We start from the raw sequence: 126,410 nt of genomic DNA, 5'->3' as shown, positions 1-126,410 counted from the left end.
GTTGCTAAGTTCTCGAATTTACTGAGATTTGCTCCTCATGTAGCATCCGATGAAGAAGCTAAGGCCGATCACTTCATAAATGGTCTTAACCCAGATATATTTACTTTGGTTAATACCAGAAGGCCTAACACTTTTGCTGAGGCTCTTGATCGAGCAAAGGGAGCTGAAACTGGAATCATTAGGCAGAGAGGTTTTCAGTATTCGCAACGACCCCAACAGCCACAGTTCCGACAACAGTTCAGACAGGGTAATAGTGGCGGTAACAGTGGAAACATTAGAGAGCAGTTCAAGGCTAGAGGGAAGCAATTTAAGAGACATGGCAGTAATTTTTCGAGTTCTAGTGGATCGAGACAGTCTGGTTCAGTTCAGAGTACTGGTTATTCATCCCCGACTTGTGGTCAGTGTGGTGGCAGACATTATACCGATCAGTGTAGAGGAATCTCGGGAGCTTGCCACTTGTGTAACCAGGTGGGACACTATGCTCGAGTGTGTCCTAACCGTGGCAGTGAAATATCTCAGAGTGGGGGATCATCGAGACAGACACCTCACCAAAATCGTCAGACCCCTACAATTCATTCTTATCAGCAATCAAACCGGACAGATCAGAACAAACAGAGTGGTGGCCACAGGGTAGGACAACCACCTAGACAGCAGGCTCGAGTTTTTGCACTCACTGAGGATGAGGCACATAATGCTCCAGATAATGTTATTGCAGGTAATTGTTTTCTTTCAAGTTATCCTGCTTATGTTTTGATGGATACTGGTTTATCACATACTTTCATAGCTGAGCACTTTGTCACATTGCATTCGTTGCATGCTATGCCATTATCATCTACATTATCTATTTCTACTCCACTGGGCAAAGTGATGAGGTCAGCTGAAATGATAAATGGTTGTGAATTTCGTTATGAGGATAATGTCATTGAGATTGATTGCATTGTGTTGGAGACTGTCTGATTTTGACTGCATACTTGGTATTGACATGTTGACAAGATACAAGGCTACTGTAGACTGTTTTCAGAAGGTTGTTAAGTTTAGGCCTGATATGACAGATCACTGGACATTCTATGGTAAGGGTTCTCGAGCTAAGATTCCTTTTATATCTGTTTTGTCCATGACTCGTTTGTTGCCGAAAGGAGCCGAATGTTTCTTGGTTTATGCGATTGATATTTCAAGGTCAGTACCTAAATTGGCAGATATTCCAATTGTTAGTGAATTTTCAGATGTATTTCCAGATGAAATTCCAGGATTTCCTCCAGTCCGAGAGATTGAGTTCAACATTGATTTGATGCCAGGTATACAGCCTATTTCTAGAGCTCCTTATAAGATGACGCCAATTGAACTGAAGGAACTAAAGGAACAACTTGAGGATTTATTGGCTAAAGGATATATAAGACCAAGTGTTTCACCTTGGGGTGCTCCGGTTTTATTCGTGAAGAAGAAAGACGGGTCTATGAGGCTTTGTGTCGATTACAGACAGTTGAATAAAGCCACGGTAATGAATAAGTATCCTTTGCCAAGGATAGATGATCTCTTTGACCAATTTCAGGGTTCTTCAGTATATTCTAAGATTGATTTAAGATCCGGATATCATCAGTTAAGAGTTAGAGAGGCAGATGTGCCTAAGACTGCTTTTCGTACCAGGTATGGGCATTTTGAATTTTTTGTTATGCCTTTTGGGTTGACCAATGCACCTGCGGTATTTATGGATTTGATGAACCGTGTGTTTCAAATGTATATAGATCAATTTGTTGTGATCTTCATTGATGATATTCTTATTTATTCAAAATCTGAATTTGAGCATGCCGAGCACTTGAAAGCTGTTTTGCAAATTTTGAGAACTGAAAAGTTGTATGCTAAATTATCGAAATGCGAATTTTGGTTGGATAGAGTGGTTTTCCTTGGACATGTGATTTCAAGTGCATGTATATCAGTTGATCCGAGTAAAGTCGAGGCAGTCATTAATTGGTCTAGACAGACATCAGTTCCTGAGGTGCGTAGTTTTATGGGTTTGGCTGGATATTATCGCAGATTTATTGAAGGATTCTCACAGATTGCGAGGTCAATTACCCAGTTGACACAAAAGAATGCACCATTTATTTGGTCACAGGCATGTGATAATAGTTTTGTTGAACTTAAGAAGAGATTGACTAGTGCTCCAGTTCTGACTATCCCATCAGGTGTAGGAGGATTTACAGTGCACACTGATGCTTCACATCAAGGACTGGGTTGTGTATTAATGCAGCATGGACGTGTTGTTGCCTATGCTTCATGACAGTTGAAGCCACATGAGTCTAGATACCCAGTGCATGACATGGAACCAGCAGCAGTGGTTTTTGCCCTAAAGATTTGGCGTCACTACTTGTATGGGGAGAAATTTGAGATATTCACTGATCATAAGAGTTTGAAATATCTCTTTTCACAAGCGGAGCTGAACATGAGACAGAGGCATTGGTTAGATTTGTTGAAGGACTATGTTTGCGAGATAAAATATTATCCGGGTAAGTCAAATGCAGCAGCCGATGCTTTGAGCAGAAAAGTATGTAATATGTCTTTGATCACTAGCAGTATATCTGATCTAGTAGAAGAATGTTGTCTTTCTGGTTTGGATTTGTGGAAAATACTCAACCTGTAAGAGTATTTAGGATTCAGGCAGAACCCGAGTTGTTTGTTAAAATTAAAGAGGCCCAAAGATTAGATCAAAGTATTCAGAAATCAGTTGAACTCGTCAGATCAAGACATCGATTAGAATTTCAGGTCAATAATGAGGGTATTTTGTTTGTGAATGATCGTATTGTAGTTCTTAATATTTCAGAGTTGAGGATACAGATTTTGCGTGATGCTCATTGCAGTAAATTCAGTGTACACCCTGGAAGTAAAAAGATGTACAATGACTTGAAGAAACAATTTTGGTGGAAAAGAATGAAATCTGACATAGCAGAATTTGTATCTCGTTGTTTGAATTGTCAACAAGTGAAAGCAGAAAGAAAGCGACCAGGAGGTATTTTGCATAGCCTTAAGGTTCCAGAATGGAAGTGGGACCATATTACCATGGACTTTGTCACGAAGTTGCCGAGGTCGTCGAGAGGTTGCGATGCAATTTGGGTTATAGTTGACAGATTAACTAAGTCTTCGTGTTTCATTCCTTATCAGATGACATATAGGCATGATCATATGGCCAGATTGTACATCAAAGAAGTTTTGAGATTGCATGGTGTGCCTAAATCAATTGTATCAGATCATGATCCCAGATTTTCTTCTCATTTTTGGCAGAGTTTACAAGAGGCACTTAGTACTCGTTTGCATTTGAGTACAGCATATCATCCTCAGACAGACGGACAGTCAGAACGTACTATTCAGACATTAGAGGATATGCTGAGAGCTGTAGTGATGGATTTTGGTATTGGTTGGCATGATTCGTTACCACTTGTCGAGTTTTCTTATAACAACAGTTATCAAGTGAGTATTGGAATGTCACCATTTGAAGCACTATATGGCAGGAAGTGTAGATCTCCTCTGTATTGGGATGATTTATTTGAAGCACCAATTGTAGGACCTGATATGATAAGAGATATGACAGAGAAGGTGAAATTGATTCAGAGTCGTATGAGAGCTGCTCAGAATAGACAGGCTAAGTATGCGAACATCAGGAGACGGCCGTTGATTTTTGAGAAAGATGACAGAGTTTTTCTGAAAATATCTCCTTTTCGTGGTACAGTTAGATTTGGAAAGAAGGGTAAATTATCACCGAGATTCATAGGTCCGTATGAGATTTTGGAACGTGTTGGTGATTTGGCTTATAGATTAGCTTTTCCTCCTGCATTACCAAGTATTCATGATGTTTTTCATGTGTCTATGTTGAGGAAATATCATCCAGATCCTTCTCATGTACTTCCACTCGATGAGGTTGAGTTAGATCAAAATTTGAGCTACATTGAGAGACCGATTCAAATTCTAGACAGAAAAGATAAGCAACTCAGAAATAAATTGATACCGTTGATTAAAGTACAATGGAATAGACACGGTGTCGAGGAGGCAACTTGGGAATTAGAAGATAAAATGAGACAAAAATATCCAGAGTTATTCAAATGAAGTACGCTTCTATTCTCGGTTTTAATTTCAGTATAGATTATTACATGTTAGACTTGAAAGAAATGATTGATTTCGAGGACGAAATCTATTTTTAGAGGGGAGGAATTGTAATGCCCGAATTTTGATATAATATGGCAGTAGTTGTGATGGTTCTTGGCTTTACGATATGGTATGAATGGTAATGATGTTATAGAATGGAATAGATAATGGATGGGTAGAATCAAAGGTGGAATTTGAGCTAAATAGGTAATGGAAGTGCAGAAACGGTATGAAAAATATGGCACAAGTTGTGGTTTTTAGAATATTGTTTTGTATATTGATCCAATTGATGTGAGGCCACTTTCATTAGAAAGATAAGACATAAGGCTATAACTTTCCAGTTTTGAGTTTTGTTCAAATCATTAGGGAAGATGAGCCAAAAGCGCCCCGAAGTGTGTCGTACGTATCATCGTTCCTACAATGACACATGTTGGGAGATTGAGCATAACTTTTTACTCAGACCTCCAAATAAAATGAGGCTAATTGGAGATGCAAGCCAAGATATAGGGCTACAACTTTCTAGTTTACCACTTTTCCTAATTCTGAAGGGAAGAGGCGTTTCGGAAGCGATCTTTGTAGTGGATGTGCGCAGAGTGCGTGCCCGGGCGAGAGTTAATGTGCGCCTAACTCCCGCCCGGGCGGGTCTTGTTCGGGAAAAATGTTGTTTTGACGAGAGTTCCGCGCCCGGGCGGAAAAAGATGTCCGCCCAGGCGGCCAACGATTTTTTAAAAAACGTGTTTTGAGGTTTGGATGGTATATATTAGCTTGGGGAATGATTTTTGTATCATTTCTTCTCATCCTCATTTCTTTCCATCGGTTTAGAGCTAGGGTTCCTCATTTCTCCTTCAATCCAATTTCTTCCAAGACATTAATCTTTGATTGAAGCCTTAATATTTGCTTGGAGATTAGAAGTTCTTCTCCTCAAGAGTTTATAAGCAAGGTAAGAAAGCTTATTTCCTTGGTTTAGTGATTGAAGAACAATGGGTTGTTTGGTTTAAGTGTTGAGGTAAAGTTGTTAATATAATGATTGATGGAATTATTATTGTTATTGTGTTGTAGGATTATTGTCAAGGTATTAAGATTATAAAATCTTCAAGTGGTTGTAAATATAACTCTTTAGCACGCACTCCATGTGTTTGACAAAATGATTCAATGAATGTTTTTATGGCATATTCCGGTTAAGAAATTTACGGATCTTGATTCTAAGCAGCATTGAATTAATTATGAATTTTGAACAGAAACTACTCTGTTTTGATTGATGATCAAAGTTCTTGAGTTATAGTAGAATTCAAAGGTTCAAGACTTCTCACCTACACATTTTGATCTTCTTTTGGTAATACTTGAAAGGTATGTTACGGTCGATAACATACGAGGTAAAAGTATCATTTTTATTTTAAATTGAAAACTCTATGGCTCGATGAATTATTGGTGATTTGATGATGATTGTTGTATTGAGATGAGTTGATTATGATATCGAAATGATAATATTGATTTGCATCATTACATTGCATATTGAGCCAGTTTTTTATTTAGATTTGATATGGCGGAGGTCGCCTTGATATATTGATTTGTTGGACGTATGTGGCTATAGTTGAGTTGGCATAGTGTTTGCGGAGGTCGCTGCTATGGCCTGAACACTCTCTATAGGCGCACCATAGCCCTGGGATTGTAGAACACAGCAATCCATCCCGAGCGGATGAGTCGGTGGATGTTGCTGGGTGATTCTATTCCCTTGGGTACCCGATGACCAGATGATTCACTTGATCTTGAGATTTATTGATAGCCCACAGCTTCTGATCATGCATTGCATTATATTGCATCTTGATGAATTTCATATAAAATAATTGTCATTTTAATTCTCATATGTTATTGATTGTATCATACTGGGTTTATACTCACCGGCATGTCGGCTACCTCTTGTTTTCATGTGCTTGACGGTAGGTGAGGCGAGGCTTTGGATGCCAGAGTCCAGCTCCAGGGTAGGAGATACGAGTTAGAGTGTGATTCTCGGGTCTTAGGAGCTATGTGATGATGTTTGGATTTCTTTGGTTTAGTACTTTATTTTGGCATGTTGAAAATTTTATTTCAAACATTTGAGACATTTAAATTATTCTGACGATGTTTATGTCAGTTTGTGAACAAGAAATTATGTATTTTATTAAATCGTTTGGTTTGATACATTTAAAATTATTAGTATTAGATATCGGACCCGGGGCCCCACACAATGTATTAAGTAACTTATTTCAAATACGATTAGAAAGAAATTAATTAACGTGATTTAAACAATAAATAACAACTAATCATACGATTGAAAAATCATGGCTCTCATACCAATGTTGTTGTAATATTTTCTCGCGCCTTGCAGAAGTTTAAAATTTTTAGTTTTGACGTTCCAAATATTTTTTTGGACGTCGTATGATATAAATCATGTATAGGGTGTTTATATCTGATTTAGTGATTTATCTTTGAGTATATAACATCAGCTCCAACTATTTCAGGTTTTAAGTGGATACAACCCTTCTTCTAAATCAATCTGAACGGTTCTTCCACCTTTTCGATCGTCTAATCAAGTCCATGATCAAAAAACTGGACTCCTCGTATAGATAGCACTAGAGAAATAAACGAAATTTACGTCGACATTGAATAGTCGGAATTTAAAAATCTGGCAGCGATGCGGCGGCATCGACGACATCGAGGTGGCGGCGTGGTGGAATAAGGTGGCCTAAAATTGCTTCCTTCCAAAATAGGGGTGGCCGAAAATTTCTTTAACGAGGGGGAGAACTTTTTGGTGTAAAAATTGTATTGTGCTATTTGTAATTGTGTCATTGTGTTATCAACTTTTGATAATATATAAATAGAATATCTCAATCCTCCTAGGTTTCTAATCTTATCATGATTCTTTATTTCATTATTTTAAAATTTTCACGTGTTATTTTTCTTGAAAATATCATGCAAAGTCAACTTTGGGTTATGCATGACATATATATATAGACACACACAAAAACATGAATATGTACATATAATTAAATAATCATTATTTAACTACTTATTTATTATTAGTTAATTTATTAATTATAGAGTCCTCTAGAATATTACGTGAGTCATAATAGTCACAACTACTAACATTATTAGTTAATTAGTACATTCTAAATTTATAAATAAATAATTTTGAACTCGTTATAACTCCGATCGATGATCAGATAACACCGATGTAACGAGAGTACAATAAGCTAACTATTTAATCTTCATCAAACTACAGTCGTCAAATTCAAATCTTTGAATTTTACTATCTCGATGGTAACACAAAATCAAATATTTGTGTGACCCTCAATTGTTCAGAGATACAGCTAGCCGTCGGTTCACAATTTCATTGTGATTCATAATAAGTTTTATTCTTATTCGAACTTATCCTAATTAGCCTCATTCTTTTCATCGACCCCTTGATCAAAATGTCAGAACTCAAGTCTGATTGCATCCATTGGATCATGATAAGAGCGTTTAGTAACATCTTCTCATCCCTATGTATCACTGATACGTCCTGCAAAAATCTTAAGTTATGTTAAGCATACAACACGATCCTTTCAACTCATATATCCCTATTGAATTTGCAATAATTGATATATCGAGAATTGTAAATGAATTCGATAATGATGTTATATATCTTTGAATGATGATTGTGAGATCATATGTGCGACTAAGAAAACACTTTTCTCTAAAGCAGATGTCTTACTCTGGCCAGAGACTCCTTGCACTATTCACTCATCAAATCATATAGGATATCATTACCTATAGGCGAGCGGTGAATCTCCGATTACAATGCACTGGCTCCTACATATTTCGCAACTACACCCAATCTCGCTATCTGATGACCCTCCTGGGTCGTAAACGAGTCAAAGTTCATGCTAGTACGTAGAACTTCCATGTTGTCCCGGGTCAAATTACTAATGTGTACAACCATAACCGAAGACTATTTCACTCGATAAGTGACCGACTTGAATTGTTCATGGGAAGGTTGCTCAGTGCATCATCAAATGATCAACTCATCTGTATGAATAAATATATTCATGCACTTATTAATGAAACATGATGTTTACATCACAGATATTAGTCTCAAGCTCGAGCGATTTTTATCCTTATTTTAGGCGGCTAATTGACTTGAAACCAGTTTATAAATACATAGTACTCTTCCTAATGAGTTTCATGATCTTATAGTAGATCTCATGATACCTGTTGTCAGGGACGGATCCAGAAATTAAAGTTGAGGTGGGCTTGAACTTAATATAATAAGTTAATTTATATATATATATAAATATATATATATATATCAAATATGATATATTAATAAGAAAAAAAAAAACCTATTGTTCCTAGCGTATTCGAAATAGGAGAGTTAATTTTCAAAAAAGAAGTTTAATCAATATCATTTTTCAAAATTTATATATTATTTAAATTAATATGTAACCCGTGTAATATAAGACAAGTTTCACTTAGATTCAAAATTTACATTTTAAAACTATTTTAAATATATTTTAAATGTACTTTCAAAATTAAATTCTATTAAATAAAAGAATTGATAAAATAAATTTATCACTTTTATGAGTTATTTGTATCAAACCATCTTTGAAATATCGAAAATCTACATTTATTAATTGTGAAAGTTAAATAGGTATTCTAGATATTAACTTTTATTATTTATTTGCACCGTAATATCTTTTAAAAAAATTAGACTGTGCTTAAATCTCTATATATATTTACCAAAAAAATTAGAATTGGCTCGAATCTCTATAACTCTTTGTAAACAAAAATTGGGCTGGACTACAGCCTAGGACGGGTCAAGCATAGGTCCGTCCCTGCCTGTTGTATATTCAACGACTTTGTCTATGCAGCTTGCATTAGTGTAGAGATAAAATAAATATCATAATTAGATAAAAATGTAATATATTATTAAAATAAATATTTTTTACATAAGAGTCGATAAAACTCAAAACATAAATTAGTTCATTAGACATACACTCTAAAATAAAGTATCGCAATATAGTCTTAAGCTTTTCTCCGCCACATTTTCTGAAAAATCAAGAGTTTATATTTTTTAAAAAAACTAACTGGAAAACGAGTTTGATATTTTTTTGAAAAAAATTTATGGTGGCCATACTTATAAGAAGGACCAGCACTCAAGGCTGTCAATCTTATTACATAAAAAGAAAATTACATATTTTTTGTAAAAGATTTTTAATGCATGGTTTGTGCACCTTATATAAATATATATTCATAAAATTTTATGTACTTCCTATCAGAAATCCGAAATATGTCTTGCATGCCTGTACGAAATTGTATGTTATCAGACAACTTTTGTTACTAGGCCCCTTCGATATGAAAAAAGATTATAAAAAAATAAAGAAAAAGGCAAAAATCAATTTTGACCCATGATCACCTTTGAAAAGGAAAAGAAATTGTTTAAATAATTTCCAAAATAAGAGAAAAGAAACGCAAAATTATCCTTTATATATATATATATATATATATATAGGACTCTCTATATATATCCCTTAAAATCTTCTTTTGCACATCATTATATATACATGAAATTATATGCCTAATTTTGATCACTAAAGTTTCGTTTGGAGATTCTCCAATTTGGGTATCATTACGACATTATAAAAACATTCGAAGATAAGTTGTTATTATCCACAAATTCAATGCATTTTCATGCATATCTAGTGATGAAATATTACTCATACGACACTGTGTTGGTTGTAAACTATTTGAATCTGCATATCCGATCGATTTTTTAAATGTTCGAGTTTATTTATCGCAAAAAACAACTCGTAATATATGTTTAACTTATTGATACGTTCCATAAAACTATCCTTGAATCTATTTTTTTACCGACAAAATCTCTGATGATACATTTTAAAGTAGATATTTATGGATACATATAAGAATGATTGAATTTCAACGACCCCACATGTATTATTATTATTTATACACTATTAGAACATTGGGTTTTTCATTCTCAATCTCTATCACATTCACATCGCGTAATTATATATATATTTTTTACATATATATATATATATATAGACATCTAAAATTCACATAAATTAACCTAGGACCACTGCAATAATTACATTGGTTTATTTCACTTTAATCAAGTTTTGGTTTAGGATAAAGGTTACGTGATCAACCTTTATCTCTCTATTATTGCAATACCTTTTCGAACTTTTCTTTTTACAAAGACAAAAACTTATGTGAGACGGTCTCACGAGTCGAATTTTGTCAGACGAATCTCTTATTTGGATTATCTATGAAAAAATATTACTTTTTATTTTGAATATCGGTAAAGTTGACCCATCTCACAGATAAAGATTCATGAGACCGTCTCACAAGAAACCTACTCTTTTACAAAATACACTGATTAAAGGTAAAAATTCTGAGCACGGATTAGAACAGATGACATTTCTTTGGCTCCCATAAATCTTTCTCATTCATTCATACCTAAAAACACAGTATTAATCGAAAAATAGTTGTCCCCTATGAATAAAAAAAAATTCAAAATCATATTTATATTATTTCTAGTAATACAAAATCTTGCCATCAAAGGCTATTTGAAGGCCCAGGAACAGAGACCAGAAGGTCCAGTTAAAAAAGTATGTTTTCGGCCCATTAATAAATATTTTAGACTGCATGGCCCAATTAAACAAATTCTATATCTAACAGAAACCAAAATCAAAATTTAAAAAAAAAAAGACAAATAGAAAAAAAAAATAGTGAAACGGACGATTCAAGTACCTTGATACTTATAAATTAAAGAAGCTGAAAAAAATTAAAGATCAAGAGATTGAAAATTTGAAGAAATTCAAGAATTTGAAAGTTTAAAATTTAAATTATTTGAATGATTGGTAATGTAAATAATGTTTGTTAATTAGATGCCTATTTTGTTAGCTTATAGACCTTAAGAATGTTTATTTCGTTAAATTTTAGGACTTTTGACCATGATGAAAAAAAACATATTTGAGTTTAATACATCTGAGGTTTTCTCTTATCTTGAACATATTAATCATATCAAAATTCAATATTTTGGCATTTGAAGAAAAAGAATTATCGAGATGTGGTTCATGTGGCATTCAAAATCTTGATTTATCATCATGGTGTGTTTCGTGTACGTGATGTGTGAAGTCGTCACTAATCCATCACATTATCAATATTCGTACATTTCTAAGTGTTGGATCGATATTTTTATCCTATCAACCAGATTCAAAAGCTTCGAACCCCAGTTCGACCTTCAAAAAAAACTTTTGCGAGACGATCTTACTAGTCAATTTTGCGATACATGTCTTTTATTTGGGTCACACATCACATATTAATATTTTTTTATATTAAAAGTATTACTTATTATTTTAAATAATAGACATGACTGACTCTCTCATGGACAAAGATATGTGACCTCACAAGAGATCTACTAATATTTTTATTTGTGTTTTTATCTTTTCTTATTTAAAAAATTATATATATCAACAGTTTTATTTGTTTAATACACACTTTGGTTGGTTTTCGAGATGTCGACAAATAATAATCTTTTAAAAGACTATTCTTGTGACATTGGTTTGATTTTATCATAGGGTTGTATCAGTTATGCAATAAAGTACGCACATGTTTTTTTTCTCCTAATCTGGTAGAAAGCAAAAGAGGTTTGCTTTTGGATTGAAAATTTGAAATAAGTGGGTTTCAAACTTTCCACACAAATCTATCATTTATATAGGTAGGCATTTCAAATTTCTCCTTTTTTCTATGTACTTTTCTTCGCAACGATTTGAAAAAAACAACCAAATTACATACAATTTCAAATCCTTTCGTCGAAACCAAATCCGAATACAACATGAGATAATCTTGGTATTGCTGCGTTGTGTTCATGTCATTGCAATGAATTCGTGTATAAAAATTCTCTTTATTCTAGTATTGTCTCGATCGTTAGCGATCGCACCGCTGCCCCGCATAATCTCCTTTGCGACCACGTTGTGATCCTCGCTGTCGGTGTACTGGTCCCCGTCGACCACAATTGGTAAATAGTAAATACTGGGAAAAGATGTGCAATACTCTTCAAAAATTTCTTGTACCTCAACTTTTATTTTAGGTAAAAAGGTCAGGTGTTTGTGCCTTTATTCCTCTAATGTTGCTGTAAAGCTAGCCTTCAACTTTACTTTTCTCAGATATCAAAATTTTGTCATATTTTAAATGGGTTATTTTTTTTATTATTTTTTCCAAGTTTCTTAGCTCATGTTGTGAACTAACGAGTTAATTTTTTACATAATTTTGGCCAAGAAGAAGCCCGATACATGATTTGAGCATATAGTATTTTCTTCCAGCAATTCTCTATTTCATCAAGAATTTTAAGGGAAAAAGAAAAAAGAAAACTTCTTTTCGATGGCAAATGATGCAGAAAATCTTGTAAAATCAGCAGAAGAAAAAGAATGCATGTCCTGGGATTGCCTATATTCTTGAAAATCGAGTATCATATTGTCGGCGGCTATAAAGTTTAAAGTATTCAACGAAGAGACATTGGCTTTTTTTACGACGCAATTCAAAGAAATTAATGAACAACAATAAATAGTAATGATGTTATTCTCCTCATAATGAATGTGCACACACAAGAATACAAAACCCGACTGTCCCCAACTACTCTAAACAACAAACAAATCCACGAAAAACACACAAACACCAAACGGAAAAGTAAAATGACAAATCATATATCAGTACATAATTCAATGCCTCAAGAGTGCTACGGCGGAGAAGATAACAGACGACACGACGACAGCACCAGAGATCGGCAGTGAGACAGCGCCTCCGACGTCGGGCGCCGGTGCCGGGGCCTGAGCTGAGACGGTGGCGACCAGAGCAGCGAGGGCGTAGGCTAGCAACATCGCGGTCACGGTGCTAATCTGCGCCATCGAGGGGGAGAGAGAAATTGCAGAAGCTGGCTAGGTAAGGGCGTGTTTGGGGGAGGTGTGGGTTGCTGTGATGGGATTTGTGGTTGTACATTGCTGGGTATTTATACAAAGGATGTGGGGACCCGGGAGGCTACTTTTACAGCTGGTGACAGATGAAGGAAGATGGACGCGTCGTCATACGGCGTCGTATGGGCGGTGGACACGTAGCGTGGTGGTGGGGCTTGGGCTCGGCTGTTGGCTTGTCCTGTCCTCGACCCCTGCATGTGCCTTATTCGGATACCTCCAATTGTAATGTCATCCCCTCTACGTTATTTTTTACTCCATTCTATTAAGGCAAAATTATATATTCTAATTTTAGAAAAAATTATAGTCGATGATTGATTTTATGCCATGATTAAACTCTATAGTTGGAGATTTTCCTGAATTGAGGATGGAACCAAAAAATTATTTTCATGACTATTGAAATCACGATGATGTTTAATTGTGAGATCATATCCACCTATTCTGGTCACAAATTACGTATCAGCCTTGAAACTTCTTGATATCACCGATTTTTTTATCAAAATATGAAGATAATTAAGTTATCGTAAATTACTTATTAGCATTGAAACTCCCTGATATCACCGATTTTTTTCAAAATTTCAAGATAATTAAGTTGTCGTTCGCTCGTGCATATTTCTTAGTGATATTGTCCGAGTCGATTGGGTGAGTTTGATGGACAATCTACTGCAGAGATGTGTATTTTTCATGTTAATATTTTTGACTTTGTAGGATGAACTCGGGTGGTCTGACCTGCACTTTGAGTACTCTTGACCGGATAAGATGAGCTCGAGTGGCATGTACTATGAGTACTCTGGATCGAGTAGGATGGGCTCAGGTGGCCTAACCTGTAAGTACTCTGTACTGGGTAAGATGAACTCGGGTGACCTGACCTGTCTTGTGAGTACTCTGGACTGGATAGGATGAGCTCTAGTGGCCTAGCATGTACTATAAGTACTCTTGACTACTCTTGACCGGGTAGGATGAGCTCGGGCCAGATGAACTGCACACACTCAAGAAGAAAATGTCAATGGATTCTAGAAGGGTTTCTGGCATGTCACTCTGACGCTCAAGTTAGTACATGGCACACTAAGTAGAGAAAGAATTTATTGAATGCAATATATCATATCCCAAATAAATTACCAAACCTGAGTATTTATAAGAGAGAAGATGATCTCGATTGCAGCTCCTAGACATTGTTCCTGATTAGATATCTACATATGCCATGCCTTCTCACAGTAGGCATGGTGAACCATATTGTCACTGGTCTTATCATGGGCATTGATTGTGATGTTTATGATTATGAGGTATGGTGACCCAAACTTATGGGTCTCGCTCTCATATCCTCATGGTCAGTCTGAATAGGAAGGAACCGATCTGGACGGTTCTTGTTGGTGACAGGGTAAGGTGAGCTCGGGTCGAATGACCTGGAAACGTGGAGGGGAACATACCCCTCGATTACCCGTGGACATGATCCACATTCACTTAACTTAATCTTCTCAAGTATCCTGCATTGTCTGGTTAGGGAAGACTCCGAAGTGTTGTAAATGCCCGGGATGCCAAGGGCTTCCCTGCTTGACCATACACTTTTTCCACCCGGATAATATCATTCAACCTTGTCATGTCCGGTCAAGAATATGAGTCTATGCTTGTATGAATACATAGTGGTCTTATGTGCTTCTCGAGTTGCTGTATATCCAGGATTGTTTAAACATATTACTCTTTCTTTACTGAGATTGACTTTCACCCAATCCCCTATTGGTTTCCCCAAATCCAAAGATGGCGAGGGCCTTAGCACATCCATACAAATATTCGGCAAATATATATGTACATACAAAAAGAATATATTATGATAGGCGCCGCATAGGTCACTCTTTATTAAAAATTAAAATTGTGAACATAGTTGATGAGTTTTCCAAATCGTGCCAGATTTTAGTAAAATACATAATTATGTAATAATTTAGAATATATAATTTTGTGTGTGATTTGTGTTGTGAATGGAAATAGTGTGAAGGAATAAATTAAATGTCTAAATTTATAGTGGCGTGCATATAAAACTAAACGTGTTTCAATTCTTTCATTGCCTCAAATATCACGGCTCATGGGATCCACAGCCATGGGTTGGCAATGTTTCCCAATCTAACTGATATTTTCTCATCACCGGTCAAGAAAATCTGTTGTCAAATCTAACAAAACTTAAATATCATAGAGGAAAATTAATATTTCCCCCTTTTCTTTAAGTGAAAAATAAAAATAATTCTCTATTGACGCCCTTTCTTTATTCTCTACAACTGTCTCTCTTCTTCTATCACTTTTTTTTGGTTGTTTCAAAATTATGAGAGACACCATAAACAATTGAACACAGAACCGTTTGTCGTAAATGATAAAAATAAGTATGAATTATCTTAAGGACAAACTTGCAATAACTCCCTACTTTCCTTCTCAACTTTCGCCTTACTCCATATCCCTACAATTCTTTGTTCTAACTCCCTAATTTTCTAAAATTTCCCAAATTACCCTTACTCTTTATACTTACAGTACGTGACATTGTTTGACCTATCGAGCATGTTTTTAAAGGCTTATAACCTTAAGACATACAGTTACGTAAGGTTTCCAGTCTATATACCAAACTTAAATGATCGCTTTTTTTTTTTATAGCCCATCATGCTTCCGTATAATAAATGGAACTATTTACCTCTTTGACTTGAATGTCGTCGGGTTTTATCCACTGGATTTTACAAACTGCTCTTCACAGCCTAACCACGCAGTCGCAACAGATGGTTTCTGACGCAGATTCTTTCAACAACACTTAGCACAACCATGTTTCATTTCCTTCCTCAGGGTGTATAGTAAAATAGTTCAATTTGAAACTAATACATGAGAGGGGCAAAAGTCTTGTATCTTTTATTCAAACATACAAAATATTATTACATAATAACCTCCTGTAGAGGACGAAAACCTTGTTTAGCTACCTATAGTAGCCGAAGTTAAAACACAGATAAAGAGAAAATATTACAATGTTGTTGAAAGAAAATGAAGATGTTGAATGATGTCTTCATCTTTCTTCTGTCTTCTAATTTATAGAAGCCCTTCGGATTTTATTTTTGGACTTCAAATTCTTGCCGTAGTTTTTCTTTATTGCCATTCAGCTGTGTTTGACATTATCTGTTGAGTGGGTTGAGTGGGTGGTTGAATGGTTCCTCCACCTCTTCTTGATTTTTCTCTTTTCTAGATCATTAATCTAGAAATAACTTGTTCTTCTGATCTTATCTTCTGGTATAACCAGTAGATATGTGTTTGTATTATATCAACTGAGATCTATTTCCCTTCTTCTTTTAACAGTGTGTAGAGATCTTTAAAATTCATCAGCTGCTTTTTAATGCTTTAATCCGTCTTTTAGAAACTTTAAGATATGTAGCATACATTTTTCTTTGGTTCTAAATTTTGGTTTAAATCTTGTGTGATTTTCTAGTTCTCATTTATTCTTTAGTTATAGTTGTTTGGGTATAAGTTTTCTTGGTCATTTAGTGGGTTTATCACATGCCCACTATCTCCTGTGGGGGAATCTTTTAACTTTTGTAATCCCCAAGAAAAAGTGATGGTATTCACATGTCCACTTATTTTTGTCAAGAAATCTTAAACTTTTGGTGTCCCCGAGAAAAAACGTGGTTTGGTCCTTCACCACTTGTTCATGTCTCTGCAAGATGCTTTCTGTCTGATCGAGGTCTGAAACCCTTGCCAAATTCTGGCTCCTTCTAGTTTGAACATTCTGGGCAGATCTATTTTGACCATCTTCCCACATGAGCCATATTGCAGAATTTCCGACGAGTCTCTTTACTCCCCGGCAACTTGCTGTTCCACAAAAGATTTTTTTTTCCGAATAAATCTTCTACAAAACTTGTTTTTTTTCTCGTCATGGTATTTAACATGAATGATCCGTTTACTGAATTGTGATAAAATTTAAACAGAAACTTGACCTTGTCCATCTCAGTTAGACAGACCCATAAACCCCATGCTCTTCTGGTTAAAATGTCATCTTCAGTTATTGAAGCAACAAGGGGTGTTTCTTCTGTCGAAGGATCTTTGGTAAATTGTTGAACATTAACATCCGGCCTCCTTAACTTGATGAAATGAAAGGCTTCGTGAGAGCCTTTTCCTACTGGTTTTGGTGCTGTACTGAAAAAGTATAGCTCCAAAATTTCTCCTTTGGACAAATAGTCGTTATTTGCCCATGTTTCATGCACGGCTTCTTGAATCCATTTAGGTAGTCTTGAAATTTCTGGGAAGTTTGGTGATGTGGTATAAACTGAGGCAAGAGCCCCGAATTCATACAATGCTTTAACTTCATTTGGATATGAATTTGGTTTCATCCATACACTAGGATATTTCCCTGAAACATAAACCCTGATTGTAGCTGAGTTAATGCCTACTCTTGTTTTTAATTTCTCCCAGGTTTGTTGGTAAACCTGAAATGGAGAAATTGTAGTTTCATTATTATCAAACTTAGATTTACCCTTGTCAGTATTAGGTCTAAGGTTGATCTTTCTCTCTTCAATCCCCGAGGTGAAGGGTTGACTTGAAGACTCGATATAAGGATCTGGAGTCTCAATTTCTGGAGACGATCCCGATTTAACACTTGTGCTAGGGGTATTTGAATCCCCTACTCCGGGTATAGTAATAAAAAAACTCTCTATTTGGGAAATCAGTGGCTTCTCAATGCCTTGGAGGAGAGGCCTTTGTATTACAGACCATAACTGAGTATAAGCCTGTAAACATTATGTTATTCGATCAGAGACAATTCTCTTATCGGCTTGTTGTAGCCTTCCCGCAACTTCCGCGTTAAAGGCCAACTTGTTGAACTCATTTTGAAGCATTTCAAGTTGTTCTCTTAAATGCCTCTGCATTTTTATGATGGCATCGATACCACCGTTGTTCATCTCTTGTTAAAAAATCTGCAAGAATATTTTTATGAGATTTAATTATCACAATATCAAAAATATAATTTTGACATAACGCTTGCTATCTTAATCATCTGACTTTCTCAGGTTTGTACTCTATTCTATTCCTCAAGAAAGCTTTCACCTGTGTATTATCAACTTTTAAAGTAAATTTTCTTGCAAGTAAAATAATGGACATTTTTTAAAAGCTCTTTTTATTGCATAAAATTCCTTTTCGTTGATATGTCACCTTATGGTTTCTGAATCTGAAAAGAGTCAACTGCAATATCTGCATGGCTGTTCTCCTTTTGGTGTGAGCTCTGTTAAGACTGCCGTCCACCAATGATCATTGGCATTTGTATATAATATCAGATCATCTTCATCCTAAAGAAGAGCCATTTTCGGAAGATTTTTACAAATCTCCTTTAATTGACTGTCCCTGTGTGTGTTCTTTTGTCCATATAAATTTCGCATCTTTTTTCAATAATAGACTAAACACCTTTCTATGTTTTGCTGGGTTTTTTATAAACATTCCAGCAAAATTAACAATTCCTAGAGAACTTTGAAGTTGTTTCTTTTCTTTTAGCTCGTTTGGGAAATTCTGCACTTTTTCTACTATATGATCTTGCAAAATTATTCCAGACACATCGATCTCTACTCCGATGATTCAATCTTTCTTGTGGAAATGACTGCTTTCTTTTTTGATAAAATCAGTCCTTTTTTACAAACATTCGAGAAAATCTCTAAATGCCTAATATGTTCTTCCATATTTTTAGATGCAATTAACACATCGTTAATATAGGCAAACATAAACTTAAAATAATTTTTAAATAGATTATTCATTTTTCTTTGAAATATTTGGGGTGAATTAGCCAATCTCATTGGTAATACTTCCAAAATATAGTGTCCATGTTGGGTGGAGAAATCTGTGAATTTCTTGCTTTCCTCCTGCATCCGAATTTGATAAAATCCGGATTTACAGTCTAATTTAGAGAATATCTTCGCATTGCGTATACAACTGATTAGATGTTCTCTGCTAACTATAAAATACTCATCAAACTCTAGAATCTTATTAATTTCTTGATAGTTAATAACTAATTTGGGTTTGTTTATTTTTATCTCACCATGATATTTACCAGAATTCCCGGACTGCTGTATGGTGAAATTCCTGCTTTGATCAAATCAAGGTCCAAATGTTCTTTGATTATAATCTGCATATTTTTTTTATCAATTATGTTCATTGTGATGGGTTTGCATCGAACAAATTCATACTCTTTGCCTTCCCCAATTTTAAGGCAGGCTTTGAGCTGATTTTTATTCCACCATGCCAAGGGATCATTATTGTAATTTTCTTTTATCTTTTTCTTGACATCTTCAAGTGTTACCTTTGATTCGAACCCTAACTCATTTTGATATAGGGCTATCTTAAGGCATTCTATTTCTTCAGGTTGGAGCTATTTATATGCTCTTAATTGGAGCATTGTTTCTCCAAACCGTCTAGAATCTTTCATTTTTGGGTTCAAAAGTTTTCCTTCATCACCACGCTTGATGCAAAATTGAATGGGCAATTTGCTGTAAAATGTCTCTCTTAATCGCTGGACTATGATTTTGTGATCACAAGGTATTGTGAACACTAACCGTCTAGTATCATTTTCTTGTGTATAGGACTTAAACATTTGTAGAAAATTATTTTCTAGCAGAATGTCAGCTCTTGTATCATGAAAATAAATCGGTGGTGTTTTTACCTTATACCAAGGCGTTTGTCCCGCACCTCCGATTACGATTTTGGTCATTTTAATCCCCTTAATTATATAAGATTAAGATTCTTCTGGAGAAATCTGTTCCAGCAATTTTTTGGTAATTCTTTTTCCAAATTATTCGGAAAAACTCATCTTTTTGCTGTACAGATTCCCGTTACTGAATCAATATAAGCAGCAAAGTATTCTTCTTTATATTTTTCGTATAACATCCCGACTGGAATGTATATCAAGAATGAGCCTGTGGTCATTGGATTTTCCACATCCTATCTTCGGCCCTAAACTCCATTCCATATTCTAGATGTTTCCATGGTTTATGTTCCTCGAGAAACTCTATTCCAAGAACCAATAGATCTGGTTCTTTCCCTGAAATTCCTTTGATATGAACTTCCAATTCTCCGATATTAATCATTCCTTAATAAGTTCCTATCATGGGTTGTTCTAAATAGTATATTGTATTACAAGGAAATTGATTCCTTTGTTTCGTAATATCAGATACTATTTCTATTTCTTTCCATCCTTCTAGGCATCTAAGCTTTTCTATTGTGGAAAAGCTTTTTGGCTCCTGTTGGGTTTCTTGAACAGGCATTATCCTCACCTCTAACTTGTAATTCTATCTCCTTATAGTCTTCTTGATTCCAATCTAAGACTTTGATTCATCTGTAGAATCGGTTTGTCTTGTATTTGGATATATTTTTCCTGTATTAAAGGAAACTCAACTCTTTTTGGATAAATTGTCTGAGCAACTTTTCCAAATATCTCGGATATTTCAATGAACTCATTTCTAATAAATAATTATGAATGATGTGTATTAGATAGAGCATATGAAATTTGACATGTAATAGAATATGGTATATTACCTTCTTTCATCAGTCTTTTTTTCTTGAAATTCTGATGTAATGTCAAGGCTCGATTAAAATCTCGATCTGCCAAGTTGTAGGCAATTCTCGGATAGATTACTCCTACAATCTTTCCTGCACAGAGATTTCCTGAGATAGTTCCCAGTACTGAATCTTGAAGGTTTCCCATTCTTTATCGCATATAGCAATATCAATGGGTGAGAATATATTCCTTCTTTCAAAGTATCTTTTATCATAATTTGGATTGCTCCAATATGAATCCAGAACATGGTCCGCGCAACTTCTATCTTGAGTTTTTGTAATTCCTCCTTAATCTCTTCAGAAGGAATTAGTTGCATCTCCATTATATTTTCTGTAAGTTCTATTGGAATTGTCATTTCCCTTTATGGAAACTTAATAAATAGATGATGTTTTCTGTTTCTTAGGCCAAGATTTCCTAAGAACTTTTCTACATGTCCTACAGAGAATTCTTATATCTCTGAAAACTAGGATTTTCTCTTATGATCCTTTGAACCCTATTATGAGATATTGTTGTCTGGCTAAAGAAACCAGACAAATCTTCATGTGTTTCATGTCGAAATACCTCGTATTCAGTCAGATTCCAATTCAGTTCCATCATATTCTTCCTGACTGAAAACTTCTTCTTCTTCTTCATATATACTTTCTTCTGAGGCAATATCCTCAAACTGGTATACTTGAATAAGATCCTTGTAATAAACTGATTCTTCAATATCCGAGATTGGATCGAAGCGTTTAATACCTCTTTTTTCATTTTCTGGATAGTTGGTTGAGATATGGCCTCTTGCTCCACATGTCCAGCAATTACAATTTTTAAAACTTTCATTAGCTCGAGTATGAGCTCTTCTAAAATTTTTCTTTGTAGATGTTCTTCATGTGCTTCGAGATGTAGTCGACGCTTGGGATGATATTCTACTTCTTGATGGTCCACTTCTTTGTCCAGATTTGTAAGATCTGGCTTTCTGTCTGGGCCATATTATTCTTGGTTTCCAAGAACTTATTCCACTTCTAGCATAAGGAAGAGTTCTAAAACTTTTCCTCTTATGCCTCAGTGACTTACTTCTAATAATAGTTGGAAGATCATTTTCCTTACAACACAAAGGAATTCGTTTGTTAATACCCCTTAATCGTTTGTAATTCTTTTGTAATGCTGTCAGATGACACCATTCTGCCAATTTTCCTTTGAGAAAAGAGGCTCTTTGTGCCAATGTATCTGGATTGCCAGGAACATATTCCCTTATGAGCATTTCTCTCCAGGGACTTGGCATTTTGGCGAAGAAGAGTTGCTTTGCTATATCTTCTTCAACTCCTGAATTTCATCTATATTTAGTGAATAACATAATATATTCATCAACTAAACATATATCATGTAGTTCAAGACTATACATAGCTTGAGTGTATTTCTTTTTCTTCTCTGTATCTTGACTGTTAAAATAATCTACTCTTATAAACTGTGCCTTAAAAAGTGTAGCCATTCTTCCTGATATCTCGCTAAGAGATTCTCCAGCTGGGACTGATTCTTTTGTTTCTACCGAAGTCATATCCCAAACAATTTTAACTGATCTCATAAGACTCATTTCCAAAAGTTTAACAAATCCTTCTCTATTGAGATCGAGTGTGCCTGCTGTGATTCTCATAGCGGATGTCCAATCATCTATGAGATCTTCCCTGTTTTTGAAATCTAATACATCCATGTTAAGCATAACCCCATAAGGATGTATAGGTTCTAAAACAGATTTCCCATAGGGTGTTTGGTGCAAAAGAATTTGATTCTTCCTTGACCTTGTTCCCACTGGGTGTGCTTCTCCACCAGTGTAAAATTCTGGTTGGGATTCTCTCATATTTATATTTTGAGATCCCACACTTTCTCTTGATTGTTCCTGCGAAGATGACCAAGTTATGATAGGTTGTTCATCACCAGTTGTGTTCATTTTTAGATCTACTACCTTGAGATTTGTAAAAGATTCTGTAAGCTCTTGAAGATCCTCTAGACCAATTCTTTCTAAAGTTCTCATCAGATTAATTTCTTTTCTGAGACTGTTTTGATTAGATTGATCATCTTTTCTTCTTCAGTTAAAGGTTTTGATATCACTTTTGTAAGGTCCAAAATTAAGACGACATAATTCAACTGCATGCAAATCTAGGGAATATGAAAATATGAAAAATGGTTAATTAATTTATTTTAATTGCTTAATTGATTATGTGACATGTTTACATGACTTTTTAGTATTTTTCTACTTACATGCATTAAAATGTATTTTTAAGGATTATTCAAGTTGCGATCGAGGAACGGAGACCGATAGCTGAAAAATAGAAAATGCTTTTATTAAATAATTGTTTTAAATTATTTATAATATGATTGATACTTTTTCATATTTTTGAAAATAATGGGTTTTGAGATGATTTTATATGCCATGACGTAAATTTTATCGGTGTTAATTGGTTTTGCAACAAAAATACGAATGTTTTGGCAACCCGACTAATAAATTTACAAACTTATTTAAACAAAATAATTTTAATATTTTAATTAAACACTATTGGGCCTAATTAAACTCCACTAATGGGCCTAAGCCTGTTTATGATTAATTAAAGTATATAATATACAAACTCACCCCATAACCCTACATATTGCACGCCCACTTTCAGAATTACTCTCCAAAACTCTCTCCAATTTTACACGGCACACACACACACACCATATTTTGAAAGAAAAATTCGAAAGCTTCAAGGAGAAATCAAGGCAAGGATATTCGTGTCATCGTTCACACGGGTCTGGTCCAGGGGCTAGGGTCCTAAGGCCGCAAACATAGAGTCCATGCTAAGGGGGAGTCTCGGCCATGCAAGGGCTGGAGTTGGGGCTTCGGTTCCTGTGGCTGGGGTTGAGTCCGTGGGCTCTAAGGTTCATGGAGGGTTCCTAGAGGGGTTGGTCATGGTTCGGTCCAGCATGGGTCGAGGGTGGCTCGAGAAAATCGGACCATGGCTCGGGGTGAAAACTTTGGGTCAAGTTAGGGTTTTCTTTGAGCAGATAAATCGAAACACGGCTCACGGGGGTCGAGTCATAGTTCACGAGGGCTAAAATAATATAAAAAAATCTAAGTTTTAAATTTAAGAATTTTAAATTAATGTTTGAAATTATTCGGGGATTAAAACGCATTAAAAACGAATAATTAAAGATAAATTAAAAGGTCTAGTATTAAAGCTAAATAAAATTTTGGAAAATTTAATTTAAGCTTAAATAATTATTTGGGACATGTTAGCGTCAATGAAATTAAGAAAAATTCAAATTCGAGGAATTTTGAATTTTACGTCTAGGGGTAAAATGGTAATTTTACACCCGAAAATTAGTAAAGGTCATGCCAGTGCTTTGAATGTTGTTTCACATGCTAAAATATTTATTTTAAATGTTTATAGAATGTTATGATTATTTATGGAATTTTTTTGATGAAACAATTAAGTTAAAAGATATATTGCATGCTTGTTTTTTTTTAAAAAAATGGAAAGGATATTAAATGCATGATTTTTAAAGTGATGAAAATGTGAAATATTAGAGGAGATGAAGTAATTGTGACTATTGAGGATATGAGGATATGAATGAAGATATCGTGATGGAAAAGGCCCCAGATGTTACCATTTATGGGAGAAGGCCCCAAAAAGAGCCGACGCTCGTATTTTCATTCGATGAGGATAGACCAAGGCTCAGTTGACGGGTGAGAGTGTCGCTGATGTCCCCGCCGTCCAATACTGTGGTTACATGTAGATAGATATATCGATTTTATGAGAAAAAGGAAAGTCACAATTAACGATCCGAATTCAATAAAAAGGAAAAATGTATATGCTCATGATGAAAGAATATATGATATGAAATGATGAAAAGGAAAAATATTGAGGTTTAAGTTATGCATGTCATGAAAATGTTATTTTTACATAAAAAGTATTTTCACTGTTGCTTGTGGTTTTGTACGTATTATTTGTTATCACGATTATGGTGTGTTGAGTCTTTAGACTCACTAGGTGTGATTGATGCAGGTGATTATGATGTTAATGTTACTGGAGGTCTTGATGGTTGACCTGACTGGACTGAAGGTGCACATAACCCGAGGACCAGCGCTTCTATATTTTCCGCACTTATGATGCATGTTTAAGACTTTTGTTAAAGATTTTACGACTATTTATTTATGTTTTTTGAGAGGTTTTTAAGAGGTTGTTAGTTGATAGCGACTTTGCTATTTTAGGATTGTTATAACGTTTGACGATTTCATGGTTTGACTATTTCTTTTGTTTTTCAAATATTAGTTGGTGGTTTTATTTTTAAAAAGGTACAACAATATTTTATATATTTAATTAAGTAGTACGGCCGCTTTTAATTGAAAAAAAAATTCTAGTACTTTTTAAGAAAACGAATAGCAGACGTTTCAACTTTGGCATTCCCTTTTTGATGTACTAAGAGTTCAGTACCAAATAATGGTGGTAACTTTCTTTCTGAAGTTTTTTTACTAGCACTTGGTTGTTGTTCTAGGTTTTGAAGTCTTGTTCGAACATCCTTTAATATTTCAAGAATTTCTTCTTGGTTTTCAAGGATTTTCTCCACATTTTGTGGTACATAATTCATCATATTGTCATAATTTAGTACTGTCTTTTGAATATCTCTAAGATCTCCAGAGAGTTTAGAGGAATCCGGTACTATTTCTAAAAACCTGTTACTTTGAATTATAAATTTATCTTAGAATTCTGATAAGTTCCTTCTTGATATATAATCTTAATTAGATCTTCCAGCTTCGAATATTCCAACGATTTGAAATATATCTTGTAAATACTTAATCTCAAACCTAGGTTTGGATTCATGTTAATTGAGAAAATTCTCCTCCTCAAACATTTAATTATTTCATAATAATAAATTTGTATGTTTGAAATAATCTTTCTTAAGCTATGATACCATTTTAGGCGCCAGAAAATCAATCTTTGGATTTTACACATATAAGGATATTTTTATTATTTTTATCTTTTTAGAGAGTTTCGGCAAATATTTTTAGGTGTAGGAAGTTAAAATAAATTTGAGCTGGGGTTTGGGGATTCATCAACAATTTACCCTTATCTTAACCAACAATAAACCCACAAATCAAACATCACATAATAAGTAATTATTATACTACATAAATTTCTTATATCTATCAATTTTTTCATCACTAAATACATACATATATATAGTTTAATCAAATCCCTCAAATTAAGCGAATTCTAAAAAATGGTAAGAAGGTATTTTGATAAATAAAACAATTATCCTTAAAAAATGGTGGGAATTGTTGGATCTATAGATGTCTTGTAGGTGTCAAAGATGGAATATTAGTCTTTCTTTTTCACATTTTTAGGTGCGACATCAAATTCATCAATCTCATTTTTATTATTATTATGATGCTAATAATTCATCTAAAAAAAATTTGTCAATCACGGTGGAAAGTTGTTCATCATCGTCAATTATTTCGGAAGAGGACATCTAAATTAATGGACAAAAATGATTCGGTAAGTGTACCTAAACCCATTTCTAGACAGCTCGTAATCTTATATAAAATTTTATATTGTTCCATTAAAAGCAAAACTTTTGATGTCATTTTCAGGTTCTTAAATATATCGTAGAATTTTTAACAATAAAATATGATTTTTTTAATATAAAAAAATAGAGCTTAATTAGGCGTCATTGAGATCTGTGCCAGTGCGAACTTTAAATTCATTTACCACTGGAAATGTATATATAATTATTTTGCTTTAACAAAACGCGTTACAAAAAATTTCTATGCTTTGCATGAGTTCACATTGTCGACATGCCTTGCTTATTTCAATCCGAAGATTAGATTGCTTTTACCATCAATCTTCATGGTTTTTAGGTTTGTTACAGAGATGGACGTCGTTTTCTTTCTTGATGCATATGTTAGATAACTGGGAATTGAAAATTAAGATTCAGATAAGATAAACAGAAAAAATAAACGTATCCGTTCATTGAAAAAAAATGCAAAAAGTTTGGAATCATGCTCAATTACTTGTTAGAATAGATGTCATGTAAGTCAACTGTTAGCTAGAGAATTTATTGACTCAGTTGTAATAAACCATCTTTATTTTAATATAATTCATTATTTTATGGTTTGTTATTTCTTTATCTGTATATACATATGCTCAACATAGATAAAGACCTTGATTTTACTTTAATACAAATGAATCGTAATTCGATGTTAAAACTCATTCGTAAACACCGTATAATCTAAATTTGTTCCTAGTCGATTCAGCCGTCTAAAACATGGATAAAGGTCGCTTGAGCTCGAGACTAGCATCTGTGATGTTGTGTACCGCGTTTTTTGGTAAAGGCATAGAGATGTCCAAACATGCAGATGAGTAGTCATATGATGATTATACCGAACTACCCTCCATCGAACTTTCCAAGTGGTTATCATTCATCGAGATAATAAGTATGTGGTTATGATTGTACATCATTAGTTCTTATGACACGGGAGAACACTGAGGCTCTATATGCTAAGGCTGTGCTTTGACTCGTTTACCGACTCCAGGAGGGTCATCATATAGCGAGATTGGGTACAGTTGTGATGCATGTATTGTAGCCGGGAACTCACCGCTCACCTACGGGTGTGGATATCATGTGTGATCTGATGAAATAATAGTGCATGGAATCTCTGGCCAGAGTATGAGATGTACATTAGGGAAGGAGTTCTTCAATTGTACATGTGATGCCACTATTTATTCTCAAATATGTGTCACACAGTTATCGAATTCTTATGCAACCCTCGATGAACCAATGGTTGCAGATTCGATCGGGATATATGAGATGAAGGGACCGTACTGTACGCTAATCATAATCGATTGGTTCTTGCAAGCACTATCAGTGATACCTAGGGAATCATAGGGAGATGTTACTAGACGCTCTTACCATGATTTGATGGGTTTAATCAGAAATATGATTTCTGACATTCTCATGATCAATTGAGATAGAATTGGGTAAATTAGGGTAATCCCGAATAAAAGATTATGTCCTGAATCACAAATAGTTGTGAACCCACGGCTAGCTGTATCCCTGAACTATTGAGGGTCACACAAGTACTGGATTATTTTGTCAATGTTGAGATAATAAATTCAAGGAGTTGAATTTATGCAATTTTAGAGGTGATAAATTCAAGTAGATGAATTTATAATTTAAATAATAAATTCAAATGTTGAATTTAGAAAAGATTTATATTAAATATAATGGAGATATGTACAAGACCAATATACATATCATTAAGGTTCTTAATTAGATTTTAAAAGATTAATAATTAATTAAACTAGTTGGACTACAATAATTAATTGATTAAGCCAATTAAATATTTAATTTAATTAATGGACCCTAAGCATATATGTGTATTAGGCTTAGGGTTAAACACAATAATTCATTCTCAATTTTCGAAACCCTAGCCTCCAAGTCAAGGGATTTTTCGAAAAAGACATCTTCCCACTCTCCTTGTTTTCGGCAACTTCATATCAATCTCTACGTAAAATCCTTCTATACTTTCTAGTGCAAGTTGGAAGAGAAACAAGTAATTCAGCCGTGGACCTGATTTGAATATTGAAGAAATGAGATTTGAAGAACATACGTAGGATTTAAAAACAAGAGCTACGTTCGCTTGTACTGACGTAGTTGAAGCCAAATGAAAATTCACTAAAGTAAAAGCTTTAACATCTCATGTATGTTTATTCAATCCAAATCATGCGAGTATCCAAATATTTTGATTGTCAAAATAAAATAAAATTTTTTAATCTTTCGCTGTTTTTGAACACAAGAAAACACGAATCATAACATTACTAACAGGTCTCCTCCTTCACAGTAGTTTGTCACTATGCATATACAGTCTCCCTGCATGACAAATAATGAAAATGAAAAGCTTTCTTAAAACCAGCTTCACTTAGGATTCTACATGACACCTCGTCCATCCAAAAATGTTTATATTGCTTTGATTTTGCAAATGAATTCATCTGCGTCAGAAACAATGAAACATCTAAGTCTGCATCCATTTATTTCTTTTAAGCTCCCCTCAAATAAATCGCAGAAATGCCTGGTTCAAAATTTTTTGAAACATACTACCGTCCATCTTTCCCCTTTATAGTATGCTTTGCATGAAACTCCTATATATAATGTCCATACCAAGGTCCGAGTACAGTGCAATTCATGGTGTTTTAATAAGCATTCGTTTTTAGGTTCTTTTATTTTCGAAATTTCAGGATACATATTTCTAAAAGTTTTGAGGGTATACATAGAAAAAAAAGGTGTTTGTTCGATGAACAGTACTAAATTACATTGAGTTAGCGATGCCGTGCTTTTTAGTCTACAATATGATAATCGAGTTAGATAATTACACAAATATAGAATATTTTGATTGGTGAACGAAAATTGATATGAAATAATTATTATATTTGGATATATGAAAATACTCGTGCAAAGAAAGAAATCTTGAGAAAGTAACAGTAAACTTTGTTTGATGAAAAATGGAAACGAATGAAACAAAGCCTCAATAATCCATCCATACATCAACCAGTACCCACTTCACATTCACAAGAATCAGAATTTAATCCAACAAACATCACAAAGATCAATGTTAAGTTTTTCTTGGTTCCAAATTTCGGAAATGTATGTAATATTTAGACATCATTTACGAGCAACGTTAAATAAAAACGAAAGCAAAAATGGTATGTAAAACTTGTAACCTCACATTACTTCACAGACAAAACAATAAATCAAGTCGTAATACTACAAGTAAACGACAAGATCAATGTCATCAACCATAATCTTAGCCCAGAAATAACATAGTTGCTCCTCTGACTACATATGTAATATAAGAATAATAAAAAAACTGGTCTACTTCTAAAATGAAAATGGTGGAAGAAAAAGGATCTTAGGGCATGCTTGGTGGAGAGAATAAGGTCATCTCATTCCCTATACTCATACTTGGTAAGACATTAGAATGAGAATGTTCATTCCAATAGAAATGGCTCTCAATTCTTACCTATTTTACCAAAAAAATCTACATGACTATATCTTCATAAAAATAATAATGACAATGATATAAAGTTTCCTTACTCAAAGCATGCCATTTGATTCATTGCGAGAAGTATAGGAGATATTCAATTTTTATGCAACAGCAGGCAAGTCCTTGATCCAGGCATCGAGTGGCTTGCCAATCGAGTAAACAATAAAACCAATCTCCCTGAGCTTCTGCACGTCGACAATGTTCCTTCCGTCGAAAACAAAGGCTGGTTTCTGCATATTGTCATATATTTTCTGGAAATCAAGTGTTTTAAACTCGTCCCACTCAGTAAGGATACAAACAGCATGAGCGTCTTTTGTTGCCTCATAGGCGTTCCAAACGACAGAGACTTTCTTGACTGTGGTTGGGCTCATTGGCTGGAGATGAAGGGGATGATCCCAATCGAATTTGTTCATAGAAAGGTCTCTCTGGATCTGGTCCTCGGTGACCTGGGGGTCGTAGATGCTCAACTGAGCCTTGTCACCTAGGAGTCCTTGGCAAACATCAATTGCAGGAGTCTCTCTCGTGTCACCTGTATCCTTCTTAAAGGCAAAACCTAAGATCGCTATTTTCTTGTTAGAAACTGTGTTAAACATAGAAGAAACAATGCGGTTGACAAACCGGCTCTTTTGATAGTCGTTGATCTTAATAACTTGTTTCCAGTATTCTGCAACCTCGGGAAGACCATTGCACTCGCAAATGTAAACTAAGTTGAGTATGTCCTTCTGGAAGCAGGAGCCACCAAAACCAACGCTAGAATTAAGGAACTTGGGACCAATTCTCGTGTCCTTGCCAACAGCGTAAGACACTTGGGTAACATCTGCTCCAGTAGCTTCACATAGAGCAGACATGGCATTGACCGATGAAATTCTTTGAGCCAAGAAGGCATTAGCAGCAAGTTTGGAGAGCTCCGCTGACCATAAATTGGTGGTAATGATACGATCTTCGGGAACCCAATGGGCATAAACATCCTTCAGCTTTTGGACTGCCTTAAGGCCTTCTGGGGTTTCCCTGCCTCCAATAAGAACCCTGTCTGGTTTAAAAAGATCTTCAATGGCAGTTCCCTCAGCAAGGAATTCTGGGTTAGAGAGAATCTGATAATTAATTCCCTTGCTGTTGTGAGTCAAGATTTTTTCAATGGCCTCAGCTGTTTTGACTGGAACTGTGGACTTCTCAACTACGATCTTGTCAGATTTCGACACATCAGCAATCATGCGAGCCGCAGTTTCCCAATATGTCAAATCTGCAGCTTTCCCAGCTCCGAGGCCCCTGGTCTTAGTTGGAGTGTTCACTGAAACAAAGACTATATCAGCCTCAAAGACATGTTTCTCCACATCTGTGCTGAAGAAAAGATTCTTGCCACGGCACTGCTTCACCACATCATCGAGTCCTGGCTCGTAGATAGGAAGCTGATCACTGTTCCAGGCATTGATGCGAGCAACAGAAATATCAACAACAGCTACTTCAATTGCAGGGCATTTGAGTGCTATCACAGCCATGGTAGGGCCTCCCACATACCCAGCTCCAATGCAGCAGATCTTCACCATCTTTTCTATGTTAGCGTGGCCTGGAATTTGGAAAATCAACATGTGAGCATTTCACAGATACATTCTCACAACCCTTATGTAGAAACATAATATTGTTCACGAGTCAGCAACCATAGAGTGGGCAATAATAAGATAACACGAAAATAATCACAATCCGTATTAGAAACATCAGGCCGTTTTTGGCTATATAATATTCTAATCGCATGGACATGATTTCGTCAGATCTTAACATCATTGCAAATCAGCCATTTCACCAAGAAAATTGCCCCATGATACTGGAAGGAACGAATTCGTAGTTGCTCAACTAGCATACATATATTTCCACTTGGAATAAGAGGGATACAAATGATGGACCAAGGTATACAAATATCTATAGTCGGTTGCAAGAAATTAGATTACATTAACTATGAATTTGAATCTAATCAACCACAACTAAAAACTAAATATCAGAACAAAATATATTTTGCGCTTCAAACTCAGATCTGATGCAAAAAATGAACGAGAAGTACGATCACACATGAAGAAGACGAATTACTATCCAAATGAAATAAATAATACCAGGCAGAAATCATTGGATGATTTCAGCCATGCCTAATCAGACCAGATCTCCAAATGCACCATCAACCAATTACATGTGATGGAATCCATACGACACACACACACACACACACACACATTAAATATATATATATATATATATATATATATATATATATAAAACAATTCAAATCAAACTGCAAGCATCAGGCAGGGCAACGTACTTAAGCTTAGCGATGAATCTTGCATTTTTCAAGTTCTAACAAAAAAACTTGATTTTTTTAATTCTATCACCCCTAACTCCTTCAAACCAGCGTAGATCTAATCACTTAACTACCAATAGTACAGAAAATCAAGCACTAATTAGAGATCGCTGAAATTACATCAGACCGCGACAGCCGCATTTTCAGATCACACCGAATTATCAAATAACAAAAGAGAAATCAATCATCGAGCTAAATCACGAGTACGAGAAACTGATACTTTACCTCTGGATCTTTGAAATGAACACGGGCTTGGATACGGAAGCTGAGACATGCGCATGGTTAAATACTCGTTGGGCTCAGGATCCACCCCCGGGGAGTGGGATGAATTGCAATAAAGCCCCTCTCGTTTGAAGCCATGCTATTTTCAAACCTTCTATTTTATATATATATATATATATCAATCATTGGTTAGAGGATAATAATTGAGTAATTATTCATATAGTGATAATTAATCTAATATGATGGAATATAAGGTAAAATTGAATATTAATCAAATGTTTAGTATTGATAGTTCAGATTTCGATGTACATTATAAATAATTTAGGAGTAGGTCTCTTGTGAGACGGTCTCACGAATCTTTATATGTGAGACCTACCGATATTCACAAATAAAAAGTAATGCTCTTAGAATAAAAAGTAATACTTTTTCATGGATGACTCAAATAAGAAATCTGTCTCACAAAATACGACCCGTGAGACCGTCTCACACAAGTTTTTGTCAATAATTTATGTCACAATAAATTATCGTGATGAATAATATGAATAAACGTCTCTCACTAAAATCAGTACAATTCTAATTATATAAATCATATAACAATCAATATATCAATTGTCGACCGCTCTTTTATCACGTTCAACATATCATACAGTTTTTAAATTTTTTTATTTTGGATGGTCAATGGCACAATATTTTTTTTAAGTAATAGGACGAGAAAATACAGACTCATGTGTAAACTGGTGGCTATTTGACAGTGGGGAAGGAGTCGTATACGCGTTAGGGGTTGTCCGTGAATGCTCCACTGTCGCGCACGATTACGAATACACGTTGAGGTGCACCCCGTGCTTCGTGGATGGTTCACCTAATTTGTAAAAATTGATTTAATGAATGCATTACCAAATTTTAAATAGTTTTTTTTTTGGAGTTTTATTTAATAATATGGAAATGCCTGGAAAAAAAAAAGATCTTTTTTTGAAGTTGAAAATGACATTTAATGCTTAGAATTCCCTTATTTTTATGGCATGAACGTACCTCGTGGACTTGCGATTTTTAAAGAAAGAATCATTATTTTCTTCAATAGGTAGCAAGAAATATAATTTGGTTCCTATGATGCTAATAATATTATTATGGACAAATTTCACCAGAAAATGAATGAACGGACCTACTTAACTTTAAATGAGAAAAATGCGATGAATTAAAAATTATAGCTTATTTTGATCAAACAACCGATTTAATTCAAAGAAAAAAAATCGATAGATTCAATTCATAATCTATTTATTTGTGGTGTTGGAAGCATGAAAGAGAGTGGGATCGTGATTTTTAATTAAAACAAAAACTTGTGTAAAACGATCTTACGGATCGTATTTTGTAAGACGGACATCTTATTTGAGTCATTATGAAAAAATATTAATTTTTATGTTAAGAGTATTATTTTTTATTGTGAATATTGGTAGGTTTGACCCGTCTCACATATAAAGATTCGTGAGATCGTCTTACAAGAGACCTACTCTTTAATTAAATGATAACATAAATATGTATTCAATTCAAAATAATACAAGTCAGAAAGCATTAAACATATATTAATTACACAATAACTTGAATATCAAGAATCGACCATACTGAAACCGAAGCCAACGAACTTGAAACATTCATGCGCACCCACCAGACAAGTAATTCCCTCAACCACATTAATCACGACATTATGTATCACATCTGATCTCATCAATCCAGCTAAACGCAACCCTAATCAATCGAATGCAAATAGTCAATTGTACATTTTAAACCAATATTATTTTAAAACTGCTGCTACTTGATCTGATGATTGATTAATCCCACAAATGTCACAAGCGTTAGAACATCAGGTAGACTTAATCATTTATATTCCATTTTGTGGATTATCACAAAAATCACAAGCATTAGAACATCAGGTAGACTTAATCACTTATATTCCATTTTGTGGATTATCAAGTAATAGTATATGTTATGTAATTGTTCCCAGGAACATGTTTTGTACAAAGATAATTAATAAAAAAAATATGGTAGAAAATAATTTCATCAGGGAATCATTTGTTTACTGAGACCATCAATTTATATATAGTTTCTGATAAAATCCAACAACATGCATAAAATATATAGAACAAATTCATATATTAAGGGCCGTCGTTGCAACCATCACTGTTCGTGCAGGCATGAACTCTCATCTTTGACATGAGAAGTTGCCGCATCGTTGGCATATGTATCATAAACAAGATACAAGAACATTCACAGAATTCATAATTTTTACAGAAATAACAGAGTTAATTAGAGTGCAATTACTTTCCTTTGGAAGTCCTCCTACTTTCGAGTTTTCTCCGAGCAGCTTCAAATTCCTCCTCGCTTGGCTCTGGAATTGCCTCAGTTCCACCATATTTTTGAACTAGAGATGAGAACATTGAATCAATTTTGCCTTTCCTCTCATTCTGTCGCTGAGCTATTATAGCATACAAGTCTTCTGAGTTTTTCTTTGATCTGCAAAGGCGTTCATGAGCATACAATTTCCTCAAAGGTACACTTTTTTAAAAAATAAAGATACGCTATGAAGATGTATTGGGGAAGTAAAGACACTGACTTCTTTCTCAGTCTCAATGGACTTGTGGGAGGTTTTGACTTGGATACTTTCTTAGCCCATTTCTCATATGCTTTGGTTGATTTTACTTCTCCTATGAATATGGTAATGGAAAGAACAAGGCGGTCGGTAATTAGCACAAAAATTGAGAAAAGGAAAAAACAATAAAATTATTTAGCAAAGTTAATATAAATTCCATCATAGAAATGGGAGAGATCTCACCTGCAGATATAGACTCATCAATGACATCCTTGTAGCGATGGGAGTCTAGTTTAGGATCAGAGCAAAGCATGCAGCAGAAAAGCCTGAAAACAAATGCAAACAGATTATGATGTGAAAAGTTTAAATTGACAGTCATACACCACACTAATTGTATATACCTATCCATGTTTCCCTTGAGTTTTTTGTATAGCTCAAGCAAATCATTTCTCTCTGAATCAGAGCCTCTGTAGTTAGCTTCAAACTCTTCTATATCTGCCTCAGTGACCTATAAACGATATCCATATACTTCATTTGATGAGTACAGCAGAATCAACAAGTATTGGAGAAAGTCATCAGATAGTAAAGGCCAATAACCTTCTTATATGTGGCTCGGAAAAAAGCCTTTAAATTCTGAATGTCATCTCCTGCTAGTTCCTGTTAATCAGCATAGTCATGTCAATTAAGTTTGAGGATCCTATGGTGTTGGACAAACTGCCATAAGAGATGTTAGTCGTTTTTCGATTCTATAATGTATGAAAAACTTATGATGTTATAAAATATTAAAAATACAGTAAATTAGTAGTAAAAATAATCCGAACAACTTGATCTTCAAATCTTTCATCAGTGCAACTATTAGAATATCTAAATGCTGAGGGTGGATTTTGCTCATACATTATTCCAGTACACACTTTAACCTTTGTGAATGGTGTCGGAGCTACCACAATCATTTAACAAGTAACAGCAAGAACAGCAGGTAGGACTGTGACTTACAGCATCATCAACACAGCCAGTCTGGTCATACACAGCACGTTTCTCCTCGTCACCAAGAACAGACATAACCTTTTGCAGATGCTGAAACTTTTCCTTGGCCTCCTAGAGAAAGAAAATGGAATAATAAAAACCTTGAACAAGACCGATGATTTCTCCGATGGAATAGAATCAAATGCAGCACGTTTAAAACTACAAAATTTACCTCGTTATTAGGATTTTTATCAGGATGTAACCTCAGAGCCAGCTTGTAATAAGCTCTCTTTATTTCTTGCTGGGATGCAACTTTGTCTACACCAAGAATCTAAAAATGCGGAAGTCCAGCCAATTACAACTCCAAGCTCTATATTTAGAGCCACGCGCACACACAAACATAAAAGGATATCATAAATCATCACAGTTATAGCTTAAGCATGGAGTTTTTAACATTGTGTTTGGCGACATGGAATTTGAGAGAATTTGATGGGATTTGGAATTGCAAATACTATTAAAGTGTTTGGTAAAATAAGAATGTCATTTAACTAAGTGAAATCCATCCAAAATTAGTAAGATTTCATAGAATGTAATGGGATTTGAGTTTTAGCAACAATAAAATTATTTTTAGAATTAAATATATACAACTTAATTATAAATATAAAGTCTTTTTTAAATATTTACAAAAATTCTATAAATTATTTTTTTCCCTTAAAAATAATTTCATTCTTTTCAATACTATAAAAACTCAGTTTATCAAAATTTGGTAACTTTATTTTTAATTTCATCTCGATAAACTTTATATTTTTTCATTTCTTAAAAAAATATTTGTTAAATGCTAAAAATAATTTTTTGTTTTTGATAAAAAATATATATATACCAGTATTTATAGAAATATTATTAATAAAAATAAAAATTTTAAAAATAAGCAATACAAATTTTTTTAATATAAGAAATATTATTTTTTAATTTTCAAGTCAAATTCCAAATTACATTATAAATATTAGACAAACACCAAAATGAAATTCTAATTCCATGAAATCCAAATCCCATTTTTGTACATAACGATCAAATTATAGATTGGAACGAAACCAATAATAACTCTAAAAAGGCACAAGATACCCATCAGTAGAACTCGGTCACCCGTGAGAGGATTTCCCTTGCTTTAAATAATTGTTTTTACGCTCAAGTTTTAGAATGCAAGTTTAGTTCCATATGAGTCTATGGTAGCTACACCAGGAGGTCTAATGCATTATTGTGCTATATACCAGTAATTCATTCACTGCTTATGACTGAAGTTCTCTGATGGAAAGAGCAAACACCATTCCGAGGTTAATTCTAGTAAAGTTTGAAAAGTACCGATGAATTTGGAGACTAATAGTTATGTAAAGAATATTAGGAGGCGGTGAACAATGCAATGGGCCTCCTACAGTTGATATCCCGTACCGATACCAGCCCACCATAGTTCTGCTGGTGGCTGAGATCTCATCTTGGGAAACAGTGAGATCAAGGGTTTAAGCACACGTTGAATGAGTTAGTTAGAGTCAACTTTCTGTTTGTGTTTAAATGGTGCACTTAGTTAGGTCAAATATATTTTTCCACATTCATTGTATCAAGAATCCCTTTTACTCTCTGAATAAAGGTTCTATGTGTTCCTCTAATCTTTCTTCATTTAATATACATATATTCATGTGAATTTCATGCTGCACATCATCAAAGATTATGCAGCAGGGCGATATTTTCACTAACAATTGGATCTTGTAAACTTTGATGTTAAGCTCGATGATGATCAGACGCTCCTCCTGATATTATATGGAAAGAGTCCCTTATACTACTGTTGTGGTAGTCTTATGTACGTCATGGTTTGCACTCGACCTGATCTAGTCTATTTAGTGAGTTTGGTGAGCCGTTACATAAGCAAACCAAGTAGATATCACTGAGAGGTTGTGAAGTGGATATTTAGGTATCTTAGAGATACATTTGGAGTGGGATTGTCGTATGGAAACTGAAAAGAGTACAGAAATTATTGATGGTTTTGTAAATGGAGACTTTCTGGGTTTGTCTTGATTCGAGAAGATCTTTAATTGGTTGTGTTCTGGTGTAATGGTGTAACTTGCAACATGCAGTATCACTATCCACCAAGGAGGCTGAATTCATTGCTGTCACATAAGCAATTAAAAAAGCCACATGGATGAGTAACAACAAATGCATTTTGTGACAGTAAAAATGACATTCACGAGGCCAAAAATAAGGTTTACCATGAGAGAACTAAGCACATTGACGCCAAACTCTATTTTTTTGAGCGAAGTGAAACAGTAACATCACAATCAGTGACAGAAATCCTCACTAGACGGGGAATTTTTGAGCTGAAACCCCCTCTACATGAATTTTTACACAGTGAAGGAGGAAGCGGCAAGGTGGTGATGGTCTTATTGACCAAAAACTTGATGGGTTTCGAATTTTTCAGATGCATTCATCAAAATTTTCTGAGGTAATTATCACATGAAGAAGATGAAGAGTACAATAACAATAGTGTGTGAATATTGAATTCAATGCAGTTAATGAGCGGAGTAAAAATCTGAATGAGTCACCGTATAAGACAAGATTATCGGAAATAAAAAAAAAAGTCCTGATATTTTGGAGTAACTGTAACTGATGGCGAATTATTGAGAATAAAAAGTTAGCAAATGAGTGAATGAGAGAAGGAAGAAGAAAATAGTATGAATTGGAGTAACTGCATAAGAAAAAATCTCTTTGTGGATTAAGACAATCTCCAAGGGCTTGGGTCAGAAAATTTTCCAGATCCATAAAAAACAAGGTTATATCTAAGGACGATCAGATTATACAATGTTCATGAAGCATACAAATAAAAGGGAGATGACTATTCTAATTGTATATGTTGTTGATATAATCCTCACTTGAAATGATGATATCAACATAGCACGGTTCGAGAGGTGTTTTTCATCAGAATTTGATTGGCCGTATCGAAACATGGATGGGTGGTAGTAGACCAAGTAAAACTACTATGGATCCAAATCAAAAGTTAAGTGATATATCAAAGAGGGCTCCAGTTGAAAAAGGAAGATACTAGCATCATGTGGGGAAGCTCATGTATCTTTCACACCCAAGACTTGATATTGATATTGATATTGCTTTTGCTGCAAGTGCAATTTATGCACCCACCTTATGAAGAACACATAGAGGCAGTCTACAAAATACCGAGATGCCAAAAAAGGTCACTGGGAAAAAGCTTTATTATTTCAGAAAAGTGATCAAAGAAGTATTAATAGTGCGTTTGGTTGGAAAATTCAGTGGGCTAAAAGCGCTTTTTTGTATATAAAAAGTGTTTTTTTTAAAAAAAAAATAGAATGTTTGTTTACAAATGCACTTCTTTAAAAGTTTGAATTTTTGGCTTTTGCGTTTCTGTTTTTGCTTCTATTTCTATTTAGAAATAAATATAAAAGCAATTTTCACATTTATCCAAACGTCAAAACCACTTCTGCTTTTTTTAATAAAAAACACTCAAAAAAACTTAATTTATTTAAGTGTTTCTCAAGCTACAACTTTTTAATCCAAACTCGCCCTGAATCTTTCACAAATGAAAACTGGGCAGGTTCAATATCAAATTGACTGCCCAATATCAAATTGAAGATCTAGCCAAGGTGGAGAATTGTCAGGCTGGTGGCTGAGATTTCATCTTGGGAAATGGTGTGATCAAGGGTTTAAGAAGATGATTATACGTTAGTCAGGAACTAGCCATTGGATGTGTTAGTTAGAGCCAACTTTCTGTTTGAGTTTAAAGGGTGTGCTTATAAGATCAGATATGCTTTTCATATCCATTGTATCAAGAATCAATTAAACTCCCTGAATAAAAGTTATTTGTGTTCCCCTAATCTTTTTCTTTTTATATACATATATATTCATGTGAATTTCAAAGCCACGCATCACAAAAGATATTGCAGCTGGGGCGTATTTTTCCTAACAATAGTTATACAGAAACCAATAAATAATTAAATACAAACATTTCATGAGATAAAACGTTTTAAAACCTTCGGAATTAGATGGATGCGAGATGAGGCAATTTAGGAATATCCTCAATAAAATCTCTTAACATATCAATGCTGGATTACATTACAAATCTCAATCTTTGAACAGCCATCAATACGCAAAAGATCAATGCCTTTTCCAGTTTATATGCCAGTTTGATGCCAAATAAATTATGGCTTTCCGTTCTTGTGGAGAATTCTGGAATTTTTGCGGTTGATTACTGTTAATTTTCGATACAATTTGACAAAACACAAAGTTAATTTTCACCCAACCCTTTAACAACGTAACCTCAGAAGATGATTGTCCAGAAGCACCCATTTATTAGGTTAAAAAAATAAAACAGTTCAGCAACAAAAGATCAACTTTTTTCTGAAACCTACTCACATTAAATCTGATTTTTTTATTAAAAAAAATACAAGATTAAATTAAACTCGTGAAGAAGTGGAAAAGAGAAGAAATATGAAATAACAAACCTCATACAAGCTTTTCTCGTTCGAGGAAGACGATTCGCTAAAATCTTGCTCATTTTCGTTCGTTTCCACCTCTTCTTCCTCACAATTCGCCTCCAAAACCCTAGTCTTTCTACTCCTCCCCATTTCCAAAAAATCTGCTTCCGTTTGATTCAAAGTTAGGATGAGATTGTATTTATAGTCGGGGTGAAGAAAGAATCATTCTTTCCCGCCTTATGACACCTCGTTTTCGCTTGTTCCCGCTTAGAGCAACTCCAACCCTGCAGGTGCAGAGTTAATTCCTCCAACCAGCGATATGTTTGATACCAAACTGTAGCAATAACGTTTTTTTTTTCTTCTTTTTTTTATTTTTGTAATTGTTTTTTATTATAATTTTACTTAAACTCTAAATATTATACAATTAGTTTTATAATCTAATTTAATTATAAAAATATATTATTTCAAACAATAAATTTTAACAAAGTGATTTTAAAAAACTTGGATATTTTAATTTAATACATAATTAATAAAGATAATATTATTATGTTAATAAATTATTTGTGATAAATTAGTTGTAGTAAATAAAATAGTATAAAATATGCCATGAATATCTTAATTATGTAGTTATAATTAAATTAATTAATATTGAATACAAAGATACAAGTACAAAAAAAATTAAGATTTCAAACACTACTTTTTTGAAAATCAAAGAAAATAATACAAAATTAAATAAACAAACATAAAAAACACTAAATTATTAAAATTGACATTACAATACAACATAAAATAAAATAAGATGACAACACTTATAACATAAACCTAAACAAGATAATAAACAACAAACTATTAAAAATCATACCACAATACAATAAAATAAGGATGACAAGCACTTAAATTTAAAACGGAGGTAAGCTGGATCCAGATCCTCCAATGTCTCCAAAATATTTTTCATAGTCGAGACTATCACGTGCATGTTTCCTTTCTTCCCTCTCACTCAAAATTCTTGACTGTTCGGCCCTGAAATTTTCACGCAAAGATGGATCTTGAATTGAGTTGAGATCAATTACCAAAATTTTGTTTTCTTCTTGAAACCTAGTCAAATCCAACATTTGTCGCTTTTGTTCTATTTTTGTTTCATTTTGTTCCAATTTTCGTTCAGTTTGTTGCATACGTTTTATCTGTAATTCTTTGTTATGTTCACGATAAGCATTTCCAGTTTGGATTATTTCCAGAATTTTTTCTTGTCCTAATCTCATTGATTTAATTGTCGGTGACATATATTCATCTTTTTTCTTTTTAAATTTTGCTTTTTTCACTCCAAGTGGCCGCTGTGACGAAGTACCACCAATATTTTCATCACTTAAATTAATCTCAAATGGTGATAATCCAAGGGACGCTGATTTGGGGGAATCCGTTGCTTGTGTGTCCGATTGCTGAGAGTAAAAAAATCAATACCTCTTTGAATTGTTAACCGTGAATGATTTGACGAAGCTGCAAATTTCTCCATATCTTTCATAATAGACCATACATTATCAAACTTAAAACCTTTCTTGAAATTAGAATCCTGTTTCATTAACTCTTTTGCACGAATTATCTGTATATAAAATTAAAGTTAAGTTAAATAATATAAAAAACTGATAATAATATAAGTATAGATATTCTATCAAAACAAAACTCACAATATCCGTATCTGAAGCACCGGATGGAGTTGTTCAACTTGTTGGATGCATGTGTTTACTTTACTAATCGCCGCAAATATTAAGCCCATACGAGATTGCACAGATCTTTTGTTACGAACTTCAGTCATGTCGGGTGCTCTGGAACTGTTGTAGCTTTGCTCGACACGACTCCAAAATTGATTTCGAGATTGGTTTATGTCTATGATAGGATCTTGGGAAATGTCAAGATAAACATGACAAAGGTGTATGTCTTCTTGATATGAATAAGAAGCAGTTCGTGCATTCGAAGCCATTGAAACAAAAATATGTTGGGAGATAAGTATAATATTTATTATATAGAGAATGATAATGGTGACTCGAAATGAAATTATGTTATATATATATATATATAGAATGAGTGATACTAGATGATATGAAGTTGATGGTTGTGATTGAATGAAATCTAATCAAATCGTGAACAAATCAGATCAGATTTTTCGTATATAGGATAATGATCATATGGTTCCAACTGAAAGAAATCTAATCCAACGGTGAATAAATCGAATCGGATTTTTTGGATATCAATCATATGAAGTTATCCAACTCGTACTTCAAAATTTACAACTATCAATATACATCATGAATTATCAAAATTTTCATTTTTTTAATTCAGCATCATCTAGCTCATCTGATGAATTTGATTCACATGTTCAAGATCAATTTGAGTCCATCAACGAAACAGAAAATTTATTGGGGAGTCTAGCAACCAATAACACAATTTTAGCGGCTTCATATGCTGAGCAACATGAAGTTGAAGTCAAACATGGAGGGTCGATTCCCGGTCATATCGTAATTCCGCGTGATCGAGAATTGGCGGATCGTAATCTTTTCAACGATTATTTTGCTGATAATCCAAGATACAATGAAGCAATGTTTCGAAGACGTTTTCGAATGTCACGAGGCCTTTTTTTTCGTATTGTTGAAGCTGTAAAGAATCATGATCGTTATTTCATACAACGAGTAGATGGTCTTGGTCGGCTGGGACTCTCTACTAATCAAAAAATTACTGCTGCAATGCGGATGTTGGCATACGGTACACCAGCGGATGCTGCTGATGAATATATTAAGATAGGAGAATCAACTACAATTCAATGCCTTCAACATTTTTGTCGGGATATTGTAGAGGTGTTTGCAGAGCGATACCTAAGGTCACCTACCTCCATTGATATTGATAGACTACTGCATATTGGTGAAAAACGTGGATTTCCTGGAATGTTGGGAAGCTTGGACTGTATGCATTGGAGATGGAAAAATTGCCCAACAGCATGGGCAGGACAATACGCGGGTCGTAGTGGTTCTCCGACCATTATTTTGGAAGCGGTTGCTAATTATGATATTTGGATATGGCATGCATTTTTTGGTATGCCAGGGTCTAACAATGACAGCAATGTTCTCGAGGCATCCAATCTTTTTTCAAATCTTGCACAAGGTATCGCTCCTCCAGCAAATTACTTTATTGGTGGAAAAGAGTATCATCAAGGATATTATTTAGCCGATGGTATATATCCTAAATGGTCAACTCTTGTGCAAACAATTCATGATCCACGCGGTCCCAAAAACAAATATTTTGCAATGAAACAAGAGTCATGTAGGAAAGATGTCGAATGCGCATTTGGAGTACTTCAATCACGATTTGCAATTGTAGCATCTCCAGCACGTGCTTGGCAGAAGAAACACTTGCAAGATATAATGACTGCATGCATTATAATGCACAATATGATTATCGAAGATGAGCGTGACTTGGATACACCAATCGAAGATGCGTTGGAAGCACCAACTCCAAATGTGGAAATGGTTACGGATCAAAATATAAGATTTCAAGAATTTCTTGTTCGGTATAAAAACATAAGGGACAGAGAGGCTCACTTCGCACTACGAGATGCACTAATCGACCATTTATGGGATTTATATAGTAATTCCGTTAATTAAAAGTTGGATATTTGTGTGTCATTTCTATTTTATAAGCATCATTTGAATATTGGTTGTATGTTAGTAATTTATGTTCAAAATATTTATATGTGTGAGTGTAATTTTTTTGAATGATTAGTTAATTACATTTAATTAAGTAATAAGTTTAAGTATTTAAAATTAATATTAAATATTAAAATTTTTTAAAGTCATTATAAAAATATATTTAATTAATATTTTAATTCATTAATATATATATAATGAATTTTAATATAGAAATGATTTTAGATATTAGTGATATTTTAGTTATTGTGTTTATAAATATTTTGTGAAATAAATTATTTGTTGTTAATAAAATAATAGAAAATATTCTGAGAATATTCCTTTTAATGTAGAGTTTAGAGTTGATGGGTTGGAGATGAATTTTATATTTGGTGTAAGAATTACACTATTTTAAAGTTAGTGCGACACTAAGATAGCGTAATGGGTTGGAGATGGCCTTAGAGGTTTCCTTGGGTCAAAATTAGCAACTTTCTAGTTTGCTATATTATTTATTTATATTTTTATCTATATTTTTATATAATTTAATCTCATGTTTTGTTGGATGCTCATCAGTGATGTCGTATCTTCTAATGCTGGTTGGCCGACCTGCAACTTTTAGCCACAATAAGAAACAATACAATATGATATGTTAAGATAAAACTTGACTCAGATGAACTGATTTTGGCATCTCCAAATACGTAGTAAACCAACGCGAAAACCACAAAGGTTTCCCGATCAAAACCCCGGTTACTGATAACCAACTCAACCCTGAGCAAATAGCCCCTAAGCACACAGCTCACCACACACAGTAGGCAACGACACTGATCGAGACAGCACAAGGAACCGAGGACAGTTTTCAATCTCACACACACTCTCGTATATCACTTGAGGAATAGAGAGGAACAAGAGAAGAAAAGAGAAGAGCTCACATGCACCAAGCAAAAAACACTGCACGCCGAAGAAGAATGAATGCTACTGCCTCTATCAGAAAACTCACGCTTGGCTACTTGGCTGCTGGGAACAAATCGGTATTTAATAATAATACAAAACAACCTAGTAGGCCAAGGTATATGGGAATGGGCTTTGGGTTATGGGCTTGGGATAAAGCTGGGCCAAACCCAACATTTCTCCACCTTTCGGTCCAACGCCGGTTCACTGGACAGGAGAGTCACTTACAGCCACCATCATTGCCCCACTTGCAGAAAACACAAAGTTAGTACAAGTACCAATTTATAGTAAACACTAAGTAAGCTACATAAAAGAATAGAAACCGAACACATCAGTCAGAAGTATCAAAATTTAAAATTTTTGAACAAGATCTGAATTTTTCAACAGACAAACACTTAGTTCCCATATCAGCATGATTGAATTGAGAAGGAATTTTTTCAAGATAGACTATGCACACATCACGAATGTAGTGGAATCTAACATCAATTTGTTTAGTTCTATCATGAAAAACAGGATTCTTACACAGTTGTATACCAGACTGGCTATCGGAAAATACTACAACTTCACCTTCAAGAAAACCAATTTCAGAAATAAGACCTTTCAACCAAATAACTTCTTTTAAAGCTTAAGTGACAGCAACATACTTAGATTCAGTGATTGAAAGAGCAACAATGTGTTGTAATTGAGATTTCCAGCTAATACAATCACCACACAATGTAAACGCATAAGAAGTTGTTGATTTTCTATTGTCCCTATCTTTTGCATAATTAGAATCCATATATCCAACCAATTTAACACCAACATCAAATTTTGAAAATTTTAAACCATGCTTCACAGAACCATTCAGATATCTCAAAAGCCATTTGACAGCTTGCCAATGGTAAACACAAGGATTAGACATATAAAATAACTCACAGAATATGCAATATCAGACCTCGTGCTAACCATTAAATACATGACAGAACCTATATCATTTGAATATGGCACATTCTTCATGTTTTTAACATCAAAATCAGTTTTAGGGGATTGCTCTTTTCTTAGAACAAAATGACCAGCTAAAGGTACATTGACTGATTTTGCATTCGACATGGAAAATTTACTCAAAACTTTCTTAACATATGTATCCTGATTCAACAAAATGACAGAACGTTTTCTATCCCTATAAATGTTCATGCCAAGAATATGTTTAGCATATCCTAGGAATTTCATATCAAATTTAGCACTCAAGCAATTTTTGACATGATCAATAGTTTTCACACAAGAACTAATCAATAGCATATCATCCACATAGATAAGCAAGAAAACAAGGACTTTAGCATTGTGTTTGAAATACAAGCAATGATCATAATTACTTCTAGTAAAATCCATAGAGAGTATGCATTCATCAAACTTTTTGTTCCATTACCTATGGGATTGCTTCAATCCATACAAAGATTTATTTAGCAAACAAACATGATCAGGATACTTAAAATCAACAAAACCACCATAAAAAAAATTTCATCAAGTTCACCATGTAAAAAAACAGTTTTAACATCTAATTGTTTCAACTCCCAATTAAACTGAGCAACAAGGGCAAGCATAATTCTCACAGTAGTAAACTTTACAACATGAGCAAATATTTCAGTATAGTTTATCCCTTCCTTTTGAGTAAAGCCCTTAGCCACTAACCTAGTTTTAATCTAACAGATTCACATTCATTTTTGACCTTAAATAACCACTTACAGTCCACAACAGAACAATTTTCAAGTTTAGGTACAAGAATCCAAGTGTCGTTAACATGCAGCGAATTAATTTCTTCATTCATCGCATTTAACCATTGCACAGAATTTTCAGATTTTAAAGCTTCTTCATATGACTTAGGTTCAACATTATCAATTGACTCAAACACACTAAATGCATGAGAAGTCATATGAAAATCATCAAAACGTTGTGGATGCCTAATATTTCTTTTAGATCTATCCCTAACCAATTGATAATAATTCAAATCACTAAGATCGGTTTCAAGCATATTTTCAGCAATTTCTTCATGCACATCAGCATCAACTTGATTATCAAAAACAGTTTCAGACAGATTTTCAGGTAAATCGTTCACATCAGGAACATTCTGCACATTTTCAAAATCATGACTTGGACCAAGTAAATGCTCCACCTTGTTTGGATCGGTGGCAGGTTCAGGAATAGGTAAAGGAATAGATAAACAGGGAAATTCAAACTCATTGAAAACAACATCCCTACTGATTAACACTTTAAAACCAAGTTGGTCCCTTAACCACAATCTATAACCCTTAACCCCATCAGGATAGCCAAGAAAAACACATTTCATATACCTAGGTTCAAGTTTGTCATTTTTCTGATGCACAAAAGCAGAACACTAAAAAACTTTCAAGTTTGAAAAATTAATTTGCGTACCAGACCACACAGATTCTGGACACTTACCATTCAAAGGCGCAGAAGGAGACCTAGCAGTACAAACAACTTCACCCCAGAACTTTTTTGAAAGACCAGAATTTGCAAGCATACACCTCACCCTTTCAAGTAAAGTTCTATTCAAACGATCAGCTACACCATTTTGCTGAGGCGTATAAGGGACTGTCCTATATCTTTGAATACCATATTCAACACATAAATTGTCAAACAATAGATTACAAAATTCAAGACCATTATCAGTTCTTAGAATTTTAATTTTCTTACCTGTTTGATTTTCAATCAAGTTTTTCAAGTTTTTAAACTTCTCAAACACATCATATTTGTTTTTCATTAAAACACCAAACTTTTCTTGAAAAATCATCAATAACAGATAGAAAATACTGATTTCCACCATGTATCGGTGCACTAACAGGACCCCACACATCAGCATGCAAATACTCAAGTATTTCAGAAGTGACAGAGTGTTTGGGAATAGGGAAATTTGGAAACTTAACTCTGGATTGTTTGCCAAGAACACAAGAATCAAAAAATGACATACAAGACAATTTATCACTACCAAAATAACCATCTTTGTGCAAAATTTCAAGACCTTTAGAACTCATGTGACCTAATCTTTTGTGCCACAAATCAGTTTTGTCACTTAAGACAACATTCACAGAATTTTGCACACAAGATTCACATTCAGCATGACAAACATACAAGTTTCTCTTTTTTGCAGCTTTGAAAACCACTAAAAACCCTTTCATAATTTTCATAACCCCATTTCCCCATCTACCCTGTAAACCACCATCTTCTAATGCAGCACATTAAATCAAATTATGACATAAATCGGGAACATGACTCACATTTTTCAAAGTTAACACATAACCAGAATCAAATTTCAGCGATACATCACCAAGACCAGCAACTTGACACAATTTTTCATTTGCCATAGAAACATACCCATAATTCACTTATTTATAATTAGAAAACAGATTTTTAAATGAGGACATGTGGAAAGTGCACGCAGAACAACTAGCCATTCATTCTCACACAAAGAACTTGAATGCACAGAATTCACCACAGACATATCACATAGCTCAGTCACAATAAAAACATCACCCATGTTTTCACTACCAGAAGCCATATTAGCAAGGTCATTATGCTGATTTTTGAAATATTGGTTTTGGTTTTGCTTGGGCATAGAACACTCTCTAATGTAATGAGCAGTTTCACCACAATTATAGCATTTTCTATTCTTGGGTCTCGACTTGGACCTTGCCTTACTCTTACATCTATTTTTAACAGAAGATTGGTTGTGGTTGTTTGAAGGTTTTTTATTCTGAAATTTATTTTTAGACCTTCCTCTAACAAATATAACTTCACCAGAATTATTACCACCCTTATTGGTTTTTAAATCTATCTCTTTGCTTTTCAGGCCGTTCACGACAGTTTCTAAACTTACCTGATCTCTACCATACTTAATAGCAGATTTAACATCACTGTAAGAATCAGGTATGTCATTTAAAAGAACAATAGGGGTGTAATCATCAATATTTTTATCTCCAGTTTGCTTAATATCTTGAACTAATTTGGTAAACACATCAAGATTTTCATCAGTGTCCTTGTTTAAATCAAGTTTGAACCGGAAAAATTTCTCAAGCAAAAACAATTTACTGGGCAACGAAGTTTCAGTATGAAGGTCTTCTAATTTTCCCCAAAGTTCCTTAGCCGATTTCAGTTTACCAACTTTTCTTAACACAGAGTCAGACAAGTTCAGAATTATAGACGAATAAGCAAACTCATCCGTTTCAGCCATTTTTTCAGGAGTTTCAGCAGCAGGATATGACAAGTCTATCGCTTTAAAAACTCTTTGTTGTACCAAAATACCTTTCAATTTTTGCTTCCATATTGAAAAATCTGTTTTTTCATTAAAATGTTCAAGATTATATCTAGTCATAGCCGTTTTCAAAAAACACAACAGTTGACAACAACAAAAAAACAAATTTTCACACAGAAAAAATTTAAATCACACAAGATCAAAACGAACACAGCGGTAGCAACTTTTAGCCACGGAAATGAAAACACAGCAGTAAACAACAAGCATATAAAACCTAGCGTTCTACCAGCAGCAAATCCCAGCACATAAATCCGCGGCAAGCATTTACGCTACGAAAACAGTAAAAAGAGGTTCCAGCAAATTTACCAGAGCGAAACCCTAAGTAAGGATTTCAGATTCCAATGAACCAAAAACCTGTTGGGTGCCCATCAGTGATGCAATATCATCTAATGCTAGTTGGCTGACCTGCAATTTTTAGCCACAACAAGAAACAATACAATATGATATGTTAGGATAAAACTGGGCTCAAACGAACTGATTTTGGCTTATCCGAATACGCAGTAAACCAAGGCGAAGACCACAAAAGTTTCCCGATCAAAACCCCGGTTATTGATAACCAACTCAACCCTAAGAAAATAGCCCCTAAGCACACAGCTCACCACACACAGTAGGCAACAACACTGATCGAGACATCACGAGGAACCGAGGACAGTTTCCAATCTCACACACACTCTCGTATATCACTTGAGGAATAGAGAGGAAGAAGAGAAGAGGATAGAAGAGCTCACATGCACCAAGAAAAAAACACTGCATGCCGAAGAAGAATGAACGCTACTGCCTCTATCAGAAAACTCACGCTTGGCTACTTGGCTGCTGGGAACAAATCGGTATTTAAGAATAATACATAACAACCTAGTAGGCCAAGGTATAAGGGAATGAGCTTTGGGTTATGGGCTTGGGATAAAGTTGGGCCAAACCCAACATGTTTCATACATCATATATTATTCATACATCTACTAATCACTTATCTTACATCAATTAAATAATCAATCATTTATCTTACATGAATCAAATCATTGAATTGCAATTAAAATATTGCCCTTAATAAATAATAATATAAATATTTTATTAATATTTTCAAAAAGACAAAATGATAATATCACATTATCTCAATTTTAATCAAATTAATCAATCAAATCAAACATTATATTAAGTATCATTTTTACATATTTTATTATTAAAAAATATTAATAATCTTCATACTATTATCTCATATCACAAAGCCAAACGGTATCTGAGAGTATTAATCTCCGTATATTTTTAAACAAAATATCTGTATGATCGTCAACTTAAATGAGTGAAATACAACCGGTGTAGCATGAACAAAATCATGATGATAGATTGTTAGAAGATGGTTTGAGAATCATATAAAATTTTCATCGGAATACCAAATTTAGTTAGCAAAAGGTCGAGGATTGAAGATTTAATGTAATACAACTTATAATTGATTAAATTCACTATATTGGCAAACTAATATCTTCGAGTAGATTAGTAAATTCATTAGAAAAAATATTATGATATCATATTTTACATGGAACTCTCATAGATAAATTAATTATCTCATGTTCATCGCGTTTTTCTATTGGCACACAAAATCCTTAGGCCCGAAAGAACAATGGTGGTATTGGGTTTAAATAAGATATTTCTGGAAAATCATTTTCCAAAAATGTCTTTCAACCCTTTACATAATTTAAAAGCTGTGTTTTCTCTGCCAAAAAAAAAACAAAAAAACACAAACAAAAAAATTCAGTCAGATTTGGAAAAGCGTCGAATCTCCTACATGGCGTCCGAGAAATCGAAGGCTGTGATTTCGTGAAAAGGTTGCAAGATCCAATAAATATTGGTTTGATTGAGCGGTAAGAAATGGATATAAATTTCTCCTTTTTTATTACTTTTCTTTTAAAAAAAATCTAAGAATATTTTGGACATAACATAAAAAAATCCTTACTTCAAATCAAATCAAACATAACATATTTTATCATCACACATACACATCCTTATGTATCTTTTGAGTAGGTCTCTTATGAGAAGACTCACGAATCTTTATTTGTGAGACGGGTTAACCTACCGATATTCCCAATAAAAATTAATAATCTTAGTATAAAAAGTAATACTTTTTCATGGATGATCCAAATAAGATATCTGTCTCACAAAATACGACATATGAGACCGTCTCACACAAGTTTTTGCCCTATCTTTTTTACTTTAACTCGTTTTATTAATTATTCAATAATCTCATCATTTGAACAACCTATTCTCTGATCCGCTTAATATAATAATCTGGAGCTATCGGAAAAATAAATATGTTTGTTATAAAATTTGACAAATGCTCGAGTTGTCATCCTATAAATATATGTTAAATATCAATATTCTAAAAATAGATATTTTAATCAATAGATAATCAACTTTAAATTGATTGCTATGCACAAATGGAAGATTATCTGGCTATGCCCTGAATTTATTTCAAAACAACAGAAAAATTAAAAATATGATTTTTTGGACAACAAGCTCGTATTAAAGTTATCAATAATTTTAATTATAAAAATATTATATATGACTTATGGCATGATCTGGTACCACATCGATTGACTAATATGTATTCTTGTGTGTGTGGAAATGATATAAAAGTGGAAGTGATTAATACACATTTTTACTAATTCCATTTAAATCCAATGTAGTTGATTATAATTTTCTAATTCTATGAAATACTATGCTTTCAGTTCTACAAACAATACGAGTGAAGAGAAGCAAAACAAGCACGTAAATTTCGTATATGATGAGTAATGACTCAATCTAAATATTCAACTCATTATTGAAAGCTAAATTACTTATACAGGTTAAAGTCGGCTATACACTTCAAAAATCTATAAGTAGAGGATGATTATCATTATTCAGGACACTCTCATTATTTTATGTTTAAGTTCTTTAACTTTCAGAGAACATTCTAAAATTATTTTTTTACTCATATAATCTATGAGTAAACCACGACACCTCTGATGTTTGTGTTGTGACGAAAGTGGTAACACATAAAATTTTATCTCTACCGACTACTTGGACCCTTTTATCAGCTAGATGGAGTACTAATCTACGATTATTTGGATCTGTTTACGAGCGAATCTACATAGTAGTCCGAATAATTTCATTTTTTGGCTACATAATTATATAACATATGATATTTTATATGTTTAGATACCACAATTGTATTCAACAAAGTTTATGTCTAATCACATTTAATTTCATGCAAATATTATATTACAGTGTTTCTGACACGTAGAATAATATAATCAAACCATAAAAGATTTATAATTTATCGTATTTATATAATATATTATATTTATTTATCATGTTACAAGTGCTGCATGTATAGGATAAATTTATAAAATAATGTTGATCAATTATTTTTTTAAAAATATGTTTTTCAAATATATTTGAAGATGTCAATTTTATTAAAAAAATAATTTACCAAAATTTAAAAATAAAATATCTCGTGCTGTGCTTCGTATGATTGTCAACTAGTATTATTATTATTATTATCAATTTCAGCAGATATATATTAATTAAATCTGAAATACGTGAACGTACGCCGATACCCTTCTCTGTTTCTCTCCCACCGTCTTTCTCCCTTCTTTTACACAATTTCAGGTACCATCAACGCTCTTAGGCACCCTAATTCGCAATTTTTATCCAAGTATTTTATGCAGATTCAGTGATCTGCTTTAGTTCGTGTGAAATTGAATCCTTGTTTTCATCATTTTCTTGTGGGTCGAGGAGTAGCGTAAGAATTTTGGTTCGATTTAAGTCAGGATCGGGAAATTCTTATTTTTTTTTGGTTTTATGTTAGCTGAAGTTTTCCCGTATGTGTTTCTACTGGGGTTGCTGTGTTTCTTTGTTAATCATCTTCATTTTGCATTAATTCATTATCGAACATAATCGATTATTGTAGATATTTGCTGAAGTCTATTATGAGCATGTTTTTTTATTGAACTGTGAAAACGGTCATTTCTGTTTATTTTCACCTGTGAAAGCTTGTTATTAGGTGTGGACCAAGCTTATTTTGAGAAAAGTGGGAACTTTTGATATTATTTTTGAAGCTTTATGAGATGCTAGATTTTTTTTGTTTTGTTTTCTTGCTGTGCTTTTTAAACAACGAAGTTGAGTCAATTTTGCTCGTTTTAATGTTGGGATCTGTTATCTGTTATTTGGGCCATAGAGATGCTTGAGCAAACTGGAAAATTTGGTTTTTTTTTTTTTTAAAAAAGAAAATTATTGGAGACTTTCTTTTGAGTTTTTTCATTAAGATTTTTTTCTTTCTTTAATTAGTTTTTCAATGGAAAGTAAAAGCACTATAGGCTTTTAACTCTTGGCTTCTACATGCTGCATCACATGTGGTACAACGCGATGCTTGTTTTCTTCCAAATTTGAGTTATCCGAATTAAGTGGATAAGAAGACCGTTGGTTTATTCCTTTCTATCTTTTTAATTTCACTCAGAAGGCGATCTATTAGATGAGAAATGAAAATTTTACAATGATTGATCAGTAAACTTTTTTACCCACAATCAATATCCTGTGGTATTCAAGAGTTTGTGTGTTGTTTTGTGCAGACTCTGGTGTGGCTAAGGTTTGTAACACCTTGATGGGTAGTTCATATGAGGCTTAATCTTTTTAAGTCATGCCATTTGGCACATTGATGAAAGTTTATTAATACTATTTTTCGATTCTGTCATCACAAAATAATTGTATGCTTCGATAGCTGAATGATTCGGTAAATTGATTGTGGTTTGATGAAGTAAATATATGCTTTCATAGCTCAATGATTTAGTAATTCGATAATGAATTTTTATCTCAAAAATCGTTTTGGTAGATGGTTCAATATTTGTAACCTGTCACTGACGTGGTATTCTTTCCTGAAGTCAGTAGTCAGTACTTTTTGTATGTCTTTTTGCGCTTGACAAAATTTGGGTTCTTTGATGGTGGTTAATCGTGAAGATAATTAAAATATGCATGATGCTAGATGGCTAAATTGGTGTTGTTTTTAGTTCTGGACAACTATTAGCACTTTTTCTCTCGGTAACGCTTTAGAAAGCTTGAACTCTGATGTGCTTTATAAACTTGATTAGTCCTGGTTGATGATTCTATTTTTGGGTTCATGTTTTAGTTTTCGAAGCCACATTTGTCTTCCTTCTAGCTGCTCAATTGCTATATTATGCCAGTTATATGATTCAATTCATGTAAAGGGAATAAGTATTAAATGTTTTGCGATTTGAATTTTACCATTTAAATATGCTGCACGAGAACAAGTAATTTTTGTTCTTTCAAAGACTGGGTTGGCATGCATGTGAAATCATTTTACGGAGTGCCCACATGTGGTAGCTCAGAAGCCCTTTTTCCCGAGTAAGGATACCTTTTGACAAGCCGTGCATGGTGAATGACAGGACTTGGATTAATGGATTCTTCCAAGGAAACGGGCTGCCAAGTGCCAGAAGGCCCCATTCTTTGCATCAACAACTGTGGTTTCTTTGGAAGCGCAGCAACCATGAATATGTGCTCCAAATGTCACAAGGATACTGTATTAAAACCACAACAGTTGAAGCTTGCTGCCTCATCTATTGAGGACATAGTTAACTCTAGCTCAAGTACTAACAAAAACGAGCCTTTTTTAGCGGAAGCAGCAAATGCTGAATCGGAGTTTAAGGTTGTTTCTCCCCAACCATCTTCTGAACTGGAGACCGGTGATGGCTCAGACACAAAGGCGAAAGAAGGACCTAACAGGTGCACCAGCTGCTACAAGAGAGTAGGTTTAACGGGATTCAATTGCAAGTGCGGGCATATGTTTTGTTCAGTTCATCGGTATTCTGACAAACACAACTGCCAATTTGATTACCGGATTGCTGCTCAGGATGCTATAGCAAAGGCAAACCCTGTTGTGAAAGCTGAAAAGCTCGATAAGATTTAAAAGGTTTATGAAACAAAGCTTGTTGCTTTCCCGTCATATATTTATGCGTGTTCATTTAAGTTAGTTGATGGTCACAATAGGTCTCTAGTACTCATAAACAGCATGGGTATAGGCAAGAATTTGGGAGGATTTGGGGGAGAGGAGGGTGGGGGGTTGGTGCTGCTGCTTCATTGTGATTTATTGCAATATGTAACGCTGGAAATCAGTGTCAACTGGCTACAAGTTTCTTTGATTTGGTCCATTGTGTAAGATGTTATTTGGTGGTTTGAATGACATTGTCGTGGAATTTGTGAAATTGCGTTTCTTGTCATTCTACATTTTCTCCTCATTACTATTTGCACATTGATGTTGTATTATATTCTCTTTCAATGGTAGGATATTTTTGGTGTACTTTATACATGCATAGTTTGGTATACATGATAGGATAAACATGTGATATATAATATAAGGATAAGTTGATGATAAATAAGATGTAAGAAAGATATTATATTGAATGTTTGTTATGATTTTAATAAGAATGATTAAATTTATATATTTGATTGTAATGACAAAATTAACATTATCATAATAAATTTTTTAATTTCAAAGTTGTTGCTTGAGTTCATATTTCTTATCTGTTCAATGCCGACAGTGCTTGCATTATTTATTTATTTTCACCTAATTTTATATATTATATAATATGATAATTGAGCTCTTGATTTTTGTTAGTCAAGTCAAATATCAATTTTTAAGGTTCATCTAGTGATATTAATAATTTTATTGAGATTTATAAAAATCTTTTATATAATTATTCGAGTTCATTTATATAATTATCATATTATATAATATATAAAAATAAATAAAAACATTTATTTGATTTTAATTTCTACCTACTAGCAGAGATTTATAAAAATCAGTTATATAATTATCATATAGTGATATTAATTTAGAACTTTTTTATATATTGAGGGATATTAAGTCATTTGTGGTGTTTTTTTATCATTAAATTAAAATTATCACATCTCATAAAAGGGATAATTTATCCTTGTATAAAATTATTTATCACGTGCCCATGATATTGTCATCGGCTTTCTAAAAAGATACCAAACGTGGAGATAAGAAAGATTATTTATTGATACCCCATGGATGGGCCTACTGCCCATCCCTAGCCCAAATGGAAGACAAGCCCATCAAGGGCTCAAGTATTCTCCTATAAATACCAGGTTTGAGTTGTCAGTTGATTATTCACTATATTGTTTTCAGCAGCACCCTTAGCTGCTCCCCCCATATATCCTCAGTCACTGACTTGAGCGTTGGAGGGACTACGCTAGGACACCCTCCTGGCCCCCTTCTAACGGTCTTCTTCGTGATTTCAGGCCCAGGACACTTTCAAAACCCTGCATCTGTACTAGTGACGCTTGTAGGAATCGGACCCTAAATTTCCCGCAAGTATCACTTGGCGCCGTCTATGGGAAAACCTGAGTTGAGACGTAGAGATGGTAGGGAGGAGAGGGAGTAGAAGAGTTAACTCAGCGTCATCGCGTCCTCAGAGGGGACCCGAACAGTCTCATGCTGAAGCGAGGCAGGAACAACCCCATCAGGAGACAAGAACTGAACAACCTCGTCAAGAGACCAGGGTCGAGCAACCTCGTCCTAATGAAAATGTAGGGAACTTGACCCTGGAGCAGTTGGGTCAATTTATCACTCGGACAGTGGATGAGGCTATGAAGAGGAACCAAGAATCTGTGTTCATTGAAGAGCAGGCCACTCGTCAGAAGCGAGAGGAAAATGTTGAGGGCCAGCAGAGCAGAATTGAAGAGACACAGCCCCCTCCCAAGCGAAGGGAATGCAGAGATTGGAGAGATGTGGAAGAAAATACGGATGTTGAGACAACAAGTGGTAAGCAGAGCACCGGCCCCCAAGAAAGGAAGTCCTTTTTCGCTTGCCATTCTGGAAGAAGGACTTCCACCGAGTTTTCGACAACCAAATGTTGGAGAATACGATGGACATACCGACCCCGAAGAGCATTTGGGGAGATTTGAGAACGCGGCTTTGTTGCATTAGTATACAGATGGAGTGAAATGCCGGGTGTTCTTGGGCACGTTGGTGAGGTCAGCCCAGTAGTGGTTTAACACCTTGCGGCCTAACTCCATATGTTCTTTTGAGGACTTTTCAGTTGCTTTCTTGCACCGGTTCGCCAGCAGCAGAAGACATCAGAAAAATTATTTGAGCCTGTTCGTGATGAAAAAGCAAGAGTCTGAGACTTTGCGATAATTTGTCCAGCGTTTTAACAATGCAGCGCTGGAGATATCAGCGGCTACCCCGGACATCATGATAAGTGCTTTCACCCAAGGCCTGAGAGGAGGGGAGTTTTTTAAGTCGCTGGTCAAGAAGCCTCCGTCGAGCTACGATGATCTGTTGGCTCGAGCTGAGAAGTATGTAAACTTGGAGGATGCCCAACGGTACAGAAGGATGGAGAACCGGCCCGGAGGAAGTAGAGTTGAGGGAGTGGAGAAAGGGGGAAGGAAGAGGGGTGCGGGGGAAAGAGAGAAGGACATAGCTAGAAATAGAGGACAATTCTCGTCACATGTTCCTTTCAATAGGAATCGTGATAAAGTGATGGAGGTAAGGGAGCCAGAGGGAAGGTGGGAGAAGTCGCAGAGAGCGGAGGGCGGAGTTAGGATGCCTCCGGTGGACAGATGAGAGGGATCCTCATCCGGGGACCGACCAAAACCTCGCATATCTCCTAGGCGGGGTCGAGGTCCTCCTTGGATCAACTAGAGGGTCGGAGAGCCGAGAAGAGAAGGGCGGGGTCAGGATGCTCCTCGGGAACCTGTCGAACCGAGGAGGAGAGCAGATGAAGATAACCACCCCACGAGAGTAATGATTCACATGATCTCGGAGGGTGCTACTGATGGAGACTCTGGGCGAGCTCGGAAAGCGCACGGGAGGAGGTTGGAGAATTTTGAGATATCCAGGGGTGCAGACTTATCCCAAGATCCTGTCATCAGCTTTGGGAGGAAGACCTTCGAGGCATCGTGGCTCCTCATAACGATGCCTTGGTAGTGACGGCCACCATTGCCAACTACGATGTGGCAAGGATCTTCATTGATAATGGGAGCTCTGTAAATATATTGTTTAAGAGCATGTTGGATCAGATGAAGGTGAAAGGATTCGAGTTTGATCTAGTCTCCACTCCTCTATATGGGTTCGCGAGCCATGCCATTCCGCCGCTGGGTCAGATTACTCTTCCCCTATCTTTGGGACGTGACTCTCGGCGGGTGACAAAGATGATAACATTTACCGTGGTGGATACCCCCTCATCGTATAATGGAATCCTGGGGCGGCCAGCCTTAAAGGATTTCAGGGCCGTAGCTTTCACGTATCATCAGAAGTTGAAATTTCCTGTGGGAAAGGAGGTGGGAGTCTTATGTGGAGACCAGAAAGTTGCACGACGATGTTATGAAGGAATAATGAAAGAAGAGGGGAAGAGGGCTCGTGTGGAGGTCAATATGATTAGAAGGGGGCGAAGCGGGTTGCCCGTGGTAGTGAGGGAGGTCATGAGGTGATGGATGAAAAGCCGGAGATTGTGACATTGGGGCCCGATGAGAAGACCCTCAGAATAGCCCCTGATCCTGACCAAAAAATCAGGAAGGAACTCATTACTTGTTTACAAGCTAATTTCAGAGGGTTCGCTTGGTCAGCCCAATAGCTCACAGGGACGAGCTCAGATGTAGCAGAGCACCAATTGAACATCTTACCGAATTCTCGTCCCGTAAAGCAGAATAAGAGACATTTCGGGCCTGAGAAGGATATAGTTATAAAGAAAGAAGTGAGGGAGTTGCTCAATGTTGGGCACATTCGAGAGGTACAATTTCCTACTTGGCTCTCGAATGTCGTCCTTGTTCTGAATAGTTCAGGGAAGTGGAGGATGTGTGTGGACTTCAGAGATCTCAACAAAGCATGTCCTAAAGATTGTTATCATTTGCCTCGGATAGATCAATTGGTGGACTCCACAGCCAGACATCAATATTTGTGCATGCTGGACGCTTATAAGAGGTACCACCAAATCCCCTTGGCTGTGGAGGACCAAAATAAAATGGGAAGGAATGTCGAAGTGTATGTGGACGACATCATGGTAAAATCAAAAGACTCATCCTAGCTCATACCTGATTTGGTGGAAACCTTTGCGACACTCAAATCCTATGGGCTGAAGTTGAATCCTCAGAAGTGTATCTTCGGGGTGAGGAGTGGAAAGTTTTTGGGTTATATGGTGACAGAAAGATGGATCGAGGACCAACCCCGAGAAAGTTCAAGCTATCCAAGATATGGTCTCTCCTCGGGGACCCAAAGATGTTCAACAGTTGACAGGGAGGATTGCTGCTCTGGCACGTTTTATCTCGAGGTCCGCTCACAGAAGTTTACCATTCTTTCGGACCTTGCGCAAGGCGAAAAAATTTGAATGGGGTCCGGATTGTGAGAAGGCTTTCACAGAGTTGAAGGAATACCTTGCTGAGCTTCCTGTTCTGGCCAAACCGGCAGCAGGTGAGCCTTTGTGGGTATATTTATCTGCCACTGAAGGGGTTGTGAGTTCGGTCCTAGTCAAGTCAGAAGGATCAGTTCAGCAGCCGGTTTACTACGTTTCGCATGCACTCAAAGGGGCAGAAATCAGGTATTCAGGGTTGGAAAAATTGGCTTTGGCTTTGGTGATGACAGCGAGGCGCTTGAGGCCCTACTTCCTATCTCATCCAATTGTGGTGCTCACCAACAGTCCATTGGGCAGAATTCTCACTCATGCGGATATGTCTGGCCGTTTGGTTAAGTGGACTACTGAGCTGGGAGAGTATGACATCCAGTATGAGCCGAGAACAGCTATTAAAGCGCAAGCCTTAGCCGATTTTCTGGCTGAGACCGTGCATCAAGAAAATGAAGACCCTTGGAAAGTGTATGTTGATGGTTCATCTTCTAAGGATGGAAGTGGGGTGGGGGTAGTATTGATCTCGCCAGCTGGGGAGGAGGTGAAAGTTAGCAGTTAGGTTGGATTTTCGAGCATCCAACAATGAGGCAGAGTATGAGGCTGTGTTGGCAGGACTTCGAGCAACCAGAAACGTGGGAGCTACCCGGGTACTTATTTTTTCTGACTCACAGTTGGTAGCACAACATATGAAGGGAATGTATGATGTGAAAGATGAAAAGCTTATTGAGTATGCTCAAGAAGTGGATAGAGTCAGAGAGAAATTCACAGAGGTTACCTTTGAACAGATTCCCAGGAAAGAAAATGAAAAGACGGACACTCTAGCCAAAATGGCCGGGGCAATGGGAAGTTGGAAGACTAGAGATGTGGTATTTCAAGTTGAGCTCACACCTCACACGAGTTCACCCGCAGTTGAACAGGAGGAGGAGGATTGGAGGACTGGCATAATTGATTACTTGAAAGAGGGAAAGCTTCCTGATAACCCTCGCGAAGCTCGTAAGTTGAAGATAAATTGTTAACGCTATGTGATAATCGGAGAAGTGTTGTTCAGAACGTCTTTTGCAGGGCCGCTTCTTCGGTGCTTGAGTTATCAAGAGGCTGATTATGTGCTCCGAGAAGTTCACGAGGGATGTTGTGGAAATCATTTAGGGGCTTATGCGTTGGCAAGGAAGGTGCTACTCGTCGGTTATTCTTGGCCCTTAGTGCTGCATGATGCTCAAGAGTTAGTGATGTCTTGTGATAGTTGTCAACATCATGCTCGGTTGCATCACCGGCCGGCCGCGATGATGAAAGCTGTCACGGCCGCCTGTCCTTTTGACCAGTGGGGAATAGATATTGTGGGGCCTTTTCCTATAGCTCCTGCTCAGAAGAAGTTTCTATTGGTAGCAGTTGACTATTTTTCAAAATGGGTGGAAGCAGAGCCTCTGGCCAGAATCACTGAGAATGACGTCCTGAAGTTCTTGTGGAAGAGTATAGTATGAAGATACGGAGTACCTAGGAAACTGATATCCGATAATGGGAGACAGTTCCAAGGGGCCAGGATCCAAGCTTGGTGTAAAGAGATGAAGATCCAACAAGTCTTTACCTCTGTAGGTTACCCGCAGAGTAATGGTTAGGTGGAGGTGACTAATCGGACACTTGGTGCAGGGTCTAAAGGTTCGACTTGGCAAAGCTAAGGGCAATTGGGTGGATGAGCTACCAAGTGTCTTATGGGCATACCGAACCACTCCGAGGGAAGGAACCAAAGAAACTCCTTTCAGTTTGGTCTACGGTAATGAGGCAGTGCTCCCGGCTGAGATTGGGTTGGAATCGGCAAGGGTAGTGTTTTATGACGAGGACAATGATGCGAGATGCGCCACTGACCTTGATCTTTTGGAAGAAAAGAGAAAGGCTGACAGCATTCACATGGAAGCTTATAAAAATCGTATTGCACAGTCTTATAATCGGAGGGTGATGCAGAGGAACTTCCAGGTAGGTGACTTGGTTCTGAGGAAGGTGCAAGAAGAGCAGAGAGGAAAGTTGGACCCAAAGTGGGAGGGTCCCTTCAAAGTTATTGAAAGGCTGAGCTCTGGAGCCTATTATTTGGAGAATGCGCAAGGCAAGACATTGAAGATGCCCTGGAACGCTTATCATCTTAGAAAATATTATCCTTGATTTGATTGCTGATGTATTTCATTTCGAATTTTTCTATGTAATCATTTGGAATTCAATAAAATTAAGTTCTTCTTTTAAGTTCATTAATGTTGTTGTATTTTGAGGGCGGTAGAGAAAATTTTATTTTCCTACTAAGACATCGTCTAGTAGAGAAGCATAGTTTGGAAGAAGAGAAAAAATTTTATTTTCCTACTTAGGCTGTGCCTAGTAGAAGAGCAGAGTTGGGGCGGGGAGAAATTTAATTTTCCTACTAAGGCTGTGTCTATTAGAGGAGCAGAGTGCATAAGAAAAATTAAATTTTCCTACTTAGGTTGTGCCTAGTAGAGGAGCAGAGTGCAGAAGAAAAATTTTATTTTCCTACTTAGGCTGTGCCTAGTAGAGGAGCATAGTTGGGGCGGGGAGAAATTTAATTTTCCTACTAAGGCTGTGCCTAGTAGAGGAGCAGAGTGCAGGAGAAAAATTAAATTTTCCTACTTAGGCTGTGCCTAGTAGAGGAGCAGAGTTGGTGCGGGGAGAAATTTAATTTTCCTACTAAGGCATCGCCTAGTAGAGGAGCAGAAGTGCAGGAGAAAAATTTTATTTTCCTACTTAAGCTGTGCCTAATAGAGGAGCAAAGTTAGGGCGGAGAGAAAATTAAATTTTCCTACTAAGGCATCGCCTAGTAAAGAGGAGCAGAGTTGGGGCGGAGAGAAAATTTTATTTTCCTACTTAGGTTGTGCCTAGTAGAAGAGCAGAGTTGGGGTGGGGAGAAATTTTATTTTCCTACTTAGGCTGTGCCTAGTAGAGGACCAGAGTTGGGGCAGGGAGAAATTTAATTTTCTTACAAAGGCTGTGCCTAGTAGAGGAGCAGAGTGCAGGAGAAAATTAAATCTTCCTACTGAGGCTGTGCCTAGTAGAGGAGCAGAGTTGAGAAAAAGAGAAAAAATTTTATTTTCCTGCTGAGGTATCACTTGGCAGAGGAGTTTGAGGGGGGCGATGTTGAATTTAAATTTTTCTGCTAAGGCATCACCTAGCAGAGGAGTTAGAGGGTGGGGGTGTTGAATTTTCAATTTCCTGCTAAGGTATCACCTAGCAAAGGAGTTCGTACCCTGTCGATTTTATTCACCCTAGTGGTTTAAAGGCATCAGAGATAAATTCAGAAGAAGCAGTGAATGCAAACGCAAAATACTCAATATGAAATACTCAAGCGAGTTCGTACATGCCAAAAGTGCGCAAAAGGAAATAACCAAATGTAAACATCACAAAAGTTGCATAATACGACGGAAAGTAAAGCAGGGCAGAAAATAACAGAATATGGCCCGAAGGCATACAATGTCTGTAGAAATAAAAAATAACAAAAGTAAAGGAGCTCAATCTAAGAATTGGTACTCGTACTTGAGGAATTCTTCCTTGAATGCAGAGACTTCGGAAGCGTGTTGCGCTTTGGCGTCCTTGAGTTCCCTACGTGTTTGTGCTGCTTCAGCTCGAGCACTCTTTAACTCTTCCTTCAGCCTCTGGTTCTCCTTCGCATGGTCCTCTCAGTCGCTGAAGCTCCTGTTTCTCTTTCAGAAGCTCTTGTTTCTCCTTTAGAAGCTCATCACCTCGAGCTTGGGACTCCGAAAGCTCCTTAGTGTGCGTCACTTTCATCTCATCGATAGTAGCCTGGAGCTATTCACGAAGAGCCTTGCCCTCGCGTAAGTCTTGGCAGGCGATAGATCGAGTGTCATTAGCGCGTTCCACCAACTCCCCTACGTACATCATGCCCTGGATAAGTAGATAAGAGTGAAAAGACGACAAGAAAATTATACATATATTGGACATCAATCTAGAAACTAGAGGGAGAAATATACCTCGGTGATACTACTGAATGTCCGGCGAGCGAGTTCAGACCACCCCAGCGAACTCATGAACGCTGCATCCGCGTCGGAAGGAAGCTGATACATTATCTTTTGAGCCAGATGAGTAGGACCTCGCCCCACGATGGCCGAATCCAGAGTGTATAGAGGATGTACCCGCGATTCAGGGGGAGGGCCCTCATCTGACCCAGACCCTTCTGGAGAATAGACCGATACGATTGAGATCTCAGAAATCTTGCGCTTACCATGCTGTGGGACTGACGAGCTAGGATCAGTGGACACCTTCTCCTTGTCAGACGGAGGAGGAAGGCTTGGCTCGGGGAGGTGGAGAAGAGGCTCGCTTTGGGGCGGAGGAGGATGAGCATGCATTCTTCTTCACAGCAGTAGGGGAGCTAGTAGATCTCTTTGCAGTAGTAGAGCCAGAACCTGTTTTCTTCTTCTCAGTAGCATGACAGTCCCCCTTTATGCCCGTCGTGACTGCTGGAACGACTGACTTCTGGGAGGCAGATGATGAACTCCCAGCCATTCTTTTTCGCAATCTCGCGGAGCAATGCAGCATTCATGATTCTAACACCTGCAAATAAAAACAGTGAATCGAATGAGAATATTATCAGAGAAAACAATAAGCAAAAGAAAGACAAAAAGGGTGGAGATGAGAATATCTACCGGCATCCTCCTTTAGCTTAATTTTTGCGGGACTTAAACCGGCATGGCACATGAGATCTTCAGATAGAAGTTGGGGAATACTAAAGCATCGATCTCCTAGTACACTCATTATCTCCAGATACTCCTTATCCTTTTGTAACCCTTGGAAAGTTCAGGTTTGGTGAAAGTAAGGTACCAATCGGTATAACAAGTCAATTCTTCTGGTGGCTGGATGAAGAAGAAGTATTTTTTCCAGTCCTTAACATGACTAGGAGCCCCCTCGAAAAGCTTATGGCTAGACCGATAAGTCACATAAAAGGTCTGTCTTTGGATCTGGACAGAACTAAGAAGTATGAGAAAGTGATGCAATTCACAGGAAGGTCTAAGATCCGGAATAACACAGCAAAACAGCTTATCAAGCGGAGAGCGTTGGGAGTGAGCAAACCTAGGTGCACCTGATAATACTTGCTCAATTCTTGGAAAAACTCGCACAAGGGAAAACGAAGACCGGCATCCAGGTGGTGCTGAAAGAAGGTGTAGCAGCCCTTGGGAGCTAGATAGGGTCGGTCCTTAGAGGTAGGAATGATGATTTGATGGGAGGGAGGAATGTGCCACAAAGTCCTAAGTTTTGACTCGCTGCCAGGAGGGATATGAGATGAAAAATAACCATACCACAATTTATCTGCTTAGATATGTTCATCTGTTGGGTCACATGACGAACTTCCTTACCAGGGCGGCTATGATTAGTGACTTCCTCCTCGTGAGAATCAAGGGTAAATTCAGGATCAGCTAGGGAAGTCCTACTCCGGCTAGACTCACTAGACCTGCTAGACTCGCTACTCACTAAACCTCTCGGGGTCACTCGAAGAATTAAACTCGGAATCAGATGAAGACATGGGTGCTAAGGATAATTAAACAGGGGAAAGAGAGAACTGACCCGGAAGGGACGTGGAAAACTACTCAAAAAGCCGCAAGGATGAGCCGGTGACGAGCCCAAGTGTGTTGCACGCTCGTGCGGGGCGAGTGTGCGCTGTCTGGGTTGGGCGAGGAAGGGCGAGGATGGCGGGGCGTGGCGAGGGGCGAGTAGGCAGGGGCGGCGAGCGTAGGCGAGGCTGTCTGGGCTTGGGCGAGGAGGGGCGAGGGCGAGGCGCTGGCTAGGCGAGGAAGGGCGAGGATGTCTGGGCGAGGCGATACACCTGGGCAAGGAGGGGCGAGGGCGAGACGCTGGGCTGGTGGGCGAGCTCGGCGAAGGCGAGTAGGCAGGGGCGGCGAGCGTAGGCGAGGCTGTGCTCGGGCGAGGCGGCGTGGCGCGAGGGGGGCTGTGCTTGTGTTCGGGCGAGGCGGCGCGGCGCGGCGCGAGGGGGCTGTGTTCGGGCGAGGCGTGGGTAGGGTGCGACCGGTGCGTGCTAGGGCGAAGCGATGGGGAAACGGCGTTATGGGAGAGAACTAGCGGCTAGAGGGGGTAAGAAATTATGTGGAAGAAAAGTGATAATGAAGCAAGGAGGGGACCTCTATTTTTAGGGGGAGCACAAATATTTTCTTTTAGAACAGGATTGCGATATGATATCTTTCCTTTCAGAACAAGATTGCGACTTGATTTGATATATTTCCCTTCGGAGCAGTATTACGATTTGATGTATTTCCAAATTTTTGGAGACTGCCGAACGGCAGAAAGAAAGTGCACGCCATCACCCTTGCGAATGATTATTTCTGAAGAGCTTTTGGGGGCGTTGTCCCCAAACCCCCACGACCTGACCGGGCAGGTCGATCCCCGCGACCTGACCGGGCAAGTCGATCCCCGTAATTTTCGCGCCGGTAACATCGTTCGTTGACGACAAACCAAGTAAATTTCTCTAACACGGTACGCCTTCGTCGCTGGTAAATCGAGGATAACGCAATTAATCGAACTTTGAACCTGCAATTCAGTTCGACTCGGGAGGGGGAGACTGGTGATACCCCATGGATGTGCCCACTACCCCTGGCCCATCCCTAGCCCAAATGGAAGACAAGCCCATCAAGGGCCCATGTATTCTCCTATAAATACCAGGTTTGAGTGGTCAGTTGATTATTCACTATATTGTTTTCAGCAGCACCCTTAGCTGCTCCCCCCATATATCCTCAGTCACTGACTTGAGCGTCGGAGGGGCTACGTCAGGACACCCTCCTGGCTCCCTTCTAACGGTCTTCTATACTTGTGACGCTTGGAGGAATCGGACCCTAAATTTCCCGTGAGTATCATTTATCAATCTCTCTTATCCAGTATATCAAACTATACCTTTATGTAGTAAAGGATAATACAGAATGAGAAATAGAGAAGTCTTCTTCGTTTCTGTTTACTCTCTTTATTACCTAATATATCTTGCAGGCCTTTTTTATTTAACAAATTTTCCGACCTTTGTTTTTGCACTCTCATTTTATTATAATTATTATTTATAAAATAATATTATTTTATTATTAAACTGATATATCGTCAAAATTGTTTTAGTAAAACAATATATAAATTATGATTCTTTTAGAAGAATAAACAATGGTTTCTATAGGTATTATAATTTATTATTTTGAATACAACAAAAGGTTGAGATACAGCTTATTGATATTTATTTCAGTCATGCCAGCAATAGAAAAACTGGAGCCATACAAATTATTTCAATATTAACGGTTAATATTTATTGATTTATGGATTTTTTTTTGGCATAAAACTTTTGTTTTAAATAATTTTTTTATTATTATAAGTTTATATAATGTTTTTCCAAAAAATTAAATTTATTGATTTTATTATAATTTTTAAGCAGGTGTGATACGATCACTAAATTTTTTAAATATATATATAATAAAAAATATTTTAATTAAAAGTTGTGTGAGGTTTTCTTTTCTTGAACAATTTAAACTTAGAGACTTTCCTGGAGATTTGGCAACGTCTAGTCTAGGTCAAAATCCGATATTGGACTGGTTGGTGTTCATGATAATTTATTGATTAATTAATTAATTAATTTTTAATTATTTGCTTGTGTGAATTGTAAAAAGAACGTCGAATGCTCAAATGTTGACTATTTCTGCCACAATTGATTAAATACTTAATTTTTAAATTCAGTGTGTTTATTTTTGGACTTGTGAGATATACTTTTATTATTGTTGACTACATACATATTTAGGTTTGTGATTTCGTGAGATTTTTGTCTATGCTGTCAATAAAAGGTTGAGAAAATAATATGGAGAAAATAAGACTTTAAGATAGTGAATATTTTACTAATATTGGCAAATCATTTAGTCATGTTTATATACTTGTATTAAACAATTAATAAACAAATCTAATATGAAATATAAAAAGAATTGTGTGATAAAAAATAAAAATAAAATTTTGAAAAAATATCAATATGTCAGGTCGATGAGTTTCGGAGCCTTAACCTAGGGAAGGTAGTTTTCCCCGAGGGTTCAGGTCCTCGAGGGAAGACCCGAAACGGGGCGGGTTCGGGGGAGAGCTATCGGGTTCGGGGCTGGGTTTCGGTTTCAGATATTTTAAAATCCCCGTAATGATTCGGGGGCGGGTATAAGGATGACATCCCCGTCTTCGAACATGCCTCGATAACAATAATAATAATAATAATATATTATTATTATTATTTCATATATGAGAACAAAATAACAAAATAATCTAACCTAAATACATAACCTCTCAATTCTCATTCTTCATTCATCATTCATTCCTCCACTCCTAGGTCCAACACTCCAACCCTTCACGAGTCATGACATTTCCTTCCGATTTCCGACGTTTTCTCACTTTCAAAGAGTAAATGCAGAACAAGGATTTCAACTGAATACCAAAACCAAGAGTGCCACTTAAGTAATGTAAAATACACTTGACCGCCTTCCAATGAGAATATGAGGGAGCTTGCATAAACTGACACACTTTGTTGACACTAAATGCAATGTCAGGTCTGGACAATGGTTAGATATTGAAGAGCTCCTATTGAACTGTGATAAATCATATCATCAGGAAATGGATCCCTATCTTTATAAGATAATCGAAGAACCAAAGTCATCGGAGTCCGGCAAAGCTTTGGCATTGTTCATCTTAGTGCGAAGAAGCAGATCCTGCACATACTTAGTTTGAGTAAGAACCATTGATTTATCCAGTGATCGACAAACCTCAATGCCTAAAAAATAATTAACATCTTCCAAATCTTTAAGAGAAAACTGATTGTTTAAGGCTGAAATGCTTTATCGAACTCGAGCATTATCACTTCATGTGATTAAAATGTCGTCAACGTATACTAAAACGTAAATGGAAAAATCAGCATGAGTTTGAACATATAACGAGTCATAGCTTTGGATTCAACAAAGCCCATAAGCTTGAGAGTATGACAGAGCCAGTGCAAACCAAGCTCTCGGGACTTGTTTGAGACCATATATGGCTTTATTCAGTTTGCGCACAAGGGAATTGTTATTGTCTGGAGCTTCAAAACCTGGAGGTTGACGCATATACACAAGCTCAGTAATTATGCCATTGAGAAAAGCATTATTGACGCCAATTTGTTGAATTTTCCAACCCTTAGCAACAGCCACTGAGAGAACAAGTCTAATGGTTGTGGGCTTCACAACTGGGCTGAACGGCTCTGTATGGTCAAGCCCCGGGGATTGAGAATAGCCCTTAGTGACAAGACGAGCTTTGTGTCTAGCGATGGAACAATTAGGATTATTTTTGAGTTTGAATACCTATTTACAGCCAACGATGGGCACGCTAGAGGGAGATTCAACAATAGTCCAGATATGGTTTTGCATCAAGGCTTGGTATTCAGCTTCCATAGCTTTGCACCATTAATGACGTGTGCTTGCTTCCTGAAAATAAGATGGTTCCCAAATATTACAATGCAAAGATAAATGAACTTTGGGTTTAAATATCCCGTCCTTGGAGGTAGTAACCATTGGATAAAGATTCAATGTAGGAGGCGCATGGGCTAGGACAGTAGGTGAAGATGATGAGGAAAGTGTATCACTTGATGTAGGGACTGATTGTGATTGAGGGGAAGTAGGAGATGATATAGTAGGTGTATTGTCCGATATGTGAAGGATATGGAATAGATGAGGCGTCGACGGATGGAGTCATGGAATTTGAAGAAATGAAAAGATATGTAGAAGCAAGAAATTTTGGTAAGTAAAGAGAATATTGATGTGTGACTGTGGAGCTAGACACAACAGAAGACTTGAAGAAAGGAAAACTTTGTTCGTGAATCTTAACATGTATAGAAATGAACACACGACCAGTAGCGCTAATATATCATTTGTGCTTGTCACTGTAACCAATCAATGTACACAGAGTTGAGCGGAAGTCAAGTTTGTGAGTGTTGTAATCATGGAGACATGGAAAACAAATAAATCCAAAGGTTTTAAGATGGGAATAATTTGGTGGCCTTTTGAACAGATATTGAATGAGAATTTTTCCTTGAAGAGCGACAGTTGGTAATCTATTTATGAAATAGACTGCTGTAGAAAAATCATAATCCCAAAAGGATAAGGGCATTGATGCATGAGCTAAAAGAGAGAGTCTAGTGTAAAAAATGTACATATGTTTTCGTTCAACAACACTGTTTTGTTTAGAAGTATAAGGGCAAGATACACGATGCTTTATTCCATTGGCTTGAAGGAAAGAACTCATAGCTTGAAATTCCCCACCCCAATCAGATTGAAGGGCTTTGATTTTTTTGTTGAGTTGAAGTTAATATGAGTTTTGAAGTGCGCAAATACTTGAACAAATTCCAATTTTAATTTAAGAAAATAGATACATGTAAAACGGTTAAATACATCAACAAAGCTTACATAAAACTTGAAACCATTCCAAGAAGGACTGTTAGAAGGAGTGGTAGTGCCACTGATCTAGAACACTTGGAGAGGCCATAATCAAATACTGATGTGAAAATGAGGAGTAGAATACTCGCTATAAAGTGTAGAGTGGAGACATGTAGGTTGGGATGCAGCAGCAAAATGAGGTGGCCCAAGGTTGAACTTGTACAAGCCTTCATGTAAAATTCCTCGGAGAAGAACAGCTCGCGTAGCTAGATCCTTCACAAGACAATAAGAAGGGTAAAACTCAAAGATGACATTATTATCACGGATAAATTGGCGAACACTTAAAAGATTTTTAGTTAGTTTGAAGAACACGAAGTATGTTTTTCAAATGGAAGGACTGATAAAATGAAGAGGAACCAAATGTAGATTCACCAATATGTGAGATAAACAGACCTGCACCATTTCCCATATAAACCTTACCACTGACAATATACTTGAAACTAAGTGTGAGATTGCCAAGATCATTCGTAACATGGTGAGAAGCTCCGCAGATTCAGAACTGCTAGTGGCAATAGCTGCTGATGGATATGGAGGATGAGGGGATCGATATTGACCTTGTTGTGGTGGTCGAAAAGAGGCCGATGAAGGGGAACGAAAATAAATATGAGGTTTGGGAATATACTTTAGCATATTCCCGCCACATGACCTGTGACTCCACAAATATGACATACAGGTCTGCCATTGCTGTTGTTCAAAAAACGTTTGCCTCCCCGAGTATCCCTGCCACGACCACGGGCTCGGGGCAAAGAGCTTCGGTGTGAAAAAGAATCATCAGTCTTCCTTGTAGGAGGAAGAGTAGCTGCGTTAACTGAGGGAGGCAACATTTCATTGTTAATATTATGATATTCCTGGCGTCCTTCATGAGCTAAGAGAATAGCAGCCACCTTTGATAATGTTAGAGTATCAATCTTGAGGTAATGTAAACGACAACAGAGTCGTATTCCAATCCAATTCCACCAAGAACATATAAGATTTGATCATCCTCACTGATAGAGTGATCAAAAGCAGCTAAAATATCAATAACGTTTTTCATTTTGCTTAGGTAATCTTTCATATTCTGTTTTCCTTCTTCATGGCTTGCCGCTGTAGCTTGTATTGCATCACCTTAGCTTTCGATATTGAGGCAAATGACGTTGATAACCGAAGCCAAAGTTGGGAGGAAGTATCACACCCAATCATTTGGCTTTGGACATCTTCAATCACGGAAGATAACAAAAAGGAAAATAGGAGTTGATCGAACAGAACTCGGAGGTTTGGGAGTATACTCGGCATCAAATCTGTAATAGCATATTCCCGCCACATGCTCTGTGACTCCACAAATCTGACATATAGCTCTGCCATTGCTGTTGTTCCAAAAACGTTTGCCTCCTACATCGATGTCGTCAGCAGTGTTCTTTTCATGAACCGCTTTGGGAGGGGCACTGATGGTGCTCGAGTATGAAACTTTCTAACCCCAAACCCCGAATTCCAGCAATAACTTGGAGATTCCATAAAAGAAAATTATCATCGCTTAGCTTAACCAAATTAATCTTGTTAGCCGGATTCACGAGTAAAAGGCTTGTATTGGCGGCTGGATTAACAGTGGTGTGAATCGTAACTCCATTGTCGAAGATGTCGTCAACCATTGAAGAGCTCTGATACCAAATTACAGAAATAAAAGAAGAATAAAGGAGATATGCACCATGTAATTCATTTCTTTTCTGTATATGCATTTACAATTGAGCTAAGATTTATATACAAATCCAACATTCAAAATATCGATAGCTGGAATCAATTCTGTTGTAACCGACTAAACAAATTGATTCATCTAGACTATTATTAAAACCATAGACTTGCCATTTATCTTATGGGCTTGAGATATGGGTTTTAACATTTGTTTCTTGGACTTCAGGATTTGCTTTAACCGCTTCAATTTAAGAGCTCCATTAACAATCTTTTGGATGCTCTCTCTGATTGGTCAGAAACCTCACCTATTCACCATTGTAACTGGACTGGAGTTTCTTGCACAAGTGGGGTTCCTTTTTCTGTTACTTCTCTTACCCTCCAAAGCTTGAATCTTTCTGGGGAAATCTCGGTTTCTGTTGGTAAACTTGCTAATCTTGCTCATCTTAGTCTTGCTGATAATTTCTTTAACCTGCCGTTTCCCCTTCATCTCTCTGAATGTGTCTCTTTGGAGACTTTGCATCTCAGTTGCAATCTCATCTTGGGTACCATCCAAGAACAAATCTCTCAGTTTAAGTCATTAAAAATGTTTGATTTTAGCAGTAATCATATTAAGGAAAAAATCCCAGAAAGCATTGGCTCGTTGCACTGCAGCAGCTTAAAGTTTTCAACCTGGGAAGCAACTTTCTTTCAGGTAGTGACCCCATGATTTTTGGAAATTTTACTGAGCTTGAGGTACTTGGTCTGTCTCAAAAATCCATTCTTGATTACCGAGATTCCTGTGGATGTTGGTAAACTCAGTAAACCTGAGAGACTTTTGCTGCAAAACTCTGGTTTCTACAGAGAAATGCCTGATTTCTTCAAGGCTTTGAAGAGTTTGAAAGTTTTAGACCGTTCTCAGAATAATCTCGCTCGAAAAATTCCTTAAGTTGGGTCTTTTTTCCTTCCAATTTGGTTTCTTTTGATGTTTCACAAAACAAGCTGTTTGGGCCAATTCCCAGTGGGATTTGTGTGGCTAAGGGGCTTGTCAATCTGAGTTTACATACAAATTTCTTAAATGTCAATACGCAGTGAATCTATCAATGAGTATGAATCTTGAGAGGTTTGAGGTTCAGAACAATGGGTTTAGTGGTAATTTTCCATCTTGACTGTGGTCCTTGCCTAAAGATTAAGCTCATCAGAGCAGAAAATAACAGATTTACTGGAGAAATACTTGATTCAATATCAGAATCTGCACAATTAGAACAGGTTCAGATTCATATCAATGGTTTCATTAGTAAATTTCCTTCTGGGCTTGGAAAAGTTGGAAGCTTGTATTGAAACGTCTACCGTTTTAAAAGTGCGGAAATATATTTTTTTTTAAAGCTCGCAATTACAAAATAACATTTAAAGTACTCGTATTTATTTGCCAATAAGAATAATGCAATTTAAAAATAACTAACGTCATCCAAAATCAACAAAAGCGTAACGTGTAAAAATCGTAAATTCTACTAGACATTTTTTTTTAATTGAATAAAAGCTTCGCAATCTCGAAATAACATTTTAAAATGATCTTAAATATTTGACAATAAAAATAACGCAGTTTTAAAATTTCTAAACTACTCCAAAATCAAACGAAAGCGTAACGTGTAAAAATCGTAATATCATCAACATATAAAAATGTGCAACTCCTCTCAAAAGACGTGAATCAATATGCGGAAAAATAATGGTCCTCGGGTCGTGTCACCACGCATCCCGCCTGCCTACTCAGTCTTCGGCACCTCGGGTCCCCTGATCAAAATGCTCACCTGCATCACACACGCCTAGTGAGTCTAAAGACTCAACACACCTGTACCAGTAATAACAAGTATATATACGTAGCACACAGCAGTGAAAAATAGCATAATCAAAATACATTTCATGAGCTTAAAAACATGAACATAAGCGTGTCGTGTGAAATCGTAACGTGTCAAAACATGTCTCATCATGTTATCATATCGTATGCGTAACTGTGACCTGTCAAAACATGGTAATAGCATGTATCATCGTATCAGCATATACGTGTTAAAATCTTAATTTGAATTCCGTTCATTAGCTGTGACTTTCGTATCATCATGTCATCATGTCAGTCGATGGATCCATCTACGTGTAACCGCGGTACCCGGCGGCGGGGGACATTAGCGACACTCTCACCCGTCAACTGAGCCCGAGCCTATCATGTCATCATATCATGTCAATGGAAATACGATCGTCGGGCTCCCTCTGGGGCCTTCTCCCGTAAACGGGCTCCCTCTGGGGCCTTTTCCCTCACGATATCTCCAATCATATCATCGTGTCATCGTTTCAGTCACAACTAAATCACTTCCTTCAAAATGTGTCATCATATTCATCACTTAATAAAAACATGCATAAACGTAACTTTTCTTTTAAACCAAGCATGCACCGTATTTATCATAATTGCGTAAAAATCGTAAACATGATGCATGAACATTTAAAATATCATAAATTTGTGCTCAGGGCGCTGCCACGACCAAAATCTCACTCCGAGTGCAAAATGACTATTTTGCCCTAGAAGCCCAAAAATTATCGTTTCAATCCTGGACTTCTAAAATTGACCCGAAGCTTACCAAACTCCTTAAAACAATGTCCCAAAATATATTTATAAGCGTTCCTAGACGTAACTCGAGCCCAATTCACCGCTTATCTAATTCGTTTAAAAACTCGATTCGGGGTTCCGATTTTAATCCGAATCGATCCAAAATTTACCCAAATCTTCTACAACTTTTACCATATCCTAATAACACTTAATAGGCCCTAAAACACTGTCATTAGGCCCCCAAACCCACGGCTGAAATTTCCAGAACTAGCCAAAACTCTCGGTCCTATCCTATTGCACCACCTCATACACTCATTCTTTTCCAAACTCACGCCACTGCCCACACCCGACGTACCAGCCATGAACGACCTCCCCTTGACCACCTTGGGACTCTACTTGACACACTAAACCCATGGTTCCAGCCCCATGCAAGCGGCTGTCTTCTAAAAATCGAGAAACAACAAAAGGCTCCTACCGTGACCAACCCGTCTCGCCTTGGCTTGATCGATCGTCCCGTCACTCCAGCATGGTTTGAGCTGTTCCAGACCTCAACTCAGACCCACCAGGGTCTGGTCCAGGGCTGGAGAAGGCCCTCGCACAGCTGGTGTAGCAGGAAGAATGGATCGCGTCATCTCACAACTCACACCCGATCGGCCCTCGTCTATTTCATCAAAACCCAACAAGCTGCGCACACCAGCACTTAAAACTTACCCACCAAGATCTGAACAGACCCTTAACATCATAATACAGCAGCTCCTTGCACCAAAAACCAGAAAAAACGTGAGCCACACTCATAGGAACGAGACCCACATAAAAACCGAAAAGATCTTTCATGGAAATGCTTAGATCGAAACATGTTATGTATGAACACCATCATCAGTATATAACACGGGTATGATGCAGAAAAAATGGTGCAAAGCGTGCCTGATGATTGAAGACAAGAATGATGCAAATGGAGACCCGAAGGAGTTTTCTTTGCAAACCCAAGCCAACCACCGGTGCTTTCAGCTGCTGGGTGAAAAACCCGAGGGTGATGAACTCTGAAAGTGGGGTGTCGGCTGCTAAGGGATTTAGGTTTAGGTTAATGAGTAATTAGGTAGTGATTAAATAGATAAATAGTAGGTAAAGGGCTTTAAATTATCAATTAAAGGTTTAAAATGCTAATTAAGCCCAATAGGCTTAAAAATGGGCTCATTAGTTCTAAACGCACTCCCGAAAATATTTCGTGTTGAAAAGATTTTGAAAATATTAACCTGAACTATTAAGAAGTCCCCCGATTCGATAAATTTTGCGTACTGTAAAAACTAAAACACTGCGGTTAAAAATAACCAAATAAAATCCCATTTTTGAAAAATACACTTAAAAATGCTTTAAGTTAATTTATAAAAATAAATCGTATAATAAAATAATTTTCCTGAAAATTCTCCGGTCTCCGATCCTCGTTCGAGCGTGAAATGCATCTAAAAACCCTAATGCGTGAACTTTAAAAATTTCATGAATTAAATCGTATCATGTATGAATTATGCATAAAATGCATAAAAATAATTAAAAACAATTTAATAAAATGAACAAGCATTTAATGCTTTAAAACAATTTAATAACTTGCATGCATGTGGTTCACATGGACCTTCAGATTTTCGGGACGCTGCATGTATAGTTTCTCTTCTTAGTTGAATGGCTTATATGGTGAGCTTCCCCTGAATTTCTGTGATTCGCCAGTCACGAGTTTCATTAGTCTCTCTCACAATTACCTTTAAGGTAGGATTCCTAAGGTGAGAAGTGCAAAAAACTTAAGTCGTTGTCTCTTGCAGAGAACAGTTTTATAGGTGAAATTCCAGATTCTTTGTCTGAATTGACGGTGCTAACATACCTTGATCTTTCCTGTAACAATCTCACTGGTTCGATTCCACAGGATCTAGAAAATTTAATCCTGGCCCTTTTCAATGTTTCATTCAATCAGCTCTCTAGTAGAGTTCCATCGTCTTTGATTTCCGGGTTTCCTGCTTCATCCTTGCAAGGAAATCTGGATTATGTGGTCCAGGGTTGCCTAGTTTTTGTTCGGATGACAAAGGAAGGAGCAAAGGATTTGGCCTTACTAAATTGACCGTTGCCATTATTTCTATTGGTCTAGCTTTTGCACTAGTTATCTTTGGTTTGGGATTTTACCTCGTGTACCGCTCTTACATGCAGAATTTCGAATCGTGCTCTTGGAGATCGGTGTTCTTTTACCCTCTAAGAGTTACTGAGCTCGATTTGATCATGTTGATGGATAAAAAGGCAGCTAGTGGAAAAACTGGTGGGATTTTTGGAAGAGTTTATGCAGTTACTTTACCTAGTGGTGAACTCATTGCTGTTTAAAAAATACTAAAATTTTCTATTCACTCTTGGAAATCCCTGAAATCCGAGATGAAGACTTTGGCAAGGATAAGACACAAAAAACATGGTAAAAATCATGGGATTTTACCAGTCTGATTGCTCCATTCTCGTGATATATGAATATCTACCAAAAGGAAGCCTGGAGACCTCATTGGCAAACCGGACTTCAATGTTCCATGGCGCGTTCGATTGAAAATTGCTATTGGAATTGCACAAGGATTAGCCTACCCTTCATCAAGATTATGTTCCACATTTACTTCATAGGAACTTAAAGTAAAAAAATATCCTTTTGGACAACAATTTTGAACCTAAACTCACCGACTTTTCTTTAGATGGAATTGTTGGAGAAAATTCATTTCACTAACATTATCATCAGAAAGACACAGAACAGAGCAACACATGCAGCTTTGGTGTCATTTTATTAGAGCTCTTGACAGGGAGGCAAGCTAAACTAAAAGAATCAATGAACCTTTTCTTGATGTTGTAAAATGGGTGAGGAGCAAGATTAACATTACGAATGGAGCTTTAAAGGTTCTCGACTCCAAGATAACGAGTACCTCTTCCCAACTACAAATGATGGGAGCACTAGAAATCGACTTACGTTGCACTTCTGTTGTACCTGAAAAGAGGCCATCGATGTGGGAAAATTGTTATAACACTTCAATGACTTGACTCAAGAATGACTTTAAGTATCCAAGATATCGATATTTCTGGCTGTATTGAATCTGTCAATTCAGTTCCTGTATGAACTTTCAAGTGAAGAACATTGTTTCTGATTGTAACTCCATTGTTTTGAGTGCTGTCGCTTTGGGAATTCATTGTCCAGTTCGTTCTTGTAAAATATAATGCTCACATCATTTTTTGTGTTGCATTGCTGCATGGATTGTGAATTTTTCAGTCTTTATCTTGAACTTTGTTCATCGAGAGGGAAATCAGAAGATTCATGAAGAAACATTGGCTTCAGCTATCAGACGTTTTGGGAGAAAGTGAAGTTATAACCCAGCCCAGGTTAATTGTGTTAAAAAATTAATTTAAAGCATATATCATTTTCATTTGATCCCCCGCTGCTTCACAAGTCATAAGCGTAATGGAAATAGCTGATTCCATCGGTCTCAGCATAAAATGACATATATGCTCATAAATACAAACTCGAGTTCGAGACTCACTAAATTCTTGTTTCTCTTTCCCAAGTTCATAAAGTAAAAAGTCAAATGTCTAAAAAAATTAATATATATTCTTTAAAATTTGTTTAGCCAACAAATACTGGTTGAAACTAGCAAGCTCAGACGTATATAAGTAATAATCTATGGGACTGAAATGAATCTCACGCAATATGGATGAATTACATTACTCATCATATATTAACCTTTCATACAAAATGAGGCATAATATAAGCTTTCATGAATCCGTGGATAGCCACACCTCACGGAGGAGATCGTACCTAACACTTGCTCCATCACACCCCATTTCTTCTTGATTTTCGTTTTCATCACGTGGAGACGATAATAATTTGTCAATCAGGCTAGACTCCAATTCATCCAGCTCTTCATCACTGGTGTACCCCTTTCTCTGCACCGAGGACGAACTTCTTGACAATTGAGAGTTTTCACCCACCTCTGCTACTTTTTCTGCCACATCGAAAGAAGATGGTGGCACATACACAATCTGAGCAGCAGCATAAGGGAAGCTACTGGAGGAGCCTACCGATAGTCCATGTTCAATGCACTGTGAAAGAAGAAAGATTAGAGAGTGGTCAAGTCATCCCAGATAACAAGGTCATTAAAAGAACGACTCAAAACACAGTTCCAGATATAATGTCATCTCATGTTCCATGCTCTGATGTCAAGGGCATGTCTCATTCATTTAATTGTATTCGATTCAAACTCCATATCAAACAGAATTCTCTGACTAAAAAGATGCATATAAAATAGCAATCCATATCATGTAATTTATTAGTCGTGATGCCAATCCATGATCAGTTGCATTCATTCTGAGGTGATTAACAAAGTAGCTCTGAGAAATAAATCGACGCAAATGATGATCAAAGGGATTCATGGCGGTGAAAAACTATTCAACTAGACTTAATTTTAGAAATAAAACACTAGTAGTTTATTCGGATAGAGTTCTGATGGTAGTAAATTTTTAGAGATAAAAACACAGGTTTGCGTATAAAACAACTTACCTCAGCGTTTAGTGCTTCTAACACAGCACCTGGGACGGGATCAGGGCAGAACTCATCTGGAGTGAAGTTGCAGAGCACTCGCTTAACCAATGGGAGACTGATTTGTGGACACACCTATATAGAAAGATAAGCATGAAGATTTTGTGGATGCAAGAGGAATTCATATCAGAAGGATAATCTTTAAATATGGCGCACCTCCATTCTCATTGTTGGATCCATGAGCATATCTTTAGGAAGCATGAGAAGATCACTCAGGGCATTAAGAAGAGGGAAGCATTTCGTTTCACCATCATCCATGCAATAGCTGTTTCTTCCATCTGATGCAGAACTATCAGCATCCTTGCCCAGAAACTCTGTTAGCCATCTTGTCCAATTGCCAACCTAAAAAAGCCCAAGAAGGATCATTTACCATGTATGTTGTAAGCATACATGGACCTCTAAATAGTCAGGCTTCAGATGGGGTTATACAGAAACGCCACCAAGGTTTGACTAGATCATATCAAATCCAGACAGTTAAAGTAGGACACTCGTGCATTCATCTTCAAAAAACAAGTTTACGGCATAAGAGGATGAAGTAACTTTCTGTTGAACAACAGTGAAGCATCTCTACTGATTGAACGCAATGCAAGTTTATTTACAACAGGAGTGAAGTGCTTACAGTATTCTTAAGCTGCGCACCAGACCCGAAACTTAAATCTCCAGCAGGGATGGGCAAAACTTTGGAGTCCACTATTGGATCAGAAATGGGATCCGTCGGGATCTCGTGGACTGACTCACGGAGAATGGCATTAAACATTGCCACATCTAGCCTGCCAATACATTGTTCCAGTACCTAATAACAGACATGATTGGGCACCATCAATTTAGCATCCAAAAAAACCAACAGAATCAAAACATAAATAAAAGAGTTCCTGATTCAGCTAATTATCATTTATTTATTAATTTGTGTTTAAATATCCTTCTATCACCTTTCAAACAACAAACTAGAGTTCATGGGCAGAAAGATGGAAAAGGTAAATAATAGCATCGAAACTAGACACCTTCCTCGCCAAAACTGGCAAGCAACCACATTCATGTCCTCCTGCTCTGACAGGGCAAAGTCTTTTGAGAGCATCCTGAAAGGCATTTATCCAGAGGTTAATGGAAAAGTTCCCCTGTTGCTGGTCACCCAAGGCTGGACCCAGCAACCTTTCAGAAGTTTTGCTATTTGTGGAATCATCACCAGGAGATTGCATATTAGGTGTCAAAGTCTGAAGCAGAAAAAAAATAAAAAAATAATTCAGTACTCAAGGCCTTGCACATGTGTGTTGCACCAAGAATTCATCTATGTAGGCCATAAAGTAATCACCTGCCACCATATCGATTCAACTATTCGAGAAAACATCCAGGACTCAACTTTCTCCAAGGCAGCAGTTAAGGTTCTTGATTCTTGCCAATTATCAACAAATAGTAAGAGTCCTTGCTTGTTCAGTGGTCTACTCCCAGTACTGCTATTTTTTGAAGATGAAGCCTTCGCTTCACTCTTCCTTTTTTGTCCATTAGACTCCAACATTTTGGCTAGAGCATTGGAGCGACAGGAACTTCCAAATGCTATGGATATAATTTCTCTCAGAACAACAGTGTTTGACAACCAGAAAGTTAACCTAATAAGAAGCAATATGATCAATTCAGGAGCTGTAAATCTAAAGTAAATGAAAATACATGAAAACTAATACGTACCTTGAAACGTCGTTTCCACATGACTTTGCAACTAAAACAAGTCCAGATACAATGTTCCTAGCAACAGTAGCTCGCATATCTTGAGACCAGTACTTGCAAGCAAAAATATACAGTCTCGAGAGGCGCCTTACAGGTGTGTGCACTTTATGTGCAGAGCTACTATGTTCTGGTACAACAGAATAAAGACTGATTTCAAGGGCAGCAACTTCTCTCAGCTCACCTTCAAGTTTCTTAACCCGAGTTTCCATTTCTTCTATCTTTTGGTCTAACGTAGCCTTTTCCTGCACATAATTTTCCACGGTGTTGACTGATTCAACATCATTACAAGAACTATTATCACAATGGGAAGTCTCATCTCGGATATCTACCTTCTTTTCTTGTTCAATAGGTCTGTCATCAGCTCCAACTGAGGCCTCTAACAAAGGCTTCGGATGGACTTTCATATTTTTCGAATTCTCAGGTGTACTTTTGGCAGTTGATATAAAAGGTCCATTATCAGGTTTAACTCCTTTCTTTGGAGTGTCACTTGATGCTTTGCTACTTGCAGATCTCGATCTTGGTGCACGGATATTATAGCCATCAGAGGAAGCATTTTTTCCAATCTTTTTAGGCACCAAGCTAACTTTTTCTACTTTCTCCTCGTCAGCTGTTAGGGAATCTCCATGAGAAGAAACTGAATCATTGATTGTCTCAGGGTCAGATTCATCTGCAACCCCCTCCCTGGAATCATTCTCCCAATTATTAGAATTATCACTCAGTTTTTCATCACTTTCTTTCTCATCCATTTTCATCGTTTCAGTATGATGTAATTCTTCCACAGATCTGTATATTTCATCCGTATAAGCCACCACATCATTTTCATTAACTTTAGGGGGTTTGGCAACTGTGTTTGCCTCTATATTGATATCCACGGTATCTGAAAAAACTTTTGTACCAATCTCTTTCGATTTTAGGTTTTTTCCACCATTATTTTCTTGTGGCTTATGATCTCCAGCATCAGATCTGGAAGGATAGTTTCTCTCTTTGTTGTTGGGACCTCTTCGCCTTTGTGTCTCCTTCATGATCAATCCTTTTCCACCTACAACAAAATCAACCAAAGAAAAAAAGTGAGAAAGGCACAACTATGATGACACAAGTAAGAGAATCCATTTTACCAGAGTAACAGAATTTCACGAGAATAAAAAGGTCTAGCTAAAAAACACTAAATAAAAAAATGTGTTTAGAAGGAAAAAAAAGAAGCTGATAGGCTTTCATCAGAAGTATAAATGTAAATGTACAAAGCACTGCATCGCTATCGGTATCTTGAAGGGTCTAACCTTAACTACATTCTTCTTTTTCGTTTTGGAAACCTAAACCTTGTCTACATTCTGCAACAAATTATATATCGAGTAAAAGTGTATCATACATAGTAGTATAGGATTCCTTATTCACCACCAAATGAAAGGACATTCAAATTAGAGACAAATTTACAGAACAATGCAGAATTACTAGTTGTTTCTGCACAAAAAAATTAGTTAGAGATGGTCAGATTCATGATATCACTCTGCTGTTTATATTGACAATACACATAATGAACCTTTTCCTTCATTTTTATGGGGAGGGTCTGTTAAGAATGGAGAAGAGGACCCTCTCAAGAAGTCCGAAAATATTTTTGCGCACGTTTGGCACCATGTTGCCACTATATATGATCGATCATTATCTATACCCCCTCGATCTCAGAAGATGAGAATTTCATCTCCATTCATATAAAGATATTTAATGTTTTTATTCAAGCACTTAAATGATAATTATTTGAGATAATTCTACCATAATTATCACCTTTACTCATTTACCCATCCGAGTCACCCTTTGCCCCTAACCACTCTTTTCGTGGACATCGATTTTGGCATGCATATGTGCTTGATCTGAATAGAGATCAAATGAACAAAATCGATCCGTGTTAGCACCTCCAGACAGATAGACAAAGATACTAACATTTTATTATTTTTAAAGAATACATTGCATTTATGATTTCAGCCGCAATAGCAAGCTTTTCATTTCAACCAAAAAATATTATAGAGATATATATAAAATCATTACCTTCCACGATTGTTTGAAAAATGAATAACTTTAATTTGCATTCTTTCTTTCCAAGTGTTCAACTCATTTTCATCAGAACAAGGAGAAAGGTAACAACACTCAGCTGCAATTGGATTAGCAGCTCAAACTAAATTTTTGTTAAGACCTTTCAAAGCCCAAGCCGAAGTAACACGGGTGTAAAATAAATATTGGCCATACTTAACAAGAATGATGTAAAACAACCACAAGTTATCCTAAAACTTTCCAATCAATAAGCTACGCCGTCATAATCTAAGCAGTAGGCACCAAAATTAAAGAAAGAAAAACCGAAGAGAAGATCTGTTCACCTAATTTAGTTCAAATGTAGCACATCAAACTATTCACACTTCACAGATTCTAATGCACGAAAACATACCAAAGCAACAACAAATATTAACTTCCAATTTCAAAGTCCTTAAACCTTTACTAAAAGGGGTTGGCAGATGCTGCATCGCACTCATCATAGACATGTGAGGATCCTACATATATCGTTTAAAGTAATTTCCATATCTACCCCGACATCACATGTATGTTATTTTCTACTAGTGTAGGATAAACTAATGATCAAGATGCAGAGAAAATAAAAAAAAAACAGTAACGCTACAAAAGCACGCACATGATCGACCGACGGTTACTGAGCTAGAAACAGTAACTCTCAAAATATTCATCATTCAATAATATCAGAATTACGAAAACAGCTATTTAAAACAGGAGGATGTAATCCTATACAGAAACAGTGAAAACTGCGAAAATCTCGAAATCAGATTAAACAACACACTACATAGATCAAAAAAAAAATGTGAGCAGTAAAAAAATTCACCAAAGCTTTCGCCGAGCAGATCGAAGAAGCAGCTGTCTCTTGTAGCGTCATGAACCAGAGAAATCTAAGACGGGAGGAGTGAGCGTGTTTTCAAGTATAAATGGATAGGTTGAGAGGTTTGTTAGTTACTGCGAGCGGTGATGATGGAATCATGGCAAGTGCTGGTAACTGCATTTTTATTATTTTTAAGATCACTCTTTTTTAAAATTAATAAATAAAAGGGAGGTGAAACGGTGTCGTTTGGATGCATTATGAGTGTTTTTGTAAAAACTAATTATTATATTAAATTCGATATTTGTGGTTGCTTGAAGCTTTCTTCATTCTCCTCCGCCTGGATTTGAAGTTCGTGTGAAAAGGATGGTTTGATGGATGACACGGCCCTTTCAATTTTATGTATCTGTATGTTGTATCATACACGATACACGTTGTCCGTAAAAAAATAAAGAATAAAATAATAATTTTGAAATATTGAAGATATAATTGGAACGAGTAGGTCTCTTGTGAGACGGTCTCATGAATCTTTATCTGGGAGACATGTCAACCCTGTCGATATTCACAATAAAAAGTAATACTCTTAGTATAAAAAGTAATACTCTTTCATGAATGACCCAAATAAGATATCTGTCTCACACAAGTTTTTGTATTATAAAACACTCAGAAATTGTGTTACTTTTAGTTTGTTTTTATTTTAGTTTTTTTCTTTCCGAAAAATAAAATATATAAAGTTGACAGTCATGGAAATTATGGGATCACACAAAAAAAGAGCATAGTTTATTGGGTAAAAGAGTACACATTTTAGAACATATACATGCCTATCGGTACAGTTGTCTGGAAAAAAGAAATAAAGATTTAATCACACCTTCAACTTGGTCATACAAGAAGAGATTTATTTATTTAATTGTTTATTTCAAAATAGAAAGATCTGAAATAACTGCGATCCAGGTCATCATTTCGATGGATGCTCCATGTTGCCAACTAAAGTGGGTTCCATATAATTGATGTACATTTTTAGTTTTTTTTTTTTTTAAAAAAAATTAATCTAAAAAGATAATATCTATCGTATTGTTTTTTGTTTTGTTCCAAATTGAACTCCTTTGAATGTTTGAATAAGAATTTGAAGTCTACAAGCCGCGTAGCTAGTTCCCACCATCCAGTCGTGTGATATTTGCACCCATTTTTTTTTTTTTGTTCGTTTTACCTTCCGAATTTGACGATTACATCATTTTGTAACATATGAGAATGAAACACGCAATCGTTATCTTTCTGTTCTGAACGAGACCTTCACAAAATTATAAATTATAGGTATGGACTTGTCGGAAGATGCTATGTTCGGATAGCCTGTCCTCCGCATAGGCCTACTTCAAAGAATCCAATGTTGACCTTACATAATATTTTGTTTCCCTACAAACAAATTGTAAGGATATATAGCAATAAATCCAAAGATTTTCTTATCTCAGTGTCTTGCAACAATGAACACTGTACGAGCACTTGGTACTAATCTTATTCCTGATGTAACAGAAATCAAACAATAATAAAATAAAGTAAAATGCAACCCTTTCTTGACTCTGTGTACACCACAGGCACCATGTGGCCACGGGGTAACATGCTAGACACATAATCCTGGAAACCATGTACTGTTATTTTTTTCCATATAAAATAAAGTTGTAAGCCATTCATTACACATCAACACAAAAATAGGATAACAACCTATGCATAAAAATTACGTTTATTAAAAATGGTTAGTTTACAGCCTGTAATCCATGATTCAGGTGACCGTTGAATCGTGGAGTGTTTGAATCGTCAGGTCGCCGTTGAATCGGGCGGGGAAGAGAAGAGCTGGTTGATAGTTTGTGAAGGGTCCTCTTTTGGATGCGCAAAGTCGTTGGATGTTTGTGGAGGAGGTTGACAGATATTTGGTGGATATTACAAGATTTTGATAGAATTTTAATTTTGTTAAGAATATACATGTGTTATTTCGTTATATATTTGAATATCATATCATGTATTTTTTTTCTTGTCAAATCTTGAGATTTTGATGTTGATTATCGTGATTAATATATTTCATGTTTTAAGAAAAAATATATGTGTTTGTTTAGATAAAATCGATGAATATATATTGGAAGTATGTATAAGTTTATGTTGCTAATATTTCGAACTCTAGCTCGACAAATATAAGATAAAGACAAAATTTGTTTCACATGGATTAGATTTCGTGAAGATACATGCATGCTAAAGCCTATATAATGTTGTGGAAGTATCAGCTGGTTGGAGTTTCCATGACGTGAAAGAGAAAAAACATATGTTATTCATTATTTGTCAAAACAACTGCTTCAACAAAGTTGACAATATCACTACATTCATTCTGATTTTGAGAGTTTCAATTTGGAATGGTGCACGACACATTCAAAATTTTGTAATTCATTTATCGATATACGAATGTGACGTTCTCGGAAGATAGCAATTTGTAGTATCGAAGAAAGTTCGATTGAAGTAGAGTTGAAGAAGAATGATATTTATCAAATTGAAGTCCAGTTTTCATCATAAAGATATCATAAAAAGAAAAATCTTTTAGTGTATCCGAAGACTTCATTATGATAGATCAAATTACGTTATAATCTTGATAATTTTGTGTTATTTATTTTATTTTTCACTCATTTACTAAACATTGATAAATCATTTCACCCCACTAAAATATATCATCCTCATAAAATATCAAAATTCAAAATGTGTCTTATCAAACTCATATTTGAACACCGATCAATTAATTTAGACACATGGATTTATGAAAGAATAAACCTAGTTAAAAATGGCAACAAATCGCAAAATATGTACGAGTTCTAACATCTACAAGTATGACTCCTCAACACACCAAAATATTAGAAATAATAACATAAAACACACACACACACACCCCCCCCAAAAGATTTGAGAACAAAATCATGCAGAGCCTCAACATCTTTCCGGGACGAAAGTGTGAAGAATTGAATTAATCGCCAACCGGCTTCCTGAAACTCAATGTAAACTAAATCCACGCAGATCATCGTCATCACCAAACACAGCATTTATAGCAGAAAACGCGAGCCTGCAAAGTTAAAATTCGACATCATGAATCAAAAATCATAAAATATTTTAGAGCGTAAAAGCGACCCAAAAAAGTCACAACTTCCCAATGATCGATCGAGTAATGATGAAGTCCGGGAAACAAAGTGTTAAATATCATATAAGTATTTTAATTCTTAGATAGAGATTTTTTTATATTCAAAATAAGATTGTATTTAGAGTAACCGATAGCATATATATGGCTTCCACAAATCCGTTGTAACTTTTCATTTTAGACTAATTGAATGGGGAGAATATTTCTTTCGATTTTCCTTATCTCAGTAAATGACATGATATGAGATAGCAGAAAAAGCCCATGACTAAATACGGCATGGCGACTTCTTCTTCCTCAGATGTCTCATCCTCCTCACTGTCTGCGCTGACTTTAATCACCGACAACATTTCCCTCCCCACCACCAACCATAGATTAAACGGGTAAAATTACTTTCAATGGTCTCAGTCCATCATGATGCTATATGTGGCAAAGGTAAAGATGAACTCCTTTCGGGTGAATCGAAGCATCCAAATTCCTTTAATTCAAAATTCAAAGCATGGAATGCTGGAAATAAATATGGTCATGTCTTGGTCAATGTTCTAAATGGCGCCCTTGACCGCCACCACCTTTGCATCAGGTGGCCTCTTTAGGCGGCCGGCGGCCCTAAGCTATCCCACGTGCGAGGCGGTCGAACAAGAGGTCTAGGCGGCGGAGGAGTGTAAAGAGAAGACAAGAAGAAGCCACTTGAGTCAGGGTTTCGAGTTTTAGAGAAAAACGAGATTCAATATCAACTAAAAGAGAAGACAAGGAAAAGCGACCGAGGCGCGTAAAGATTAAGACAAGAAGTCATTTGAGCTAGAGTTTCGAGTTTTAAAGAAAAACGAGATATAATATCAATTATAAAGAGAAGACAAGAAGAAGCAGCCAAAGTGTTTAAAGAGAAAACAAGAAGAAGCCATTCAATTATATGATTTTGTATTTTTGGGCCAATCGCCTATTAAGAAACGGGTCATGAGTCTTCTATGATGAATTAGTACATTCAATGCTGATACGAGGTTCACAACTAATTTTTGGTTGACTCGTGTGTTTTTCAGAATTTGGTTTTGGAGATGACGATTAACGGTGCTGATCTTTGTGCAAGAATGTATCTTTTCAAGATTAGGGATCCTACGAGAAGTATGACATCGAACCCCTCCATTTCTCGACTTCATCATTCATTTTTTGTTAATAAATTTAGTGAGATTTTGCTAAGTTACATGTTAAATCAAGAACAAACAAGACTGATTTCAAACAAATATTGTGAGACAGCTGCACCAAACCAGAATCAAACACCTTGGAGCGAGATCAATTCGCTATTCGTACTGTGTGCATATTTTGACAGGGAACATATGAGTGGAAAAGAGAAATATTTCCAGTCATATGGTCATATGCACCAGAGTCAATGATCCATGAAGTTGACAAATCTTGCTGGGAAGAAAAAGCAGTAGAAAAGTAACCTTTTGGGTGGTTGTTTCAGTGCCAATAAGAGATGGATTCGGTGGGTTATGAACCTGATTGAGTAGCTTTCGAAAAATCTCCATTTGAGCCACATTAAAAGGTGGATGATCAGAGGAAGAACTCTCAGTTGCAACGGAGTTAGCATGTCTTTCTAGCAAAGGCATCCCAATCTCCCGGTTTGCCATGGATTCTCCAACAAGTTTCTAAATTATGATTAAGTTTCTTGCACTTTTCACAAGTGATGAGATATAAGGGCCGAACCATCATCAAAAGCGATTGAATGAGATGGGCCGCCCACATCAATTTGTGGCGGCTCTCTTCTTGTCGGACCTCAGAGAAGACAACCCAAAGATTTGGAAGGGGCTTTAGGCCCAAAATGCTGCCTCTCATGTCATCAAGATTATCATGGACGCATGAAAGAAATTTGAAGATTTTTTTTTCTCGACGATGTCTTTATAAGGATTGTCATCTTCTGGGCACTTCTAGTCAAAAACTTCAAACATATCCAATTGTTGCAAAAAAACGAGTGAGGCTAGTAAAATAGCTGGTAACAGTGTTATCGTCTTATCGCAGATCGTGAAGACAACTTTCAATTTCGAAGATTTCGGACGTATTTTCTCGGAAGGAGTAGGTATCCCTTGCTGTATCTCAGTTTTCCTTCGCCGAATTATAGAGTAAGAAATTTTCGCCGATTTCACTTGTCATAGAATTAATTAACCAAGACTAGTGTTGTAAATGGCAGGAGGCAGCGACGCGGTTGAATTTTTTTAAGCAATAACATTTTCATTTCAAGACTATTGGGTTGTTTTAAAGCACTTTGGCATTATCGCTTAGGCCATCCCAAGTTTTTTTACTTAGAAAAATTGTTTCCTTTCCTGTTCAACAATAAAAATTCCAAGTCTCTTCATTGTGATACCTATCAATTCTCTAAACATAAAAGAAATACATTCAAATCACAACCTTGTAAACCATCTAAACCTTTCCCATTCATTCACAATGAGGGGTCTTTCACATGTCAAAAATATCACTGGGTCTCATTGGTTTCTATTGTTTGTAGATGATAATATACGCTTCTCTTTGGTATTTCTAATGAAAGATAAGACTGAAACATCCCTAATATTTAAACAATTTAATCTAATGATTCAAACCCAATTTTCCACCGAGATTCAGGATCTCTGAACTGATCGAGCCAGAGATTATTTCAACTGTCTTAGGTGATTGCCTTCTCTCCAAAGGAATCATTCATTAGAGCTCCTACGTTGAGACACCTCAACAAAACGGTGTCTCTAAAAAGAAATAATTGTCACATATGCGAAGTGACTCGTTCTATCTTATTCATAAGTAATGCCCCACGTCATTTTTGGGGTGATGCTATCCTAACTGCAACTTACCTTTATCCATCCAATGCTCTCTCGTATCTTTAACTACAAATCTCCAATCCAAGTCATTCTCGAATTTTACCCAAATACACACCTACTCCACGACCTCCCACTTAAGATATTTGGATGTTACATCTTTATTCACATTCATTCCCAACATAGGGGCAAAATTGATCCACGGTCTATTAAATGCCTTTTTTCTGGGTTTTTCTCCAAATAAAAAAGGTCACAAGTGTTATTCCTCAACGACGAGGAAATTCTACACTTCAATGGATGTAACCTTCTTTGAAACTGATCCATTTTATCCCAAATGCTCGATTCAAGGGGAGAATATAAGTAGTGAATCTCAACATTGAGAGCCTATAGCTCCAGCCAAATCATCTCTTAAACCATCACCCGATGCTCCTACACAACCAAAATCCAACCTTGAGCCCGAACCAACCCTTCCTGATAAGTTGCCCCATGTCTATTCAAGTAGGATGCAACCTCAGTTTGAGAGCAAACAAAACCCTATGCAGGATCAGCCAAGCGATAGATCTTCCCCGCTGCCAGATTCCATGGAAAATGATCAAGGTGACACTTCTTCTAACTCATCTACAATTGAGCATAACGACCATGATGATAGGTCCGGTCCATTGCATTAAGAAAATGAGTCAGATTTTGTACCCTTTGACAATTTATCACCTGTATATCGAGCTTTTGTGTCTGTCCAATTTAGATCGGGTTCAGATTCCATCAAATATCAAAGAAGCCATCTAGGACCCAAATTGGAAAGTTACAGCTTTAAATGAAATAAGGGCACTTGAAAAGAAAAATGCTTGGCAGATCACCAAACTTCCGCCCGGTAAAAAGACAGTGAAATGCAAGTGACCTTTTCACTGTAAAATACAAGGCGGATGAGAGTATTGAACGATTGAAAGCACGGCTGGTAGCTCAAAGATATACACAAGAGTACATAATTGATTATCAAGTGACATTTGCTCATGTGGCTAGGCTCAACACTGTGCGAGTGCGATAACTGCTAATTTAGATTGGCCGCTATATCAATTTGACATCAAGAATGTGTTCGTGAATGGAAACCTTGAGGAACAAGTTTACATGGACATTCCTTCAGGTTTTGAATGAGAAACGACTGTCAACAAGGTATGCAAGCTAAGAAAAACACTTTATGGCCTTAAACAATCACCTCAAGCTTGATTTTGCAGATTCACTCATGTTCTGATGGGACCAACAATGTCAATCTGATCATACACTGTTTGTCAAGCACACAACAAATGGAAAGATCACTGTTATCATTGTATATCTTGACGATATCGTTCTCACTGGGAATTGTGAGAAATAAATTATTCATGAGAAGTCATTGCTCTCTAAACAATATGAGATAAAGAATCTGAGACACTTAAAATATTTTCTTGAAATGGAAGTAACTAGATTGTTACTTCTCCCAAATGAAATATGTTCTAGACCTCTTGAAAGAGCCAAATATGTTGGGGGTGTAAACCAGATGATACCTATGGACCCAAACATCAAGGTAGGAATGATGAAAGATAGTCTGCCAGTTGATAAAGAAAGATTTCAAAAATTGGTGGGCAAGCTAATATATTTATCTCATACGCGTCCTAATATTGGATTTGTTGCGAGTGTTATCAGTCACTTAATGAATAATCCAACTGAGGAACACATGGAAACTGTGTATCAAATTTTGAGATACCTGAAAAAGGCACCTGAGAATGGATTAATCTTTAGAAAAACCTCCACCGGGAATATCAAAGTCTACAATGCTGCTGATAGGGCTGGCTCTCCAAGTGATAGGCATTCTACCTCAGATTACTGCTCTCATTTGTGTGGGAAATATAGTAACCCGGCGAAACAAAAAAGCAGTCTGTAGTGGCATGCAGTAGTGCAGAAGCAGATTTTAGAGCTTTAGCTCATGAAATATGTGAAGGAATGTGGATTCAAAGACTACTCGATGAACTACAACTGGAAGGCTATCAGTCGGTGGAACTAATGTGTGACAACTAAAGATCAATTAGTATCAACAAAAATCCAGTTCATCATTATCGAACCAAGCACGTTGAGATAGACCGACATTTCATAAGCGAGAAGATTGAAGGGATATTGTGCATCTCAGCTACATTCCTACTCGTTTGCAATTGGTAGACATCTTAACAAAGGCACTATTTCGAGCTAATTTTGAAGAATTGATTTTAAGCTGGGCATGATAAACATATACATTCTAGTATGAGGGGAAGTGTTAAATATCGGATAAGAATTTTAATTCTTAGATAAGGATTTATCTTTCTTTTTAATTTAAAATAAGATTGTAGTTAGATTAACTGATAGGATATGACTTTTATAAACAGTCCGTAACTTTTCATTTTAGATTAATTTAATGACAAGAATATTTCTTCCAATGTTCCTTATCCCAGTAAACGACACAAAGAATTCAAGGGAAAAAATCTTGGACAAACCTGCTGATGACTATGGCAAAGAAAATAACATAGAATCCAAGCTTGAAGATCCGAATTTTCTTCTCAGAGTTGAGTACTCTAAAAACTTCGGTCACATCAATAAGATGTTGCCGTGACAGGTACCTGCTATGTTAAAACAGAAGAGTTCAGAAAGATTCACAAAACATGCCCCACAAAAATATTATGCAAGTTCATTAATCTGGTCATGTACTTTTGCTTCTTGAAGACTCTATTCAACCGAACCGATTTACATGGACTACAGTAATTTATCGTAAATTAGGAAGTTGTTGCGAGAAAGGTAGTAAAGTCATACGTAATGTGATAGAACTTACAGCTTCAGATTGTAGCAAGCAGGAGGCAGTGTGAGTAGGAACATGATCCAATGCCCTGTCAAGAGAAACAGAATGCAAAATGCTCCATGTAACATATACTCCGGAACAATCACAGAATTGATGCGAGATGATAATTCATAGGGATTCAAGTAGTCTGCCTCCAAATCCGAAAAACCTATGAACTACATAAAACCAAATAGAAAGTTTGAGATGCGCACAAGTCCAGACATGTCGTAATCACATATATACAGACAACAAAAGGGCGTTTACAAATAAGGAAATTAAAGACGATTTTACTCAGGATTGAAAGCTTAAACTATGGTTTAGACAGGAAGATAGCAATGTACTAAAGTAATGATTTCACAAGAAATCTCCGGAATGACTTGAGGATTCGTAACATAGATGCAGAAAAGCAACCAATTTAATTCATTAATAATTCTCAATCTTTCATTCAAAAACATTTTGTTTTGCAACAACCAACAATTTTTACTTTTTAGTAACAGTAATGTCTATCTCCAACTGAAACAAAAGTAAATCATAATTTGTTAGAACATAATTTCGTAATAATTGAAATGGTTACAAACATTTTGTTTATAATATGCATAAAATAAATCAGGACAAACATTCGGCTTAGACAATCAGCACAAACATTCGTCATATACAAACAAAACTGTATATTAACATCCAAGGGACTTGGATATGAAGTCATCCAGCAAGTATACTTCAATTTCATCACCAGATATTTAGTCATGCTTTCTAAGGCACAAACAATCCTCGTACAGGAAGAGCATAGACTATTTACTATCATGGACTTGTGGTCATAACATATAATGTTTAGTAAGAATAAAGCTCGGTCAATGATAACACCAATAAGCACTTATGTGCTACAAGACAAAGACGATAACAGTATCTACGCACTAGTATAGTTGCCACCACCGGCATAGTAACTTCAATTTTGTACTTCAGAATTTCAAGAAATTTAGAATCAATGATACAAGGGTTTTTTAAAAAATAATTTTTAAAATAATTTGCCAAATTATAACAAACGGAGAGGATCTACGATTATATAACAAACTGATGAATCATTACTCGGATCATATTAAATCTGAGAAATGATTAATCGGATATCCCAATTATTGTTTCACTTCTTCGTTGAACCGATCTAAGTGTAGACATGTTCAACAAAAAATAATTTTTTATTTAAAGTATGTATGTGTTGAAATCTGAGCAATAAATGCTCGGGTTTCAAAATTTTATTTTTTTGATTAAAAATTAAGATCTGTGCTCAAAAATATTTTTTAAAAATAACTGAGTTGATCCAAATAATTATAACTCGGATCCTAAATTTTTTTAAAAAAGATATAGGCTCCGAGCAATTCCATATGATGTAGATTGACTTGTAGTGTTGCACGACATTCAAATATACCACTACACCAATTCTTTATATTGATCAATCACATCTATACTTTTTTAAGTGTTTAGACCATTATTGCTCTGAATTGATCATTACATCAATGAATTTTTTTTATGGGATTATATTGACATCTATAAATATAGATGTTTCAAAGAATTGGTGCCAGAATATTTGATTGGCGTGCGACACTACAAGTCAAAGTACACGATACGTAATTGCTCGAATCAGAGGCTATATATTTTTTAAAAACGTCATTAGGATCAGAGTTAAAATTATTCGGATCAACTCAATTAATTTTTTTTATAATTTTGATTCAAACAATTATTGCTTGGATCTTTATTTTTAATAAAAAAAATTAAAATGTTGAAATCTGAGCAATTATTGCTAGGATTTCAAAACATATTTATTTTTTTTTTAAAAAAAGAACTTTTTTGTTGAACGGTTTAAGTGTAGACCGGTTCAACAAAGGAACCCAACATTTGGGAAATCCAAGGATTCATTCATTGGTTTGTTATGTAAACGTAAATCCTTTTTATTTATTATACATTGGTAAATTATTTTAAAATTTATAATATTTAATAATTAAAAAACCCACGATTTAATGACAAGTAGATTCCAAACTTCAGAAAGCACACATATAAATAGTTCAAGTTTCGTAGGTCCATTGAATTATTGAGATATCTGTTGTATCAGCTGTACGAATAAACTTTCTAATTTATCAAGATTTAATGTCTTTCAACTCCTCGACACCGATCTAAATTATTAAGCAAGGAGGTTTTAGGATTATTATCCAAATGTTTGATACACGTTGACTAAAAGAGTGAAACTTCACTCTTGACTCACAGTATCTAAAATAATTGAGGGGTCTAGGGACATAATTCCAGCATAGTGGTAGTCAAGAATCTCAGTGTTGCCAGTAACCAGGTCTTGTAATTTTAGAAGGATGGCTAAGACTTAACAAACTGATGTATAGCAAAGATTCTTAATAGACATCTTCCATTTTGGATGTAGAAATGAGCAAGAGGATCTCACCAACTTTTAATCCTTTGTATTTTTTTGCTTATTTACGTTATGATTTACTCATTCATCATCCACTTATTTGTACTCTATAAATTTTCAGTTCTAAGAAGTATATTCTGAGACTTTATTCTGCAGAGTTTATTTTGACCCATCTCAATCTAATCACTTAGCATTTCATTTTCTCTAACTAATAGGAGAATTGAGCTATTGCAGCCCAACTACATATTTGGATTTGATAAATTCAAAATTACTCTCAAATTTTATGAAGAGCAAAATGTTGTTTCAACCCTCGCCATGGAGTTTTGGTCTGAACATTGAGGCCAGCATAATTTAACAAGCAATCAAGCAAATGGTAGCCCATGATTAGAGCATTTCCCTTGTATAGCCTACACTTCTATAGTCTGCCAAATACATCTTTGTCTACCTATCCAAGGGTGCACCCATTGAATCAAAAGCGATAAAAGAAGATTAAATCTTTATAAAATTTGCACTGTAATTGCTTCTATATCCAAAGCAAAGTAGGAACTTATTCCTTTTTGGAGACTCAAAAAATTCTAACTAGTCCAATATTTTCAAACAGACAATGTCAGTGTATGGATATATAAGTTTCTTGCAAATAAGAAGCCCTAACAAAATAAAACAAGTACAGAAGCTTTAAAATAGTGAACCGGAATATCTTTTCAAAATCACAAGGAAAGGTAAAAAAACAAATCATCGTCGTAGATTAGAAAGAAATTCAAATAAGAACTCAAGCAACAGCCCTCCACAAAAACCAAAAGTTTATTGCCGTAACTAATCAAGAAACAGCTCAAGAACAAGTGGGATTCCTCTTACACGAACACAGGAGCATGCTTTATCACGTTCTCTACCAAATCAAGATTTTAATTTTCTAACCTTGAAAACAACTTGCTAGTCAAAAACATATAAGCGAAAGGGCTTCAACTATACTGCCAAGAAAAAAGCAAAAGCAACACAATACCTGGTAGAAATTTAATCCTAAGAGGACGAGATTCATGACTGCAAAAATCACCCACAGAACAATTTCCCAAACCATTGTTTTTCTTCCTGCCCCGTAAAATACTACTGAAATTTAGAGAAACTCAAAGGCAAGAATCTTTGATTGATTCTTTTACCGACCGAGGACCGTTGATCAATTGAATTCCCACGTTTCACAAAAGTGGTCTCGGTTTTTAAGAAATTTGCCATCGCAATGATTCAGTTTTTTAAGAAATTTGCCACGTTTCGCAAAAGTGGTCTCAGCTTTTCAACTTTCAAAGAACTGGATCCCGGACGGGTCTTTTCCAGCCCACACGTACCGATATTGGCCTTCAGCTCTTTAATTGGGCTTGTCAAACCAAGCCCGTAAAATTGACTTAAAGATGTGGTGATTAATGTGGCTTCGCCTACAAACTTCTCCCCCATCACATGACCATGAAGTCAAGACACAATAAACAAGACAAAAACTCACGTGAGACGGTCTCATATGTCATATTTTGTAAGACATATCTCTTATATGAGTCATTCATGAAAAAATATTATTTTTTCCTGCTAAGAGTATTACTTTTTATTGTGAATATCGGTACGGTTGATCCGTCTCACAGATAAAATTTCGTGAGACCGTCTCACAAGAGATCTACTCAGAATAACAACCGTTGTCCTTTATGTATGTGTATATAATTAGTGATCTCGCATACGCGATGTGTGTTATGTATTTTGTTTTCGGAAAAACGCTTTTTAAACATACAATAATTTTCCAGCTATATCAGTAAAAGAATAAGTTATTGTTGTTATTTTTCCGTGCTTTTTGTTAATATTTACATTAGTTTGGTTAAAGTAGGAGGTCATGACTATAAATTTAGTTATTTAATAGGATGTATATATGTATATATAAAGAAAAGGGGGGAAAGCAAAAGAAAGTGAACAAAAAGGATGTTGCATTCATTTGAATTCAATACCTAAATTGGTCCCCCTTTTCAATTTTAATAATTTATCTTCAATTGTAAAACAGGACTCACACCCACAAATTCGATCGACTTGTTATGCTAAGCATTGAAGCTTGGTTCAATTTGGATATTGAAAAACGTTAAACCAAACCACATAGTTTGATATAATTATTTAAGACATAAATTAAGTTTGGTATAATCAAAAGCGGATATTTTAAGAAATTAGAGGTAGGCTGGGTACATACGCGAATCAATGCATATATGTGCCATCACGTGTTCATGTTTCCCTCCTTACAAACATGTGAATGCCCCCATTCGTCTTGCCCCTTTCACAATCATAATCATTTATTTCTTATATATATAATTTTAAAATAATGCACACATATCTTGTTCATCGATAAAATGATATGTATATATATATTATTGTAAAAGATCCAAACAAAACTAAACAGTATCATACTTGAGTTTGACTCGTTTAAGATTGATATAAGCTCGATCTCGATTTGTCATGAAATTATTAAGCTCGCGAAAAGCTCGAGCTCGGCTTGTTAAAAGTTCGTTTATCATATTAATCAAATCGGGTTCGAACTTAGTTCATTAATAGCTTATTAATAACGGTTTGATTTGTTTACATCTCTGTATATATATAGTTTTGATATGATGATCATCTATCGTGTCTACTTGTGTGTTCACCAATAGATGAGTGTCATTTCATTGATAAATATGATATGTATGTGTATATATAGATAAATTTATGCGAGCTGCGTCTGCTCAGAGCATTCGGCACCTAGGTTCTATATTTAGTGCCGAGCTCCTTGATATATATCATGGCCTTCTTTTAGCGATTCATGTATGGTTTGATAAAATATTGGTTTTCTCATATTTATATTATATTGTCGTCTCGGTAGTCACTTCAGCATCAATGAATCGTGGACCTGATGAAATCATTGTTTATGAAATTGGCTATATGCTTGATTCAATCAATTTTCAATCGTTAAGCACATGTTATCCGCACTGCAAATATGTCGGCCAACTCATCTTTCCCTTTCTAATAATTCACCATCTTCTTGGATCGAAGGTGTTTTCCCTTGGTGAATTATAGATGTATCATCTGGTGACTTTTAAATATAAAATATTATTTCTTGTTTTAAAAAAAAAAAAAATCGCAGAGGGGACCATGCATGATTATAAAGGAATTTGGCGCGAGAATTGGACATAAGATAAGTTTGTGACACAAATATATATTTTTGATTGGGTAAAGTTCAATCGATTAGGATTTGCGATCATCTATCTGCATCTGATTCGTGTATAGAGATAAGAATTCTTTCTAATACGCGCTATCAATTATCCGATTCGTGTCGTGTAGAATTATTTTTGATACGTTACACTCTATCAATTATTTGTAAAAGTAAAATTTCAATGGGTATTAGGTCAATATCGTGTAATCGTTTTTGTCGAGAATAAATGTTCGAATGTCTAAAAATCCAATGTATATACCCTTAAAATGATTTCGTGTGCATCAGCATATGAATCGTATTCCTAAAGTCCATCGAACCCTAATCTCTAGCAAGCTTCAGCTGCAAGGATAGTATTAGCCCCCATCATCTGGGCATCTTTCAATAATATACTGTTTTCCCCCCTTATTCCCCTCATACATACATATATATAGACACGCACGTATGTGCGTGAGTGTGAATAAACATGAGTAAGTTTCTTGTGAGATTGTTCAATATTGATTTATTTCAGTGAGACAAGGTGCCTTGATTTAAATTTGGAGTGAGTAATATTTTTCATATAAAAATTAATATTTTTTGGGTAGGGTTGGATAGGAGATTTGTAACACAAAATTTATTCGTGAGATAATGTCACGTTAGTTTTTGTGTTTAAACAAGTAATATATATATATATATATATGTAGGTCGAGCCTAATTTTTTTTTACTGGAGCTTATTTTTATATAGACAAAGAGCCCGTTTGGTATCAAAAGTTTTTTGATTAAAAAAGTGCTTTTTTAAGTTGGCTTTTAAAAGTGCTTTTTTAAGTAAAAGTTGTGTTAATATTGTGTTTGGATGAATAGATACAAAGCACTTTTTAAATTAATAAATGTGTTTGGATACATATCATTAAAGTCTTTTTTAACTCATTAATTTATATATATATATATATATTTTATAACGGATTTCTAAACAAGTGTGATGTATAAATATAAATAATTAAATCCATACCAAAACAATAAAATATTGAAATCTTAAAAACCATAAAAACAATTGTTAATAACTAACAATGATTAATGTTTACATTCTACTTTAATTTATTTAAATAAAAACTAATAGTTCAATGTCGACCTTGTATTGGCAGTGAATTTCTTATGTCATCTCTCAATTCTTTCATTTCCGTAATATTTTCTTGTGTTGGCTCTTGCCATCTCGTACCTCTGTCATGAACATAAACATTTTCACCATCTTGCTCGATTTCTTGTAAATCATCAATATTTTCGAGTTGTTCAAAAATATCTCCAGCCGCATCGTATCGCCTTATGAAATTGTGTAAAGCAAAACATGCCACTATAATTTTAAATTGAGTATCTAGACAAAATGTGGGCATATTTTGTAATACCTTCCATCGTGCTTTGCACACTCCAAATGTTCTTTCAATAACCGTCCTTAAATTGGAATGATGATAATTAAATACTTCATTTTTTGATCTGAACTTTGGAGCCAATTGAAATTGAGGTAAATGATATCTAGTATCTTTATACGGTCCCATAAAGCCTTTGAAAGTAGGATAACCTGCATCAACTAAATAATATTTACCTGCAAAAAATAAGAGTTAAAGTGTAAATATTTATCTAACAATTATTTAAAAAAACATATAAGATATATTAATATCAAACCTTCAGGTGGGAGTGGAAAATGCAATCTCTCTCTGCGCATAGCCTCTTTAAAAATTTTAGAATCATGAGCAGAACCTTCCCAACCAGCCCATACAAAAGTAAAGCACATGTCGAATATGTGTGCCATCAATAGCTCATATACAATCTTTAAAATAAGGCCAATATCTTTTGTCATTCTTAATATATTCAGGGACATCTGTAAAATTAAGATCGATAGGTTTGATGATATCTCTCGACAACTTCCATATGAACTATAAAAGGCTGTGAAACTGTCTTGAAACAGTTTTCCCCGAGTGTTGAAAACGCTCTTGAACATTTCTAACTGAAGCTGGTTGACCCATCATGTACAAAAATAATCCCACCTTTTCATAGATATCAACTCCTTTTGTTGGCTGTAAGCTATACTTTTGGAGTAGATCGTCACATAGTTTATAAAAAACATGTTTCCTCATTCTAAACATTTCAAAGCATCGTGTCTCATTACCATTCAATATCTCTGCCACCCATTGAGACCCTGATAACCACGATGTCCAACATTTTTCTTTAACAATATATTTCAAAACATAATTCGTAACACCACACAAGGATAACAAAATCATTCTTTTCTTAGAGACATGTGTATTTCTAATACAATCAACGGAAATGTCGGAATCACTTGATGCATCAGAGTTATTTGATATAGTGGAGCCTGAACTCGCAGACATCCTGTGAAAATATATGAATAAAGATAAATATATAAAAAAACAATAAACATTGAAAGTTTTAGATTATTGCATTAAAAATTTAAACATACTACTTAGTAAAGTTGACTCATCAATCAATAAAAGAAAAAAACAAGTGCATTATTCAAGTATTTTTCCTAAAAACATAACTCATGTTAATAACGCTTCAAATCATCTTTAGTGAATGTCTTTGCCCAACCAAGCTGCAGTTCCGAGTCCTTCAATCCGATAAATGTTTGCCTATTATGCTTTTTACCCAAAACTCTAGTAACTATGAAGAATTGCTCACTGCCAACCACCATATCAGGCAAACTACGAAGAACCTCCAGACAATTTTCAATGCTACATGGATCATCTTTTGGTGTTTCGTGTATAGACTTTTCAGTCTCAAATTCTTGAAGGACACGATCAAGTTGATCGGCTAACCTAGTGGCAATGAGACCTCTTTTTTCCCCACTCTCCCTTCTTTTTCTCTTCCTTTGCTGCATAGAGTTGTCAGCTCCCATTGTTGAGTTTTCCATAAATTCTTGGCTTTCAACATTAATATAAACATCACTTTGAAACTCTCCATCTAACTGAACATCCCAATCATTTGTATCATCGTTGAAATTATTATGAATTGGTTGATCCTCTGATGGTGCTATTGCAGCATAGCCACTTGCTATGGAACCTTTAAATATATTTTCCAATAAATCTAAATTCTTGGGTCCCCTCAATCTAAACTTTGCATACTCGGGATTTTCCTGTAATTTGCAACGTAACAAAAAATAAATAAAAATAATTGATTAAAAATTTAAAATGTAGTATATAAATTATGTACCTTAATCTTATCCTCCCACCAACTATTATCAGCTTGCACGGTCATCTTATTATGATCCCAACCAAGGCCAGTCTCATTATTTCCAATAAGTTGTGCCCACAATGCAAAATATTTTCTCATAGAATCCCATTTATTTTTGAATTGTTTTTTATTCAAAGAAAGTCCCGTTCTCTCATGAAATTTTGAAACTAAATTTGTGTACCCCGTTTTGTTTAAATGTTTGGTAGGCTTATTGCCGGATTCAATTTATTCCTCACAAATTTTTAAGAATATTTCGGTATTCTGATCAGTCCAATCCGCCTTATTATTCCCATCAGCAAAAAATCCAGGTTCAACAGTCTCAATCGTATATCTAGGTAATTGACTTGGATTTGATAATCCTCGTTTAGGAGCTAACTTCGAATACATTCTATATTCAAAAAATAAAACATAAAAAAACAATAGATTATCTAATTCACAATATCATAAATGAAAAAATAATACAAACAAGGATTAAATAATATTATAGTATATAACATATTTTAATTAATATAATATTATATACGTAATACACAAGCATTGATGAATATTATATACGTAGTTGCAAAAAAATGGAATAAGCAAATACTTTCCCCTTCCTGACTTCCTGAATTTATCGGATCATTGAACGAATTGTAACATAATTATCTAATTTACAATACATAATACAGACGTAAATGAATAGGGAGTGTAGATTCTGCAGCAAAAAGAAAGCAGAAAAAAATGAACGAACAACAACCTCGACAGAAAAAAAAAATTGTACCTTGTAGAAGAATGGAGAAAAGATTGAGAAGATGCTACTGATGGATGTTTTTTTTAAGGTTATTAAAAAAGCTAGTGAAAAAAGCTCTAAAATAGGGCTTTTAAAAAGCTCTAATTTCAACTTAAATAAGTGCTTTTTTAAGCACTAGAAGCCCACCCAAACAAGTTAAAAATTAAAAAAGCACTTTTTTTAAAAAAAAAACATTTTTTTAAAGTCAAATTACAAAAAACCGGTATGTAGCGACGGTTTTTTCAGATGGGGTGATTTTAGATTTTTTTTTAGACTTTTCTCTTCTGTTTTTAAATCTTGACAAACTTGAGTGTTAATGAAATCGTTTATTTAAAATTAAAAAATCGATAATGAAACGAATAATAGAATAAATTAAGCCATCTTATCCTATGCTGAATATATATTTAGAATGTATTAAATTGAATCAGAGAATATAAAATCTTTGTCCCTCGATATGATGACGTCTCCTGATATTATTCGAATTTTATCCTTATCAAACTTGAATCTTAAAAATTCTTAACTTGACCATCCACCTTGTGCATTATGCTTTCATGTTCTTTAATTTATAATTTTCCTTCTTTGTTTCATTTTTCTCCTACGATTTGTTTAGAATAATTTACGATAGAGATTATTCTTATTCGTGATTTTGGTCTTATATTATGTTGTTGAATTTCACCCTTAATCTACTATATTTATAATTTTGGTCGTTTTCCTGACATTACATTGATGCGGTGTCAACATGGTGTTGACGTGTGCAGTGTCACATCAACTCAATGCTTCCACTGAAAAAAGTTTAAAATTGTCAATATTTAAATGATATATCTATAAGATTAAAATATGATAACATGTGAAACTATAATAGATAAAATCCCGATGATAAATTTTGGACCTTCTCCTCAAAATCATGTAATTAAATTACTAATATAATTGTTAGATCTTTACAATTATAGGATTTAAAAAATTATTTATGACATGTATGTATGTGTGAAAAGGTGGGAAACAAAAGTAGGTAGTATTTGGAAATAAAATTCTAAAGCTAATACAAGCTAAAGTTTGAATGTGTGAAAAATTACTTCCAATTTTTTTTTTTTGAAAAATTATAACAATATAATTAACTTACATAATATTTTTTTTTAATTATCTAAAATTTGGTACTCACACCATCAACGGTGTATGTATATAATTATTATTAAATTTTGAATTTTTTGTATCAAAATTAATTTATATTTTTATAAAATAAATCCTTGAAAATGTACATAAAATTAAATAAAAATGAAAAAAAAATTGTATAAATGAAAAAATATGTAAAAAATAATAAATCTGGAAATGTAAATTATAAAAAATGATTTTTAAAATATAAAATACTTGTAATAAAATGTGATTTTGAATTTATGAATTCCATTCTAAAATCTTAAAAACTCATATATAAATAAAATTTATTTTTAAAAATCTTCAAAAATATTTTTAAAAATTGAGAATAATTGTAGAAGATGATATTTTTTAAAGAATTCAAATGTCAAATTTTAATTTTAAACTATTAACAAAAAAACAGAAACATAAAAAAAAAAAATCAATCTTGTTTCTAACCTTTGGTTAAAAGTTATAAAAATTGAAACAGAAGCTGATTTTCAAAAGCATCTCAAAATACTTCCACTCAACTAGAATATTGGAAGTGCTTCTTGGAAGTTCTCCCAAACATTTTTTAGACATTTATATATTTTGATTTGATTTGAAAAGTTATGAGCTTGTTGAGACACAATACACTCACAGAATGGGCAATATTGGCTCACTTAGCAATTACATTGTACAATCAGCCTAAAGACTGCATATATTAAAAAGTATTTGCTTATTATTTTGATTATTTGAATGATTTAATATGCTAAATAAATAGGGATGAATAAATAATATTATGTTTGGTTTTATAGTAAAATTAAAGTAATCATTAAAATCCAATTACATTTTTACCATTCCATAAATATAAATAAAATTTTTTTTAGTCTCTCTTCTCTTTTTTTTTTTTTCCTTTTTCTATTTTATTTCTTTCCTTTTTTCACTTTTGTTTTTCTATTTTATTTTACTTTCTCTCTTTCCTTTATTTTGTTTCACCCCTTCTTCACAGCAGTGCGGAGTTTGTCTCTGATGTTTTGGAAGGAAAAAGGAAATTTTTTAGGGCATACATGGTTTTTTATGACTAATCTAAAATAATAATTATAATATAATCATGAAAATAATAATATAAATGTTAATAAAAGATAACAATCATCATTATTTAATAATATAAAATGATGATGACTAATAATTCTTATTATATTTTATTGAATGATAGATATTTCTAATAAATAAAATATTAATAAAAAAAATAAAATTAAAATTAACACTACTATTAGTTAAATGATAATTATAATTTCATATAATAATTAATAGAACATCAATTATTATTATTTTTATTATTTGATATTATAATTTGTTATGATCAGATATTGATTTATAGAGGATGAACAAATACTCTCAACAAATTCTGAAATATTTCGGTTGGGTTAACAACACTGAAATGAAATTCTGAAATATTTCGGTTGGATATCAATAAGCTTACAGTTTGTCACTGCGAGGAAATATGTTCACTAATAAGATTTGAACACAAAAATTGATTAAGGTAAGAACAATTAGGTTGTCAAATATTTAACAAGAAAATGCTAAACTGAAATGTAAATAACATGTGTTTGTTTCCGAATGTTCGGAAACTTTAATTACTCCTATATCACAATTTCTTCCTTAGGAATGATTTCACTGAAAGAATTTAACAATTACAACACTTGTGACTGCTATAACTTTAGTAACACTTATAACACTACCTAATTGAAACTCTTGGTAACTCACTCAACAAAAATAATCAGTACACTTACTATCATATTACATGTATTTCATAAATATAATACTAAGCACATAAGATCTTTAGTGATCTCATTAAAATCAATTGTGTGTGCTGAGAAATATTGATCATTTTGGCTCTTGAATATCTGAAAATATTTAAGCTTTTTCAAATATGTGAGAGCAATTTTGATTGATGTCTTTTTCCTATTTATAGACTTTGATACAATGGTTGGTAAAATCAAATCTGATATCCGTTCCAAATAGAGTAGTCATTGGTCACGTCTATTTCCACATCACTGTACTATCAGAAAATAGTACAATGGGAGTAATGCTCGTGAAATTTATGTCATTTTATGAGAAATACAGAAAACTTTATTCGATAATTCAGCTGATCTATGAGTAAACCGAAAAATTTCAGGAAGTGTTTGCATGAAAAATCCGATATTATATTTTTTATTTTTTTCGAACCATATAATAATTATTGTCCTTAATTAGGGTTTTAGCAAAATTCATCGTGTTGCACTCTCCTAACAGAATCAAAGAGAAGATGATGTAGCAAAGCGGTGGGGGTAGCTTCTGATGGGCGCTGTGGGGGACCGACTCCATTTATTCGTGAATCTGATACGCATTTGTGTCGACTACATCAATGCTACGATCCTTTTTTTTCCTCTTTACAACAATTCTATTATTATTATTATTATTATTATTATTATTATTATTATTATTGGTGGTGAATATATACTACAAATTATTTTACCTATTTTTTAGAACACAAATTTGTTGATTTTTTTTTTTAAACTTTTCAATTTGCTATATTGTAAATTTTATAATTTATAAACATAATATATCATTTTCTGTTTCTAAATGGTACATTTTCTTATTCAGAATCAACAATTATGCGACACTTGTGATTGCAAAACATATAATATTATTTTGTCTACAGTCCGACCCAATGGTTGTACTTACATTTGATTCCAAACAAATCCATTTCATGCTTGAATGGAATTTTGACTTTTAGAGATGACATTTCTTCGAAATCATAATTATAAACGCACTTTCTTTCGAAAAAAATAAAACAAATATAATATAAACGCACTAGCCAACAAAATTTTATTTACATTTATTAAAAATCAAGCTATCGAATATAAATTAATGAAAAATATTTAAATATACACACCAGCAGTTGGTTTACTGTAATAAACTTAGAGTAGGTATCTTGTGAGGCGGTCTCACGAATCTTTATATGTGAGACGGGTCAACCCTACCGATATTCACAATAAAAAATAATACTCTTAAAAAAAGCAATACTTTTTCATAGATTACCCAAATAAGAGATCTGTCTCACAAAATATGATTCGTGAGACCGTCTCGCATAAGTTTTTGCAATAAACTTATATATTTTTATGAGCTTTAAGGTCTTTTAATATTATAAATTGTTATTTTTTTCAAAATTTAAATTTTAAGGATGAAGAGAAATATAGAGGGAAAAAAAAGGATATATATAAGATAATTAAGTTATAAGGATATGTTTGAGGCTGTTTTGAACATATTTATATAATTCTAAAAATAATTCGATATTGTCTTACCAAAAGATCTTTTCTGTAATATCTTAATAATAGCTTAATTATAAATGCTAAAAGATCTTTTCATATATTTTTTTGTTGAGCATAAAAAAAAATAATTAATTTGGTCTATTATATTAACTTGTCTTATTTCCAGTTTTTATTTATGACAAAAACTCGTATGAGACGGCCTCACGGGTCGTATTTTGTGAGACATATATCTTATTTGGGTAATCCATGAAAAGTATTACTTTTTATACTAAAATTATTACTTTTTATTGTGCATATTGGTAGGGTTGACCCGTCTCACAGATAAAGATTCGTGAAACTGTCTCACTAGAAACATGCTCTTTAGTTATTATTACCCGTGACTGAGTACATGCATCGCACATGTTAAAAAATAGTTAACTAAATAGTTTTCTTGGAATAGATTTTTAATTTTTATATGAATAAAGATATATATTAAATAAATTATAAAGTAATTAAAAATAATTGTTTTTTTTTAAATGAAGATGTCAACATGTCAAAACTACCCATCTGTACTAGCCACACACTTAAGAAGATCGAGCTATTGGGTGAATAGGTTAGTTTTTGGGACACTGATTCTACTAAACCAAGAGGCATGCACTATCTCACAACTAAGTATGCAAATTTTATTTTTGATGTAGTAATTTTGATTTCTTTTCCTGGATTTTAGTTTTTATTGTTGAATTGCTGATATAAAATTGAAAAATACTGACGTATCCGGCAACGAATCGGTAATTAGATCAAAATAGTCGGAAATAAAAATGGACCACAACCAAAATTTTATGAGTCCATAAACTGAACCCCAAAATAAGACAATTTAGTAAACGGACAAAATTATTTAACCCGAAACATGTGACAACAGTCTAATTTTTATTAGAGCAAGTACATTTCCTGGAAAATTTATCCGAAAAGATGGACACAATGTGATTCATTGGAACAATCCTTGAAATAGCAAACTTTCCTAACATCGTTTGCTGGGCAGTAAAGTAATGTCTGGAGCCAACTTTTCTTTGATATTTTTCCCATCTTCGTCTATATGTCCCTCTCACTTCTCTACACCACTAAAAAAGTTTGAACCCCCAATCCAACCTTTTTTTGCAAAGGTTGGCCAAAAATGGAAATTGAAAGTAGATTTATCCATAAATAAAGCAACCCTGCATCGGCGTTATCTTTTGCTTCACCCCTTTTCAATATCTTCACAGCCCAGGAGGGGGAAAAAGAAAAAGAAAAAGAAAAAGAAAAACAGCAGAATCCAAGCTCAAGTACTTCTTGAAAAACCAGATCTCTCTGTTGCTTCTGTTACAAGATTTCATTTCCCAGGACTGCTTAAGAAATAAGCAGCTGCTTAATTCTGATAAAGACTCGGAGAATTTTGTATGGGGATAAAGTTGTTCTGCGGGAATGTATGGCGATTCCCATGCATTATTCTCTGATTCGAGCCCTATATTATCACCTAAATCCAAGACTGAAGAACACCTACCGTGTCTCCAAAGAACCCCGAGCATTGGTTTCTGTTCATGGAATCGGATACGAATTCAAACTACAGCGAGTATATGCAGCAGTTTAGTAGCTCTAACAGCAGCCAAATAAGTTCTGGGCTGCTAAAGTATAGGTCGGCTCCCAGTTTTTTGCTGGAAAGTTTTACAAATAGTGGAGTTCATGAAAAGGGTACTGGAAGATTGAGTTCTAGATTTTGTTTCGATGATGAAAATAGTAGAATGAATGATATTGGTAATAATAATCGTAGCAGTGGGATTGGTGCGCAGTTGCCACCACAATACCCAAGTCAAAATGTTGGCCAATTGGGGTCTTTGGCTACGGATGGTGCGGTCTTTAGTGCAGCTGTGAGTTCGATGGGGATGGAGCATCGAGTGCAGAGAAAAATATGTTCAAATCTTTCGAGGCAAAACAGTACTCCTGCTGGACTTTTTTCAAATCTAACCCCTCAACATGGTATTCTTTTTTTTTTGTATTATTATTGTTATGATAAGTATCCCTTAAATCTAAATTTCTTGGGTTAAATTGAATCTATGATAGTGGATGTGAGCAAGATGAGCTTGAACAAAAAGGGATTGATATAATTTTGATAGATTTTCCTCTATGTTAGTTATTTGGTGCTTTTGAACTAATCAAGAATACTCGGAGGGTTGTTTTTAGTTCCTATTTTTATTCGTGATTATATTTGAATAGGTAAAGTGCATCTATTGCTCACAACTTATCAGAACGTGATTTTCAGGGCATGGAAGTATAAGATCAGGGACTGGAAGCTATAAGATATCTGATTGTGGTGATAACAATGGAGACTTAAGTCCATGTTCAAGTAGGTTACAAAATCGCAACATTTTCTTTTCTGGAACTGTGCCTCGGATCTCGGAGGTCGAAAATGGACCGGATGATGCAAACGGGAATGGCAATGACCATGACAGTCTATTTGGATTCCCATTTGGTTCTTGGAGCGATTCTTCGAATTTTGCGGAAAATTTCTCTACTGGAATCAAAAGGGAACTTGATGATGACCCTCACAAGTTATTTGGTAACACTCTGGTAATAAATATATATCGAACGTGTTTTAATTGCCAACATAAACACTTCATAAACTCGGTGATATGTTTCCAATCCAACATGTGCTTTATGTATATGTTTATGTTTGAACAGACTGGGGAGCCTGAAAATAGATCAAATATTTTGTCACGCCACTTAAGTTTACAAAAGACTTCATCTGAAATGGAGAAGCTGTTGCAGCTTCAAGATATGGTTCCTTGTAAGATCCGCGCCAAGCGCGGTTGTGCCACTCATCCACGGAGCATAGCCGAGAGGGTATGCATATTTACATACACATGTATATACACATATTTACATATACACATGTATATATATATATATATATATATATTCACATATGTCTGTACCTATATATAAAATTTGGAAAAAATAAATGTGTACAACTTGAGATTAAATGAAAGATGATTATTTGGTGCAGTTAAGAAGGACTAGGATCAGCGAAAGAATGAGGAAACTACAGGAGCTGGTTCCAAACATGGATAAGGTACATCTTCTAATAAATAATTTTAATCCATTTTGGAAATCAATTTGCTTTGATGAACATTTCCAATCTTTTTTGGGGACATGCAGCAAACCAACACAGCAGATATGTTGGATTTGGCTGTGGATTACATCAAAAACCTTCAGAAACAATACAAGGTACTATATATGTATCATTGGCTAACAATATTAACTAATTCACTATATAACTTTTTTAAGTCATATTCATGTAAGTATTGTCATTTCGAACATTTTTAAATTTTCGCGTATTCATCATGCAGACGCTCTGCGAAAATCGAGCCAATTGTAAATGCTCAGCCTCTCAGAAGAAGATTGTTCTGAATCAAAGGCCCTGGAGGAAGGAATAGTAGAACAAAATACCCTCTTTTCAGATCTTTTTGGGTTATATAATAATAATTATTGATTACAAGGTTGTAGTTAGCTTACTTAGACTAGCTAAGTGCCCAAAATAATTATATAATAGTTCAACTTTAAAGGGTATGTGCACAAGTACATTTCTTGTTGTTAGGATTAATTTTCTTTTTTAAGCAATAAATAAATAAATAAATAAATGTCGAATTATCCTGATTATAGTAATGGACAAACGAAAGGTTGGGTTCACAATTTCATTCGATCAAGATATTTTTTTTTGCCTTTTCAGGCCTACCAAAATGAATTTCTTTACTCGATGATGATATGTATTAATACATTTTTTGTTTTATAACTTCACTATTTTTTGTTTCAGTATGATAGTTCATCAATTTTCGATATTGGTCGATTATTTTGGTGTATTTTTCTCAGAGTTGTAAATTTTCTCCGGAAACACTGACTGGATGATGGCTAAAGCTGATACAGCTAAAAATTGAGGATTTCTCGATTTATTTCATATATATTTTCATACGATGCCACTTAATCCAAGTCTAAGTCGGCTTTTTTTGATGAAAATGGACCATTCCGGGAGAAAATAGACCGAAGTAGCTAAATATAAAAAATATTGTACCGAGACTAAAAATTAAAAGTTAACGTATCGAAATTCAAAAATGATAAAATTAGTGAAAAAAAAGTATCAACCCATGTTGATATTGTAATAGCCCTATCCATGTTTGGAATTAATAAAAACATGTTGTGGACAAGTATCTGGACATTGTACAATAATTATAAAATTGAATTAATTATCTAAACGTGATATATTTTATTATTTTCAAATATATATTTTTTTATTACTAAAATACGCTTTTATAAATATTTTTTAATTAAATAAGATATGAACCTTTTTATAATTTGATGGAGTATTTTTGGTACTTTATAAATGTAAAACCAAGACGAAAAAATAATTAGTCTAAAAATCTAATCCTTTGCAATATAATAATTATAGATATCAATTGAAAAGTACAAAATTTCTCACATTACAAGATTTTTGAGCCAAAAAAAGTAAAATTTAAATTGCCGTATTTCAACTGATAGTCTCTCGTGCTATTCGAAAAAAGAAGCAAACGGAAAACGAGATTTGATCGGTCCTATTTTAACTTCAAAAGTAAAATTTTAAAATTTAAAATTGGTAAGTAAAATTTCAAAACTTGAAATTCTATTAACACAGTATATTCCATTATAATCCAAGAGTAAGTACTTTATTATTGACAAAAACTTGTGCGAGACGGTCTCACGGGTCGTATTTTGTGAGACATATCTTTTATTTGAGTCATCAATGAAAAATATTACTTTTTATGCTAAGAGTAATACTTTTTATTGTAAATATCGGTAGGGTTGACCCGTCTCACAGATAAAGATTCGTGAGATCGTCTCACAAGAGACCTACTCTTTATTATACGATCTCACGGATCGATCTGATCTATTTTTAGAGTGAAAAAATAATATTATTTTATGGATCAAATCGGACAAAAGTTTGATTTATTTTTTTGAGATTTAAAACTTATGTATATATGTTAAAATATGCATTCAATGTAAAGCAAAAGTAAGTGACAAAATAGGGGCACATCAATATCATATCAATAAATAAATATCGTTGTTTGGTACACATATCACAAGACTTCACGTGCTTCAAACTTCAATCAAACAAACCACACACATTTTCCTCTGTTCAAGCTGCCTGTAAACATGCACCAACAGTAAAAAAAGAAAAAAAATTAAGAAGAAAATTATTATTTTTTTCCCAAGTCGCCAATTTCTCACTTCCCCAAAATAAATATGTCACATCTCTATGTAGGTTAAGCATTACTCTTAACTAGTTATATCCATCCTTCATTTTTAAAAATAAAATAATATTATATATTCCGTTTCTTTTCTCAGTTTTCCGATATATATAGTTCAGTTTCTTATTTTTTTCTTACTAATGTATCCATGTTATTTTAGTTTTGGAAAGACGTGTAGCCATTATTTCGAATGATATCCTTAATGTGCACGAAAAATCAAGCAAACAGACTTCATTTTCCAAAGTAAGCTTTTAAAACAAAACCAGACATGCCTATATTTCTCGACCATTTTAGGACAAACACATTAAAGCCCAACTAACGTGAATAGTACAATGGGCCATTGTCTGCTTCATATCTAGGTGTTACAGTGTTTGAACCAGAATCTAGGTCATAATTTATTGTTCGATTTTGTTTTGTGTTCACTAGCTGATCCTAATATTCATTTTTGGCTATGTTTGCCTATTCATTTTGGCTATGTTTGCCCCACCCGGCATGAAGTTGGTTATAGAAACGCAATCCGTGAGGGTACGTACCAGGTGACGATTGTTAACGGATCGGATTGATCGGAATCGATTAAATTAAATATGGGTTTGAGGTAGCTATTATGAATTTAGTTCGATTTGGAAATGGTTAAACTAGTTTTGGATAGAAAAAATCCGACGTTCTAATTGAATTGGATTAGTTTTGGAAACTTGATATCGAATTTAATCCATTCCAGCTCAAAACCGGTTTCGATTACCAAGTTGTTATTACATTACAAATATGATTAATCATTTAACTAAATAAAAAAATGATTAATATATCATTACATTGCAATGACGATGAAAAAACAGTTTATTGTATTAAATTTTTTGATATTTTAAATGACTAATATTATTTCATATAGAAAAATTACGGTGAGTCAATATTTAATGATTAAAAATAAATAAAATCAAGAAAGTAATTTCGAAGAAGAAGCATAAATCACTACTATGCCAATTTTTATTAATTATGATCAATGTAATTTTTAAAAGAGATTTGAGTACTTTGTTGTTTATTAATTGTCAAATGTATTTCTAAATTTAATAAATGATATTTTTAATTTCTGATTATGTTTTTTGATGAATAACTTTTTTTTTTTGCCAAAATTTTCTTATATTTTTAAAAATTAGTTTCTATATGATGTTCCCTGGCCTCTTGATCCTTAAAAGTCATAATAAAACATTGTAACATCGTGAAAATACTAATTAGGGTTCAACCTATTAGCATTTTATTGAGTTTAAAGTACGGAAAATTGGCCTTTAGTCCCCAGTCGTCGATTTTTTTTGTTCAGTCCCTGGGTACTTTTTTAGTACCACATTTCCACATGAAGTGTACCAAATTTTGTATGACATAGTACCACAATTTTGTGGGTAGGGAGTGAACCCAAAGAAATGTTTTGATTGAGGATTTTTCACCAACTTCCCCTTTAAAGTAACGAGTCTACCAAGCAGTACTGGCTTATAAAATAAAAAATACTCATATACATACAATTGATGTATGAGACTGAACCAGTAACTGTCTTTGTTAGAGGAGTGATCGAAATATGACTTTTGAGTTATATGATTTGAGATATTTGAATTAATTTGTTACATCTAACAATCACTTGGTTCTATAATTAGTGTTTGGGTCGATATCACATGTTTGATATGTGAGAACCCGAATTTCCAGCATTTCAGTAGCAATGCAAAATTTCCAGCAGAAGATAATATTTTAGAAGCTGGTACTTTTCCAGCAGATTAGAATCCAGCAGCAGACAACAGATAAAAAATCCAGCAGCAGCAGATTAGAATCCAGCAGCAGACAACAGATAAAAAATCCAGCAGCAGAAGATTAGAATCCAGCAGACAGTTACTGGTTCAGCATATGGCTTGTAACTGAAGCATTTAACATGGAATAAAGGCTGTTAATGGCAGATTATAGCCATTAATTGAGAGGCTAACAGTCAGAATTGTTGCTTATAAATAGCACCCTCAAGCTCTGAAATTGTTGTTACCAAAATCTTGAGTTATCACTTGAAATATTTGAGATAAGAGAGTGCTTATTTTCGGGCAGTAGAAACCAGTTGCGAGAGCAATCCTATTTCCAGACTTCAACCGAAACTCTCCAGCAAATTACAGTAAGTGGGCTTATGTATAAATATCTTGAATCCAGTTTATGATTTATGTTTTAAAGCAAAGTTTCTGTATGATCGATTTCTGATATCTGAATTTTGAAGCACTGAAACATAGTGAACTAATGGTAGGAATATATATTCTGAACATTACTGATTACTGATTACTGACCTCACCCCTTAGAGGAGAGAACATATAGGGGACTGATATCAGTTTAGCCATGAAATTCACGAACGTGCTCAGTGCTTACTTGTTAAATTTCTGATTTCTGAATACTGATTACTGATTACTGAATACTGAATATTGAATACCGATTTCTGTTCTGAAAATAAGAATTTCTGTATATTATTCGTATTACTATTTCTGTTAAAAATGGTTTCGAAAACTGGGAGTTATTCCCGCCTCCGCTTACTGAGTGACAACCATATCACTCACCCACCAAATCCATCTCAGATAAGAACGAGGAAGAATTACTAGAAGAAGAAGAACAGCATCAGTTTTGGGACTGGTGAAGAAGATTGTTATTTTTCTCAGTTCTGAATTATGTAATTAGATTCCGCTGCATCTGTTAAGACAGTATTATGTTCGGTTTTACATTTTCGCGGTAGAACATTTGAGTTTGTATCAGACATTGAGATATTCAGTATTTATGAATTAAAAGACTGGTTTCTGAATTTTGTACTTCTGAGGCTTGTTGTTTTCGAATGGAAATTTGAGAGCAATGCCGGTGTCAACCAACCCCCGTCCCGGGGCGTGACATTGAAGTGGTATCAGAGCAAACCAGGTTTCATAATCTGGGAAGGAGGAACTAGAAATAATAAGTTCTAAAAGACTTCTGAAAATAAGTTCTGAAAGCTACTGTAATACACTACTAAAATGATAGACTGACTATGTACAATTAGGAAAATCAGTAGAGAAACAAATCAGAATACAGTATAGCTCTGAGTGTTTCAGCAGTATGTATAAAAAAAAAAATTCAGTAGACCCAAAACCAGTAGCACGAAATCAGAACCAGTAGATGGAAATCAGTAGGTCTGAATGCAGAAGACGGGGCAGTAGACTCGGAATGCAGCAAACTGGTTCTAACAGTGCTGGAAAGCAGCAGACAATGCTGGAAAAGCAGCAGACTGATTGCAGTAGCATCAGAGTTGCAGTAGATAGTGTATTCCAGCAAACGCATGCAGTAGACCTTGCAAAATGGCATGGGAGTTGAGGTGTTTTTCGCGCAAACTTCAAACGGCCATAACTTTTGATCCAGGAGGAATTTTTACTATTAAAAGTATGCGTTGGAAAGCTCTCGACGAGGAAAACCTAATCTAGCACCGCCAACGAACCCCAAAATCCTTCGTTTAGATAGGGATATCATCATTTCCGTAAAATTTTCCAACTTTTCGAAACTTTGAGGAATTTTCATTTCCAAACGGTTTGGTATTTTTACACCAAATTTGGTACGCTTCATGTTCATGATGTGAAGGATTTTTAGTAAATTTTTCACGGAATTCGGAGATCAAAAAATTTTGAGCTATTTTCTTCCATTGAATGCATAGACAGTACTGATTTTGTTCATTCCAGTAATTGTCTATAACTCAACATGTACTCTTGAGATCAATTCTGAACATTCACTCTCCTGTTTTGGATGAAGATTATGACTGATCAGAGTAGCTACATTATGAGCTTAGAAAAGAAGAAGTACCTATAGATGTAGTGGAAAAAGAACAGTGATAATGGAGAAATGATAAGGTAGACTAGATTGGTATTATCATACGAAAAGAAATAAGTGTAACATTCTTTGGGAATGTACCAAGATAAGTTGAATCATATTGGGGATGTACGTATCAGATATAAGTGACTTATATTTTGATAATACACCTATCTGATATAAGTTGACTTACATTTTTGGGAATTTACCTATCAAAGATAAGCTTCTGACTTAAGATGAATTGTTTGACTCGCGGATAATATATTATTTATGAAAATATGAGATAATGATTATATAAGTTTTGAAATTCAGATGTAGGAGTAAAATTTTTGTCAATAATTAATGGTATGTACATTAAATTTGGGATGCTAAGAGAAAGACATCCAATGAGACTTGTTTGTGTTAAAACATGCTGGACTCATAGTCTTGATTAAGGAAATATTTAGTAAAAGAAGAATTGTCTGAGGATTTAGTTTCTTCCGTTCAAGGTTGAAAGAAATTTTAACTAAGTTGTAATTATTGGGACTTGAAGCAATCGGCTAATAAGGAGTTATATTCTAAGATTCTATATTGGTTTCAAGATTTGAGTTAGTAATCGTGTTAATTTTAAGATAGAATAAAATAACTATGGATACGCATATATTCAGTGCCGATCTTATACAGTGTACTTTGGGAATTGATTGGTTGGACAAGAATCATGTAATGGTAGATTCTAGGAGTAAGAATGTCAAACCCCAATCCAAGAATAAATCGTACTTCGTGGTAAAGATAAGGAACAGAAATCCTTCCTTTCTACTTCTCAGACCTAGAAAGTTTAACTAGCAATGATCGATCAGCGAGGTAAATAACGAAGTTACTCTAAAGATAGAGGATATTCCAGTTATTCAGGAATTTTCGGACGTCTTTCCCTAATAACTCCCTGGCACAATCCCCGACCGTGAAGTGGAGTTTGAGCTCAACTTGATTCCTGGGGCTACACCAATCTCAAAAGCACCATACCGTATGGCTCTAGCAGAGTTGAAAGAACTCAAAGAACAACTTCAAGAATTGTTGGATAAGAAGCAAATTCGACCAAACGCATCTCCGTGGGGAGCTCCTGTCCTGTTCATAAAGAAGAAGGACGGAAGCATGAGATTGGGTATCGATTACAGAGAACTGAATAAGATGACAATCAAGAATAAGTATCCGCTTCCAAGGATAGATGACCTGTTTGACCAACTCAAAGGAGCTACAGCCTTTTCCAAGCTCGACTTAAGGTCAGGCTACCACCAACTCAAGGTCAAGACGGACGATATTCCGAAGACAGCCTTCCGAACAAGGTATGGACATTATGAATTCATGATAATGCCATTCGGATTAACCAACGCTCCGGCAGCCTTCATGGATCTCATGAACAGGGTGTTCAAACCACTTCTTGACAAGTTTGTTGTGGTATTCATCGACGATATTCTGGTATATTCTTCAAGTGAGGAAGGTCACAAAGAACATCTTCGTCTCGCCCTTCAGACGCTGAGAGAAAAAGAGCTATACATCAAATTCAAGAAATGCGAATTTTGGCTAGAAAACGTCACATTCTTGGGTCACATCATATCAGCAGTAGGAGTAGCTGTGGACCCTAAGAAAGTAGAAGCAATTTCAGATTGGCCGAGGGCAAATTCAATGACAGAAATTAGAAGTTTTTTTGGGATTAGCGGGCTATTACCGAAAATTTGTTGAAGGATTTTCTTCAATAGCCATACCCCTTACCTAGCTCACACAGAAGAACTCCAAGTTTCAATAGGAGTGAAAAATGTGAGCAAAGCTTCGAGACTTTGAAGAAGAAGCCTATCTCAACTCCAGTGTTAGTATTGCCAACTGAAGGCAAAGACTTCACCATCTACAGTGATGCATCTAAAGGAGGTTTAGGATGTGTACTCATGCAAGAGGGAAGGGTGATTGCATACGCGTCGAGACAGTTGAAGACGTATGAACAGAATTACCCAACACATGACCTCGAGCTAGCAGCAGAGGTATTTGCACTCAAGATTTGGAAACACCGTATATATGATGCTAGATGTGAAATATTCACCGATCATCAAAGCCTCAAGTACTTGTTCACTCAGAAAGAGTTAAACATGAGGCAAAGGCGATTGATTGAACTCATCAAGGATTACGACTTGACGATAATCTATCACCCAGGCAAAGACAACAAGGTAGCAGATGCTTTAAGTCGAAAGAATATGAGTAAGATGATCCTGACATCACTTTCAGCACAACCATGCCTTCGAGAGACTATCAAGATAAGTCAAGATAGAGATTCCGCTTTGGTGAAACTGAAAGAGCAAGCTAAAGAAGGGAAATCACCAGACTTCGTTATGGACCACAAAGGAATCTTGTGGATGAAAGGACGATTGTGCGTACCAGACATCGATAACCTTCGACAAGAAGTAATGTCAGAAGCACATAAGTCAAAATTTTCAGTACACCCTGGCAGTACCAAGATGTACAGAGACATGAAGAAGAATTTCTGGTGGAGTAGAATGAAAAAGGATGTTGCGAAATTTGTTTCCAAGTGTCACGTGTGCTAACAAGTCAAAGCAGAACACCAGAGACCTGGTGGACTTCTTCAACCATTAGAAATCCCGGAATGGAAATGAGAACAAATTTCCATGGATTTTGTAGTTGGTTTACCAAAGTCGAGACAAGGTCATGACGGCATTTGGGTAATCGTAGATAGACTCACAAAATCTGCACATTTCTTACCTGTCCGCATGAACTATAATTTGGACAAGCTAGCCACACTGTACATGAATGTGATCGTACGATTACATGGAGTTCCAGCTAGCATACTATCCGACAGAGACCCTAGGTTTACACCTCGATTTTGGAAGAGCTTTCAACAAGCTATAGGGACAAAAGTTACTCTTAGTACGGCGTACCACCCTCAAACTGATGGCCAAACTGAGAGGACAATTCAAACTCTAGAAGATATGCTGAGAGCATGTGCTCTAGACTTCAGTGGTAATGGAGTGAGCACCTACCTTTAATCGAGTTCGTCTACAATAATATTTACCACAACAGTATTGGGATGGCACCATACGAAGCTCTGTATGGACGAAAATGTCGATCACCACTGTATTGGGATGAAATAGGGGAAAAAGCCATCGTTGGACCCGAACTAATCCAAGAAACAGTGGATAAAGTTGCTGTGATTAAGGAGAGATTGAAAACTGCACAAGATCGACAGAAAAGCGGGGCTGACTTGAAAAAAAGTCCCGTGGAATTCGAATTTGGAGAGAAGGCATATGTGAAAGTGACACCCATGAAGGGTGTTATCCGATTCAATAAGGCTGAGAAACTGAATCCCAGATACGTCGGACCATTCGAAATTCTTGAGAAAGTGGGAACACTTGCTTATTGATTAGCACTTCCACCCGACATGTCAAGAATTCACAATGTATTCCACGTCTCGCAGCTGAGGAGATATATTTCTGATCCAAGTCACATTCTGGAAGCTGGACCACTTCTGGTTGAGAGCAATCTAAATGAAGAGCTGAAGTATGAAGAAATTCCGATTCGAATTGTGGATTTCAAAGACCAATACTGAGACGACGAACTATTCCATATGTCAAAGTACAATGGTCCAACCATACCGAAAGAGAAGCTACTTGGGAGTTGGAAGAAAAGATGCGAGCACAATACCCTTATCTCTTTGAAGATCATGTATAGCCAAGTTTCGAGGACGAAACTTCTCATAAGGAGGGAGGGATGTGAGAACCCGAATTTCCAGCATTTCAGTAACAATGCAAAATTTCAGCATAAGATAATATTTCAGAAGCTGGTACTTTTCCAGCAGATTAGAATCCAGCAGCAGACAACAGATAAAAAATCCAGCAACAGAAGATTAGAATCCAGCAGACAGTTATTGGTTCAGCATATGACTTGTAACTGAAGCATTTAACATGGAATAAAGGCTGTTAATGGCAGATTATAGCCATTAATTGGGAGGCTAACAGTCAGAATTGTTGCTTATAAATAGCACCCCCAAGCTCTTAAATTGTTGTTACCAAAATCTTGAGTTATCACTTGAAATATTTGAGATAAGAGAGTGCTTATTTTCGGGCAGTAGAAACCAGTTGTTGCGTGTTTTCTCAATTGCTTGCAAGTGCACAACGTCAAGTTGTAATAAAATGTATTTTCAAGTACAAGTGTCGATCCCTCGAGGAGTATGTATATAAATGTATATTAATGCTTGTAATTAAATAGTCTCGATTTTATTTAGAAAAATCAATTAAAAGATTTGTTTGCAATAATAACTAAATTGAAAATGGATTTAAATAAATATAATACTAAACTATAACAATAACAATGGAATAAAAGATCTAGAGGTCCGATTTCACTCAACTATCCACCATGTGTAACTTCTTGTAGCTATGTTATAAAAATCCTTCTTATTCATTAGCCAAGAATCCTATAGTTATCTACTCCCTCTCCCGAGTGTTAAATAGATATTGATTATCTAAAATTTGATTGCAATGTTCACATCAACAATCTACAAATAAATAACACATCAAGCACTAAATTCTCTATAAGCTTCAATAGCATTATAGGCTTTCCCAAACTCTATAAATACCATTGATGTATTTTTTCTTTTTCTTGTTTATAATTTCTCTTCCAAGTGATAAATTATAAACATATAAATCATTCAACTTATGGCCAATAAATTGAAAGCATTAAGATTGGAATAATACAAATGAACAAGATGAAGAACTTAAATAACTTAGTTCATGGGTTCCAACACATGGTTTTTAGTTTTGTTCCATCATTCCTCTAGAAATAAAAATTAGTTCATAATAACACAAGCAAAACAATAAAACATAGTTCTAAAACAAGACATATCAAATGAAAAATAAAAAAAAGAAGATCTTAGAACAAGATTTTGAAGTGCCGTTTCCGTCCCCGGATTTGTGCAAAAGATTTCTCAAGAACTAGAAGAACTTGAGTCTTCAATAATTTTCAGCAGCCTCCACTCCTTATTTTGATCCCCAATACCCTAGATGGTAAGTAAATGATGCCTTTTTATAGTCCAGAGAAGTCTCAAATCGTAGCACACCATTTTCATAGACTTTCATGCGCAGCCCACAAAGTTACAGATTTTTCGGACTCTGTTTTTCGAAGACCGCGGGTGCGCTGCTATATAGACCGCGGGTGCGCTGCTGTTTTGGGGAAAACTTTCATTTTCGAACTTCAGTGACCGCGGGTGCGGTAGAACAAGGACCGCGGGTGCGGTACAGCTTCGGCAGATTTTCTGAAATTCGATTTTCATTGACCGCGGGTGCGCTCTCTTCGTTAGCACGGGTGCGCTGGAGCTTCGGCAATTTTTATCTTTTGCACTTTCCAATTCAACACTTTACTGCTCCAAACTCTCATTATAAGCTTCCAAACTAAAACAACAAAAACAACAAAAAATCACATAAAACCTGCTCAAGAATCACAAAATTCTAAGTTAAAAACAAGTAATAAAAGTACAATAAATTGCACTTATCAAACTCCCCCAAACTTAATATTTTGCTAGTCCCGAGCAAAACAAAACAACACAAACAAACAAGTCATGAAATATTTTAAAGAACTTGGCCTAAGATAAATTAACAACTCTTCATGCATTCATAAGTCAAATCAATCCAACCACTTTTTCATCCGGATAAAATCATACAATCGGTTAATTTTCTTAACTTCTAATTTCTTCAACTCATGTTTCAAAACATTCTCAATCGATTTCAATTTTTACAAACACAAATCAATAGGTCCTTTATGGTAAAGATTGGGTTCAAAGCCATATTCATTCAAGAAAGGAATACCCAATAAATATTTGATGCAATGAGGTGTGTGTAAAATTGTTCAGATTCATACTCAATGGAAGTGTTTATCGATTGTCCATAGGCTAAATCCTCCCAAACACTCTCCACTAGTATATTGGACAACTAAGACTTGGTCAATAGGATTTGCAATGCTTGTAATGTTAGGCCTTGGCTCATGGCTACAAATGAAGATTAGGAATTCAAATAAGGGAGTAAGTTGAATTTTATCTCTTTTGCAAACTCATTTCTTTCTTTCATCTCCATTTTTTTTATTCATTTCATCTATTTTTTCTCCCATTTTTCTCCAACTTCTTCAATGTAACATCATTCATTTTTCTTTTCTTTTGTAGGAGAATTTTCATTTCTTTGATCCTTTGAATTCTTACTCCCTTGAGAAGGTAGGAAATTAATGTTTAAGATATTCAATGGGGTAGTAAATGTGGGATATTTGAAAGGATATCAAATGGTGGTCTTTTACACATATTAACGTGTGCCATTCGAATTCATATAAGCTCAAAGAGGTGAAAAATGATAAATTATTTTTATTTGGTAGCTTGAAAGGCTCAATCGATCCAAAAAATTTCCTAAATCATAGTTTGTCCGTATTTCGCCTCGAGTGTTGTTTGGATAGTTCTAGAAAAAATCTCAATTCACTAACACAAAGTAGAATCTAATCATCGTGAAAAGTGATGTCTCAATGCATCACCCAAATACATATATATTCACAAGAAAAGTGCTTGGCTTCCAAGAAATTTCAAGAACACAATTCTTTTCTCATATAGGCTCAAGAGGGCATCAATTGAATATTTATGAACAATATAAATAGGCCCAAATAAAATCAAAGATCGCCTCAATCATATATGTGTTTGCAAAAATTTAATTCAATATCAAATGAAAATCGCAGAGTTGTATAGAAATTATAAGTCTCAAATTTACCAAATCTCATGATTGTTCTCTAAATTTTTCAAATTGATTGATTATCATGAATGAGATGCATGACCTTTTTTTTTTCAATGCACAAATTTTCTTTTCTCATCATTGGCCATAAAAAAAATTTCATGACTAAAACACTACAAACACACAAGCAAACAACTCAAAAGGAAATAAAACACTCAAATAAAACTAAATAAAAAAAATAAATACACAAAATAAAATAAATAAATAACATCTCCCCCAAACTTAAATATGTGCATCGTCCTCGATGTAAATGATCATGAAAGTTAGACGAATACATATACCTCGGGCAACGACCGTCAGTGGTCATCGCCATTCTGATTTTAAAATCAACCACCGCGGGTGCGGTAAAACAAAGACCGCGGGTGCGGTATGCTCTCGGGAATTTCTTGAAAATTTTTCTTCATTGACCGCGGGTGCGGTCTCATTGTTAGCGCGAATGCGCTTAGCTCTTGGGAAATTTTCAGTATTTGATTTCTCAGACACCTCGGGTGCGATCCAATATATACCGCGGGTGCGCTTCTCCCTCGGGAAATTTTCATATTTTTTTGTCTTAAACGTTGCAGGTGTGTTCCAAATTATACCGCAGGTGCGGTATTCCTTCGGGACATTTTTTTCTTCTCCAATTTTTAGTCCTGAAAAGAAAACAATTGGGATTCATTAGATTTGGGAAGATACAAGCACACACTATACTAAAAGTACACAACAAAAAATAATCATAATAAAAAAATAAAAGCAAAACCGAAAACAAAATGCAAAAGAGAAACAAAAATTTGGGTTGCCTCCCAATAAGCGCTTGGTTTAACGTCTTCAGCCCGACTGTCACTAGTCTGATCAGTTTGGTTCACTCAGTTTGACACTGTCGATATTCCTTACTTCAGTCCCATAGTACGGCTTAACCCGCTGTCCATTGACCTTGAAGGTTCTCCATCACTGCACTTTAACTCGATAGCCCCATAAGGAGACACCGTTTCCACAACAAACGGCCCTGACCAACGCGACTTTAGCTTACCAGGGAACAACTTCAGACGAGAGTTGAACAGTAGTACTTGTTGTCCTGGTTTGAGCTCCCTTCGGACAATGATTTTGTCATGCCACTTCTTAGTTTGCTCTTTGTAGATCTTGGCATTCTCATATGCGTCATTTCGGAATTCATCCATCTCGCTCAACTGTAGTTTTCTAACGTCGCCAGAAGCTTTCAAATCAAAATTTAATTTCTTCACAGCCCAAAATGCTCTATGCTCCAACTCCAACGGCAGATGACATGCTTTCCCAAACACTAGCCTATAGGGAGACATCCCAATAGGCGTCTTGAATGCAGTCCGATAAGCCCATAACGCATCATCCAACTTCATAGCCCAATCTCTCCGGTTGGTGTTGACAGTCTTTTCCAGTATTTGCTTAATTTCCCGGTTGGATACTTCAGCTTGTCCATTCGACTGAGGATGATATGCTAGTGCCACTTTGTGCTTCACATTGTATTTAGCCAAAAGTGAGTTGAAAATTCTATTGCAAAAATGCGTACCTTCGTCACTTATGATGGCTCTCGGTGTTCCAAACCTAGTGAAGATGTTCTTAGGCACAAATTTCGCTACTACATGAGAGTCATTAGTATTGGTGGTGATTGCTTCCACCCATTTCGACACATAATCAACAGCTAATAAAATATAAGAATGACCAAAAGAAGGGGGAAATGGTCCCATGAAATCTATGCCCCAAACATCAAAAAGTTCCACTTCCAAAACATTTGTCAGTGGTAATTCATGACGCCTAGATATGTTTCCTAACCTCTGGCATCTATCACATGACTTTACTAAGGTATAACTATCCTTAAACAAAATAGGCCAAAAAACCAGATTGCAATACCTTAGCTACTGTTCGTGATGCTCCAAAATGTCCACCATATGGTGAAGAATGACACTTCTCCAAAATTTGTTGAGCTTCGATACCCTCCACGCATCTCCTAATCACTTGGTCAGCACACCTCTTATATACAAATGGATCATCCCAATAATAGAACTTGATGTCATGGACGAACTTCTTCTTCTGATGATAGCTCAAATCTGGAGGAAGGGTGCCACAAGACAAAAAATTAGCAATATCAGCAAACCAAGGAAGTATAGAATTTACCTTGAAGAGTTGCTCATCAGGTAATGTTTCTTGTATAGCTCCCTCTTCTTTCTTCTCCTGCAGCTCAAGCCTTGACAAATGATCAGCTACCTGATTTTCACTACCTTTTTTATCCTTGACCTCAAAGTCAAATTCTTGTAATAGCAAAATCCACCTTATCAAGCGTGGTTTTGCATCCTTCTTGGCGAATAGGTAGCGAATAACTGTATGGTAAGTGAAAACGATTATCTTTGTGCCAACCAAATAAGGTCTGAATTTGTCGAAAGCAAATACTACTGCAAGCATCTCCTTCTCGGTTGTAGTGTAATTTTGCTGTGCAGCATCCATCGTGCGGCTTGCGCAGTAAATCGCCCTAAACATCTTCTCCCTTCTTTGGCCTAATACAACACCCACAGCATAATCACTTGCATCACACATTAGCTCAAAGGGTTCCTTCCAGTCCGGCACTATCATAATCGGTGCAGTTACCAATGCCATTTTGATCTTCTCGAATACCTGCAAACAATCATCATCAAATATAAAAGTCGACTCTTTTTCAAGCAAGTTACACAGAGGTTTAGAAATCTTAGAAAAATCTTTGATAAATCTACGATAAAACCCGGCGTGTCCTAAGAAACTCCTTATCCCTTTGATGTTCTTCGGTGGTGGAAGCTTTTCAATTGCAACCACTTTGGCTCTGTCTACCTCTAATCCCTTTGAAGACACTTTATGTCCAAGAACAATACCCTCTTGGACCATAAAATGACACTTTTCCCAATTAAGAACTAAGTTCTTTTCTTGAAATCTCTGCAAAACAAGGGAAATGTTATGTAAACAGTGATCAAACGACGAACCAAATACCGAAAAGTCGTCCATGAAGACTTCCATTATTTCCTCCACCATATCTGCAAAAATGACCATCATGCACCTCTGGAAAGTGGCAGGTGCATTGCATAACCCAAACGACATTCTCCTAAAAGCAAACGTGCCATAGGGACACGTGAAAGTTGTCTTCTCTTGATCCTCCGGTGCTATAACATTCTGGTTATAACCTGAATAACCATCTAAAAAACAGTAGTGACAATAACCAGCAAGTCTATCAAGCATTTGATCAATAAAAGGTAATGGAAAATGATCTTTACGTGTGGTATTGTTCAACTTCCTATAATCAATACATACTCGCCATCCAGTCACAGTACGAGTAGATATTAGTTCATCATTTTCATTCTTTACCACAGTCATTCCACCCTTTTTAGGCACTACTTGCACAGGCGATACCCAACTGATGTCACAAATAGCATATATAACTCCAGCATTTAACAATTTCAACACTTCATTTTTCACTAGCTCTTTCATGGCTGGATTTAGCCTCCTCTGGTGATCCACATAAGGAGTATACGACTCCTCCATCAAAATTTTATGCATGCATATAGTGGGACTAATCCCCTTGATATCAGAAATAGACCAACCAAATGCAGTTTTAAATTTCCTCAACACTCTCAACAATTTCTCTTTTTCAGTACAAGTAAGAAAGAAGAGATGATTACCGGATATGTCGAATTTTCACCTAAAAATGCATAACAAAGGTGGCTTGGCAGTTCCTTTAATTCAGGAGAAGGTGCTTTTACCTCAATTTTCTCATTTACATTAAACTCTTCAGGCGGTGCATCTTTTCTCCTTTCTTTCTGCAGTGCTTCAAGAGCCACCCGTTGCTCTTTCACTTCCCAATTTTCTTCATCAACAGTTCCAGCAGCACCTATCAAACAGCTCTCCAAGGGATCCCTAGTTCCTGCACAATCAAAGGACATACATGAGTCTAAAACATCAATGCTTTTACAAGTGCTTACCTCATCTGACTCCTTCATGGCGTGATAGATATTAAAAATGACAGCTTATCCACCAACTCTCAAGGTGAGTTCTCCTTTGTGTACATCTATCAATGCTTTTCCAGTGGCTAAGAAGGGTCGTCCAAAAATCAATGGAGCATCTTGATCTTCTTCC

At 35.4% G+C, this 126,410-nt stretch overlaps 9 protein-coding genes, 1 long non-coding RNA gene and 2 pseudogenes across 17 annotated transcripts; 6 read left to right on the top strand and 6 right to left on the bottom strand.

The window, feature by feature from the left end:
- Positions 1 to 29,411: 29,411 nt before the first annotated feature.
- On the bottom strand, positions 29,412 to 32,458 carry LOC142529391 (UDP-glucose 6-dehydrogenase 1-like). Of its 2 annotated transcripts, none has more exons than XM_075634920.1 (2): positions 32,319 to 32,458; positions 29,412 to 31,313 (listed from the first exon to the last, which is right to left on the bottom strand). In XM_075634920.1, exons 1-2 carry the CDS (start codon positions 32,371 to 32,373, stop codon positions 29,851 to 29,853), a joined length of 1,518 nt encoding a protein of 505 aa, XP_075491035.1. In that variant the 5' UTR covers positions 32,374 to 32,458; the 3' UTR covers positions 29,412 to 29,850. The 2 variants fall into 2 exon arrangements, with proteins under 2 accessions (XP_075491035.1, XP_075491041.1); XM_075634926.1 differs by lacking the exon at positions 32,319 to 32,458 and adding an exon at positions 32,055 to 32,301.
- Positions 32,459 to 34,443: 1,985 nt separating this feature from the next.
- LOC142529398 (chaperone protein dnaJ 6-like) lies at positions 34,444 to 44,499 on the bottom strand. Its single transcript, XM_075634935.1, has 9 exons — positions 44,481 to 44,499; positions 40,380 to 40,618; positions 36,092 to 36,190; positions 35,890 to 35,991; positions 35,494 to 35,553; positions 35,298 to 35,404; positions 35,140 to 35,222; positions 34,921 to 35,011; positions 34,444 to 34,820 (listed from the first exon to the last, which is right to left on the bottom strand). The coding sequence occupies exons 2-9, from the start codon at positions 40,500 to 40,502 to the stop codon at positions 34,625 to 34,627; spliced, it is 861 nt and encodes a 286-aa protein (XP_075491050.1). The 5' UTR covers positions 40,503 to 40,618; positions 44,481 to 44,499; the 3' UTR covers positions 34,444 to 34,624.
- On the bottom strand, positions 41,182 to 41,933 carry LOC142537455 (uncharacterized). Its single transcript, XM_075642965.1, has 2 exons — positions 41,811 to 41,933; positions 41,182 to 41,751 (listed from the first exon to the last, which is right to left on the bottom strand). Exons 1-2 carry the CDS (start codon positions 41,926 to 41,928, stop codon positions 41,252 to 41,254), a joined length of 618 nt encoding a protein of 205 aa, XP_075499080.1. The 5' UTR covers positions 41,929 to 41,933; the 3' UTR covers positions 41,182 to 41,251.
- Positions 42,641 to 44,083, top strand: LOC142537368 (uncharacterized). Its single transcript, XM_075642905.1, has one exon. The coding sequence runs from the start codon at positions 42,653 to 42,655 to the stop codon at positions 44,000 to 44,002; it is 1,350 nt and encodes a 449-aa protein (XP_075499020.1). The 5' UTR covers positions 42,641 to 42,652; the 3' UTR covers positions 44,003 to 44,083.
- An 8,284-nt stretch (positions 44,500 to 52,783) lies between the features above and the next one.
- Positions 52,784 to 55,566, top strand: LOC142529367 (zinc finger A20 and AN1 domain-containing stress-associated protein 8-like). Of its 4 annotated transcripts, none has more exons than XM_075634894.1 (2): positions 52,784 to 52,919; positions 54,710 to 55,566. In XM_075634894.1, exon 2 carries the CDS (start codon positions 54,721 to 54,723, stop codon positions 55,228 to 55,230), a length of 510 nt encoding a protein of 169 aa, XP_075491009.1. In that variant the 5' UTR covers positions 52,784 to 52,919; positions 54,710 to 54,720; the 3' UTR covers positions 55,231 to 55,566. The 4 variants fall into 4 exon arrangements, with proteins under 4 accessions (XP_075491009.1, XP_075491013.1, XP_075491022.1 ...); XM_075634898.1 differs by having other exon boundaries at positions 52,876 to 53,002; XM_075634907.1 differs by lacking the exon at positions 52,784 to 52,919 and adding an exon at positions 53,031 to 53,052.
- Positions 55,567 to 72,064: 16,498 nt separating this feature from the next.
- On the top strand, positions 72,065 to 73,143 carry LOC142537454 (receptor-like protein EIX1; annotated as a pseudogene).
- Positions 73,144 to 76,047: 2,904 nt separating this feature from the next.
- LOC142537453 (probably inactive leucine-rich repeat receptor-like protein kinase At5g06940) lies at positions 76,048 to 77,767 on the top strand (annotated as a pseudogene).
- A 207-nt stretch (positions 77,768 to 77,974) lies between these two features.
- On the bottom strand, positions 77,975 to 83,780 carry LOC142529346 (uncharacterized). 4 transcript variants are annotated; one of them, XM_075634876.1, is made up of 9 exons: positions 82,494 to 82,681; positions 81,044 to 81,753; positions 80,676 to 80,956; positions 80,305 to 80,599; positions 79,997 to 80,206; positions 79,615 to 79,788; positions 79,152 to 79,337; positions 78,957 to 79,070; positions 77,975 to 78,499 (listed from the first exon to the last, which is right to left on the bottom strand). In XM_075634876.1, exons 1-9 carry the CDS (start codon positions 82,501 to 82,503, stop codon positions 78,173 to 78,175), a joined length of 2,307 nt encoding a protein of 768 aa, XP_075490991.1. In that variant the 5' UTR covers positions 82,504 to 82,681; the 3' UTR covers positions 77,975 to 78,172. The 4 variants fall into 4 exon arrangements, with proteins under 4 accessions (XP_075490991.1, XP_075490980.1, XP_075490985.1 ...); XM_075634865.1 differs by lacking the exon at positions 82,494 to 82,681 and adding an exon at positions 83,593 to 83,780 and having other exon boundaries at positions 80,676 to 81,753; XM_075634870.1 differs by lacking the exon at positions 82,494 to 82,681 and adding an exon at positions 82,755 to 82,892 and having other exon boundaries at positions 80,676 to 81,753.
- Positions 83,193 to 83,440, top strand: LOC142529365 (uncharacterized). Its single transcript, XR_012815888.1, has 2 exons — positions 83,193 to 83,303; positions 83,348 to 83,440. It is a non-coding gene; the product is annotated as an uncharacterized LOC142529365 (long non-coding RNA).
- A 2,527-nt stretch (positions 83,781 to 86,307) lies between the features above and the next one.
- On the bottom strand, positions 86,308 to 96,047 carry LOC142529337 (protein cornichon homolog 1). Its single transcript, XM_075634855.1, has 4 exons — positions 95,779 to 96,047; positions 92,366 to 92,547; positions 92,034 to 92,156; positions 86,308 to 86,674 (listed from the first exon to the last, which is right to left on the bottom strand). The coding sequence occupies exons 1-4, from the start codon at positions 95,851 to 95,853 to the stop codon at positions 86,605 to 86,607; spliced, it is 450 nt and encodes a 149-aa protein (XP_075490970.1). The 5' UTR covers positions 95,854 to 96,047; the 3' UTR covers positions 86,308 to 86,604.
- Positions 96,048 to 100,511: 4,464 nt separating this feature from the next.
- On the bottom strand, positions 100,512 to 101,221 carry LOC142537451 (uncharacterized). Its single transcript, XM_075642964.1, has 2 exons — positions 101,177 to 101,221; positions 100,512 to 101,099 (listed from the first exon to the last, which is right to left on the bottom strand). The coding sequence occupies exons 1-2, from the start codon at positions 101,219 to 101,221 to the stop codon at positions 100,512 to 100,514; spliced, it is 633 nt and encodes a 210-aa protein (XP_075499079.1).
- A 6,185-nt stretch (positions 101,222 to 107,406) lies between these two features.
- LOC142529327 (transcription factor bHLH130-like) lies at positions 107,407 to 110,092 on the top strand. Its single transcript, XM_075634845.1, is given in 7 exon segments — positions 107,407 to 107,900; positions 107,903 to 108,379; positions 108,663 to 108,970; positions 109,082 to 109,243; positions 109,407 to 109,472; positions 109,559 to 109,627; positions 109,750 to 110,092. Coding segments are annotated over 7 exon segments (1,242 nt in total). The 5' UTR covers positions 107,407 to 107,827; the 3' UTR covers positions 109,837 to 110,092.
- Positions 110,093 to 126,410: the final 16,318 nt, after the last annotated feature.

The sequence above is a fragment of the Primulina tabacum genome, chromosome 2 (assembly GCF_025594145.1).
Source record: "Primulina tabacum isolate GXHZ01 chromosome 2, ASM2559414v2, whole genome shotgun sequence".
Classification (NCBI taxonomy): Eukaryota; Viridiplantae; Streptophyta; class Magnoliopsida; order Lamiales; family Gesneriaceae; genus Primulina; species Primulina tabacum.
The sequence above is the reverse complement of the archived record's forward strand: the minus strand, read 5'-3'. Positions and strand labels throughout refer to the sequence as shown.

Excerpts from the sequence above, each read along its gene's own strand:
- LOC142529391 (XM_075634920.1), bottom strand. The coding sequence starts at position 32,373 with ATGCGCATGTCTCAGCTTCCGTATCCAAGCCCGTGTTCATTTCAAAGA. Across the intron at positions 31,314-32,318 it reads TTCATTTCAAAGATCCAGAG|GCCACGCTAACATAGAAAAG; the intron begins GTAAAGTATCAG and ends TCCAAATTCCAG.
- LOC142529398 (XM_075634935.1), bottom strand. The coding sequence starts at position 40,502 with ATGGGGAGGAGTAGAAAGACTAGGGTTTTGGAGGCGAATTGTGAGGAA. Across the intron at positions 35,405-35,493 it reads TCCGAGCCACATATAAGAAG|GTCACTGAGGCAGATATAGA; the intron begins GTTATTGGCCTT and ends TATCGTTTATAG. Across the intron at positions 35,223-35,297 it reads CTCAAGGGAAACATGGATAG|GCTTTTCTGCTGCATGCTTT; the intron begins GTATATACAATT and ends ATTTGTTTTCAG.
- LOC142537455 (XM_075642965.1), bottom strand. The coding sequence starts at position 41,928 with ATGAAACAGGATTCTAATTTCAAGAAAGGTTTTAAGTTTGATAATGTA. Across the intron at positions 41,752-41,810 it reads ACGGTTAACAATTCAAAGAG|CGTCCCTTGGATTATCACCA; the intron begins GTATTGATTTTT and ends CCCCCAAATCAG.
- LOC142537368 (XM_075642905.1), top strand. The coding sequence starts at position 42,653 with ATGAATTATCAAAATTTTCATTTTTTTAATTCAGCATCATCTAGCTCA.
- LOC142529367 (XM_075634894.1), top strand. The coding sequence starts at position 54,721 with ATGGATTCTTCCAAGGAAACGGGCTGCCAAGTGCCAGAAGGCCCCATT.
- LOC142529346 (XM_075634860.1), bottom strand. Across the intron at positions 80,207-80,304 it reads TTGAATCGATATGGTGGCAG|ACTTTGACACCTAATATGCA; the intron begins GTGATTACTTTA and ends TTTCTGCTTCAG. Across the intron at positions 79,338-79,614 it reads GTGCGCAGCTTAAGAATACT|GTTGGCAATTGGACAAGATG; the intron begins GTAAGCACTTCA and ends GGGCTTTTTTAG.
- LOC142529337 (XM_075634855.1), bottom strand. The coding sequence starts at position 95,853 with ATGGTTTGGGAAATTGTTCTGTGGGTGATTTTTGCAGTCATGAATCTC. Across the intron at positions 92,157-92,365 it reads GCTTGCTACAATCTGAAGCT|GTACCTGTCACGGCAACATC; the intron begins GTAAGTTCTATC and ends TTAACATAGCAG. Across the intron at positions 86,675-92,033 it reads TTTGCCATAGTCATCAGCAG|GCTCGCGTTTTCTGCTATAA; the intron begins GTTTGTCCAAGA and ends TTAACTTTGCAG.
- LOC142537451 (XM_075642964.1), bottom strand. The coding sequence starts at position 101,221 with ATGACCGTGCAAGCTGATAATAGTTGGTGGGAGGATAAGATTAAG. Across the intron at positions 101,100-101,176 it reads GGTGGGAGGATAAGATTAAG|GAAAATCCCGAGTATGCAAA; the intron begins GTACATAATTTA and ends TGCAAATTACAG.